The sequence below is a fragment of the Anas acuta genome, chromosome 12 (assembly GCF_963932015.1).
Source record: "Anas acuta chromosome 12, bAnaAcu1.1, whole genome shotgun sequence".
Classification (NCBI taxonomy): Eukaryota; Metazoa; Chordata; class Aves; order Anseriformes; family Anatidae; genus Anas; species Anas acuta.
The window spans coordinates 5,849,485-5,971,380 of NC_088990.1; the positions used below are offsets into that span (position 1 = coordinate 5,849,485).

Consider the following 121,896-nt stretch of genomic DNA (forward strand, 5'->3'; position numbering starts at 1 on the left):
CGCTCGCGGCCGGCGGCTTCCTGAGGCCGGGCGGCTGCTGCCGGCCCCAACCATAGGCCTCGCAGGAAGAGATGGAGGGCCCAGAGCCAGCACTGGCGGAAGCGACGGGAAATCCCTGCAGCTGCCAGATTGCGCTGCCGCAGCCGGCGGGACACAGCCTAGGCAATCGGGCGCAAGGCGAGAGAGCTTTCCTGTCGGCCCGGCCGCCGCTGGAAGTTTGTGGCACGCCGGCTCCCACACGCACGCCCGGGGAAGTGCTGGGAGGTGAAGATAAGGCCTCCCGCTGCCACCGCCGTGGTGAAAGTGGGAAACAAAGCCAAGGAGGCCCGGAGGTCTCCCGAACTGGAAGGGGACGCGCACTGTCTCCAGGCCGGGTTTGCGGGAAGGACAGGAGCCGGGCAATATGTCAGAGGGGAGAGAATGAGTGTGGCGGGGAACCCCAGGCTGCTGGGGTTACACAAGGGGAAGAATACTCAGGGCTGGGCTCAGACCTTGAAATTTTCAGCCCCCTTCCCAGTCCATTAGCCTGTCCTAAAATCAGTGTGCAAAGAGGCTGTTTCAGCCAATCATACACAAAATCTGAGGCACATATGAAACCCACGGGTTTCTGGCTGTTAGGCCCTTCCTCCAGCCAAGCACCAGGCTTCCTTAAAGGGAAACCAAGCACTCACTCAAGACCAGGCCTCTTCAAGGGGTTATGCCTCTAATGGCCACAAACAGGCTTGAGATTCAAAAAGCAACTTCTGACTTCTTCCCTACCACATAGGCTGTGCCCAGCAGGAGTTGAACAGCAATGGGAAAAACAGGTTTCCCTCCAAGCTGTACCACAGGTGTTCACAGCCATGCTGCATCTCCAGCTTATAGGAGAATGTGACTTGTAAATCTGTTAGGTAAAGGCCTAACTTCTGGTTTTGGCCTAAAATGATGAACATTTTAAACAGTTCCAAGCTGTTTAAACTGATTGTTAAGGTGCTCATCCTTGAATCTGGTGACCTCTCATTATAACCCCCTTCATAAAGAAAACCTTCTCCTTTGTGCAGAGACTGCAGTGCCCGTCCATGAGGCAATGCAGGAGTTAAAAATATATTCATATAGGCAAATCTGAACACTAAAATAAAATTGTCTTCCTGAGGTCATTGTCTCTGTAGACTGAAGAGAGGGAGGAAGTGTAGGAATGTGTCGCTGATTAAGATACCCCATGCTGGGCAGGTATCAGTTTAAACACTTTAGACTGTTACCTGCTCAGCAGGGGAGACCTGAATCCACATTTGATGATTAGGCCATATTTATGTCGCAGCTCAGTAAGTCTCTATCCATTGGCCTGATGAGAATAGGGTGTAAAACACACCAGTATCTTCATATTAACCTGAGGGGTGAAAAAAGGTTTCACAGGTACATTAGATTTCTAAATACGTGGGTGTCCAGGGCCCATTTGCCCCAGGCTGTGTTATGGGTGTATGACAAACCACCCACTCTGTTCCCTTTCACATTTTGGACGAGTTATGCAGCAAGCTGAGCCACATCAAATTAATATGTGTTCAATGGCACAGGCAGCCAAACTGATAACTTTGTGCCTGAAGAAAAGAGTTTTTTTTTCTAGTACATGGAAAAACTCTGCTTATATATACATACACAAATATATACACATATATCTATAAACTCTGCATACACACATATAGTCTAATGTATATTATGTTTTGCAGCTTTCTGTACACGAAAAGCTGTAGCTATGTTGTATCATACAGCATTTGAAGGTCTTGAATTCTGATTAGCATTCTTGATGGGCTTTTTCAGCATGGTTTACTCAGGAAACAAGTCTTATGCAATCACAGTCTGTGTATGTGTGTACGCGTCTGTCACCATTAGACATCAGATAATTTACACAGGAGAGAGGCAAAATGAATGTCCCTAGACCAGAAAAAAAGCTTTCTGGAGAAATATTTTCTGTCAGAATTTTCGCGTTATTAGACAGCAGTGAGTCCAACCACAAAACACCTATCCATTACATTTTTTTATTAGGCTTTGTTAAGTCCTATACTTGTGGAGCAACTTAATTAATATTGAAAGAATTCTTGCAGATAATAAGTTATAAAGGATGTCGCCAAATAATTAAAATGTTACTCATAATTTATTTTAGTCTGCTGCATTTTTCACTGCAAGAAATATATGTATATATATATATTTATATTTAAGTGTTTTATTTTTCAGTTTTACAAAATTCTCCCATTGGCTATATGTATATAGGTTTGTAGCTCTGGGCAGAGCTCAGCTTTCAGGAGATTGCGCTCCCACATGACCAAAACCATCTCACATAACACACAAGCTAATGCTACTGTTTGGAAGTTAAACCTTACCTTCAAATGTTCGTGAGTGATGAGTAAGAAAGGACTTGAGCTCATATGCTCTGCAAAATGAGAAATCAGGAACCAGGTCTGATTAGTACAACTTCTTATGGTCTTGGGTGTTCCTCCACCTTTAGCCAATGGAGATAAAATTATGAACATAGGATTTAATGTAGGGTTATATAGGGTATAAAGTAGGACAGTACCTTAATTTTTTTTTTTGTGGTTTTGTTTTGTTTTGTTTTTTAATAACTGTCTTGGCATTGAGCTTCATACACACAACAAAGAGTTGGGTTGTGGTGATGCTTACACAATAAAATCTAACTCAAACAGCTGTGATTGCACCTGGAGAAGTCCCACTTCCTGCCAAAAATCCATCTCTTTGACTGGGAGAGCTACTCTAGTGCCCAGGTAGGCACTGTGTACACTGTGTGTGATATTAGACTGCCTCATTTCTAAGGGTACAGTGGGAGCACAGACCATTTACTACAGTTCTTTTTTGGGGAGAATAATCCAGTGATATGGAGGACCCAGGAAGGAAAAGGGAACTATGGCTTGAATTGCTGATATTTCTAAAGGAAAAACATCAGTTGCCATAACAGTAAAAATGAAAAATTCAAAGAGGTCAGTATTAAAATACAGGATTTATTCTTCTTGAAGAAAATGCTCCCCCACATCAACATGTGGATTTTAGTTGCTGAGATTCAGATTTTATTCTTTTTTTTTTTTTTTAATGGATTAATTATCATTTCTTAAAGCATCCCTCACTGTTCACAGTCTGCAAACTGACCGCTGCTGTAGAGCCTGTTTCTGAAAAAGAGTACTTGTGCCTTCTAGTCCTTCCTAGAAAATTACAAAAGGTATTAAATACCTCTAGCCCATCTTTCCATCTGTGACTAAATGGAAACGAACAGGCCTGGAGAGATGGAGAATCCCCAGCTGGGAAAAGATGAGAGCACTTGCTTCTGTAATATAAATATGTTGGCAAACAGAGATGCTTTGGGAAGGACAGACCCACAGTCAGTGCTTTGTGTCTCTTTCTTTTCCAGTTCTCTGGAGAGGGAGAGCTGTTTTGTTTTTGATTTTTGTTTTGTTTTTAACCTCCTTATGGCATATTTCCTTTTGTAATATAGCCACCTTGGCACCTTCTTTATCCTTTTAAGGCCACTGTCAAATAAAATAACCCTTACTGAAAGCTTATTTCAGCATATATGTATATGTGTGTGTATATATATATGGAGGCTCCATCTACAAAATTTCACATTTACAAGAAAAAAAATCCAATACTGTCTTGAACCCTCAAGATATAAAGCCAGATTTATTTTTTTTTCCCTTTGTGGTAGCCTACCAAAATGAAAGAATAGAATCACTATTAATAAAATAAAGTCCCCAGAAACTCCTCCTACCAGGCTGGTATTGATCTCTGTTTACCTCGGGGGCTGCAGACTGGCAGGAGAACCTGCCATCTGACCATGGCATGTGCCAAGTCTCGCAGACTTCTTGTAACTGAGTCCTTGTGCTGTAATTTACTTTCAATGGAACAGGGATGCATCCAGAAGGATCAGTGAGGTGTACACCTCAAAATGTAAAAAAAAACCAATGTTTTGTTCTGAACTAATTATGTTGATTCTTGTGTATGTGCTAGGTTGGAGCTTTCCAAGGAGAAGCAGACAAGAAGCCTCTACTACCATCTTTGGTCACCATTCAAGCTGTAGGGGATTTCAGTGTTTCTGCCCTCAGGGCCATCTAAAACTGGGAACTGGGAACTTCAGGAATTCACAAAACCAAAAACAAACAAACAAAGAGACAAACAAACAAACAAAAACAGTAAAGTGGTGTGTGGGGAGAGAAGAAATAGCAGAGGCACTTTACAGCCTTCCTAAGGTCTGGATCCTCCTCAGCATGGTACAGGGTTGGAGAGGGGAAAGGGGCAATATTTCTGCAGAAGCTCTTGATTTACTGAAATAGGTTGAAGAGGTTGAGCCACTTAAAATTGGGTTAGCTTTAGCAACTCTTCTTTTGCTGTGCTTGCTCAGGAAATGTCGGCGGTGGACACCCTTAACCTGTACTAAATTTTGAAGAGGCCAGATTCTGCTCTCTGCAGTATTGCTGTAAAGCCCAACTGCATTAATTGCACTGGATTCCCTTGATTCTGATCCTCAGCATACATGTATTTTCTTCTCTAAAACAGGTAAAAACAGACAAACAAACAAATAAACAACAACAACAACAAAACAGTTGAATTAATAATTAATGACTTTGGCTTCTCAGGTATTTTTTCACCAGTCAAGTAGAAGGCTGGTTCCTCCCTTTTCATCCAGCTCAGCATACAAAAGTACCTAAGATATCTGGAGAGAATCAGCATTCTCGTGGAAAAGCCCTGATCTATAGCTTTACTTGGCTATAGGACAAGCCATAAAGGAAGAAATTTTATTAGGAAAATGACAATTTACCATCAGAAATGTTTGAACCATACATTTAAATTCTTGAATTTGGGGCAAAACATTATTTGCACATCAGACTCAGCTCTCCTTATCTCCATAGCCTGAAGTATTTCTAGTGTTGCCAGCTGTACAGTGCATATCTCATTGCAGTACACAGTGCTCTGAAGTGTGCCAAGTAATAAGCTATAAAGAGAGAAGCAGGACTCAAGCAACACAAGGATGCAAAGCAATATTTTCCCTTGACACCCAAGGTCATGGCATAAAGAAACGTGGAACAAGGGAGCGTCAATTTTCATTGAAGATGCAGGGTACAGTGCTGCTGTACCAAGCTAACAGAAATAAATTAACATGATGGCAAACTTAGAATGTCCTCTTAAAATGTGTTTGTAAGTATGTGAGCATGCATGTGGGGGGATGATGCTACATTGCTCTGTATATTTTCATGGCTATCAGAAACAGGCATCGCAGACTTGGAAAGAAATATTTTTTAAAGATAATCTACTGTGTATATACTATAAATACTGAGACACATTTTTTGCAGGGACCTCTGGGTTAAAGAACTGAGAGGAATAAGTATAGTTTGCTGCCCAGTGAATTACTCATCAATACAGTCTTAGCTCATTACAATTCCTAACCAAAACATATACCCAAGATGACTTTTCAGGATCGGTTATGCTTACATTTTTGCCTCTATAAAGCTGGGATAACTATTTTTTCATTCTTCCATTCTCTCGCCTCCATGGTGAAAACACATATAGGAAAATACAAAAAAAAAAAAAGTTTTTCTTTCTTATTTTCTTAAAAAAAAAAAAAAAAAAAGTGTTATACAGTCTATATGAGCAACAGTCACAGAAAAAGAGCTTGGTTTCTTATTACTCTGTACCCAATTTGGAGTCCTGGGAAGTCAATGGGAAATCCTCCATTGACTTCAATGGGGGTTGGATCAGTCCCTTGAATGGTATCAAACCAGCAAGAAGGATTCGTAGCATTCACCATATGGCTCCAACTTACTTTAATTCTTTACCTAACATTTCTGAAATGCAGACTGTAAGGGAGCATTCTTTTATAGTTAGGAAAGTACACGGTGCTTAATTTTAATGGAAAACTCTTTTTTAAACACAGACGGATCCTGCTGTGTTTGACAAATATGTTCCAGAAAGAAGCTCAATCTAGATGTTATGTGTAACTTTATCTTATTCCCTTTTGAGCACTACTGTTCTTGCAAAGTGATCTCTCAACTGCCCAAAGTCATTACACTTTTTCCCTTTCACATTGTACCTCTGTAAATGTCAGGCATAACTACATTTTTATTTGCAGAGATACCACTGCTATGAATGAGTAAAAATTTCCTGCTCCCCCGCCTCCTTCTCTTTACCCTGTGCGCTTTCTGCTAATATGATTTGTTGAACAAATTGTTCCATTAATCTGGGGCTGTTTGACAGAGTGAGAAAATAAGTGCCAAAGTGAGAAGATTCACAAGAATCGGAAATCTCAGTCCCTCTTTCTCAAGGTAAATAGTTATTATATCAGGGTGTCAGACTGGTGAAATGGATGTACTTTCATTCTCAGTTTGTAAATGTCACTTTTCCTCAGCCCATCAGGGTGACAAATGAGGTGTGGGTTACAGTAAGAGTTCATTCCTTGACAAAGTTCTTGCTGGCTTATTTCAACAGGAAGGTAACCTCCCCTTTCTGCCCCCCACCCAAAGGCAGGGGGAGGGGGAAGAATCTTCAGTCAGGAGAGAAACAAGGCAACCTAGGCTTGAACAATGCCCAACTGGTAAATACCAATTTCCATTTGCTGTTAAAACCTGATAGAGGCTTCTTCAAAAAACAAGTCATGATGCACTTTGTTTGCTTTTCTCCTCCTTTCTGGCTTGTTGTTTTTATCTAAGACCCATATGACATACTTTTACTGGTGCTTATGTCAATATTTATTGAACAAGTGGTCAAGAGAGGCCACTTCTTAAGTCCTGTGCTATCTGGTTGTTAATTACCACACTGCAAAGTGTTAATGAAGAAGAACACCCTCTTCTTTTGACAGATAATTGATAAGAGATCAGGCGGACTGATGCCTGACAAGGAACATGAAATGGCTTCTTTGATTGCCACACAGATCACTGCACTTAAGGAGTAATGGGACTAGCAAGGAGCTAGTTGGTCCCAGAGAAGACGCTGTCACCTTACTGTAGTAAGGTGGGAGCAAAGGATTTGAAAGCCATTTGAGCAGAAGGCCTTCTTATATTTCCAAGTCTATGAGAACTGTATGGTCTCTCAATAAAATAGCATTTACAGGAGTTCAAGAATTGTCTTCAGCAAAGCTCAACCACTGTCCTCAAGATATAGACTTGTGCTGGTTTTGTTAATGGTCTAGCAACTGCAAAAGGAAGCTGCAGCGCCTTGAATTTGCTATAGTAGTAATTCAAGAAGATATTTGTTTGATGGATTTCACCCTTCTCTTTCTGCTAGTGGAAGCTCTTAGCGATAAGAACAATCTAATGACTAAATTCAGGTTCTCATCTTCAGAATGGTTTGTGAAGCAGGTGTGTACGGTGCTCATAAAAAAAAAAAAAAAAAAAAAAAAAAAAAAAAAGTTATAATGCAAGCTGATAAAAAAGCCCAAATGTGTGATTTTGCTAGAAATTCTGGAGAAAAAGAAGGTAGAACATGTGGAATTATTTATATTTATTTATTTATGTTATGTGGGGAGTTTTATTTCTTTATGCTTTTTTTTTTATTGGTTTTTACTTTCAGAATGAATCAAAATTTTGTACAAAGAGAAAAACTAGGAAAAAAAAAATCTGAATAGAATTGAACCCACAAGCACCCAAATTACTAGCTCTGTAAAGGCTCTGATAAGCTTTCTAGATCTGCAAGGCTCTTAATTTTGAATGATTAAAGGCTAGGATGGGATCTAACAAGTAATCAGACCACAAGTTCTGAAAGTTTGGAGTTTTCAGATGCTCATGCAGGCCCTAGGAGCTATCAGGCAAGGTGGATGAACTAAAAAAAAAAAAAAAAAAGGAGAGAGAGAGAATGAACTGAACACTTGGGAGAGTCCACCTGTATTTTGTTAGAAGCTCATCAAAAGCAATATGTTTTCATGTAACATTTTCATTTTGGTGAGTCAGCATTTTCTGATAAAAATGCATTTCATTACAAAATATCAGCCCCATCAATGTATAATTTGGCACGAGAGAAGAAAGAGAAGGGTTGAGGGTGAATGGTAACAGGGACCTCCAGATCTGGATCTACTGCTTGAATCCAAAAGCCTCATAAATGAATGGCTATCATAGACTCCTGTGTGTGTTCAAACACTCAGAGGGAGGTATTAATTAAATGCATGTTATATGTTTCTTTTCCTGACTGATAAAATGTCAGACTTTGAATTAGCTTGACAATGACAATGCTTATGATTCAGAAATGGGAATTTGCTTTTCATTATTAAGAAAACCACTGTTCTCCAACACTCATTTAAAAGTAGCTGTTTCTACAAACATGTCTGCCACTAAATTCCCATACTAGAATATTTGTGAGAAATTAACATTAAAAAGGAGACTACACATACTCGAAGCAAATCTGTCTAATTTTCTGTGTGTGTGTGCATTGCCAGTGTATTTATCTCTGTGGAATCCCTGCAGCAGATAATACTCAATTTTGTATGACATCATAGTTATTTCAAACAGATCGCTGTCCCATAAGTATGGGATTATGCTTTACCTCACAGATCAGGGACTAAAAGGCCCTACTGGAAAAGAAATGTCAAAAGTAATAGTGTAGTGAAGAGGAAAAACAAATGGCTACATATTGTGACTTTCTTAAAAAATAATATATATAGAGAGAAAAAAAAAATCTCTTTTTCTCATCAAGTTTGTTCACGCACGTAAATTGTTCTTTGAAGACCTATTTTCTCCAGTACTGGCTAAAATAAGCAGAACAGTTACAGTCAACAATATTCTGCCCACTTTGCCAGAGCCTTCATAATTTATGTCTAACCTGGATAGGAAAAGCCCTTATAAATTTCAACAAATGTCTCATTAATTAACACCCCATCTCCCTAAGCCACAGAGCAGCTGGTGAAAAGAATTGTGTAGGTTGATTCTGTAGATATAAACTAGGTCAACAAGAGGGATCCATACTCACTATTGCAGGCTGATATTTCTCTGGAGGGTATTAATAGTTTCTGGGGTCTTTCTGCTTAGACTCAAAACTATTCAAAGTCAACAGTATAAAGCTGCTCAGCCTATGCATTTAAATTAAAGGAAAAAAATGTACATATTTTTTCTGTGCCATGCAATGTAGTGGGTCAAATCCTGAAATCCTTTCTTAGGCCTCTATCCAAGACAATTGGAGTTTGTCTATTGATTTAAGTGAACCTTGTGTTGTGACCTTTTTCTAGTTAGCGCTCGATCATGCAAACTCATTTTTTTACTGATTACACTATATATTCATGGAGGGTCTGAAGTCCTTAGTCAGGCAAACTCTTTCTTCCTGCCTGCATGATAAATTATCTACAAAGCATTATTCTCTGCTCATTGCTAAACACTACTCAGCCTATTCAACATGCTAATTTTGGGGTAATTTATTTTTCTATAACTGTGCACAACTCTAACAAAATAAAATTTAAAATATAAGGCGGGACTATGAGGAATTAATATCATGAGTCTATTGAATGCAAATACTTAATGCAAGGTGGAAAGCATTTCCCTAACCGTAGGTGTCTTGCATATGAAAACCTTCTCTGAAGACATCTGAGAAGGCAGGCAGGCAATTTCCACCTATTCTTGCAGTTTTTGTATATCCTATGCCATGGTTGGATGCAGGAAAAGGGGAGAATGCCTAAGAAGTGGCGAGCAGTGAAAGGTTAGCCATACAAAATTTAAACAGACTTCTCCATTCTGGCAGACTCATTTCAAGAAGGTGCTGAATTAGGAGTGCACAATGAAAATAAATGAGAGCACAAGGGTAAGCATTTATCAGAAAAGAGGAAGAGCAAATAGGGAATACAGTAGGATGTGAAAACAGAAAAACAGTCAGGAGTAAAGTCATAAAGCTCCTCAGAGGAGATAATCCTGACTCTAGTGAAGTCAATGGGAATTTTGCCATTGACTTCAACAGGGTCAGGATTTCACCCAGGGAGTGTTAATGTGATGTGGAAAGAGACAGGACGACAGTGGAGATACTCAGACAGAGAGCAACATGGTCATAGCATATAACATTAGCATATTAATAGGTATAGCTGTTTTATTTTACAGCTCTGTATGAAGCATAGAGACTATAGGAACTTCAAGAATACTAATATGTCCCTCATTATTAACTAATGCACTGGTTGGAATCCTCAAAATAGAGATATTTTTTTTTCCTCCTGTATTTTCCTCTTCAATATCTCATGGGGGAGGTTGAGTCAGATTAATTTCCATATTAAAAAAAAAAAAAAAAAAAGTCAGAACAAATAGCATCATGTCCAGTAAGCCTAATGTATTGATTGAATCCAAGCTGGCCACAAAATTTAATTGCAGCTCCCTAATTATTTGAGGTTAGGAAAAGTTGCATTATATTTTCTGAGTTAAGCTAAACAGATCAGGACTTTTTATCTTGAAAAAGAACAACCTAGGAGGGGGAGGAGGAGGTCAGATACAGGTCTTTAACATTTTGGCTCTCCTGGAAATGGCAAACAGATAATGAGTGCTCACTGTCTCTAGTAATCTACGACTTAAAAGTCATCAAATGAAGCTAGCAAGGGGTATGTTTAAAATGAACAAGACTTCTCTTTTTGCAGCACAAAGAAAACTTGTAAAACTGTTTGCCACAAGACATAGGGGTGGTTGCATAGTTTCAAAAACAGTTGATAGAAGAAAAATGCACAGAGAGCTATTAAATGCATTGAGCTCTCCTCTTGTTCAGGAAGTTTCTAAGCCACAGGTCACTGAAAAACAAGAGTGTTTTAGAAAAAAAATATACCCTTATATTATTCCTCAGATATCTGCTATTAGCTGAATTCACAGACAGCACACTGAGCACTATGGACCTTAGATCCAACATGGTTCAGCAATTCCCAGTTCCAAGACAATGAATGCTTCCTTTTTATATAAGGCCCACATTTCATCTTCCCAATTTTAGCAACATTTCTGTGAGGAAAATCCTGCAATATATTCCTTTACCAAGGATTCTGGAGGTTTGAGATGAGGGAGTGAAAGTATGTTTCACTTATAGGTAAAAGTTGTATTTGTCTGACTAATTTCATTGGACAGCTCTGCAAAGTTTAGTTGTGCCACTGCTCACTAAAAGGAGATGACTGTGCCAAGAAATCGACAGGTTTGTTGGCTGAGGTTTTGCCTTCTACTGGAAATTCACTTAGGAGCTAATCCAAAGCCAACTAAGTCAATGAAAAACTCCCATTAAGTTTAATGGGTTTGGGATCAGGCCCTTAAATCATATGTAGGCAGCTGAATTTGCCAGTTCTTTAAAGATGCATAAATTTACCTTCTATTCCCCAAAGTACAACTGCATCCCTCCAACACCTGTCTGACAGAACTATTGAATATAATAAGAAAACCTTACAGAATCACAAGTAAGCTGTGAACACCAGACTGCCACCAATCTCTTCCCATGCTGAGATAGTTAGTACCTGGGACTACTAAAAAACCATAATCAGGGACGGTGCTGAGATGTGAAATGCAAGTATTCCATCTGTCTAAACCGAGCAGCTCGCAAAACATTAGCCAACTGCTAAGTTGCTGCTTTTCTACAAACTGAGTCATCCTCATCACACATTCCGCTGGGTTTTAAATGATTGACAGGAAAAAAAAGCTAAGAGAAGCAGCTATTTCTTTACATTTAGCTGGTTTGTCAGAGCATTTGAAAACTTCTGGATTAAGGTGAAAATGCTTAAGGATTAAGTGGGGAGTGAAGGAAAAGGGAATGAAAACATTTTAGTGCTGTGAATTTAGAAGTCAAGCAGACATGCTCAGGAGAGCTAGCGAGACCTTTACCAATATGCTGTATCTAATATCAACAATATAATTTAGAGTTTTCCACTTTATGGAGGAGAAAAAGCAATGTTTGAAGGATTCTCTCACCAGTGCTGTATCTCATCAGGACCTTAATACACTCAGCATGTGTTTTGCAAAGAAGATTTTGCAAAAAGCAGAGTCACCTCTTGCACACAGGCAATAGGTATTAAAAGATATTCATCTTTACAAAGAAGGTCCTGAAATGATGGAAATAAATATAATCTCAAAAACTTTTGTGAGAGTTACCAGGAGCTCAATTACACCATATAGGTGTGAAGCATAACAGGAGATGTCTAGGAATGCTCTATCCAAAGGGAAGTACTGGTAATGATAATATTCACATTTAAAAGATTGCTGTGAATTGCTGTGATGTTGTTCATTACATGAATAACAGACAAAAAGGAGATATCTCTCTGTACTCCTAATTTCTCTGTCCTTTGCTAGGCAAAAGGTGACTTGATGGGGTCAGAAAATAATGATTTCACTCCTTGGCCTGTTGGACAAGTAATTGTAGTGTTTTAATATTGGACCTGTCTCGTAATGTTTTAAGTATTGTGTTTTCTGTGTGTTTTTTGTTGTTATTGTTGTTGCTTTTTCCAATCTGAAATTTTTGTGTAGGAAAAAAAAAATAAATCAGAAATTATCTATTTTTCAGAGATAACTAGAAAGTCCTGTCAGGTAGCAGAGGATTAAAATGTCTTCAACAAACTCTGGGAACTAGGTTTGAAAGATTATTGGAAAAATGTAGGAAGTTTTTTGAATACTTAAACTAAGTTTAAAGACCCTATGGAGGGGAAAGGCTAGTAGGAGGAACAGGGAAATTTCATACTATCACTTGTAGGAAGATGTTTCTTTCGCAGAGATGCCTAGATCTGGGAAAAAAAAAAAAAAAAAAGAGAGAGAGAGAAATAGTGAGTCATCAGTTCTCAGCTCGGTTGTTTTCTTTGGTGTTTGCTATGTTTGCTATTCCAAGTAAGTAGTTGCTGCCCATTCTGGGACTAGAAACATGTTTATAGCCATAGTAGCATCATCATCATAACTGAATAATTTATACTTAAAAAAAAAAAAAAATGAAAACTTTATAAAATAGTATATGGCCATTGCTGCACATTGCTGCATATGTTTTCATAAAAGCACAGCAACTCACTTCCTTAAAATCATTCCCTCGTTCCCTAGAAGATATCTGTAGAAGAAATCTTCAAAGAAAATGCCAGAGCAACAGACCACAGATTCTGACCTTCAATACAAAATTACTGAGAAATAAATAAATAAATTTCATTAAATTAAAACACATTAAAAATATCTTGAAGTTTAGGGGAAAAACAAACAAACAAATAAACAACAACAACAACAACAAACTAAACACTGTAAATAGACAGAGATAATTATGTGAAAAAAAGTTATTTTCAGGTGTATCAGTAAAGATCGATTCCAAATATAGCAGCTATGGTTCGAGCATCTCTCTCTCTCATAGCCCTGATTATTTCTGAACTTTATTCTTAGAGCAGTATCTGAAAACACTGGGCAGATAAGGTTTTGGCCAGTGTGGCTGCTGACATTTTACTGCAGTGCAATCCCCACGATTTTAAGAAGCTGCACCGATTTCTCCTTCCTGCTCCTTATGACCTTGCATGGCTTGTGTCCCAGCTGTTCTACAGGTCTGAGCAAAGTTCACGTGTCTCATGAAGTGGAGGAGAGCAATATCATTATGTAATTTACTCTGGTCTGTGAATATGCACTGCTTTAAGGGAGATTAAACCTATCCTGGGAATATCTTGGTGGTGGTATCTTCACCTTGTTGTCTATTTTTCACCAGACCTAGCAAGGCCAAATGCTCTGGCCCATGATTTTAACCATTCACATAGTTAAATAAAGCTGATTCATTAATAAGACAATCTGTACCATTCCAAGCAATGCAAAGTAAATGTAAGCTATCATTCTTAAATCTAATTTTAAAATAGGTTTACTTTGTTATGTATGGCATGAATTTTATCAATATTTCTATTCAGCCTGCATTTTGGACCTTAGAAAATCTGCCTAAGTATGATACTTCCTGATTTAACTACCTGGCTGCACTCATCTATTAGCTTCTTAGCCATTTCCACTTATTAGCAGTTAGGATTTTTTTTTTTCATTTTTTTAATCTGCACATTGCACATGCACTTAATTTTACATGAAAAATTGCATGCGTAATTAGGCATAGCTGCAATGAAACATTCACATTCAAAAACCTCCTGCCCAAACCCACACAGTAAGTCAGCTGCATATTTGATACCAAGGTTTTCTAACAGAAATGATACATGGCAGTCCGTTCTCCGTTAGTTTTGAATCTCCTCTGTTAAATGCCCTGCTACGGTTAGAAAGTGCACAGTAGGAAATTAAAACATGTTGATAGATTGGAAAGTTATTAAGCTTCCTTACAGTGTTAAACAAGAATTTACAAGAATTCACTCTCCAGATTTATCAGGGATATATTTACAGTACTTGAGTAAGTGTGAATATTACTCACTGGAGATATTTAGTCACATACTGTATCTCTCTGAAGGGAGACCATATTGCATTAAATGTCTCCACCATGTTCTGTAATTTGAAAGATAAATCCTTGAGTGCTGATTAGTCATATATTGATACAGAACATCTATTATTTTGGGTCTATAAGAAGATTTTCATCTCTGTAATATTAATTTCTTGGCTATCATCATGGTTTTTCTTAGCAACCATCTTTCATTGTAATAACTCAGGCCATCCGATATTGTTAATTTTCCTCATGTACAGTGCCAGAAATGACACTGCAGGTGGGGGAGGTAAATCTTACTTAAATTAAATGGTTTGGTGTGGGCTTTAAAGAAGAGCAGACTGCTAAGGTTTTGTGTGAAGTTTTTCCAGTGACACATTTTGTGGTAAGAAAGGGAAAGAAAGACTCGTGGGGGCTCCATTTCCACACGTGAAAAACAGAGGTTGTGATGTATCTTTCCAGTGACATGGTGAGATGTTGTCTTTATTCCCAAATTATTATGTAATATATTAGTCAAAATAGCATTAAAAAAAAAAAAAAAAGTATTTATCAGCTCAACTCTCACTGAACTCAAGTATTTGACTCCTCTTGGATATCCATGAATAAAATGGTTAGATCCTCTGTCTTGGGCATGTGTTCTTATAGGTCTAGGTATGAAATATGGGCAGCTATGGTGACAACAATGAAATCTCAATTTAACAAAAGAACAGGTAAAAGAATTTTGATCGTTTTCTACGTAGTAAGAAATATCAGTTGTATCTGATTCACACAGGCTGTACTTGATGCTCAAAGCCAAAATAAAGTCCTGTAGCTGGAAGTTGAAGGTAAGAGCAATTTCTAAGCATTGATTTTTGACTAAGCATCAGTGTAGCAGTAGATTTTTCTGTCTTTAAATCACAGTTGGGAATGGTATTCTCAAAATACTGTGGTCGAGTAAGAATTAAAGTTCCATGGAAAGTTACTTTTTACAATGCAATAAGCTCACTTAGCGGGAAAGAAATTGACATGTTTTGGGGTTTTCTTTCTTTCTTTTTCTTTTTTTTTTTTTTCCCCCCTTTTCCATTATAAAACAAACAACCACCCATAAAATAGCTCTGCCCACTAACAACAAAAGTCCACCCAGGGACCCTAATTGACTTCTCTCCGATTTAAAGGCTCTGTAAGTGTTTAGGGATGAAGAAGATTTTTTTTTTTTTTTTTTTTTTTTTTTTTTTTTTTCTGGAGAACAGACACAGCAAAAGCATCGACTGCCAAATGCCCTGGTACTGCCCTCCTAACATCTCTCTACTGTGAGACAGGAGTCAGACCAAGGGAAGACAGTCAGTATCTCATTGCTCTGCCTTTTTAGTCCTCCTCTCTTTGAGGTGGTAGTGATCACTGTGAAGTAGGCAGCTAAATGTATTTTGCGATCAGCTGTGTTAGAGAAACAGCTCTAACACCAGCAATTAATTTATCCTGTTGGGCCATCAGGGGCTTCAAACAGTTCACGAGCACAGTGAAATAAATGGTAAGACTCCCATTTTCTTCTAGGAACTTTCTAGGGCAGAAATCAGGTTTTAAGGGCACAAGAGATCATACTGTCTGACTTTCTATATAATCCTGGAAAGAGGCCTGTCCTAGGTTGGCCAGCACGTGAATTGAGGCCACAGTTCTTTTCTTTAGCTCGTCCTGCGGAAAGGCATTAATTTCTTTGAGCTGAATGCTAAGGAAAAAGGGAAGGGAAGGGAAGGGAAGGGAAGGGAAGGGAAGGGAAGGGAAGGGAAGGGAAGGGAAGGGAAGGGAAGGGAAGGGAAGGGAAGGGAAGGGAAGGGAAGGGAAGGGAAGGGAAGGGAAGGGAAGGGAAGGGAAGGGAAGGGAAGGGAAGGGAAGGGAAGGGAAGGGAAGGGAAGGGAAGGGAAGGGAAGGGAAGGGAAGGGAAGGGAAGGGAAGGGAAGGGAAGGGAAGGGAAGGGAAGGGAAGGGGGAAAAAAAAAAGAGAGAAAGAAGATAAAGAAAAAGACTACTTCTACTGCATTAAATTCAGCTGGATATAAACCTGCCATAATTTCACACACAAATCCTAGCCTTTTTCCCTTAAACTCGCACAAATCCCTGCTCCATTTTAGTTCACAAAATGTTATCACAACCGAGTTGAGCTGGCTGCACACTTATGACCCTCAGAGCACCCAGACCAGTATGAGACAAACCAGCTGTGCCAAATCCTAAACTGAAGCCTTGCCATGGGGTTCATCTGGTTTAGATCAAAGGGTTATAGGGCAGCTCTCATCGGAAAGTGCTGGGAAAAGAGACCTTAAACCTTTTGATTCCCGCAGTCCCTCAACCTCCAGATAAATTAAAATATTTAATCAAAATCTAATGGCAGTGATCTTGTTTGTACAAATGCTTTATTATCCTGTGCATTTTAACCACAATCTGCCTGGTTCCTAATGCGACCTAAAGAACCAGTCGGCATTTATTACAAATGCAAGGCAGTAAGCTTCTGGCTCAGCAATTAATCACTGACATGGAGGAATTTCTTCTCTCCAGGTGGGGAACCCATCCAAAAACTAAGAAAAATAATCGGGCTAATTAATTCTTATCTGCAAAGAGCAATTAGATAAATGACCTAAAAACAGGCCTGTCACCCCTAGTGAGGTTCTCAGCTTCTAAATAGAATAATGTCTCTTTGCCAGGCCATCTCTGCAGTGAAATGGAGATCACAGAGAGGAAGGGGAAAAGACTGCATGTGGGGAGGGAATGGACTGATAGGGGAGTAGGTTAATTAGAGCTGAGACCAGCCATTGATATAAAAAAAAATTAAACCAAAGCTCTGCACTTGGGTAAATTTGATATGATCCCATCACCTTCACAGCTATGCCTTTGTGTATCTGGAGGTACTAAAGAGAGTGAAGTCATGTCTCCAAGCTACTTTTGAAGAGGAAAACCACTCACCAGGCTTGTCCACCATTGTGTTCCATTTCACCCTGGTGAGTGGCATCCCTGACACTGCAGCCTATTTATTAACTTTGAACCGCGCAGCTACAGCGCAGAGAGATGGTGCTGAAGTGAGATGCAGACTACCGTGTTTCAATTAATTTGCTCTGCCGGTCTTTTTTCAGTTTTAGTCAGGGAATGTGCAATGCATAAGGCTTCATGAGTGAGCCAAATTAATCCAAGCAGCACAAGGAAGAAGGTGACAAAAACATCTGCACATCAGACCTTTGATCATCTGCGTATCACCAGCAAAAGTCCTGTTGTCCTTTCGGATGTCTCATAGTCCATTAAAAGTCAGAAAAGTGGTAGAAAGAGTGAAGAAAGGCCTTTGGGCCTTTTAATATTCAGAATAACACTGATTTTGCAGCCCCTCTGGGTTAGAAGGCTTTCTTTTGAGAGACGCTGAGCAAGAACCTGGAACATCCTTTTTTGTGCATAAGAAGCCATCTTCTGAGAAGATGCTTCTCCCATGCTAGCACATCTTCCTTGCTCAGTGTGCAATCAGGTATCATTTCCCTGATCCTGCCGCTCTGCCTGCTTATATCATGACACCATGCCATTTCCAATGGCGGGAGACAAAGGGAGACACTGAAGTAATTGATTCAAGCTTATCTAAGTATTTACAGAAATAAGCCTAAATGACTAGACATAAAATACTACAGCAGTCAGATTAAGACAATCCACTCCAGTTATAGTTAATCAGGGCTTTAGCCTCCAAGGAGCTGATTTGAGACTAATAAAGTGTTTTCTGTCTCCCAACCCCCATGTCAATCACATTCCTCCTTCCTTGGAGCCATTAGCACAATACCAAATACAAATGTAAATAACAAGTCTTCAGGTAGTTCATAGATTTGCTCTGTTACTGTTTCCAAGATCCAAAGCCTCTTACAGTGAAAAAAATCACTACAAAGATCAGAGCTACAGATGTTTGTAAGAGACCTTTGTCTCTGAAAACTTGTGCAACCAAGGTTCCTATAATTTATATAAAGCAGATGCTTGCTTATATGCTTTACTTAAAGCTGTCATGGTTCCTATGTTGAAGCACTTAACAATAAATTATAAGGACTAATGGATTAGATCAAGATGCATGAAAACGCTGTATTTATTCTTAGGAATGATGTTTCACCTACAAAAAACTGTGAGAGTTTGAAGAAAAGAGATACATATTCCAGATAAGTACTTTGCTGCTTATATTGGCTGAAATGCGGCGGCACAACAAAAGCAACCATCTGTGTTTAAACACAAAGGCAGAGACAAGAAAGTCTGTGTCAGTTTGGATTTGTATTTCTCTGCAATGATGTTAACATGAGTTTTAAGGCAAAACAGAATCTACATGATGCCTAAGAATCCTTTTGTAAGATGGATTCTTGTGTTGAAGATGGACAGCTTAGACCCAGGCTTGAACTTTCACAGGATTGGGAATGTCTGGGGAGAAAGCTTCTCTTTCTGCTTGCTGCAGAACTAGGGTTCATTGCTGAGCTTTTGTCTACTTGGTAAACCTTACTAGAATTCAACGTGTAAGGATGAATAGGTGTGAGGTAGGACTTTTTCTTGGATATATCAAAATGGAGTACAAGGCTCCAGGCATGGGCTGTTGAGAATGGCAAACTGGAAGATTGCTCTTACAAATACCCTCTCTTCTCTTCTCTCTCTCTCTCCTTTTTTTTTTTTTTTTTTTTTTTTTTTGGATAAAGTGCAGGAAAGTTCTCAAGAATTTTACATTGCAATAACAATGCAGTCCAGAGAAGACTTCCAGAAGAAACTGAAAAAAAGCAGTGGAAAGTCAAAAATGAACTGTGAAATTTGTGGGCAAGTTAACATTTTCAGATAGTGTTGTTGTTTTTTTTCCAGCGGCACATTCTTTGAAGTTTCCAATGAATGGATTGAAAAACAACAATAAGAAGACAAAAGGAATTTCAGTAGTAATGTGACTGAATTTAATAGAATTTAATAAAGAAACAAATCAAAATGGGGAAGTCTTCCCAACTGTACTTTTTTTTTTTTTTTTCTGCCAAAGTTCTTTCCTTCTGTTTCTGAGCCTACTCTAACATTCACAAGAAATGCCAAACCAAGACCCATTCCTAACTTACCTAAAGTACTTTGACTGAAAAATATTAGTAATATTCATGCCCATAGTGGATATTTAGAGGTACTAGGAATAGAAAACAATGGGGGCAGCTGGTATGTAAGGGTTAGCCTTCAATCGTCTGCAAGGGTGTAATTTCCTCTAAGTGCAGTATAATGGTTTGAAGTTAAGAGAAATAACTTTTTTTTTTTTTTCACTTACATTTAATTTATACAGAAGTAGGTACAGCCTCCTTCAGCACCAGAGCATTGGGGTGTTTTTAATGAATAACTTATAAGGAACAGTCACCTGCTAACAGATCAGCCTCCCTTTTGTGTTTCATTCCAGTTTCATTAGTAAAGAAAAAAGGCCCTTGATTGGATTAATGGAAATAAAACCACAGGGACTAAATTATAAAGTATCCAGTGGTTATTTCTAGTAGCTCTTACTTGCAACTGGGTCCATGTTTTTTATCATCTCAGGCTCAAAGCTTTGGTATATAAACATGTCTGTCTTAGACTGGAACATGGAAAAGGTTTTGCTTTAGCAGAAACAGCATTTCGTCTTTCTCTCTTCAATGGTTCAGCTGAATAGCCTCTGTTTTTATGGGTATCACCCCTACTGGATCACTGAGCTGCTGCGAGTGCCCTCATCAGAAACTTTTGGGTGGATTTGCTGATGTTGTTTGCTTTTTTCTCCCCACAACTTTCTCCTCTTCATATCCCTTCCCCATGATCACCGTCCAGTGAAGAGTTATTTTTGTTTATGTATTTATTTTTTTAATTGAAACTGCAATATCTGGAGGAGGCTACAGGCAGGACGCAGAGCCATATGCTCTGCCTAACTTATATAAACAGTGTCCTGGGTGACAGCCTTTCCTAGCCCATCTGCAGCTGCCAGGGATCCATTATTTTTTCTGGTCCCTGGAGAGAAAAAGTTCTTGAGCATCATTACTCCTAGGCAAATGTAACTGACTCTACCATGCACCCTAATTTGCTTGCCATAATTATAGGTCGCTCACCCCCCTTTGCTATTTATAAACCCTTTTTATTTATTTTAGTACTTATCAATAATGAATGGAAGCTAGTGAATCATGGGGCTGTAATATTTAAATATTATGAAAATGCTAATAACAAGGTATCATAGGCAGCAGCACCCAGGTCTTATCAGCTGGTCAGATGCTCTATTAAGCAGCCAGTGAGGAGTTCAAGCAAATTGGTTATGTTAATGTCCTGTAGTACTTGGGGAAGATGAGGAGTTAGCAATTAATTTTTTTCTTCTTCTTCCCAGGCTGCAAGCCGACAGGGCAAATTTATATTCCTCCTATTCTATGGGGCCCCAGCTCAGAAGGGGGGCAAGGTGGAAATGCAAGCATCTACCAAGAGCTTTCTAAGATCTAATTGAATGGTGCAACTGCAAAACTGGTGGAACGCCAAAGGGGCGAGCAAGGAATAAGTAAATAAATATATAAATAAGCAAGCAAGCCCCACAACAATAGGAATGCAGCATTCTTCCCCATTCATTCAGCTGACAGTGCTTTTGCAACTTAAACCTGTTTTATTAATTATGTTTGACATTTCCTTAATTAGTTTCATTTACATCCCATCAGCCCCTACCAGACGATTGCCCCATACATCATTTCACCAGAGGACTGAGATGCCTACAGAATTACAAAAACATGTCTCCCCTCCCTTCTCTTCTGCCCCACCCCCAGTCCTCAATAACTCATCATTGTATACTTCATGGATTTTGAGAATGAGTCTTTCCACCTGCGATGTTTCTTTAAAAATATACAGACATGTTGTCATCCTTTTAAAATGATTATGACGTTTCCAAAGGAACATGATGCTGGATTAAATTTTTTATTTTGGTTCCAGGCACAGTTTGCTTTATTTTTAGCTCCTATGTATCTTGACATTGACAAAATACGGACTTTAGTGAAGGATCCATTTATATGGACCCTGTCCTAGCTCCACTGAGCCCTGTTACCCTGCCCCAGTGCTTCCCTCAGATAGCTCCGCATACTCACAGTAGCTTCTTTTAATTTATAGGCACGTTCATGTTGTCCCCATAGTTGCTATGCAGTTTTCTATGTATTGATTAATTTCCACAGAAGCCATATGACAGATTTTTTGACGACTTTAGTAAGAATAAAAAGATTGCTTGGTTGTTTCATACCATTACTCTGACCTACTCTTTTGTGTCTTTGTCCTGCCTCTCCATCCAACCATTCCGTGAACTGATGTATGTGCTCTTGCTTTGCACCTGGAATGGTCAGAGATAGGTCTACGATCAGAAGCCATTTAAAAGTATATAATATATACTTTTTATACTTAAAAGTATATAATATATACAAAAGTATATATTATATACTTTTAAATCTTTTAAGTCTTAGCTGTGTCTATTGTGCACTGCTGCAAAAAGTGGAGAAACCAGGAAAGTCAGTAGTTCAGGGTAGGGCATCTCAGAGATCTCCAGGGTAACGTAGATCTGAGGTGGTAAATCATAGATTATCATGACAGTGACCAGGTGATTTGGGTCTGAAAGCTGCAAAACCACCACAACACGGCACTACATGAGAAGGATTGAGTCTCCAGCCCTGTGTGCCCAAGCCGAGAGCCACCCGGCAGGAGTCTGGACCCGCTGCATGCTTTGGCTGTCAAATGCCTGCTGCCAAACCCAGCTCTTCTGTCCTGCACTCCGCACGACAAGACTGACTGTTCCTGACTGGGGTAAAATGACAACCTGTTTTTGCTAATCCCAGAACGTGCTACCAGGAGCTGTCATTTCAGAGTCATCACACTCTCTGTTGATATCAGTGAAGTTAATCATGCAGAAGGAAAAAGCTTATATTAAAACAGATAATTATTCCCCAGCTCCTTAATAACACATGCAAGGGAAAGTGATTCTCATTGTCTTGGCAAAGTCTGATATTTCAGCACATTTTCCACTTAGTATTGATGTTCAGGTATCCTTTCTCATTTACGCTTCCTAGGTCAGGGTTGGTTCACTGCGCAGTACACACAAAAACAGAAGGGTTTCTTTCCATGGACTGCTGTCCTTCAGAGATGGAGCCCTCACACATTTTGTAACATAAAAAAAAAAAAAAAAAAAGGTACTATGGTAACTTATTAATTGTATGTAACCTGGTTGTCCGTGTTTCTTTGGAAATTCTAACTGAAAAGATAGCTGAGAAGTAGTTGTCTCTACCCAATAATATACCCATCCTTGTAAGAGCAGTCATGATCTCTGTGTAACAGCATGGGGTAGGGATCTACCAGCTCAAGCCTTCCCAACAAGTACCAGATGGACTTACAATCCCCAATAAAAGAAATATTCATGCAACATATGGAAATTTATTAACTAAAAGAAACACACTCAAAGAAATATTGATGTGCTTGCTTTCTCAGTGGGACTTATTTGCTAGGGCAAAGCCAGATTCAGTGTCTCTTAACCACATTTCTCAGCCCTTTTGGCTCTGAGACCAGGTCATACAAAGCTAGGCAGATATTTCTGTGCATGCAACAAGATCCAGATGTTACAAATGCTCCTGGCCCTTTGTCCTTTCCAACCCTCATGTGGCTGGACCTAGCCCAGGTTATAGCCAACTGTCACCTCAGCTTAAATTTGCCCAGAAATTTAAGCCTTTGCTTTAATAAAATTCTCCCAGCCCTTGATCCTCAGAGGAGAGGCAGAGGGTAGAAAATGGAGGAATAACTCTCACAGTTCACCTTAGAGGTTATTGCATCTGCACTTTGGGAACTAGCAGACATCAGGGCTGGAGTTCCACAGTTGGACTAGACATAGAGAAAAAATCTTGCAATTTGTTCTTAAACTAGAGAGATTTCATCCTATTTTGGAAGCTTTCCAGGTAAAAGCCATGTCTGGGACCCTATCCAGATTTTCTGCAAAGCAATGGCTGTTTCATTTCCAGATCATTTCAATCCTCAAGATCAAAGGGAGCCTGATTTTAAAAGCAGGAATTAAGTACTGGCGAAGAAGAAGGCAGTTTTAACTTTGCTGTAATCATGCACATGACTTGCATAGGAGTTTAGTCAAAAAGTTTGGGGAGTGGTTTTGTTTGGTTGTTTGTCTCTTGCTTCATTCCTTTCCTTGTTCTCTCTTATCTTTGATCCGAGCATTTCCCCAAGACACTGTGAGAACACGGGTGTGAGAGGAATACGAAACAGATTGCAGGGAAAAGGTTGATAAGAAGCATTCAGTAGTTGCTGGTGTTTTTCTTTTTCAAGAATGTGGCTCAGAAGCAGTTCAGAGGAAATTTGGAGAGATGAAGACAGGGGATGAAATACACATCCCTGTGGGATCACAAACAGCCCTGGGTGTTGTTCTGCAGGCTCTTGCTTCACACAGTGGTTCTTTTTGAGCTAGGTTGGCTGCTTTTTAATAATGTCCTCTTCGGTCGTTGATGCTCTTTCATGGCACGTTAACCTCAAAGGGTTTAGATCATTTCCCAGCTTTCCTGTTTGGATTCCACTACACGCATATGAACATAAGTCCCAAACCCTCCAGTTCATTTATGCACATTTAAAAACCACCACTAAAATAGTTCAGGAGATTTAACAGGTGCTGCTGGGGCTTCAGATATATCTGAAATAGCATCAAATGGTCAAAAGAAAAAAAAAATCAAAATATTTTTCTGTCACATGCTGTCATACATTGTCAGGGAACCTTGTGCTATAGCTGCAGTGAAGTTGAATCTGATTAAAAGATCAGCAAACAAGGCAGGTTGAGGGGAATTTGATCTCATCATTGCTATGCCTGGAAATACCTGTCATCTCCCAGGTTGTCCTGCACTGTGACACTCTTTCTTATCCAGTTTGCCCATGGACATTCATGATGACATTCTGTGCAAGCAAAAGGGGGAAGAAACAAAAAAGACCCGATCCATTCCAATTTTATTTTCAAGTCCTGTATTATTATTCCTCTGAGATCAAGCCTAAACATAAATACCAATTATCAGAGCTACAGACAAATGAATAATTTGATGTAAAACAATCCTGCTTTATTCAAATGAAAGTAGAGGTGAAATTAGAGCTACACAGGATATTATGTTAAAAAGCACACACACACACACAAAAAGAAAGAAAGCAAAATGTCTAATTTTAACATAGTGTTGTTATCTGTGATTAATGATTTCCGTGGGTGTATAACTCTTATGCAAAAATGCCATGTAATCATGTACATATTTGATTAAATAGCTTAATTTGTGTTCATTTAAAAAAAAATAAAATAAAGCCAAATAAGCTAGATAATGAGTGGGCGTGTTGTAGGAAAAGCAGATGGGATTTGAGGCACTAGCTGTGTTCAAAGGAAGCCACCAATTTCACTTCAAGAATATTTGCGTATGAAAGCTGATATTTTCTAGAAACATTCATGAGTAGAACACAGAGGGAAATTTTGCCAAATTTTGCTGTTTTTAATGAAGGCACACAGGGGGGAAAAAAAAGGAAAAAAAAAAAGTTCAGCTGAGCTTGGTTCAACGCGCATTCCTTGGGAAATTTTTATATATTTATATATAAAACTATTCATATTTATTTATTTTTTTCTATGTTTACTGGAAATGTTTTCTTTCTCCGAATCAATTATACCTAAAGAATCCTTTTGTTTACATCTGAGCTTCTGACAACAACCTCCCCTTTCTTTGCCTTCACCTGTGGAATTAAATACTTATTTTTCATCACACAATAAAAAAAGACACCTCTCCAGACTAGAAATAATGGGATTTTTTTTTGTGGGTAAAGCTGTGTAAATCAGTGTCAAATGAATGGACAAAGCTTTAATGGGGCTAATAAACACATCCCTCTGTACCAAGCAAAGGGAATTTTTATGAAAATGATCAAATAAAGTAATAAAAAAGAAGGGGCTTCCCCTCTGGGTTTATGAGCTCTCTCGTTACACATCGTGTATGACACACTGACTGGCAGAATATATGATGGACTGTCATACATTGCAGAACGACTTCAATTAGGATGATAAGATGACAAGTTCCCATAGTTCATATCTGGGCTGGTTGTGTTTGTTTTTTTTTAACAGGGCTCTCACTTTGACCTCTTTCTTTCTAATGTTTGATACGAAATTTAAGGGGCCAGCTGAGGTCAGAGGAGACAAAATATGACTTATGTTGGGGGTGGGAGAGGAGAGCCATTTGTTTCTTTGTTTGTTCTTCTATCCATGGGTAGGATCCTGTAATTCAGTATATGACTCATTATTAAAAATAATTAATGCCAACAGTTCAACCCACATGCACAACTCCAGAATAACAAACCAGCAAGTGCAGCCTGCCACTCACAAACAACTGCAAAAATCACACAACCTACAAGCAAATAAGGAGGCACATCAGACAACACGACACACAAGCCAGTATCCACAAGTGTCACCGTGAATTGCTTTATACTGCCTAGTCCTCTGCGTAGGATGACAGGGTCAGAAATACCTTTATTTCCACAAGAAAGAAGATGACTTCAGGCCCATGAAGACAAACTGGAAGAAGCAGAACACCAACATAATTTGTGGTTAGTTCTGGGATTGTCCAGCTAAAAAGCTGTCTCTGAGTTTTCAGTGGCTGAAAGCTGCAAAGCCTTTGGCTTGAGACACATAGGAAATTCTGCTTGGAGAAGGAGTTGCATCTCAGATGGATGTCCAGGTAGTACAGCTGGCATTTTGAACCTAACCTAAGTAGTTAGAATTTTAATGATGGTTTTAAGATTCTGAGAAAACTAAAAAAAAAAAAAAAAAAAGTTCTATAAGGCCTTCCTTTACATGTATGTTAGAGTTTTTTAAAGGAATATGTTCCAACAGTCATCAAGAGCAAATGTTTCTCTTGTTGGACCTACCTATAACAATACTGGGTCAGTATCAATCTCAGACTCTCAGACCGCTCCTTCTGTGGCAGCTATAAAATAGACAGAATGAAGATGGAAAGCTATTCATCCTCTACAGGACAAAGTGGGCTCCATGATAGCACTGATCCCCAAGACCATCATCTCCTGACCCCAGGGATAATCTGGCCAGACAGCATTGCCTCATCTGCACAGAATTTGACCCAAGCATTTTACATTGTGGCATGATTTGAGACAGTCCACCAGCCTGCAAAAGGGAAATGTTTTCTAGTAGAAGATCAAATATTTTCCAGGTGGTCTATTCTGCAGATTCAGCATTATTGCAAAAGATTTGCCTTTAAGTAAAAAAATAAAAAAGTAAAAAAAAATAATAAAAAAAAGAATTGCTTGTATATGGGTCTCAGAAACAAATCAGTAAGTGGAAAGAGCAGAATAATGGAAGCACTTATCACTGAATAAAGATGCAGGTTTGGTTTGCATACATTCAGGTGGGAATGACTCTGACTTTGAAGAATGGCACATGTCATGATATAGCCATACAAAAGAATATAACTCAAACATGACAAAAAATAAAAGCCTTGCTAGATAGGAACAGAACAGCAAAACTCACTTCACTTCTCCATAGCTCTGAAAAGCCACAAATATCGGTATTTACCAGGAAGAATTTCCTTGGCATCTACTTCTTGGGATAAATCGAGGTCTAAATCTAGACTAAAGTGCCCAGAAGCTCCTAGTGAAGGAGAAAAAGAGACGAATAAAGGGGAAAAATTCAGCTGAGTTTAATCTGAACAGTGTATCCATCACCAAAAATGATACAAATCAGCTATTACTGGATCATGCAAAAGCAACTCCACTACCTGTGATCCTTCCTTTGCTTTCTAAACCTCTTTTCAGCCCAGCCTAATGAATTGTCAGAACTGTCAGACAGCTCCAAGGAATGACAAATGTCTATGATTTGCTGCTGCTGCTGCTACTTTGCTGAAAACACCTGATGTATATAGTCTTGAAATCCTCTGTTTTGTGTTACAGGCAAGGGTAAGCTGAAGGAATTGGTGTATGTGTGGAGTTATTTTCTTTCATTTTACGTATATGTAGCCTAATTAAAAGAATATGGTAAAAGAAAGTTCAGATTGGATATTAAAGCATTCCCAAACCAAGAAATGACCAAAAGGAGGCAGAAGATATAACCTTAGCTGTGGTCCATTTTGAACATTTTAAAATTCCATATTTAGCTGTATGGTTTTATGTTATATATAATAACCGTCTGTTACCCAACATAAACATGCAATGATATATCCCTATATTTGTATGACGTTTTCTTCATCAAGATTATAGATAGTAAAACACAAAGCTTTCTAACTCCACAAAGGTTTTTTTATTTTTTATTTTTTTTTCAGACAATAAGATCAATCAAATAATTAATTTGACAAATATCAGAGTTTGAGTTATACAGGCTCCAAACATTTATTAACTTGCAGCCAGATTCTGTGAACATTTGTCATTGACTTAAATGGGTCTAAGATTTCACTTCTTGACGAGTGACAGGCCCTGATGGGTATTTAGTCATTTCTGCTATACCAGATTGGCACTGTACTTAATACATTTGCTAATTCTGTCATAGAGCTTACTCTCTATAACATTCCCCTGCACCTTCCCTGAAGAAATTCTTGTGAATCTGTCCTTTGAATAACACACACACAGACAAAAATATAGTTTTGGAAAACAGACAGTGCGATTCTTTTGCTTAATTAGTCACTTGTCCAGCACTGAAATACATTTAGAAAATGTTTTTATTGACTGGAGAACAGTTTTTGCTGCTTTGGTGCTAGTCAGAAGATATTTTCAAGATCAGCTCCCAGGCAGTCAGGTCAGTTGTATGACATTATGAGAGAGAACCTTCATTATGTGAGTATCATATAGATGATAGCCACAAACATAGTGTTATTCTTAAAGGAAATGGACACCGGGAACCTGACCTGAGTAAGATTAGGAGGGTCACAAATTGGGTCCCTCAGCTGAAAGAAGAAGAAATAAGGTCCTGGAAAGCTGATCCAACTGCATCAGTGAAGGAAATATGTGGATCATTCCTCTTACTATCACAAAGTGAGGTCTATTGTCATAGAGCGAGCTATCTGTGGTGCTGGTCCAGACTCAAAGGGCTGCTAAAACTAGAATCCTTAATGAGAACTATGAGGACTTTTTTTTATTTTTTTAAAGCCAAATCATTTCCACCTGGGGGAAAAAAATTCTGTTTGTTTATCAAAGGACACTCCCATCCACTCTTCTGCAAACTCTCAGTGATCTCCCCGAATGGTAGAGCCAAGGGCAATGCTTCAAAAATTGGAAACTAGGTTGAACTAGGTCTCAATGTTTTACTAATTTCACTAAAGCTTTGGTTCTCTGCTAGAAAATAGCATCAGCTAAACTTATTTCACAATGAAACAGACCTAGACCAAACAGAAACTACTTGCCTAGTCCTTGCTAGGCTGACTAGAATTGGGTTTTGGAAAAGAAAAAAAAAAAAAGGCTATAAAATTTCAAATTCATTAATTTACTCAAATGAAAGGTAGCAGAACAGTAAGCTCCTATACTGTGTGTCTTACTTACAATAAAGCACCATCAAAAATACACTAGCACCATTACTATGCTTGTCTGGCATGCCTGCAGATGATACTACAATGTCATCTCTCTAGACATTATAGCAATGAGCTCTTTTCTCCTCAAACCACTCCTGTGAGTCTCACCATTTTACAGACAAAGAACTGAGGCACAGAGGAAACAGCCTGAGACTTCCAGGGTATGAGTTTGCTGGAACCTACTGAAATCAAGAGAAACCAAGACTTTAAACAAGGGTTAAATCCAAAATAATCTGAAGAATTTGATCTAATAGGCTTTGCTCTTGAGGGTCAATTGCAATAAACCAGCAGGTAGAAAACAGGTCCCCAGAATATTAAAGAGGGTAATTAATATTACCCTAATATTGGGGTAATACACCCTCTCCATTATGAACAGACATTCTCAGGCCAAAATGCTTGCCTCAGTGAAGACTGGGTTATGGTCATCCCCCAATGTCACAGCAAAAGCACTTTGATGGGACTATCTGAGGATCTTGCAGGGCATCTGCAAGATAACAAAGGAGGTATGGTGCTTGCTCAGTCATGAGAGCTGAGCTCCCACACACAGCCACAACAAAGGGCAGGAGGAAGCTCTGAGATACGCTACTGGTCCCATAGATGCACTGAAAGTGAAGGTGTGTATATCAGGACAGGAGGAATAATGAGAAATAAATGCCAAAGGGATTACTGGGCTCCTCTCATAGATTAACTCTGATTTGACAATGGTTGGGGTGTGGGAACTCCTCTATGATTTAAGAATAAGAATTCCTCTCTAAGTGGCCTAAAACTCACTGCTATATCATCACTTGCTGTTGTCAAATAAATAATCATGCGAAATCAGCTGCAGAGAAAAGTCTCCTGTAAAACTGAGTTCATGCATGACATATGATATATCTTTTCAAAGGAACAGATACATCTTTCTTACAGCCAGCATGCAGCTTCCTTCACTGTACCTTCCCTCCCATCCAAATCACCTCAAATAAATGTGAGTTCTGCTGTGTTCACAGTAATTCCTTCATTTTTAAACACATAATGGAAATGTATAACTAGTCCTCATAAAAATTTATATCTCAATTCATCCCTTTAATTTATAACAGGCCCTCCAGGCAGTTATTATTCAAACATTAATAAAATGCCTATGGATCACCAAAAGCATCAATTTTCACATTCACCTCCCCTTCTATTTGTACATATATAAAGCCAGATTAGAGTTAATGCCACTTCTGCGTCTAACAACAATTACGTCTTTAATAAGATAGGAACAAATGATATATTATCTTAATCATGTTAGGAATTTGAGTTCTTTTCATGAAACAAAGTTGAATATTTTATGTCTTTTGTGACAATTGTTACTTAACAGCCTATATGTTTGGATATTGCAGTTTATGCAAATGTTCATGTTCTATAAATTTTAGATTTATCTCCATTTATCATTCTACATGTTCGAATATAGAGACATTATGGTTTAGCATGTGACTTTGTGCACAGTCTAAAATATGATTTGGACACCTTTCATTTATTTATATCACAGAGAAAAGGATGGAGGGGGGAGAATAGTTAGTGCAGAGGTTAGATCCTTAACTTTTATAAAGCGATATACTTAGCAAAGCTACATCTCACTACACTGATATAAATCCATCTAAGAATTTGATCTTTCATTTGTTAAAAGTTGAATTCTAAAGGATTTAAAAGTGTATAAGGGAAGCCAGGCTTCATTCTGTGTTCTAAAAGCTGTCGCCAGCTCATTGCATGTCACATTGTAAAAACTCTTACTCTTGAGAGTAATTATTACTAATATGAGCTCTCTTATAGACAGACTAGGAGATAACTTGCATGCAGAATGGTTTTACATTTGAAGCACATATAAGAGGAGCAATGATGATTAGGGACATAAAGATACATAGGAAATAATTATTTGTTATTTATTAATATTTAATAATAATAATAATAATAATTTTGAAGCCAGTTGAATTTGGTGAAGAGAGTGAGAAACATAGATGCTAGGACCATATTTTGGTTCTGTGTAGATCACTACCATTGTGTTGACACCCAAGAAATAGCATCAATTTATGTCAATTAAGAAACTAGCCCTTTGCATGGCCGTCAAAGGAAAACAGCAGCGACAACAGCAAAACACTCAAAGCTGAGACTTAGATTTATTTTTGGACTTTGCTTGTTCTAATTACAAGTGGTGTTCTGGATGGGTGCTAAGCTAAGGAGAAATTACCAGGAATGGAGATGGTTTCATTATAGTTTTCATTATGGTTTCTTTACACAGGCAAACATAGTATAGAATTCAGTTCTACCACCTTCATTATGGAAACTGCATTTGTAGCAGCTTTGCAACCAGGCATTAGCTGCCCAGGAAAGCTGTCTGCCTTAAAGAGTTTGCAGCATTGATCTGGAAGATTTTATTGCAGTGTCTCCAACCCGTGCTCACAGGACTCTCCCCTTCATTCACAAAGGTACTCTCTCCAGTTCCCAAGCACTGTAGAAAATGCTGATGAAGACTCAGGGAGGGACCAAAACTAAAGTGAACCCCATTAAGACAGGAGCTGCCTTCCTGTGTGTTTCATTATTAATACTGAGTTCAATTACTCTGATTTCTTCTGTTGATGAATTAGTAGCACCAGAACCAAGTCCCTGGCTGATACCCATTTGTCTTTGCTTATAAGTGCTAATGTGATCCTGTTCCTTTAAAATCAAACTCCTGCTTCAGTCACTTTACGTCTTTGCAACACTAACTGTCTTTTCACTAATTGGTTCTGTGTAAATGAAACAAGCTGAAAAACACTGTGGCACCAATAAATATTAATAAGTTATTGTTTGTTTTCTTTACCTTGCTTATGAATTCATACAAAGACAGTGCTAAGACATTAACTCCAGTCTATTAATTGCCACCTGATAATTGCCACCTGATACTTTTCTCCTGGATAATTAGGTACCCATTAGTTCTAATCAAGTAGTTACTTAATTATTGCAGTAATTAGTCTAATGGACTAGCAAATTGAAGCTTTATCACTTTTGGATACTTAATGTTCCTGACAGAGTACTTCACAAGTGTCAGGGTTCCTGATTCAGCAACCTGCCGTCTATGAACCCCCTGCTGCCACTTCCACCCCACCCACGCTGCTCCCCAGCCACTTGCTGAAACAACTCTGATTGTCAAAGCCAGAGGCAACATAAGTTTGAGTCCTTCTTCCATCTCATTCCCCTTCCCACCCCCGTCTATGCCTCCCCTCCTGTGCTCTTACTGCTCGGCTCATTCCACACCAAAAGAACTTTGTTGGGAAATTAAATAACATCTTGGCATGGAGATCACATGCATTAGACTGTATGGCAGCGTGATTCAAAGGAAGGAGCTAATGTTGGCAGGTGTGGGAAGAAAAAAGCAACTGTGAGGGGAGAAATAATAAAGAACGTTCATGAATACTCAAACACAGCCAGGCTTGGAAAGAAAAAGAGAGAGAAGCAAAGACAACTGGTGGTAAATGAAGGCATAGCTCCAAGGTCTGGGACTGGTAATAGGTCTCTCTTTCATCTTTGAATCAGAGATGTGAATCTAACACATTTTTACTGAATAAAAATCCTGGGAAGTCATTTCTGCCCATAGACTCTGTAGCACAGAGTTGGTAGACAAGAAACCACTAGCATTTCTCTGGCCTATATTTTTATGATTAATTTAATACTTAATTCTGAAGGGCTGTCAATTCTACACCTTACACTTCCTTGATATTCAGTTCAGAAAGGCCATGTGAAATGCCATCCTCCCCCTGCTTTCTGTGTACTGGTCCATACATTGTCTTTGTGGATCATGCTTTCTTTTGGATCCTAGTGTGTTTGAGACAGGCACAGGCATTTAGGAGCATCACAGCATTAAATGTGGATTTCTGTCTCCCATTGATCATCTGATCCAGATTCTCCCAAGCCTTTTCATGTCAGATTTGTATCAGAATTGATCATCAAGCCCTTTGGCAAGTGTCATCTGCCCCAGGCGTTGCAATGTGTACCGTATAAAAGCTCGTTGTACTGGGAAAGGGAAAGGGAGGGGGAAGAGAATTGATCCTGCACAGAAATAAAGAGGTTAATTCCATTCAATAATGCTTGACAACTTGCTAATGGTTAAACTGCTTCACATATGTGGTAAGATTATGTATTCTGAAATAGATGTATTTGCCTTTCTTGATCGGATATCTGATGTTTCCATTACTGCTAACTCTGTAGCACAGCCTGGGGTTTTGTCCAGAGAAAGGCTTCATAACATGCAATGATTGATTTCTGCTGGAGGGTGCTGGGTTTCCAACCAGCCAGGTACCTGGGTTTGTTTTTATGGATAGGAAGGCACAAGCTGGTGACTGGTTTTTTACCTACTGTGGAACTAGAACAAGGAGAAGTTGTGCACTGGATCAGATTTCTCTTATGCATCAAAATCTATATAATTTAGGTTATCACACAGAGACCAGAGTCCCCTAGTCAGCCATGTAACACACATTCATAAACCAGAACATACCCCTTACTGCAGTATCCTCACAAACGTCAGAATTCGATTTACTTATTGAATTTTCCTCCGTATGTTCATATTATCAGAACTGAGAAGCCAACGGTTTTCTGGGGAAGCATAAATTCTCCTAATTCTTCTTACTATACAAAAAAAAAAAAAAAAAAGTTCCTTTTTCAGTTACTTTACACTTTTACCCAAAATACTCAGACCATAATAAAGAGGTCACTTGCTCATGAGATTTCTGCCATAGCTCCATGTGCATCCATCACAACTGTTTGTAAATGCTCATTTACTCTGAAGTTACTCTTTAGGTAACAGCCAATAAAACCTTATGCTGCTATTGAGAAATCAAACCACAGAACTGCTTAAACACCTGTGTGAGGCCACTGAGCAATAACAGTCCCATGCACTCAAAGCAAAATTAGGCAAAGTGTACTTGGCCCATTAAGAAAACATATTGCTTGAAATTACAGTGCCTCAGGATGCCTGGATCCTGCTCCTGGTGCTGGCTCCATTGGATAGGGCTGCCAGCCCTACTCAGCATGGGACCTGTATTGACCTGAGTTCAAGTACCTGAAACCACTGTCTCTGTCGAAGGCTCCAAGTGGCAGAAATTTACCATGGATAACCTCATCTGACCTCCCAGAACAGCTTATACTTTTCTGTCCTGCTGTGATGAAACTTGCTCCAAATTTGTACCCAAAATGAGAGTGATGGCAGAGGGGCAACAGGTACTGGGGGGGGGGAGAGGGCGGAGGGGGCATCCAGGGGTCTCTTGCATGCTGTGCCTCTGCCAGGGCTGTACAGAGACCGGCTGTCTCCAGTGCTATCGATCTAGCACAAGAACAGAATTCATTTTAAAGATGCTGAGAGAGAACGAGAAAACTATACGTGACAGATGTTAGTCACGTTGCTTAATGTACTACTTGAAGGTGTTCAGATGCTCTGGTGATGAGGGTGCTAATAAAACCAATGTAGAATAGAGTGAAACAGGCTAAGAAAGGAATTTTAGCGTTAGAAAACTAAAAAGGCTTTTTAGCTTGAGGGTGGATTAAATGTCATACTATCCACGTCATCAATTTTCCCTCTGGATTTGACTTTGAAACACTTGTGCAGTTCTTCAGCAATGACACAGCAACAAGCAAATTAGAAGACAAACTGAGAATACCTTTTATGTTGGAAATACCAGGAGAAACTGTCCAATGGTTATTCAGAGAGAGAGATGTAGAAATCATTAAGGCAAGATTGCTTGGAAAGCTTATGATGGTGTTTCTTGCAAAAGAAAAGTGGAAAAAAGAAGCATAAAGAAGCAAAATCCTTAGCACCTTTTCCCTATCTCTCTCTATGCACTTTCTAGCACTTCAGTTCACAGGCTCAGTAGGCAATCAATTTTAGCTTGTAACAATTCAGCAGTTTAAGATCTCCATAATAGTTTGGACCACTGCTGTTCAATGGGCTGCACAGCTTATGGAAAAGCCTGCGTGTTGTTCTGGGGAGAGGTAAGCACAAAGGGAAGGAAGAATCAGGGAGGCGAGCTGCTTCCAATTTGTCTATCCAAATCTAAGATGCTTTTATGGGGTGTGGGTTACTATTGGAAAGATCTTAGTCTTCATCTCTTTGAGGAGTTCCTTGAGCAGTTCTTTTATACTTTTCATCATTTTCTTGATGTTGTACACATGGAAAAAATGCCAGCCGAGAGAACACAGGGGATAAGACAGATCAAAGACAATTGTTCAGCCTTCTGCCACTGAGTAAAGAAGGGTTGTTTGCCTGTGTAGGAAACTGAGTAGCTAAAGGGTGACATACAGAATGCAATGTGCATCCTCATGAGTACTTCTGGCAAACATAAAGTGCAAGATACCTTGCACAAAGTAAGAGGAATTTGCCCTAAGGGAGGCTGAAGTGTTACTGGGGTGCAGCTAATTCACAGTCAGTCTGGTCCTTGCTCCCATCTCCTGACTGCCACAAGGGGCTACATCCTGGGTCCTGCTAACGAGAAGAGCCTGGTACCCAAGAATTTCAAAAGAGCCTGAGGTGGAGTGGTACTTAGTTTGGAAAGCCACTCCCAGCCATAATTCCATCCTTCTGGCATACCTAGACAGAGAGGTGAGAGTATGAAAGAAATGTTACAAAACTCATGTCCCAGGAGATGCAGCACTGGCCAGAGGGAGGAGAGGTGAATGTCTGGGCTGCCTTCCATTGCTGTATGCCAGCCTCATTGGGCTTCTGTAGCTGGCCTTTGCTAAAAGTTAATGATATGTAAACAGGTAAAAATTATCTGGTAAAAAATTATCTGGCTCTACTTTCTCGTTCTGGTATTGGGGAGAATCCAGGTGAAGCAAACACCAAATGCTCAAGTTCAGTTCACCCTCTTGGACAGCTGTCTTCTGTCACCCCAGTGCAGAAAAGCCTGGTAGGTGCCAGTTTGGCCATCTCTCCTATCAATTGCTGCAAGGGATTTGTGGTATCTTCTTTAACAACATGCACATCAACAGCACAACCAGCACAGTTGTCCAAGTCTGCACCAGTGCCCCAGAAACAGCGTGGGGGACTTGGATGTCCTCTCGTGTATCTTCCTAACACAGCAAGTAATCTGCTTCCCTTCTAGTACTACTTTCTTGTCCTCATTTTAATGGTCCTAGTATAGGTCCAAGACAATCTCAGGGTAAAAATGAGGAGGAACTGATCATTCTAAGTTTGGGCATGTGGATGTTTGAACCCCTGGATTGGAGGATCTTTGTTGTGATTTTGTTTTTTTGCAGGTTCTTCTCAGCTGCTTGTCAGACTGGGCCATGATGAAACTCAACATCTTGCAGAGACATAAAATGGAAAACAGGCAACTCATCAGAAAAGTAGCAGCTGTTTTACACCATCACAAAACAAAATCATCATACACTAAAAACTAGATTTAGCAGTTTAAAAGAGCTGCTAAAACAAAATTAGCTGGAGACAACAGCGCGGTTTTGTAACTGACAGTGCTTCACTCAAACGCCCTAATTCATGTAAAAACAACTTAGGAAACATTAAACGGCTGATGCTTTTGGAAAGGGGAAGAGCATTCAGACTTTCAATAGCTGCTTAGGAAGAACACGCAGATTTATTACATCATTTTTTTTTCTTTTACGAATTTTAAATAAGCATTGTGTCAAAACTGCCACCTCTTAAATAACAATGATGCTACAGTCCTCCTGACAGAGGGAGACACCAGCTTTTATTGGCAAGTCATTTGTATTTATTGCAGGCTGAAAGCCAGTAAAAAGGTTGTACAAAACTTCAATGGGAAATGAGATGGAATAAGAAGGCCTTGAGCAGTTGGGGTCATCAAACACTTCAATAACTCGGTATGGCTGTTCATACAACCATAAGTTCATACACATGGAGAGGATATAAAGACCCAACTGCCTTATGAATGGGCTTTCTGTTGCCTTCTCATATGCATACACGATCTGTGCTAGATACAGGTGGAACACAAGTTTTCCTTTGGCCCAGCTGTATTCCCCACTGAGGATAAAAATTTCCCTGTGATGTAGATACATTCTGCCAATAACCAACACAACTTACAAGGGTTACAAATTTGTCTGGCAAGAGATTTAAGTAAGCCAATTACTACTAGGGTGTATGTGGCTTGACCAGAGGTCTGTCATCCAGGAGCCATAAAAGGGTGATTCTTGGTTGCTTGGGACTAAATTTAAGTTGTCCGTATGATTACTAAGAGAATAATTTGTTTTATTTATTTATCTATGTTTTATCCCAAATCAGCCTAATTTTAGTCTCTAGTATATTTTGTCTGCCTGTGGAATGGGCACAACTCCACAATCCTTAACAGTCTCTGTGGGTTTTGTAAAGTTAATATCTAGAAATAGCTTGGAAGGTTAGTAGTAACACATACGTGTCAAGAAGAGAATATCGCCACTGACAGTAATAGCAGTTATGATTGTTTAGATGTAATCCACACGCTTTTCAATAGACTCAAGTCTCTGACAGCTTTTTTCCCGACCTGAGTTTCTGGGAGCGCATACAGCACTCCACAAAGCAGCCTTGCTCTGACAGGGGTGCTTCCAGGTCTCTCATGGTGGCAAGTCCCTACACCCTTGGTATCTTAGGAGAATCTCCCATCACATCCCATCAAACTGCTGCCTGAGAAGCAATTTTGGGCTGGATATTGCGTAAAGGAGGGATAAAGTTTAAGCTGAGGTCTGGCTATTTGTTCTGTGCAGACAGGTTGTGGCCCTGAAGAAGTCTTTTTTCTTCAAATAAATTGCAGGGGTGGAAGTATAAAAAATGCCCCATTCTTCAAGGGTATTTTTATTTAGATCCCACTCTTCAAAAGACTACCTATAGATGTAAAAGCCGAGGTGCAATCCAAAGTTTGAAAAGTTACAGACTCATACAGACAGCTTCTGATGGATCTGAATTTTTCAGCTGAAGAACATCACTGCTCTTGACCTGAGACCTAGATTTCACATTTCAGGAATTAAATGAGCATCATTTTCTAAAAGACATTAGACCAAGGCTGGGCTATCCAAAATATGGCTTCAGGATTTAGATGAAGACATTATCATGTCAAGGAGACTTAAAACCTGACATGTCTTTTTTTCTGTTGAAAAGCCAGCCCTAGTTTGTTATACCACATCGTGGCTTGTTATGTGCAGGAGGCAAAGGAAAAGTGGAAGTTGTTTTGGATTTAACATCTCTTACAGGATTGTTTGCAGTAACAGGGCATAAGGCTCAGTGACCTAGATGATCTGGCCTTGTCTTATATTACTCTCTTCCCAATTTATCCTAAGACTGTGCCAAAAACCTGCCAAAATATAAGGGAAATGTTTGTGACCCCTGCCAAACAGAGAAGCCTCTGGCTCTGAGATACCTCAAATGTTTTGATTAGACTGAAGGAGCTGAGCCTGAAAATAGGGGAGTGCAAAACAAAAGAAAGACTATTTCCTACCTGCTGCCGCAAGGATGGGAATTGTGCATGAACGCTTGTCCTGCTCCTTCCACACAGGCATCCTGATTTTCTCAAGAAAGTATTCAGCCTGCTTTAAAAAGATAAAAACATTTAAAATAGAATATAAAATAACATAACAGAATAAAAATATAAAATAAAATAAAATAAAATAAAATAAAATAAAATAAAATAAAATAAAATAAAATAAAATAAAATAAAATAAAATAAAATAAAATAAAATAGTAGAAATTGTGATGAGGGCAAGGAGATGAGAGCCTCAACCCACAAATGGGCCATATTCACCTTCCAGAAGATGGATGGCCACTCCAGCCACCCAGATGCACCACTGCTACAGCTCTGGGGGCATGAACAGAGGACCTTGAGGCAAGCAAGGTGCAAAGCCAGTGGGGAGATTGACTGATCTTGTTTCGGATCAGATGGATGGCTCTAAATGACCTGTAAAGACGTTCTCTGAGCCCTGAGCCACAACATTAAGAGCCAAGACACCACTAGCACTTCTGAAGTAGTTATTAGTGACTGAAGTAGCACTTGTCAACTGCGACTTCAGTTTCAAGTAATAGTTTAACAGCATCAACTTGAAGAAAGGTTATATCTCTGTGTGTCTGGTGTGCTGCTGACACTTAAAGGAAATAATTGGTAGACTTGGAGCAGGGGCAGACACCAGTGATAGAACAGGAGAGGACGTTGGATACTCGAAGAAAAACTTCAACAATTTTGCATGAAACAAGAGCCAGGAATCCATCCTAGGCTCTGGCATAAAAAGCAGGAGGAAGCTGTAACCCAACCTGCAGAAAAAGCTCCACTCCCCAGCCGCAAGCTGTGCTGCTGTGCCATTTAAAGGCTCATCTACAGCTGCAGGCTGCAGTCCTGTCCCACCGAGAGGACAAAAACATGTTGCCCCTTGCAGTTCTTGGCTGGCTTTTTGGAAAGCACATGTAATGCAATCTCCAGCTGATTTTTGGCTTCAGGACAGCAAAGCCCAAGAGAAAGTGTGTGTGTATATGTGCATGTGTGCTGGGAAAGAGAAGACAGGAAATCATCTGGAATGAAGTGCTCAGTCTCATTTTACCTGTAGCTTGGCTGTGTGACTCTTAAATAAAGGAATTAGCATGCAAATCCAGCAGTCCCTGGGCTGTCATCGCCTTCCAATTAGCTGCATTTGATTTTGGTGGGCACTGATGGATTGTGTCAGCAGGTGAGGCAGGATGTCTAAAAGGTGCTCTGGCTGCCACAGGCAGGAGAGGGCTGTGTGTGTGCTTGTTTTTCCCTGGTGCTAGTTGCTGGAATTATGCTGGCCTGTCAAAATAAAAGCACCACTGATGCTCACTGGCTGGAGGAACTGACTGACTCTGATCATGGTTATCCTGTGTTTCTGTGGGCAGTGTGACAAAGTCAGAGCAGAGCAACTGAGGCCAAGTGAGCTGGCCCACCAGTTGGCCAGAGAAAAGTCTGGGTGTTTCAGACACCCAGTCTGAAGCAGTTGTTGCTGGTTACTGTCCCATTCTGTTCCACTATGCCCAGTTAAACCATTTTTCTAATGCATGTTATGTATCACCTGTATCGCATGAGGTACCCCACAGCACCCTTTAGAGAAGTTATGAAGCTGCTGTGCTTGGTCTTGATGAAATAGGAAATCTTGTCTCATCCCAGGGAATGCACAAGCAAAGCTAAAACAAGCAAATTACAGTTGCAGCCATGGAAGAGGAGCTTTGCAAACACACTTCTTGCCCTCAAAAGGAGACAATGTGTATGTTCTAGTCAGACATCCTGAGAGGGTGAAGGGGCTCTGGCTCCTCAGCTGCCCCTACGACATGTTCCTGAGGGGGCCAGCAGTGTTTCAGCAGACCAAGCTGTAGTTGTAGGGTTTGTGAGAGTCAGAAGAGTGCCTCTGAAGTGAAGAGTAGCTTGTGTTTAATGAAACAGAAGAACTGTCATGAGAAAAGGGCTGCCAGGGGAATGAAGCCAAGACAGCTTTGACTTGGTCACACCAGTAAGTTAGGGAAATTACATTTACAGAACAATTTTAAAACACAGGCATGTGATCCAATTTGTCCAGAAAAGGGGATGTTTCCACAGATAATAAGCAAGCAATTCCAATCCTCTGTAAGAGTTTTAGTTGTGTAGAGTCAGAAAAGTCCGCATCTTTTCTGTTTGTTATAAATAAAGCTCAGAAGGACATAGATATTCGCATGCAATAAATTAGAGGAATTAGAACAAGTTGAAGAAATTGTTCGCATTAGAAGTTTTAGTAACAGTAAGTGTGGGCTGCAGGTCATGACAGAAATAAGATGAGGCAAGCAGGATTTTGTGGAGTGAAAATTAGAAATTCATGGTCAGCTTAAGATGATAGCTCACCATGCCTGAGTAAATGTCAAAGGTACTGCTTAAAATTTTACTTTTGGACAAAACAAAACAAATTTGGAGTAGACTTGTGAGTCATTGTCATAGCAATGATGATTGAGTTTGTATATGCAGACAAGGTTGCCTAGAGAAGAGTACGGGAGCAGAAAAGAGACTAAGGATTGGTATCTGTAAAGCCAACACAGAATTGGAGGGTGGGGATGATGATGAGGGACCTTCAGTCAACAAGAGCAGCATCAATACAGAACTAAGTCACAGATGCCCAGAAGAACAAAATTCAAAAATTAAGCAATGACATCAAAAGTGGCTGATGGTTCGAGAGGCTGAGGGTAGCATTCTGCTGCCAGGTTTTGCCCAATAAGAAATACGGAAAGATTTTTTTGACAGCTATTTCAGTGGGACGCAATGTTGGGTACACAGGACAGAAGAGGTGGAAAAAGCATATTGAGCAAGCCTAGATAGGTAAGGGAACAAGGTCTCCAGAGAAGCAACACAGACAAGGAGAAGTGCTTACAAATTGAAGGAATAAAGCATTGTGTTGTGAGACCTGGTGAAGAGAGAATAGTGAAAGGTTTTGGGAGTATGAGGAAGGAAATGAGAAGGGAAACTAAAGATGAAGAAATAAAATTAGACTTCTGGGTTATAAGGGTGAAAAAAAAAAAAAAAAAGGAAGAAAAATGTTTGTGACTGTAATGGCAGAAGGAGGAAAAAGAGAAAAACAACCTGATTCAATTTTCTCATCAGATAAATCAGCAAGAGACTGTACACTGCTACAAACAAAGACAAAAAGGGGAAAGTTGAGGAAGAAGTCAAAAATGTGGTTGGAAGAAGTCATGAGACACTGGGACCAGGGTTGGAGGAGGGCAAGAGAGAGGATGTTGCCAGGAAAGAGAAGACAAATGGCTCAGTGGATGAGAAAGTGAAGCTGAAGTGGACTGGATAACTGTACTAATAGAGGGCCAGGATGGGATAACCTTGTGGAGGATTCCAGCAGAAGATGAGATCCCAGCTCCATCCTGACCTGCAAAAAGGGCATTGAACTTATCCTAAAAGCAAAGGATGGTGAGGAAAGAATTCAAGCTACTGTTAATAACAACATACTGTTTAACTATAGCGATAATAATGGTGGTACTTTGAGCTATACATCATCTGTTTCTGCTGGTTTTGATTACTTTAAAACAGAGCATGCCAAAGAAGCTTAGAAGAGCACTGCCACCTTTGGCACCTGCCCCAAATCAGGCCTGCAATCCTACCCATGTCTCACTCAGATTGAGAGCTTCTGTCCTTGAAATGTTAAACTCATTATCTGGGAGGTGTGGACAGTCTTGTGTCTCACAGCACTAGGAAGAAGAAATTTGACATGAGTATGTCACAGGAGGGGGGTGCGGGGGGGGGGAAACAAAAAAACACTCCTGAGAAATGTTGAAAGCGCGTGTATTTTTGGCAGAGGATACTAGCCAGACTTGTCAGCTGATAGCATCCATAGAGCTGGAAGACTGAAAATGAACCGTATTACAACAAACAGAGATTTCACCACTGAAAGCAGTGCACTGACATTTATATTAGCTTCATTTGACACAACCTGATGGGCTGGGCTGGGCTGGAGTGAAGCCCATGCAATATCCACTCACTTCCTCCTGCCCCAGCCCGCCTCTGCCGTGCACCTTTCTCATTGTCCTGGGGAAGAAGGAGAGCTCATACCCACTCTGATGCTCTTTGCTGCAGGAAGGGCAATTCCTCAGCCAAATGCTCAGGTAATGACAGAGGCAATACTTTTACCCTGCCCTGACCAGGGAGAGCCTGACAAGCTCCATCTAGAGAAGAAACTTGGTGGGGTCAGGAGAGGTTCCCCTCCTCTAGGTTACTCTGTGCTCTGACACTGAACCAGAGTGACCTCAGTGGAGTTACCCTGATTTACCTGGAGGTAGTAGGGAGCAGGATCCAGTCCAATAAATTGCATCAATTTAATGGGGATCATATATGAGAGAAAGGAAAGTCTGGACCCTCGGTCCCCGGGGCTACTTTGGGGGCTGACTGTCAAGGTGTGTTTTTTATTGTGTGTACCGCTTGTCTGATGATAGGAACTAAATTGAGAAGAGGCTCATTTCTCACAGGCCACTGAGCAACCAGAATGTGCTAACTGTCATACGTAGGAAGCACTCAGGTGTCGGGATTGTCAAGAGAGAAAGTGCAGCGCTTTTTATTAACTGCAAGAGCAATCAGCTCTGTCTGGGTCTGCTCAGTCTTGTGGAAACACATAGTTCACACTGGGCAATGCTCAGAGGCTTAACACAGGTATCAACACTGTGCCTCCAGTAATAACTTCACATTAGAGCTGTTGCATTACGGACTATTGCATAGTCACAATTATACTTGTGGTACCTGGTAGCCTGATCTCTGACTTGAAGGCATTTGCTAAGTCTGAACAGGTCGAATATTGCAAAATTCAGTGGCACATTCGAACAGTATTTTGTCTTACCCTTAGAGGTTTTGCATGGTTGATGCAAAGGCTGCATAGACCCTTTTTACCTGGCATCTTTTTACCAGAGGGATATCATAGCCATGCAGCACAGTGCATGGCAGAGAGACCCTAAAAGAAAAGGGGGTGAGGAAGATGCATTAAAGTTATTGATAGAAGATATTACCTTCTTCCTGAAGGTAAGATAGCTCCACAAAGTCCTTCTCTGAAAGCTGTAAAAATACCCCCAGATTTTGGCGGAATTAAACATGATCTTGAATTGATTTAGATTAACTTACTTTGAATTATATTTGGTTTAAATTCATCAACAATAGAAAAAAAAAATCACACTTCTGAAAAATTGGTTCTGGTAGCAATAGTGCCTTTTGCTGGCAATATCAAGCTTGAATGTATCCAGGTGTCGTCTGCATTCTACTATTGGGCAGTACAAGAGACATCCAAACCCCACGACCAAAAGCCATCACAAGTAGTTCCCTGCAGCATGCCTAGGAAAGAGGCCAAACACCCAGAATAACTAAATAGATTCTGTACCACCCAGGGGTTATAAAACATGATATCAAAAGCTCCATCTTTGCCATGGAGTCAGCACCTAGGTGAGCACTGCTGCATCTCAAGAGGTACCAGAAGTGAGGGGTTTTCTAGCCTTTTGTCTCAGCTGGGAGTTTTCTACCTGAAATGAACAGTCTTTTCCCTAGCATAAAATCAGTACACAATTAAATGCATATATGAGAGTAAGGTTTCGATGTTTACTTCACCACTTTACCCAGAGAAAGCCCTGAGAATAGCATTAAAGCAAGAGGCCAGCTGGGCCAACAGAAATGTTCACGGCTGGCTGCAGCACAGTGCTTAGCTGCAAGCATGGAAAATAACCCTCTACATCAGAGAGAGAAAAATGAAATATCTAAGGCACACTAGCCACTGCGGTGGCTGAGTCTCTCCCCTTTTCACATAGTTGGAGATGCTGAACTCCCCTCTCTGATTGCTCTGGAGTGAAGTACTGCCTTGTGGTGCCATGGGAAAAGCAGACCCACAGAGTCCTGCATGTGATTCCCCGGCCAGGCAGCACGTATCGAGGACAAGTGAAGTGACACATCCTGTCTTCAGAGAAGGGTCGGTCAGCTGTACAGCGGTTTGTGCCCTTAGCAGGTGCTTCAATGTCAAAGGTATTAAAGCTGGTTATTTTCAGCCCTGTGCCGAGTGCCAAACAGTCTTGTTCCTCCCCTACCCCCATTCTAATTAAATTTATAGGCAGCGACTATCAGCTGGCCTAAGAGTTGAGCTGTCAAGTTAAGAGAAAAGCGCCAGCAGCACAAACCCCTCCAGCTGGAAAGACAGAGTTTCTGATGGTGGCTTTACTTTCTGGAAATTATCTCTCCCGTCTCATCTCTCATATGTTTCCCGATATATCTCATCTTTTTCTCTGTCTCTCACATACCCAGGTGCACACACGCGCACAGGCACATGTGAGTTATGTGCTATAGTGCCTTGCTTTGGTGGATTGCCTCTGTCTACATAGAAATATATATAGTATAGCTGAGGGCTCTATCCTTCTGTCAGCTACATCAGTGTAACACAGACTTCACCAGCAGTGAATACGCCTCAAATGATTTGACTCTAGACACAGTCTGTTCTGATTCAGCTGGAGCTAGCAAGAACATCCCTGGAAATCAGGCTTTCTCTGCCCAAAGTTTTGTGTTTCTTGGTACACAGAAATTTAACAGTAATTATTGAGTTAATTGTGGTAGAATCTGTATAATTAGTAAATCTTCATGACAGTCCCCGAAATGAGGTACTTGTAGCTTTAGAAAGGGTAGCTGAGATACAAGAATAATAAGTAAGTTGACTAAGATCTTGGAAAGAATCATTAGTGGAACTAAATTTCAGTCTCAAGAATGTCTGACAGCTGTCTTCCCCAGAGTATCCCATGGAGCAGAGTCCCCAGTAGGCGTTTGGGGCTGCCAGGTGTACTGCCTGCCTTCCACCACAACTCTGTGAATTAAACCCTTCTCTAGTCAATTCAGCAAAGACATATTACTGAATCCTCTTCCATTAAATCCTACTAAATTGTGGGAACTTTTGATCTTAAAACTTGGAGCCTTAGAAAATATAAAAATCCTTAAGGCATCCATAAACAGACAGAGAAATAATTGTCATGTATTGCCTACTACTGGACCCTGTATCCCATACTATTCAGAACTCAGCAATGACAAGAACTGGCTGGAAAAAACATCATCATCACCATCGTCACAATCCGGTTGAAACAGGCACCTAATTGCCTACATTAATATTTGCCACAGAAATCGGTTGATAACTTTGCTCTTGGGAGGGAAAACAAGGACTGTACTGGAGGTGTCATGGGCTATGAGAAATATGGGCTTTCAGCTTTAGAGCATTTTGCAGCTCCCAGATGATCTTGCTATGACTGCATGGTGCAAAGCTGTCCCAGAGCTAGAACCTCATGCACCACCAGAAGACTTGTTGCAGAAGTTCTACAGGCAGGTCCCTGGTAAAGTGTAAAAGCTTGGTCACAGCCTCAGGAATGATTCTTCCAGCAAGGCACTAAACTAAAAGGTCTTCACATGGTGAACATCTCCCACAGCTTTTGGCTTTGCATTAGGGGGTTCTCCAGGCTTCAGTCCCAAATGACCTCTTTAAGACTGTCTGACACTATGGTGACTCCAGAGACACCTGCACCTGACAGGAAGGGGCAGCCCCAGGATCTATAGGATATTCCCTTTCCCCTATTGAATTGTCCTTCAGGAATTCACCTGGCCTATCCCTGACTTAGCCTGGGATATGTGATAAGATCACAGCCAGCAGTGAAGTATCAGAAATACCATACAAATATATTTCCTACAGCCCTTTCTGAGGATCATTTTAGCCAACCAGATTTGTTTGGGCTGTGGTGTGTTTTTGCTTGCTCACCCTTCAGAGAGCATTGACTGGTCTCTGTGTCGCAAAGCAAGAGCGCTCATCCGGGTCATTTCTCTCTGACTGGATCGAAGGAGGAGAACAATTATGATTAAGCTAACCCTTCCAGAGGCTGCTCACAAAGCCACCAAAGTAGGAGGCTCAGGAGAGGTTTGTAGTGCACTGCTGAACACATTCCAGTTGGCTTTGAAGCAAGTTAAACAAACCGGGGGATGAAGTGATTCTGATTTCTATACCTTGAGGATGAGGCACTGAACTGCAAAGCCCAAAACCGATCTCCAGAGTTTTCATACGAAAAACTCCCTTCACTGTCCCACTACCTCTGTGGTTCTGAAGAGTTTCCCAAAAGCATAAAAAGTCAGATAAGGCTGAGGGGAAGGACATACAGGAACTGAGTGATAAGAAGTTTCTTAGGCAGATGGTGGAATAGGGGATCTGCAAAAGGTGCTGAGTGTCCATAGGAGATTTGGGGCTGAGGGAAGATGGGGTACTTTGGAAATTAGGAGGGGGGGGGGAAAGAAAGACTACATGATGGTTGGCATAGGTGAGACAGAGAAACAAGTTCATGTGATACACTACTAACCTTCTTAAGTAAAATCAAAAGACTGAGGATCAGGGGGCAGTTTAGGTCTCCTCATGAATGGCTAAGATTTAAGATGCTCTACGAAATAATCTGGACAATTTATCATTGCTTTCCCCCCCACAGAGAGGATAATTAATGCTGTAAAATGGAGTAGGCTCAGTGCACCCCTTTCTGATGTCAGGGGCCCATTTTAAGGTCAATGATTGAAATGCTCTGACGGTGTCAGCTGAGCTTTTGCGTCTGTTGCTAGGATTTTACTCACCAAGGACTCTTAAGGTGATGTATGTTCATTAGTTTACAAGAATATATAATTACCAATCCAAACTGCACCATGTTTCATTTGCTACTAACCTTCTGATTCACCTAGGTAGGTGGCAATGAGTGCATTTGCTAACTGGTGATTACCAAATTAGTTGCATGATAAACCTTTTTCAACATACCTTTTAGGAAGAAAAAAACTAAAATGAATAATGAGTTGATTTTTTCTTCCAACATGCTATAATTTTTATTCATTTAACTTGAGCCAATTTATTAGGAGAGGGAGAGAGCTTGTATTCCTTTGCACTCCTTTTGCAAAAGAGGCAACCAACAGGAAAAATTCTGAATGTAGTTATGTTTTAAAATCCACATTAATTATAAATACACTTATTCTTTATAAAGGCAGGCTCTGCAGCCTGGTTAGGGGAGGGAATGGGGGGTCATGTATAAATTGTCTCCCAAGGACCCCACTGAAATTTCCATAGCATTCACCATATGACACTGATGTGTGAAAATTGACATGAAGATTTGAAAATTGGGACCGAGGGAGACCAAGCATAAAATAACTTCAATTTTGCGCTCTCTCTGTCTCTCGGAGGAATAGTGCAGTGGACTGACCAACACAACACAAACAAGCGAAGAGGAGAGAAAAAAATATTCAGGGAGAAGGATAGGAGTTATTAAAGAGAAAACACACTCCTCACTCACAGAGAGAAAGGATGATCAATGGATTTAGTCACAGAGAAATTCAAGCAGAAAATTGCTGCTGTTTTTTATCTGAGAGGCAGAAAGTTTAACCAAACCAGAATTCTCTCAACTCACTCCAAGGCAAACAGTGGAGAAAACCACTGTATTTTGAAACAGTAGGAAAGTGTATGTGCATGTGTAAATTTTTGTGTGCAATTTTACAATTTTATGATGCCAAATGAATTGTTAGGTAGAGCCCTTCCCTCCAGAAGTCTGCAATATGGAAGATCTTATAAACTCTTTATACTCTGCCACGAGTTTTGAAACCCTGCCAAAATTAGAAAGCCAACCTCTTGCAGCATGAATAGCTAACAGGCTGTAGATAGGGTGGAGTCACTGGACTCAGCTGCTAATAGAGAAATCCCATTCCTTCTTCAGAAAGAGAGTAAACCCATAAAATCAGTGAAAACTGATCAGGAAAAGACTCACAAAATCAAAATTAAATGTTTCAGGCCTGTCTCCTGTAGCTTAAATTGTAAGGGGTTAAACATCTCACTCTGGACATATTTGTAGCATTTTGAGATGCTAGGTATGTTTTCTTAATTCCTTCTCTTTGGGATGATATGTGGTGCTGAGTGTGGTTTTTTAAAACCAATTTTTAGCATTCTGGAGGCTCTTGCTGGCACTTGTCTGCATACACAAAATCATCCCAGCCTTAGGACTGGCTGTTAGCGCTTCCAAAAAACAGGATCACTATGCAAAGGCAGGAGGTACCAAAGCATCATTGGTGATGCTTTGAAATGGTGATGCTTAGTGAAAATAACAACATACTTCTGGAGTTTAGCTGCTGTTCTGGGAATAGATATACATAACTTTCTTAGCACTGATTAGGTGTTCAATAGTTCGCATCCTTGGATTATTGGTCAAAATTCCAACCAGGGTTGGAAATTCACTTTAGGGCCTCAGCAAGACCATCCAACCCTCCTGCACGGTCATGCAGACAGACAGATATCCTATCTGTGTGTCCATGGATGTTTCTCAAAATCCAGATCTGTTATAAGCTTGGTTTTAAAATACCATATTCCAATCTGCTCTAGATAGACCCTTAACACTCACCATCACCACCAGTGCTAAGTGTCAATCTTGTTGCTAGTGCTGCTATTTCCTTGATCACAAGTTGTTTGCTGTTCTCTGTTATCCCAAAGACATCTGCAAGACAATGGAAATATACATCTATACATTTGTTATGGAAGAAAACCTATGAAACCTATGTATATAGATAGAGATGAGTTATAGATACAGACAATGTTTTAGCTTTAAAAGTAACCGTTCTCTAGCTCCCTAAGTTGTAATGTAATTCTCAGTCAAACAGGATGCACTGCACAGTCCTGAACACTCTACTGCCCTACCAGACTATTTTTCTTGGGCTTACTTACCTTATTTTATTTAGCTTTGAGGCACATAAGATTCTTTGTGTTTGATAATATGACGATCTACAAGACCAATATTCATATGCTGTGGATCTCATGTATTACAAAGTGAAGTATATAATAATGAAAAATAGCCACAGCCATCTTTTCATTCTCCAGGGTATCTCAGCACCCTTATGGATGGCCGCACATATAGTCAGCACCATAGAAACAAATGGGGAGGAAATGGCAGCACACTCACTGTTCAAAGCTGGAATGCCTTTGGTCTAGAAGCATACTTCATCCATGGCTTCTGTTGAAGACTATAGTACAGAAGGTACTGAAGAAAAAAAAAAAGTATTTACATTTTTTTTGAAACAGAGTGCTTACATGTGGAGAGATGGGCCTCGTAGGTACTGAAGAACAAGCAGAAAGGAGAATTCTCTATTTCAAAAGTCTGTAGGAATTGTCATTAAACACCTTAAGGATTTTCAAGAGTGGCCAAAGGAGGATTTTCCATGACTCACAGACTAACACAAGAGCTGCCCATCATTGACTCTTAGTGCTCTACTGAGCATGAAAATAGTGGCATGAAAACAATCTGAAAAGGCGTTGCAGGTAATTTCACAGGGTAACAAGGAATGCCAGGCTCATCCTAATTACTAGCACTGGGGACATTTAAATTAAGTGCTGGGATCTTTAGGGCAGCTTTTATATTTCACACACTTTTTTTTTTTTTTTTTTTTTGTAATTTTTGTATTTTATGACAGTCCTTATATAGTAATATAAAATTAGATGTCTTTTTATGGGCCTCCTTTTAGTTTGCAAGTTGCACTCAAAATATGGTTTTGAGTGTCTTTCTACAACTAAAAAATCTAGGGCGTTATATAAAAATAAATAAATAAAATTCTCCCAATGATCCCTTGATTCTAACAGATGAGGCTTTAAGGAATGCCATGAGAAAATTACAAGAATTAACAATAGAACAATAATAATAATAGTAATAATAATACATGAACCAAAAATAAAATGCAAGGCCACAGTACCTAATGACTTCATTGTTTTCTTTTACTATCCTGTTGTAATATACTGGCCATGAGCCGGCATTGCCTTGAAATACAGTTTTGTTGTGTGTGTCAAAGAAGCTGTCTTTTATTTATTTACTTAAATCTATTCACACTCCACCTGAACATGACAAAGTTGATGCCATCGTTTTTTTAATAAACTCACATTGTCAAGTTGCATCTATTTCACAAAACTATGAGATAAGAATTTTGCCCAGTATTTTCATTATTAAATCACTCAAGGAGTCCTTCTAAGAATTAATTTTCTGATGGAAGGATGTCTTCCATCCTCTGTCTTGTTTAAATGTTTGTGTTTCAAATACTGTTTAAAGTACTTGAATTTCTCACCTTTAGATCCTTCTCAGTTTGTGTATGATCTTGTAGTCTTTTTCCTCTAAGAGGCCCACTCATTCCAATAAAAAGGTGATTTTCAAAAGAATTTCTGTCTTTATTTATATATAATCATAGTACAGATTGCATCAAATGCCTTAGAACATACATATAAAACACTCCTGGCTGGTTTCATGCAGCTGGGAGATAGTCGTCTCCCTGTGAAGTTTGAGATGAAATATTCAAATGAAAAAGAAAGAAAAAAAAAGATATCACCTACCTCAAAAAGGTCTTCAGAAACCTGCTGGGGAAAGTTTGAGGAGCAAAGATAGGAATGATATACCACCATTTTTAAGAAAGGATGGACGAATCACCTCGACTGCTACTACAGAGAAATGTTTTTAAGGTTATGTTCAATTCCAGAGCAATAGTAGTAAATAATTTGCAAGCTCTCCTGAACATTTTAGCTAGAAAAGAGAGATTCTCAGAGACAAAAAAAAAAAAAAAAAAAGGTATAATAGACCATTGGCTGCTGTATAATTGTTCCAGCCACAGAGGTTGGAACTACATCCAAGCTTTCTCCAAGTCTGACACAGGGCATATATTGAAGTTGGAGACAGTTCAGTGAGAGCTTATTTGGACTATATAGTTCTGTCAAAATGCAAGCACTTTACATACAGCTTCAGAGGTAAAGATGGAAGTATAAAGTTACTACAGTTCTAAAATGTCCACTTTAAGCAGATTGGAAATACAGTAGCTTGTTTGTGTTTTGCAATTTTTTTTTTTCTACAAAATTTTACATATATAGATATACATACATATCTACACATTTTTGTATATACATATATATATGTCTATGCGTATATATACATACATGTAGAATTTAGTCTATTAATGTGGAATTATTCTAAAAGTCAAAAGTCAATATAATGCTGACTGAAGGAGATATAATCTTTAACTTCAAATACATCAGAAAGAAGGAATCGCAACCTCATATTCTTTTACGAAGTAGAGATCTGCAGTGGGTTAATCAGACTTTTGCATTTGGAAGCAGAAAGCAAAGGAAGAAAATGTCTGACTAATCTTATAGTAGATGCCATGGCTAAAATCAACAAAATGTCTAGAAGAAACAACCCTTCTTGGTGTTTAGGCACCCCATTTTTTATAGACAGACAAGACTTCTTAAGGACATTCTTGCTATCTTAATACCTCAATCTTATTCAGTGTCATTTCTGAATGAAACTATTGTTGAGGCAACAGTGAGTTGCATAGCTCCATCAGCCTTCTTTAATTTGCTTGGAGATTATGGGAAAAACCTCTATAAATCAGTTTTATGACCTCATGAAAAACTTACAGTTGTATGGCATCACTTGCATGAATTATGAGATAGCCACAACAAGGACCAAAGATGTCAAGGACGCCAAAGCGAAGCTTTATGTACCCTGGGACATGGCATTGCATTTCTCAAATCTACAGTTGGCAGAAAGACTGAAGGCAGATATGGAATCTAAACTTCCCTCTGTCTCCTAAATGCAGAGCAGTGATTTGGAAAGGCTGTGAAGACATTGTTAAAATAGTCTTGAAAAGGGTCATTAGTCTGAAGATGTAGCAATTTAATTCTTCATTAGCATTATAAAATAAGCAGTATGTACACAGAAAAAAAAAAATAATCATCATATAGTTCTTTAAAAAAGAGTTCAGGACAAATGCGTTTTTTTTCCCCAAACCAAAAGTTCTATTTTGAAATTTGCATAGTGCCTTTTGCTAAGAGACTTCATGTAGTTGCAGTGGCAGCCACATAATTTTTATTGTCATCACAAAATAGACTTCCTGTTGCTCTTTCCTCAAATTCGTTCTCCTTTAACATGACCTCCCAGTGTTTTGCTCTGATGTGTCAAAATCAAAAGTCCCAATCCAAGCATCACTGAACTTTATGACATTTCATGGTACTGTAAGCCTAAAGCAAAGACTGAATTTTGCAATTTAAAGGATAACCTGAGAGACAAACACCTGGAGGTCAGGTTTCTCAGTGTGTTAGAGATAGTCACATGTATACCAACTGTAAGTTATATAATTTCAACATAGAAACACTTTATAGCAACAAACTAATTTTGTCAGAACTACATTTTCAAGGAAAACTGAAAGAAAGATTCTGACTGTTAGAGAATCCAGGCCAGCTTTTTGAGGGGACACAACAGTATTTGGCTTTGCACTTTAATTTTCTACCATATAGTAGAGAATTAAAAGAAAAAAAAAAAATTTGTCAGTTATTTTATTTTATTTTATTTTTTATTGACACCAAATAAATCTTAAGATGCTTCCTGGCAAAAGTATTGAATGTTTCCATTGTCACTCCCATTGAAAGCAGAGACAGACTCCCAAGTCTTACTCCCTTTATGCTGATTAAAATGTTTATCCTCCACCAATGGCAGCAATGCTCTGTTTAGGCAGCCCAAACATAACCCTGCTGTGAGTTCCCAGAACAGAAGAGGCAGAAGTTTCTGGGCTCAGCCTGAGTGAAATTTGGCCAGGCTGATGTCCTCTCACCTCCTTTCTGTCCCCCATAGATCACTATGCTATAGCAAAATGTCCGGCAACTGGGGTCAGATGCAATCTGCTCTCCCCTCTTTGATTTTTACCTTGTCTCTTCTCTTCCCTCACTTCAGATACCCTTGTGACTTCTCTTGCACCTTAGTTTTATTCTGGGAGAGGATACGAGGAATCTGGGCTTGGTGTTGTGATTCAAATAAGCCCATATTTTATTTTAATTGCTCTCAGCATCCTCTTTGTAACAGAGAGCTGAGATGATGCACTTTCAGCTTTCTCCATTCCCGGGGTCTGCTCAGCTTGCTATTTCCACTAATGCTCTCACCCAGGCCCTGCTCTTTGAGCCAATCCTCTGAGCTTCTTCTCTCTCCTTTTTTTTTTTTTTCCCCCTGCCATTATTCCAGGTGGTTACCCATCCCATTTCACTTACTCCAGTGTGTCACCAGGCTGCTGCCAAAAGCTCTTCTGTTTTTTCTCCTGTTGTGTTCACTCTTTCTCTTTTTTAAGTTTTAATCTCAGCCTTAGGTGAGGTGCACTGAACAGACATGATGAAGCTTTCAGGATGTTAGAAAGTAAACTGCTGGAAGAGGTCAGTGAGAGCAGAAACCAATAAAGCACAAGAAGGAAGTTTGATACGTACGAACAAAGCAATTGGTAATGATGTGAAATAGTTGGGTCAAATGAGGGCTGTGCACAAATGAAAAGATTCACCTCCAAACACCTGAAAAGTTTACCTAACCTGCTTTTCCTTGACAGGAGCTAGTCTGTTGCTGTGAACCACTGCTAACAGCTTTACACCCTGCTTTTATTTTCACATCTCCACACACACGTGAGCATCTGGCCATCAGCAGTGGGGTGGATTCTTTTTCAAAAGAAACTCCTTAAATCCTATAAGCTTCCTGCATCCTTTTCTCTTCCATTCATTGCCACTTATTACCTGAAAAGTGTGATTTAAGACCAGGTTTCCAATATCCTCTCTTAGCACCAGTAAAGCCATTGAATTCAAATGGATGGCCTCTGATGTATGGGATTGTTCGGCATAGAGGTGGCCTCGCTGAGCTACTACTTCATCAGGCAGCAATCAGATAGTGCAGCTCCCATTAAGGAGGGCAAATTTCCCAATTTGCCAGGCAGGGGATGTTTGCCTACAAAAGGAAGATTCTTTTTTGAGATAGATTTCTCTTCTAGATCCCCAGACTTACTCAGGAAAAAAAAAAAAAAAATATATATATATATATATATAAACTGTCAACTCGGATTATCCCATTTTCATGCTTAACAAAAACTAAGTTTTTAAAACAGGTGATGAAAACAAATCAGAATAGTGAGATATTTTGACGACCACAGTATATTTGAGATTGTTTCCTCTCTTTCCCTCCCTTTCTAAGGTGGTGGCAGCGTAAGATGAGAAATATTCTCTGTCCTTTGAAACTTGCAAGTTGAGGCTCTGCTCTTGGTACAGTTTTAGGGGATAGAAATGAAATAATATTTTCATGAAATAATATTTTCATGAAATTCTTTAGAAAGTGGAGAACTTTCTGTTGTTTCCTCACTGTCTCTGTGTCATCACTGGCCTCCTCTAAGGAATCACCCTGACACTTCCACGATGGCAGTGGTAGAGCGACCTGAAGGGAATTAAATTTCTAGTGCCTTGCTCAGCTGGCCTCTGCGACATGACTTTCTTGTTCTCTGGGAAGGCTGCCAGCCTGCCAGCTGCAGCCTGTGCCACCCCTTGGTGGACCTAGAGGGCACTTTCCTAGACCTCAGTGAGGGCAGCATTTATTAAAAGGAGAATTACAATATTAATAGGATAAATTATTATTTTATTTTTGTTTTGCTAATGACAAAGAACTTCATTTCTCCATACTTGGAAGCAGTTATATACCCAACTATGCCAATCTCAATATTATCTCAGATGGGTACTTGCTCCCTGGAGGCCCTTAGGGGAACGACCTTATGTCCCTCTACCTTTGATAAAGCACTGCCTGCATGCATATAAATCAATTAACATCATCAACTTATGCTAATTTTGAATTTAGATGGCAGGCTGGAAATAAACAGAGGTGTTTATGACTGTCTAGAAAAGAAAACACAATGACAAGCTTCCCTCCTCCTCACCGTACGCACAAAACTATACCCACACTATACGCACACACACTGCCAGCCAGCCAGCCCTTGCCCCACAAGAAGCCTTCATTTAGCTGCTTGTGCTCTCTCTGTTTTCTAGGGGGATTTTGACAAGCAGAGCAGCCAAAATAACACACTGCAACACATAAACATCCCTTGTCAACCATTTACTCGGCTTTGCTACTCTGCCAGTTGCATTCCTGATTTTGTTGTTTTTTTCTGGTGTTGGTTTCTTTAATTTAGGATACTCCGAGGATTGGGGGGTTACCAGCCTGGCATGGAAAAGACATTTAGAAGTGGAAAGGATTACTCAAACCATGAAGAGAATTTCTTTTTTCATAGTCTGACTATCCATAGGAAACAGCACATCACAGCCTCCCCCACCCCACTGGAAGCACAACTTACCACAGGAGTAGTCAGGAGCCGTGCTGACATCTCAGGTCCCAACAACTGCAGGGAACGTTTCTGTAAACATGTCCAGGGTGAAAACTGAGCCTTAAACCACAGAAGACAAAAGCAACCCCAGCAGCCTTTGTGATCAGATGTAGGGAAAAATTCTTTTCTGACTTCATCGCTGGTAAGTAGGTGAATGGTTCCTATGCAGCCAAGGCACAGCAAGCAGACACCCAGGGAGCTTTAAGGTCCTACAGGCTCATCAACAGAAGCTCCTTGTGTTTCATCCTGGAGGACTTCCCCTTTCTCAGGCTCTGCGTGTGTCTGGGCACAAGCTGGGCAATGTGTTGAGTATGAGGGTGCTGTTCAGAGAACAAGACACTTCAGTATATGACATGTTTAATGGAAGACATGCAGAACTGTGTGCTGAGAATCTATTGTCTGCCACTGACATGTCTTCATGATAAACATATTCATGAACTAGGGATAATTTTTATCTCTGATTAAAGCTGTGAGCAGGCACAACTCTTTTCCAATTGACAGCTCTGGGCAAGGAATGGATATGGCAGAATTGTCTAAAATACAAGTCAAGTTAATTTCTTTGGATCCTGCAATTCTCATCAACATGGGCATTTTCTGACAATCTGATTTACTTACCATCAGTGCCCAGCTATCTATGCCAAGGCAAAGAAAAACAGAGGACATATGCTGAAAAATTTGTAACATGGTCCCCTAATCAAGTGCTGGCTCCATCCTGTATCCTGTTATAAATTGTAATCTACATTGTGTCTACTGTACACATGTCATTATTCTTTCCTCTGATATCTCAAACAGCTCTGCCTGATTGCATTTAAATACTTTTTTAAAGTCATTATTGGTTCTCCTCTTATTTATATGTTGCTGGGCTCAGTGGTTATCTTCTTTTCTTATTAGCAGAGGGACTCAAGGTTACTTTTATTCTTCATATCCGAGGAGCCAATTAACTTCCAGCCTCCCCCAATGCCATCCCAATAAATAGAGGCTGCTGTAGCCATATTTCCTTCCAGAGGGAGACCAGGATGTTCAGCCAATTCTGAATCCACTCATAGTGATACTGCATGGTTGAGATATTCAAAGGACTGACTGCTTGTCTGACTGCTCTGTGAGCTGCCTTCTTTGTCATGTTTCTGTTGTGCTCAGAGTTTTTGTGTATCCCTTCCCAAAGGAAACTCATTCCTGAGCAATACTATGGCGAGAATATCTCTTGTCAGAGGTGGGAGAGCTGAAGGGCTTTTATTCATTTATTTATTTGGGGGCTTGACAATAAAATATATTTTTTCTCTCTTTCTTCCTTCAGTCTCCCTACAAGTCCACAAAATACTTTGAAAATTATTTATCTTCCATTTAAAACTGCTGGGGGCCAGGCCAGTCCCTATGTTTTCTGGAGCAAGTAATTAAAACACCGTAGCAGCTTTCATGGGAACAGCTGTCCTAAAAAGAGAGCAAGGCACAGGCACACCCAGGGCACAGCCTCTCCATAAATAATGTGGCTCCAGCCCTCTTAAATATCCTCAGTAAGTCTCACTAGGCGTTGTGGGGAGCCATTATATTCGCTCAAGACCATGCAGCCCAGCAGCATAAAGCTGCTTCTCTGCTTGGGGGCAGAGGAGCAGCGCCAGCACCCGCCACTTGCTGAAGCTGGCAGACTGATGAGGCAGCAGTGTTTATGGTGGTCTCTCCCTTTTATGCATGGCTTTCTCCTGCTTTTGCAAATCCTTTTCCATCCTTCAATGTGGGGGAAGGCGAGACCATGCAGGTGGCCGTGTGCCCCAGGACAGGGAGAGTTATGTGACTGAAAGTTGGCGAAGGCCCGCCGTCGACTTGAGTCCCAGCTGGTGGCACTACATCATCCCTGCAAGGCCCCTGAGGTGCCTCGCAGGAGGGGGAGGGCAGAGATCAAGCAGGAGTCAAGGTCAGAAAGGCGACACAAGGGGAGCTGGCTCCTTGTGGAACCAGAGAGGGTGTTGTGAGCTTGGGACTACCCAGCTATGGCCATGAAACTAGAGAAGGGGGCACAAAAAGAGCCAGTTTCACACAGCAAAGTGCAGTTTGGGTGTGCAAAAGAGGCCTGTGCTGATCTGGAAGGCAAAGAGGGTCACGATGGGTGGCTGTGAGCAACATGCAGTGAAGGATGGAGTGCCAAATCTTGCCAGCAAGGAGCAAAAGAACACCAAACCTCCATTTGTGAACCTAATAGGCGTGTGACACAAATGTGGTGGTAGTAGTTGAGCCTTCCCATCTGGCACCTCTGATTAATCAAAGGCCTCTAAAGCCAAGGAAACCTCTGAAAATATCCATCAACAAGAGCTGAAAGAGGGAGAGAAAGTAAGGCAACCCCAACTGTGTCTGCAGAGGCTGTGCTTGATGCTAACAGGTGGTGATGAACATCGCATGATTTAGAGCTCAGAGGGGAATAGGAATCTGAAGGATCAAATATCATTCCAAAACACAGCCAGGCTTTGGGACCTGAACATTTGGGCTCTGAGTCTTCCAGGACAGACATGAACTTGAAAGCAGGGAGAGGAAATGTGGAAATCGGCTCCAGCTCAGCATTTCTTGCTTTAAAATTGGGTTGATTTTTAAATGATTATAAAAGAAATGACTAGCTCACCTGACATGCCTACTTCCTCTAGAAAACAGAAAAATATGAAGCAAAGTCTGCTTTTGCTCATATCCTAGACAAGTATGCCAACCCCATTTCTTTCTTTCAATAGCATTTTGCATCCCTTACCCATTAAGTTGTGATGACACCTGTACCCATACCCTGTACGAATGCTGATTGGAAGGATGAAGACTGGCAGAAGTACAATCTACAAGTGATTTATGAGCACAATTCAGTAGCTCTTGTCAATATGCTTTATGAACAGCCTGGTTCCTTGAATTGCTGTAGGCATCATTTCTGCAAAGATACATACAGGTCTCAGGTGCTCTGCAGGAAGCAAGAGCTCTGCAAGACACCAAGAAAGTAAAGGAGAAGGGATGGAGTAATCAAATCAGAAACTGCGGAGGAGGGAAAATTCATTATCCCAAAATTGCAGGACTGAAGTTCAGCAATGGAAGAAGCTCACTGGTTTGGAAAAATCTTGCCTGGATTTTGCCACCAGAAAACATTTGAAGACTTCCTTACCATTGTCCCCAATATCCTTAGCAGTTAATAGCACCCTGTTCTTCTCCTCAAGCAGAGACCTAACATAAAAAGAGTTTATTCATCTCACAGTTAATACTAAGAGGTAATATTAACCAGCACAGGCTAGCATATCAAACCCATGGTAAATAGGATCCGAATTGGTGCTGACAAAGATTGGGTGGGGAGACTGCAGAGAGAGGAGAAGGATTCATTTTCTTTCGCTATTGTGTCAGAATGAACCCTTTGAAAAGAGGACAGTGCAGCTTTAATAATAAATAAAAAATAAAAATAAAAAATAAAAAAAAAAAGAAAGAAGGAAAGAAAGAAAAAAAGAAAGAAAGGTGCCTCAGTTGTCTCGGCAGCTGATCAACAAAGGAGCAGTCGTGAGCTGTAACCTCTTGGAGCTGCAGTCTGGAACATGACACATGTCAGCCTATGATAAATGGTGCGGAGTGTGTGCAATTTCAAGCGCAATGCCCTTGAGATGCTCAGGACCCCGATCGCAAATGTTATTGTTAAATTAAACCTTAAAGGAAGGATTGGAAAGGGGAGGGGTGGGTTTGTGCGTGTATGTGCGTATGCGCATGCGTGGGTATTTATTTATATATATATATATATATGGATATATGAAATACACAGAAGAGACAGAAAAAGCAGCAAGATGAAGAGAGAAAAACTTTGTATTCCTTTTAATTGAATTATGCATCTTCTAGGTCTGGCTGAGCCATGGGAGAACTTCTGGCAGGATTTTCTGTCCTACAGCCATTTTATTACCTTTGCTCCATCACAATTTGATAGCTAGAGATCAGCTAACGTAGGTGAGTGTGAGAATGAAAAACAAACAAATAAGTAGGTACCTGCCACAGATGTGCAGCTCCTATAGCTCAAGCGTTCTGCATCCAGATAGCTTTTAATCCAAATGAGTGAAGTTTCAGAGAGTTTTGAGGACTAATTTGGGGAATTGCCAGTCTCTGAAGGTGTGTTTGTTAGTTAAGCTGTTTGATGGCATGTGTTTGTTCTTTCTGGGGCAAACATTTAAAAGCATCTCTGAGAAATAGGGGTGGTATTCACAGCCTTAACGTACCTTGGGGAGCACAGGGTTAGGTCACTGCAATTCCTGGAGGTAGATTTCATCCCCAGCTTATAGGTACAGCCCCAAAGTTTGGAGGACACTGCTTCTGTGGTGCCAGAATCCTACTTTTCCTGTGGTTTGAACATTGGAGGTGGAACAGAAGCAATTAAGACATTTTTCTTTAGACAAGAAATTGCAATAATAAAAGTGGTCAAGGGGTATGGAATAGAGAAGGAAACAGAATGAGTGAGAGAAAAAATAGCCACCCCTGCATCCAATCAACCACCCCAAACAACCTTTTGCCAGGAGAGGTGTTAAGGAGGGCTCACCAAGCCTTATTCTCTAGCTTTTGCTTCATATGGGTGGAACGGAGAACAAGGACCACGTCTTCTGCAATCCCAACTCTGTAGCTTCCAGGTCCCTCCTTGCTCCCTCTGGAGAGACAAGATCCAACTGCTTCCATGCTGGGAATGTTTCTCGTCACCCTGGACCTGGACTTTGACTTGTTCTTCTTTTCCTTTCCTTCCGCTGCTTATTTTACATCTTCAATCTTTCACATGTGCAGAGGAGTCTCCAGTTTTAACTCATCCAGATCCCTCAGAAGTCCTTTCTTTACCTTCTGCCTTTCCATATTCCCTCCCCCATGGCATCCATGCTAAGTGCAATTACTGTAGGCAGTGCAGGAAACACAGAAGAGAATGGAGCTGTGTAAATGAGGGGGAGGACATGGAGGGGAGAGGTATGGGGTGGGAGATGCTGGAAAGTGTTCAAGGGGAAATGCTTGCATGACTTGCATAATTGAAGGGAAGAAAGAAGCAAATGAACAACATAAACCTTCCACTTGAAAAGGAGATGGGAAAAGCCCTTAAATCATAATGAAAAGAAAATTCAAACAAGCAATAAAAGGTAACAAAGGACTACCAATGACTCATTAAGTAAGATATATTGTTTGCTCTAATTTCTCCCAAACACAAGATAAACCCATTGGCCAGGAATGACCAGCATAAGTGACTTCCATGACCTATATAAAACACCTAGGACAATGAAAAGGTAGCAGAGACCTGGCCCCAGCAGCCATATCCATCTGCTTATTGTCCCTGGTTGCCTCTACAATAATTCCTTGTCTATTAGGGCCTTTAGAGTGACATGACAATATTATAACCAAGGTTCAGATTTGAGAAATATAATGAAGGCAAAAAGCACATTAGATACCAAAGTACTAAGTATTATTATTTTTAGAAGGCATCTTACGAACATCCTACGGCTTGTTTTGTACTTTTTGGCTACCGTTGCCTAGCGTCCAGGAAAAGTCAAGTCCTTTTTCGGTTCTTTGGAACATTTTCCCCATGTTTCTTGTTATTAAAGAAAATAAACATTAGACAAAAGCAGACTTTATTGTAACTATAAATAATTCAATGCAGATGGATTCATGGAAAATACCAGAAGGCAGATTTTGAGAGAGAAAGAAAGAAGAGTGCTCTAAGGTTAGATGGTGAGGAAAATAGAAAGGGTGAAGAGTCAAGAAACTGCAAGATCTCAAGGAGAATAGATACAAACAAGGAGGTAACTAATGAGAAGGTAATAAAAATAAAGGTAACTTGAAAAGGCAATACAGCCTGTATAAAAAGTTCATGGTTTTAGTTACAACTTTAGTTCCTGCCACTGTGGAAAAGAAGACATTTGCTATCTGTCTTGGGAGAGTACCATAGAGATCCATTTAATAATATCCCATACCGATGTGTCACCTACAATTGGCAGTTGCAAATAACATCAAGATGATTATTAAACAATGGATCCTCCCATCTAATACTTAGATGTGACAACCCAGACTCATGTGTGTGGCCAAGCACATCTCAGAGAACAGTCCAGCCACACACAGGAGTGAATTGTTTCATTGCTACTTTTTTCACAGAATTATGTGGGCTCAGAATCCCAATGGTTCACATGGATGGGTGATACAGTGACAGATGCCTGGGATAAAAAGCTCTTTTGGTTGAATAAATCTACTTGATATTCAATGTTCTGTGTTAGCTTAGAAAAATGCCCTTTGCATTACCTTCTCTTGAACCAACAGACAGCAGTCCTTATTTTTCTAAACTGCAGGAGCCCTTTAAAACAGAGGTGAAATACAGTAGAAATGTACTTTAGTGGGAAGCTTGGAAATCCAAAGTCTACTCTCAACTCTGATATCAGCTCACGATGCAACATAAATCTGGTTGCACCATACCTCAAGGAGGTGTGGGGGGGAAGATCTAAAAACAATTCAGCAGGGCTTCCAAGTGCTTTCAGACTGTGGAAGATAATGCCAAGATACAATGCATCTGGCTTCATTCATATACCCTATATCTTTTCATATAGTTTTATAGTTCTATAGGTTCCAGAGAAAGAAACCAGGAATAAGACAACTAGATTCGGTCTCCTCTTTTTCAGCATCTGTGTTACGGACTACACCAACTGCTCATGCATTCTGTTTGTCTAATTTGAAGAGTCCAACTGTGAACCTTCCTAAGGAAACAGGGATGCTGCATACTTACAATTAATGTACGCCCATTGTGGCCACTTATTTATAATGAAAATCTTATTGGCCTTTTTTGGTGGGGACAATGGCTAATGCTAGGCACATTTCTGGGAGATATCCATATAAATACAGATAGACAAATCAAGGTGAATAAAGTCCACAAGTATTCCTGTACCTGTTGCTTTTGATTTTTTTTATTTTTTTTTTTCACTATTTGGATGACAGCATGGGGGGGACTTGTTCTTAAAATTTCAGAGATCGGGGAATCCTCTCCAGCAGCAGAGCTTGTGTAAATTCTATCAGTTCTGAATCACATGTTTGTAACCATAAGACATCTTTAAACTAACCTTAACGTGGAGAAGAAAAAGCTGTCAGCACTGGTATATGAATGAGTATTTGACACAGCTATCTTTGAATGAGTAGTTTTATTTGAAGATAAAAGGAAGTTCACTAAAAGCTATGTTTTCCACTAGTATGAAAGTGAAGATCAAACATTTTTACAGGCCCAAATCCCCATTCCCCTATATTCTTGTTCTCTGCTGCCTGTCCCCTCACTTACAACTCCCAGCATTGTTCCCAGAGTTCCTCAAACCATTTATTTTCTCTCCACTGCTTACCTACCTGAAGCAACATCAGTATATAGCCATTGCAAGTCAAAAGGTATATATACACACAAAGGACCTCTGAGAACATGGAGAAGTAAACTGATGTCAGAGAAGAATGAACATGGAGAAAAGCCTACCCTGTAGCTCGGTGGAGCTGGTGAGGAAATGAGTGGTGGGAAGGAAGAAGGGCATTTATAGGAGGAATGGAGTGGCTTTGCTTGATTGCAAAGAACCGTTTCAAAACAACTGATTTTGCTGATATTGCACAAGAGAAACACAATGCCTTCTTTAGGTATTGGTTCTCCGGGGCAAAGGTGAATACCATACCAGGTGAACACGTTAGGAACTGAACAGGAATCACTGAAGCCAGCATAATAATAATAATAGTAATAATAATAATAATAGAAGGCAGGAAGGGAGGGAGGAAGGGGAGAAAGGGAAGGAAGGAAGGAAGGAAGGAAGGAAGGAAGGAAGGAAGGAAGGAAGGAAGGAAGGAAGGAAGCATTATACCTTCATGCACCATGTAAAACATACAAGGCTTGTTTGTACAGTCACTGTTTTGAAAATAATTGTATTTTTGTGATGCATTGTGGCTTTTTTTTTTTTTCGCAAAGCCATATGACAATGGATACTGAATTGGAAGGCAGAGGAGCTGTAAAACGGGTCTGTGAAGACAGATGAATCTGTCTCTCTTTCTCAAGGCTGCCTTTGGAAAAGGTGCTGCAGTAGCAAGCTATCTTCTTTGAACACAAGGCATATGAAGAGAGAGACAGAAAGGTTTCCAGGGAAGAGAACCACCCAGCCAGAGGTGGGAAAAAAGGCTTACTTTGAGCCTGTAAACATTTGAAAAACAAAAGTGGAAGCACAGGGAGAAATCATCTTCTTGTCATTCTCTTGCTTTGCCACACACTGGAGGAATGGCACATTGTTCTTCTGCCGAACAATGCCCCATTCCCACCACGTGCAATTTTCTCTCATTGGGAAAAGAATGTGAGCTTTACTTTGCTTTATTATCAACTCTGTGCATGTGGAGATAACTGCAAAGACTGGTTTGTCCCTGAAAGCAAAAATGAATTTTGATCAAAATTGGATTACGGGGCATTTCATTTCTCCTTAAAAATGGTGGTAAACTGATTTCGCATTTACTCAATATGCAAAAAAATAACAAAATAAAAACTGCCAAGACTAAATAATGGTACTGAAAAGGAAAATAAAGCCCCCCCCCAAAAAATTCCTGAAAAATAATTGGACTGAAACAGCTCTGAGTCAGATTAACTTTAAATCTTCTTAAGAACGATGAAGGTTCTTGCAACCAAAGGCAAGTTATTTCATTAGGCTGATTCTGCATATTTATTTCCCAGTCTGCCTACTTAATGCAATATGTCTTGGTTATTAGGGGCAGATTTTTCTTGCTATATATTAATGACATTGCATTAGGTTTAGAAGTAGAAGTCCACGATCAAGGCAATCACAGAATATTAAGTGCTTAGTCAAGTCCCAGTCAAACTGTGGTGAAATGGGTTAAAGGGAGATGGTCAGAGCTGCCAATCCCAAAATACAACCCAGCCCATGAGCCCATCCTGCAGCCAAAGGAATAGTACTCTTTTTGACTTCAGCAGACACTGTTATGGAAAATATTTCTGTCTGAAACAAAATTGGCCTGTAATCTGGGTAAGCTATTCAGAGCAAACAGTGGCAAATTTAGCCCTTTCTCCTGTTTGTAAATTGTCCATGTATGGACTTTGTTTTTTTAAGTGCCTTTGCACATATTTGCCTGACAAATACTACTAATAAAAATATTGCAGCAGATTGGTGACATTGATTATGTCTTTTACTTTCTGCGATAGATTGTGGTGTATGACTGGTCCTCTAGGTTATGATGCAATTTAGCCATAGAGTCAATATGCTAAAATATCAGTGTAAGATGTACTAAATCAGATCCTTATGAATTTTAAAGACCATGTTTGAAGTTCTTCCTCAATCTGTTTACCAAATCAGTATGGTTGCTCCCAAATTAAAGTGCTGTGCCCTATAAGCAAGAAGATCAAAATTATGAGCCATCATAATCCTACTTGCACCAGTAAATAATAGCTATTTCGGCTGTAAGATGAAAGCAGCTTTGGGGGCTATAGTATTAACACTTCAAAAAGTTCCCTACTGACATCAACTTTCTAGTATTCAAAGTAGTCTAGCACATCAGGCTGTGGGTCCTGAGCTGAGCAAAGTGTCTGGCCTAGATCTACTGAGATACAAAGGAGTTATCCCTTGTATTTTAAAAGATTTGTCTTATATGTGTTTTTGTTGCTCTTGTTTTGTTTTGGTTTGGTTTTGAGGGAATCTTATTGATAATAACATTATAATACCTAAAAGTGGAAAGTCTATGACTATAGCAAACACTGTAGGGACCCTGTATATTAGGGTTGCATACAGAGGCAAATTCCATCCAAAGGTTTGAGAGCTCAGTCTGAAGGTACAGAAACCTTTTGATAATATTTGCTACCCTGAGCCTATATTTTATACAAAAATTGCAGCTTAGGACTTGAATTCTCCACGAAGTGATTGAGGTCCACCTGGCTTACAGAGCAATGGAAAGCCTCATCTCCCATTCACCTGGATGCCCATTTGTACCCAGACCAGCTCACTCCCCTTTCTGCCAGTGCCAAAAGGGCAGACCTCAGGCTGTCCTCACCTCCCAGGACATGACCAGAAAGAGGACCAAAGGCTACACTGCATCCCAGAGTAGATATCCCTGCAAATGACTAAAGGATCCCCATACATTCATTATGTCGCGCATGCACATTCAAGTAAGGGAAAAGCTGTTCTACAATTACAAAGAAACTATGTATTACCTGTGAGATATCTGATTCTCGAGCATGTCAAGGAAAGGAAAGCATCGCATGGGTCACGCTGACTCCTCTTGTCTTGACGTTTGCTTATATTTCTCCCCAGGAAGAAAACTTTTCTTGCTGATGTACCAGTCTCATGAAAAAAAAAAAAAATCCCCTTCTGCCGACATTCCTTTCTGAGTCTGGGAACCTCTATTGTCTTTTCTCTGGTAATAAATGATAATAATTAAAGGCAAATACACAATAATTAGTCACACTAGGTTTATCCATCTGGCATACCTGTATCTCATCACTGTGTCTTTGAAACAGATGACAAGCACCATATTGCACAACATCCTGCTAATGGGCCTGAGCAGGGAAAAAGAAGGTAAAAGGGTTACCACACACCCAAAAAAAAAAAAAAAAGTAAAAGAAAAAAAAAGGTCAGCAACAGGGAATGAGAACATTATATAGCATTATATAGCATTAAGAAATTAGCAGTGGCTGACTGTCAAGTTATAAACCACTTACTGGCAGATGTGCTTTCAGGTGGGGGTTAGAAAAACATGGAAATATGTGTTACTCTGCTTAAACTACCTCCTGCTTAAAATACACCTGACGTACCTAGTGTTAAAATGAGGAACAGTTCCTGGAAGATTTTAGCTGGATATGTAGATGCATAAGGAAAATTTTCTAGGCTACCTGAAAAGTTTGGGTTTCATTCTGAGAATAACTCATTATGGACCAAGTAATCAGCTAGATTGATCCCTCTTCACTGCGGGCTCATTGATGCACATTAGGAGTCTCTCCATCCCTATCAGAGCTGCCTGAGAGAAGGCAGAGCAAAATTAATACAGCAAAGTATTTTCACCAAATATTTACTCCTTCGGGAAAAAAAAAAAAAAAATCATACAAGGCTGGCATTTGATTTCTGGGAGCTTCTGAGAAGCAGAGATTTACTTGTATAAATAATCACAGAGAGCCAATTTCAGTCACATGTATTTAGATTTCGATTAAACCTCCACAAGTGCTTCAACTCGTTTTCAAACAGGCGGCAGAAACTTTCATGCACTGAGAGCTGATTGTCTGGTGGTAATGATTTTCTGGTCACAGTGCAGCCATGCCCAAGACAACTGATATGGAGTTGGGCCCAGCTATGTTACCTAGCTGCATAAAAACAAAAAAAGCAAACAAAGGCGGTGCCTGGCCAAAAGCCTCTACAGCCTAGATGTAAGACAAGCATCAAATGATTTTGTGCTTCCCTAGATCTAACCTGCCTGAGTCTTGTATAGCTGCAAGCCATAAGTTGGCAGCTTCTAAACCTATAAAAAGTTGAAAATAAAATAAATAAAATTATCTGTAATATACTATGAGGCAATCAATAAATCAATCAAAAAAATAAATAGATAAAAATTAGACCATTGGTAATTTATACCCATTACTCACCAAGACTTAAAAGAAAAATCATACTTTGGAAATATCTAGCTGAACATCAGTCTGCTCTGTTACCTGAGCAGATTTCTATCTGGCAGGGATTTAGGGAACATCTCAATTTGGTCTTTGTAATGAGCATACCTGTTCTGTAGGTGTTACTGAATCCCAAATCATCACAAGTTATAACGTGCCTGATGGGACTCTTGGCAGCTGAAATTTCCTTTGTTGGGCATCCCAGTCTGAGGAAGAGAATAATGTGATGAACATGGCTAGTTTTACCTGTGCTTACATGTGCTTAAGCATCCAAGGGTTAGTAGAAATGCTAAGGCAAAATTATTTGTTTTCATGTAGTAATTCCAGTGCATTAGGAACTCAGACCTAATTAAGGAAATAAAGGAATTTAAGAAAGCAATGGGAAATGTGGTGTTTTCCCAGCACCTATTGATCTCTATACCTGACCATATTAACTTAAGGAACACATCATGAACTTTGTGGAAGAACAGATTTTTTTTCCTTAGACATCTGGTGTTTATCTTGCACAGTTTTTCAGCCCAGAAGCAACTCATTTCAGTCTAGCTAAGCCTACTGGTGTACATCACACACAATATATTGTGATGTTTTTGCATTAGTCTGCAAATAAGTTGCATCTTCCTCAGCTTGGTAAACCCGATGAGACTCTGGACTAGGGAGTTTATATAAAAACAGAGAAAAAAAATGGAATTCGTTATTAATTCTTCCGAGGTAAATTAACTGGAAACAGCTTTTCAAAATACTTCCTGTACATAGTTTCTATACAAAGAGAGCTTCTCTTGTTTGTTTCTCTCTTCCTCTGGACAGTCCCTAGTGATGATTTTCACAGCTCTTATGGAAGCAGCTCATTGTTCTGCAGAGACTTAATTAAAGTGTACTTCCATATGAAATTAGGCTATTGTATTTATTTAAACTTTATGGTAACTGCTGTACAAGGGCTGTGGCTGTCTACATCCTACACCACACACCCACGTCTGTCCCCACCCCACCCCACCCCACCCCACCCCACTGTCACCACTCCCCGAAGGAAATGGGTCGTCATTCTGCCCTGGTTGAACTCCTCATCTACTCAAGTGATGCATTTGAACTTTAACCCATGGACAGCAATATTTGCTTGCCATGCCAGCATCTTTCACAGACAAAAGGTAAGCTGGAGTAGCTCTGGAGAGAGAAATGAATTGCTTGTGATTTTCTTCTCTCAAGCATTAGTTGATACCCTTTTGAATTTTTGCAGAGCTTGCATGGGTTTTCACACTTTCTGTGCCAGTCCCACCATCTTTTCAGGGCTAGTTTTCTTCTTGTGATTGAGCACTCCATTGTTATGGGAAAGTTTTTTTTCTTAAAATTGAAATGTTTCAAAGTTAATTAGCTCCAGCCATATCAATCAGATGAAACATTAAAGATTAAAGGTATAATTTCAAAGAAAGCACAATTGCCAGGTATCATTCAAACATTAAAATGTTTGAAAAGCTATGAAAGTTGGGGATCGTTGCAATTCATTTTCAGAACATTTCCCCCTTGAGACGCGTCTGGTTTTCAAAGAGTTGTTAGTGAATCCAAAACAACATGAGGTTTCATTGACTCCAATATGCTAAGTAGAGTTGCAGTGAGGAATAAAAATCAAATAAATATAATTAAAGCATCCAAATGGTCTGATGCCAATGTGATTGGCATTTTTTATTTTGTCCACAGAGAATGAGCTCCCAAAAAGAGTTTTTCCCTCAGCTGCACCAGCAGAAAGGAGCTCAGCCCCTCTCCAAGATCATAAGAAAAGTTCAAATTTCACTGAGGAGAGCCCAGGCACATCACAGGAAGAGAAAAGCTGAGGTTTCTAGCCCATCACTATCAGGATGAAATTGCATTTTCTGTCATACTCAAACATCTTGTTTAAATTAATGTTGCTGCAACACTCTCATATACAGCGTCTTCATATTTAACCTAATTTTTCAGATTGGTTGATTAAAATACAAATGTCCAGCAGATAATAAATCAGTTGTCTAAACACAGATTATAATCCAAGGCCTGTCCACAAATTATCTCGTCTGTTTTCTGCCAGGCCTGTATTTTATGCAATTGATAACCTACAGTTTCTTTCCATCTGAACTGATTATTCTCTTTCACACTGTCCCACAGGGCTGTATGCTGGCCCTCATGTTTGTGAAATGCTGAATTGGCTTCCTCTTCTAAATCAGCATGAGGAGTGAATTATTATTGCAACATCATATCACTATCGCTCAGATTTGCTTTGATTTATCTGCAGGCTGATCCCAATAGCCCAGCTCTGCTTTCCTGCTGGGTGGATGTGTTGATGCAGCTATTGTCCCAAATCTCATGGTAGACAGACCATAGCTGTGCTCTTTCTTTGCAGTTTGCCTGTCTGGATGATAGGCTCCATCCTGACACAGGGGCCACTTCCACCACACTGGAAGAAGATATGAGAAACCTCTCACTAGTCACAAATGTAATAATTCATCCCCACTGCGAAAGCTTTAGCCTAATTCTTTGGACACAGAGACCAGCTTCAGCTTGAGATTTTATAGTCATTGAAAACTTTTTTAGTGCTAACTCTGATATTCCTCTTCTCTGCATAACTGTCTGATTGCTGTATAAATCTCACTGAAGTCTGACTACCTCTTCCAGCAAAATTAACTTTTCTGACACTTGAATATATGCTTTAGGATTTCTTGCTCTGCTTTCTTTTTTTTTTTTTTTTTTTTGTTGCAATCACAACTCAAATATCAGTTGTACAACAAAAGGTTGTTTCAAAACTGAAGAAAACACTGAAGAAGCATCATGTTCAAAAGACAACATCTGGAGATGGAGTTTGAGTACAACCTTTTCCAGGTGCTATGTTTGCAAACCAAAGGGTACATATTCCTGTACCCTGAGAGTTCTTCCCATCTTAGGGAATACACACTTTAGTAGGTACCTGGAAAAAAATGATAGAAAAATGTGTAGCCTGATCTTTTGTGTATTTTTCCCTGTACTGGGCTCAGTTTCTAGGTAGAAGAAAATTTGGAGGATTGTCCGGGTCACATTAATTTAACTTGTTTTTGCTCAATGGCTGTAACCTCAGCTGTTTGCAATCTGTTGCTGTACATTCCTCTTTGCACAGGTCTAAGAAATTAGGACATGAGCTCAGCATCTTGAATAAGCTTCCAGTTTTACCTGCAATCTCTCCTGAGCATGTCACCTCAGCCCCCCCACCCCATTTTTGATTGCTTCATTAGTGCAATCCCTTCTCTCCTCAGAGAAGGGCTGTTTTAATGAGCTTATTTTTGGACTCCAAAGGTGCTGCAAGGAAAGGCAGGGATGACAGTTCTCTTTGATGCAAACCTGATAATGTGAAGGCACTTGCTGGCATATTGTACCTACACTAGAGCAGGGAATGCAAGTGAGGTGATATTTGATCTTCCCCAGCTAGCTCTTTATGATGCTCTTTTTTATACGGTTTGTATGTTTAACACCAGGCAGTGCTACACCAAGGCCTGCTCCCAGACTGAGTATGGCAGCATTTTAAACTCTCCTATATTACCTTTCAACCCCTGAAAAATGCACAAGGCCACACCTTACAGGACCTAAAGAGAAGAAATGAGGAAAAACAAAACAAAAATCTCAGCGACTATGAGAACAGGCAGAAAACTTCAGCTCCATTATCACTCCCCTTCATCTGCTCAAAACCCCTCGCTGCAGGGGTTGTCATGGTGATGCAGGTTTGACCTCTCACTTTTTACTCTTCCAGGAGCTAAAAAGGTAAAAATGAGCCATTCTGTCTCGAATGAAAATCAACCTCCCTCTGTCAAAAGACGCTGAATTGCTTTTTTCCCCTTTGTCAAACCTGAATGTTTCCATAGGCGACGTGGAAATAAATAAATAACCGGCACCAGGCACCAAGGAGTATCAGTGGGTTCAGCAGGATGCGGCTATGGTGGGAAGAGGCTCAGGATAGGGCTTGACAGGAGTGGTCCATGCCCAAGTTTCCCAGAAGTCATGAGGAGCTGCATCCTGTGTGCCCCCTTCATCCCCGGCTGTCTCTGCGGTTAGGTCCTCGCTCCGCCGGTTGAGCTTGGGGTTTGTGTTTGTGGCAACTCCAGGGCAGAAAAATCAAACTATTGATTGAACTGTGTAGCAGCCTCATAAGGCATTATTAGCAACCTGCTGTAAGTGAGACCAGAAAGGGTAAAATCATTTATTTTTATTAATATTCTTTAGAGTCAGGATTCAGCAAAAACTGCTGTTTGGCCAGGTTGGCAGCAAAGTGATGGCACTGTCTCCTTCTCTCTGGATGAAGCTGGTAATGCACATAGAGTGGTTTGTGTCTGGATGAGGGGGTGGCCTAATTTACTAGGATAGAGCCCCTGTCTGGACTATGAGCCGAAGTAATCTCCTTCTGTCGATTACTTTTGAATCTAAGTCCTCTGCTTTGATAACCAAATCCTTCCCTGCTTGCTTGCTCCCCTCCTCCAGTCTCTCCTCCCACCACTTTCACACAGTGCCAGAGTAGCGTGACATGTGAAACCAGCAGGACTTCAAATCAAATATTCATGTTAATGATCAGCTGGCCTTGAATGAAACATTTGAAGAACCTCTGATGCAGACGCCTCAACGCTTCATATGGCTCCATCAAACCTCTTCCTGCCAGAGAGGCTCCCCCAGTTCTAGCCTAAGAGAAAGTTACTGAATTTATTTGACAGAAGAGAAAAAAACTAAAACATACATAAAAATACACACACAGACACACATATATATATATATTGTGTGTGTATTTATATATCCTTTATATATATAAAGTGCCAGCCTTAAAATCCTGCTAAACTGCAATTGAAGTTTGGAGTCATCTAAAGTTCAAATGTTTCCCATGTCTTTGGTATCAAAGTTCCTGAGGACCAGTGCTGCTGGAACTTCTACTGCTGTACAAGGGCTTCACGGCACCAGAACACAGGAGCCCAGCTCATCTCCAAGCACAGTTATCCTCAGACCAGGGCTCATCTCTCTGCATACCCTTCATTCACACCCTTGCTACTACTTCTCTCTTCTTCCAAATGAGCTTTTAGTGAAACAAGTGAAACAGGCACGGCCTAGTAGTCCTTCCCCCAACACTGTACACACACACCCCAACCCCCAACTACAGTCTCGTGTCTGGAACATCTCCCCCAAAGGCTTTAGGTGCGAACCCCTGGGATGTGAGGGCACTGCTGCCTCCCACATGCAAGAATGAAAAGGCTGCGCTGAATGCCAAACTGCTCCGAGGCCCAAAATGGACAGTCACTCCTTCACCACTCAGCAATGCTCATGGAGGCACTGAATATTCCTACTCATCCAACATATCAATTAGTAACTTCTAGTTTTTTGAGAGCTAATGAATATGTGCAACCCCCATAATGACCTACCTTTCTCCTTTGCAGCCTCCCTCGTGTGTGGCCTTCCTCTCCTCCTCGTGTAGACCAGTAGCCTGGGAAATCTTCGTGGTAGATCCTGTGCTGCTCCCTCTTGCTCATTTCTGCACATAACTGCACGTTTTCATGCAGAAACCCAAACCTCCTCCAACTCCAGCAGTGACCATTGCTCCAAAAGTCACCGTGACCTCTTAATTCATTCAGCAGAGTCATGTCATGCAGGGACACAGCAGATTGCTTCTTTCTCTCAGCTAGTAGGCCGCTGATGCCCTGAGTTATGAAGACAGATGGTATTAGTGCCAGTACTTCAAGAATATCTCGTGGTAGGGCATTCCACAGGTTAATTATACCTGTTAAGCTTTTTCTTTTACAGCATTAGAGCCCAGTGAGTCTGGTTTGCCTCTATAAAAGACGGTTGGCACATTATGTGCAATCCATTTCTCTAGCACAGACAGGCATTTTCTAAGATTAAGCTTTACAGGGAAAAAAAAAAAATATCTCAGACATACCCCTTTGTCTTAATTTCAGCTATACCAGAAGCAAATCCACCTCTATTTAGACTTACTTTGGGGATCGGGGGTGATAGGGATTGAAGCATATAGTGCCCTAATCCCATTGTTTTCATATCATAATGCTCTGGAAATAAGATAGCTGAGGGATGTTAGGTAGGTGCTAACTTCTGTATATTTATGATCCTAGGTACAGCCCTGAAATGCAAATTAAAAAGAACTTCCCCCCACAATCACTTTCTCTCTCTCTCTCTCTTATCCTGCATTTTCTGCAGCCTGAAAGATGTAAGTCATTAGATAAATGACTGCCAGTGGAATGCTATAGCTGTAACGTAAACTATGAAGACTAAATCCATACGAAAAAAAATAATACATCCCCCAGAGAAAAGTTCTGCTTTTCACATTTAAATGTACTAGTTATCAGCTATTCCTGTTCACAAGGCATTAAAATACATGCTGTTTCCTAAGTCCTGATGCAGCTCTAACTGGACTCAAGCTTGGAGCTAAAATAGCACATATTTTACAAAGTAGTGTAATGTAAAACAGTCGTCTAAACATCTCTCTCCTTACTAGGTCTCTCTAGGGCTTTCTCCACAGAATCCTGCTTCTTCTTTACAGCGTCATCATTTATGTCTTTGTTTATTAGTGGAATGAACTTGTCAGTAATTGTCTTCCCACCAGCCAGCCCCCGTCCCAGCTCCCTACATACTCATCTCGCCGGCTGGGGTCGGCAACAATGGGGAGTGCTCCTGCCAAAGCTGTTTCAACATCAGCCCTTCAGCGTGCTGTGGGGCGAGGAGGTTGCTCCCGGAGCCTCGCCAGGGGCCTCCCAAGCCCAGAGGTCCCTACCAGGGCAGGGCAGAGCCACGGCGGTCGTGTCCAGTTGCTCTGCTTCCCAGAAGTGGCACTGTCGAGGGTGAAGGGCACTTGGCAAGGAGGTCACTGTGCAGGCTGGGTGCCCTGCTCTCTCACACACACACAGACCTGACCCAGCTGGAGGGCTGCAGGAGGTGCCCGGTGGGACTCCCAGGACAGACAGATGCCACGTGGCTTTGCAGAACAAACTTCTGCAGGTTTTCTAGGCTGTGTGACTGCTGGAAGCAGCTTTAACACCCCAAACTGCGAGACATCAGGGTGGTTTTCAAGTGCCAGGACTCACCTTCTGATCTCACTGCTCTAACACACTGGTTTAACTCATACATGCCCTAGAAACACCCTGCAGTCAGTCCGTCCTTCAAAGCAAACAACACTTATTTCCTCCTGCTATTTTTACTTTTAACTCACAGCTTCAGATTTCAAGGCTGCAAGGATGCTTGGGTCTTACTTTGAGTTCTGCCAGAGATTTCCTTTGTGATTTTTAGGTAAACCCCCTTAGGATCTGGCCATCTGGGGAAATTAGCGACTAATAAACTCTTGCGTGAAGTTGCAGGGGATGAGCTGCTCAGCACAACGCCCCATGACTCTGTCCCTGTCCTCCGAGGGGATTCACCGTGTGAATGGCTCGCTGAGGGTTACGAAGTTGCTGCACGTCAGCTGACCCATGGTAGCTGTCTGTCCATGGCAAATGTGAGATAATTTAAAGGAATTTAATCTTTTTTCTTCACCAGTCCACATGATGAGTTCGTGCAGGGTGGGTAGTACACAGTAAATTCACACCGTAATTTACTGTGTACTAATTTCCCCAAGCTTTTAATTTCACAGTGTCTCAGTTTCCTCATCTGTAAAAGAGAGATAATAAATACTTTCCTTTCTGGCAGGAGTTCTTGAGATCCTTCAGCAGTAAACATAAAAGCAACCATTTTAAAATAGTTACTTACAGAAACTTAATTTTCAGTGTAAGCACTTATTTGTGCCTGATCTTCTACTACAGCAGCATGAGACTAGCGATGGGAAGCAAATAAAATCTGAGAAGTAAATAACCCTGATAATGTGAAAAATAACTAGAATGCTGACCATAATAATATTTATGTGCAACTGCAAACATTTTTAAAGCTTTCTGTTTTTAACCACCTGTGATTCCCTTTAAAATGAATGCACCTAAAATAATGTATTTTCAATAAGGACACATAGACTGTTTTCTTTTAAAAAGAACACCACATGTAAAGAAGACCTAAACCTTGTATTTCTTGGGAGGGTTTTTTTTTGTTTTTTTTGTTTTTTTTTTTTTTAAAGGAGTGATGCATGATCAGACCCAGAAAACAGTGTGGTTTTTATTTCAGATTTTTCTAGACTGCAATAGCCCAAGGGTCCATGCTATAAACTGGAGGAGTTTGAGGAGACCAGTTTTTAAGAGCAACATGGTAAGGTTTCTGTTTCTGATTGGAATGTTTGCTTTAAACTTTTCGTTTAGGGGAACATTTCAAAACTGGTCACAGTTTCAGCAATGGCTAAATTTACCTTGCAATCCCAGTTCCTGAGATTTATCTTATTCTTTCTGGTACAGCTGAAATATCAAGAAAGGATAATTTGCCTTTAAAAAATGTTCCTCGTGCTGAAATTACGAGTACAGAGTTAAAACTTAAAGACTGTTGAGGTCAGAAAGCAAAAGGAAAATCAGGAACTTTATTCATTAATATCCATATTCTGGAAATTCTGATTAACATATAAAATAGAAACCCTTGAAACTTCTGTATATGGATATGTCTTTTTTTCTTCAACTGCTGAAGAAAACTTTTAGATCTGCTCCTGCTCTACTAACAAAGTGGTTTAAAAAGCAGTTTAAATTGAAAAGCTTTCCATTTCCTCCTTTTTAATTCTTCAGGTATTCCTAAGTGATATTTCACGCAGGCAAAGAACAGTTAATTTCAATCATTGCTTGCTTCCTTGAGAGTTTTACACCGTGGTGCAATTTTGCTTCGTTCTTTACCGTGGAACTCAACTGCCCTCCACTGGATGAGAGAGGCAAAAGCAGGTTTCCTTTTCACTGAATAAATAAATAAATAAATTAAAAAAAAAAAAAAAAATTCACTGGGAAAAAAAAAAAAATGAAAGTACAAACTTGGGGTGTACTTTGTTCATTTCGTTTGTTCTCCTGCATCTCCCCAGCACAAAGAGTCCCCGGGGTTAGCACAACTGGAGTTAACAATTCTGAGAAAATACAGTTGCCAAGAAAATAATTTTCACTGTGTCCTGGCCAAGTGGCCGTAATGATGACTGTCGTTTAACCACAACATTTAAATCTAATATTTCTTCCTAGCACTATGGAGGGAAAGAGGGAGAGAGAACGAAACTATTTTGGGGGGAATGGGTAGTGGTCTCGGTTTAATCCACTTTATTGCAATTTGTGGTCCTGAGAGCATGGGCTCTTGCACTAAAAAGCACACAGGAGTCTCCTTTGACATGCTTATGTGAAGGCTAATGTTCTGAAAAACTCATTGAAGTTTAAATAAATAAAGTAAAATCTCTAAGTGTTGACTGCAATAGCCCTAGCAGCAGCAGCAAACAGGATGGCTCCAGCCAAAGATCTTGTCCATCTGCCCAACATTTCGATGCCTCAGCTGACTTGAATTAGGAGAAAATAACTTGGAAGGTTTTTCAGTCCATCCAGCCCCAAGTTAAGGGAGTCCTCTGAAGCAGCGGCTTACATCGCGTAAGCCCATGCAGGGAGCTCCTGGTTATGCTCTTGGTGGCTTTATTAGAAACACAGCGGTGGATCTGGGCTGTACGAAAACCATCCAGGGAGAGTTACAACACCTGACCTCTTTTTGCAAGGAGCAGAAATATTTGGGTGCAAGGGGGAAAATAAAAATAATAAAAAAAGCAGCTGAGAGTGCTTCACCATTCCTCGTACCTAACGTCACCATGCCCTCTACCCCCAAACACACACACCTCCCATGCACCACATGTTGGAGTGAACTTTTGCTCCTCAGAAAATGGGACAACACATTTTCCCATGCAGGCAGATGAAGTTTCCCTCCAATTCCTGCAGCTTGGAGCTGAAGACTGCCGTGTTCGATAAGGTTTAAGATCTCTGGTGCCTTGAGATTTAGCTTTTTGCTGCTGGTGGGGCCCTTGATGGCTGAGCTGCACAGCACTAGTCTGATTGCTGCTCCTCATCGCACTCAGGGAAAGCAGAGCTGGAAAGTTGAGTAGAAATCTCTTTTACAGCCTTCCCTGCTGACGGAGACTGATTTGTGCTTTCCTAGCTTTCTGCAAACGCCGCAGTCCTTGTGTAGACAAAATCCTACCAAGGTAGAGGTTTAGTTTTCCTGGTGAAGGACTGCAGGATTTGACCTTTGGAAGAGTGTGCTAAGTCCTTGCAGTTTTGATTTTGAGTTTAAGCTTTGGCCTGGAATAACAATGACTGTGAGGGAAGTAATAGGTTATGAGCTGGGTGAAATGATACCTGCTTCTTGCCAGAAAAGCTAACTGGATTCAAGCAACTTCTGTCTTCGTTTTCCTTTAAAGAAATAAATAAAGATATTCAAACTTCCCATATGAACTGCAATAATGAAAATAATGTGCGCATTAATTTGTACGGGGGTCAGTGAGTCTCCCCAGCTCAACGGTTTTCAAACAGAGTGCATAGTAAGCCCATAAAACATTTATTTTTCATAATTTATGAAGCATTACATATTGTGAGTCCACAATGCCAGCTGACGTAATATGCAATAAATTTGAAATAACAAAACATTTCTCATGTATTTTCCTCCTGATGTGACAATGTGGGACATAAATTTAAAAGAAAGTTGCCTTAGAAGACAAAGGCAATGCAAAAGAAAAGAATGCTCTTAAATCAATAAATATTCCTATTCCACCAATCACTTACTGAGCCGTTCCCCTGCTCGTGGCTGCGGCACTCATCTTTTTGAAGCCTCTTGCCACCGCTGCTTCAAAGCTGGAGCAAGAGGCTGCCAGGGCGAGTGGCAGCCCCACTCTGAGCTGAACACTGTGAGCTCAGGGCTGGCAACAGCATTGTAGCATGAGCATGTCCAGGTCCTCCTCTGCTGACCAGAAGCCATCACCCTGCATGGTCTGGGCACAGTTGGAGCAGTCCTGCACTGGGAAAATCTCCTACCGAGGGCTGGCAGGCGAGGGGGAGAAGGGGGGGGGGAGAAAACACTAGTGCGTAAAGGTAATTGTCCTCTGAAGCAATTATCATCCCCTTATTCCCAGGGAAAGGAGCAATGAGGGTCTTTGCACTTTTGAAGATAACTTTCTGGGGGTCCTTTGGTATGCATGTAAATATGTAATTGTAGGATTATAATACAGAGCACTGAGTAAAACTCACCTATGGGGCTATGAAAGCCAGCTGATAAATTCTCAGGTTACAGAAGATGTGTTGCAGGCTGAAGGCTGAGACACAGATGTCTGTAAAATTGTTAAACGATGCCCACCAAACAGTGAGGACCTGGTGCTCAGCACTGTTTGCTTTTGTTTGGTCTTGTTTTCTTCTTCACAGTACACCAAAACAAGGTCTGCTTGAACAAAAAGCAAGGAAGGGAAAAATTGTAGAAGTTACTTGACCGCAGAACAGGAGAGGAGGGCAGGGAGTAAAGAATTTCAGGATCTTTATCTAAGCTCACTACTCTGACTGTCCTTATAAATAAACACAAAAATATTTATAGGTAACAAAGTGTGTTTTGCAATGAAATAATGACCTTTTAAAAGTAAATAAATAAATAAAATTAGTGTTGTATTTAAAAGGTTTTATCAAACTTTACACAAGAAGACCAAATGGGAAGGAAAAAAAATAAATCTGTGTGAACAAATCTCATCAAAAGTGACATGAAGTTCAGCATCTCGGGGGCTCGTTCTCCTTGGGCAGACACAGCGTGTTCACTGCAGCCGTGCATGCAGAGACATCTACTGGCAGAACAGCCAGAGCTGGCCCTTTCCTTTTCTGAGTACAAAAACTCCAGCTTTGCATGAAAAATCATCAGTTTTAGGGGCAGCAGCAGGTTTTGCCTAATCTGGTAGGCAGAAGACATGCAGGAAAGGGAGCAAATGAGACTGGCTTGTCCCAAGGGTAAAATTAAACTTCAGATCCCAGGGTGAGGTGTCCTTAGCTGAGCAACCCTGGCTGAAGACTGTTCCAGGCACACAAGGACTATTAGGACTATTGCAACCCTGGCTGCAAAACTGTTCCAGAAGCACAAGAACTGTTATAACTATTGCCTGTGGAGGTAATAGAGAAGGATGCTGGGTACTTTCTGAATCTCCACTTTTTTAACACTTCCTCTACCCTCACTCCTGCTGATTTGGCCCTGTGCACAGAGGGAGCAAGAATAAGGTATGGACCCAGCCCACGACCAAGTTCTCCTGCAGTAGCATGGGGCACAGCAGTGAGATCTCTCTGTTCTTCCTTTCCTCTCCTCCAGCAGCAGATACCTCGGGCAAGCAGCCGAAACATTGTCAAAAGTAAAAGGCTCCTTGCCTCCTCTCTGCCCTTTAATAAAACCACAGGAGACAAGACATATTTAATCCCTACTGGAAAGATATGTACAGTGAACTGATTAGATAGAGCAGGAACCAGGCTGACCCTAACATCTGAAACACTGTCTACCCTTCTCAAGACAGGATGAGGATCACGAGCCAGGCAGGCAGAGAGCGAGAGGCTACTTGGAAGTGTTTATTTTTCTCATCTCCAAATCAAGATGAATTTCTCAACTCCTTGTGAGAGTCCTGGTTCTCTAACTCATAAATGGAAAGAAGTAAGCTTCTTCCCCCTCCTTGTCTTCTCTCTCTACATACTGTTTTCTGCCTTCAGGGTATCTGTTCTATACTTCCAAAAAATCCATCTGGTTATTTTACTGTAACACGCTTACCAGAACTGTAAAATCATAGGAAAAAAAAAAAAATTGAAAAGGACCTCCGGGGGTTTCTAGGCCAACCTCCGCTTGAAGCAGCATTAACATCAACACTAGATCAGGTCGGTGATGGTTTTGTGTAGATGATCCCTGAAAGTCACCAGGGAGAGAAATCCCACCACTTCCCTGAAAGACATGTCCTAGTTCTGTACTGCACTCTGGGTGAAGAAGTTTAGTTCTAGTTTTAAAAACAAACCAGTAATCTCTAGGAGAAACAAACAGTCATTAGGAGTTAAACACAGTACAGCACTAGACTTGGAGGAATAGTCTAACAGACCCTTTTTATCTTCCTATACTCCTGCCTAACACTACGTGTTGGACACTAAGGCTCAGCCAGGATGGGCATAGCTCCACAGATTAATCTTCAGTGCATTTTAATGAATAGATCCTCAAAAGCTCCCTCTGTGAGCAGATGCTTTGGTACTTGACTTTCTACTTGAAGCCATACAAAAAATAAATCAGTACCTTCTTAAAGTCAACTCTGATTTTATATGACATATATGAGATGAATCCCTTACTAACCTGTTTCATCAACTAGAGATGTTACTTAAGTTAAAAACAGCTGGTACAGCTGGGGTACAACAAGTTAGACCTGCTTCAGAAGAAGCCTTCTACCCTGTGACTAGGAGAACTTTCTGTTTGAATAATGTAGTTTTCCTTTCTGGGAAAATAGAAAAAGAACTAAGCAGCAATGCTCAAAGTCCAGTTTGTACTTAGATTTCAAAATTGCCCACTGCATTACTTATACTTGAGCTTCAGTTCAAAATGTGTTTTCCTCCAGAAAGGCCAGAACTGGATTTAATCTGGGCTTCTATTGCATTTCCATCACAGAGCATGGGAGTAAAAAGGCCGAGATGGCACGAGAGATTGGGCAGGAGAGCTGGGAAACAAAGAAACATGGAGAAGTTTTGATGGGTACACTGACAACAATATACAGTCCTAAGATTAGACTCACATAAATACCTTAGATGTGGTATCTCTAAGTCCCACCCCAGTGCCATCTACCCCAACCATACTCACCCTCCCTCTGATTACACAGGGGTTTCAGCAAATGCATTATTATAGGCTCTTCCCAGAGACCGCTGCTGAAATCCATGCAAGTGATTCTTCAGAAGTAAACCGCTCCACAGTCTTTCACCCAGCTGACGTTACGATGATCAGAAAATGATACATACGTGTATATTCCTTATGGTTCTACACTTCATTTAAAATGTTTCACCTGCTTTTCTTTTCTCCTTTTCTTTTTTTTTTTCTTTTTGTTTTCCAGTCATTACACAAAGTCTGAAAGATAAAAGAGGGAATTCATTTTGTTACTTTAAATACTTATCTCAAGCTCTCAGTTTGACTTTGTCAAATGCATGCAGTGTGCTAAAAAAATGCACAAGGGAAAAAATCCCAAGAATATAGCTAAAAGATTGTAAGGAAAAAAAAAAGGCAGAAAACAACAGCAGATCATAGAAGTAGTGGTGTCTGAAAAATGAGAAACAACAAAAAAAGCACAGAGCTATAGCATGGTAGAAGAAAAAATAAATATACCACATAATTTATTGCAGGGAGAGTTCTGAAGAAAATGTCTTGTGAAATAAATATAATGCTCATGAGGACAAGAGATCTCATTCATATCCAATCTGTCTTGTGTAAAGAACTAGGCAATAATGTTCAAGTAAGTGAGTCACTGCGAGATCTCCCAGTTCGGCTGAAGATTGCTCAATAGAAATAATAACAAGCCACAGAAAAAAGACAGTGTAAGTACAGGTGGGAAAGAGATACAAACTCAGAGCAATAAGTACATACAAAATATCGAGAGATTGCAGTACAACGTAAAGGCATGATACGTGTTTTACAGTAGTCTTACAGACTACTTTTCCTTCGATGCCTCTTTGTGACAGTGAAGATCTGCTGGAGAGCCCAGGCTCACAGCCTCCCTCTTTTTGTGCTCAGGATGGCACAGACATAGACAAAGCGGGCTAGAGGGTGACTTATTTATGGATCTGGGGTCAGGACTTTCTCTGTGAAAGTTCTTTGACTCTCTAATCCATTCCTCACAGTTAACCACCAAGGCTCAAGTCCCAACAAACACCAGGAGCCACCACCAACCTGTTGGAGGAGCAGGGGATCTGATGCTAATCTGTCTGCAAAGAATGGTGGCTCAGGGCCTAAGGGCTTAGATAAAAATGAATGATACAGATTTACTATGCAGTAGCTACACCTAATATTTAATGTGTGCCCACATAGTCTTCCAGAGGCAGGCTGTAGGGTTTGAAACAACATCCAAACAGGGCCAGCAGCACCCAGGAGCAAAGGGTTGCAGCCACATCAGCAGAAGTCTCCATCCAGACCAGCGCACCCTTGGGAGACACTCTCTTGGGGGTGCAGGAGCAGCATGGCAAAGCCCCCAAGTTGAGACAGCCCAAGCATGGCATGCTGGCAGATGGGCCTGGGGTCACTGGCCAGCAACAGTGCTGCCCTGCCCTGCAGGCACGGTAACGCCACCCACTTGCAAATCAGCACAAGCTGCCTGCCAGTGGGGCCGCATTCAGCCTGCCTACACACAGGGGCTCTTGAACAGTGCCTACAGAAGGTGTCTGGGCACCTTGTGCAGTCAGAGGAGAAAAACACATCTTCAGCGAGTGATTCATCGCTCTCTAAAATCTGAGCCTAGTGGGAGCATTTCGACATACCCAAGTTCATTTCCTCCCAAAATGCAACAAAACAAGCTTTTAGTTATTTTCTTCATTAACTACTTCTCACCAGTCCCTCAAAACTATTTGAAGGGAAGAAAGAAAAAAAGAGGAGGAACTGCATATCTTTGATGCAAAGCTGCCCTGGCTATGGGCTTTAAGCTTTGTCAGGGGTGAGGTGGGAAAGGAGAGAAAATTAACGGGATGGCAATAGGATCCGCTGATGATTGCATCTGAACAGAGCTTTTTCCAGCCCAGGATTACAGGTCTAGAGCAGGAATCTCCTTGCAACTGCTGTTTTTAGCTGCTGCAAATGTTTGCACAGCCAGGCTAGGATGTGGTAGGAAGACTGTTTTGTCTGTTCTTGCTTCCTCCTCTTCCTCTATTGCTGGAACTGAGGCAGCACGGAGACAGCAGCAGAAGTAATGCAAAAAACAGCTGCAGAGAGAGGGCAGGGAGTACGCAGAGGATGGGACTGGGTAGACAGGGACAGGGCAATTCTGCAGCTGTCTGACACCTGCAAAGGGTCCTCACCCTTGGCAAAGGGATGAAGAGTGTGTCCCAGCTCAGGCTGCTGGCTGGCCCAGCACACCCAGGAACTCCTGGTAGGAGGCTGAATTGTCAACTTAAAGATTAAGATTTTCTGATAACCAAGAGTGTTTCAAGGAAAAAAAAGTTATCAACTCAAATTTGAAAAACATCCTCTTGTCTGCACAGTTGTCCTTTTTCAATCTAAATTTGGAGTTTTGACTAATTTGATTTTTTTCGGGGTACGAGGGCGGGAGGGTATTTTTGTAGAAGGTAATGTATATCTGAAGTGATACAGATTGGTGCTAGAGCCAAGACGATGTTATGATGTCAGAACTGTGAGTGGAAAGACTGAGAAATAGAAAACAACAACAACACCTAGGTGACCTGAGCAAGGTTAGAGCATGAGTCAGCCACGGAGGCAGGCAGGGAACCCACTTCTGCTCTCCAAGTCACAACGCCTGTGCCTTGGATTTCACTAGCTGCAAAAATACACCACCAACAAGGATCCTGGAAAATAAATAAATAAATAAGAAGCATTCCCTTATCGTGAACAACATTTGTTGAAGCAGTTCAGGCTGCTACTATGGAAAATTTTGCCATGGACTGTATGTGCAAACAGCACAGTGGATGATAAATAACAGGCAATGGAAACATTGCCTGTAGGTGTGACCGTGTCTGTTTTAATTGAAGGGATGCTCTTCAGTGGGGTTCCCATGGCCAGCTGAAGGAGTCAGCTTGGGGCTGTGCCTGCTCAGTAGCACAGGCTGCTGTGGCCAGTGTGAGTACAGCAAGTAAATGTGGTGATGGCAATTAAACAGACACACCAATGGCCCTGAAGGACTTGCTAGCAAGGAAACGTGTTTGCAGCTCTGCATCAGCATGCACAAAACTACCGAAGCTTCAGACTTTTCAAATGCAATTAATGTGTCTTTCATTTCATAACTCTGTAAGATCTCCTAGCCTGTTCTTCAGCCATTGCAAATATTCCCCTGGCAGGGGATAAATTACTCTTCTTTGTACATGAATTTTGCCTGGTCTTATTCTTTTACACTTCCAATACTAGGGGACGTATCTTCAATTGGTGTGAATTGGAATATCTCAGCTGAAGTCAATAGAACTATGAAAGCCTACACAATATTCAAGAAATTATTTCAAGACATTAAACTTAACAGTTTGACTCTTGAAATCATGGACTTAAATGAGAGAGAATCAAACAAGACCTCACAAATGTTTAAAAGAGATGTTTCTGACTTCTATTTATAACAAAAATCCCAACACCACCTTGCACAAGTGATCTGAATGTGGACTGAAGATTTCAAAAGCATGGGGAGAGGGGGAGCAGCAATTTTTAGCATCTCGATTTTTTCAGACTGGCTTCCTGCTGTTTGAACGCTCTGTGATGACAATACAAACAGTAGCTCATTTCTCAATCAAATTCCACCCACATCAGCGTGTCACATTTGTGCATGATGAGCAGGAAAGGGGTGGTGATGGGGCGTTATATACCCAGGGGCATGCATACACACAAGACACAGGTACAGCAAGCCACATTTCAAGCCTTTTTGCCTTCATTCTTGTCCTGAGTACAGGGCTGGATCAGCAGGGAAGGAGGTCACCACATCCTCTGTGGCAAAACCGCACCTAAAAAACTTTCTCCACATCCTCCAATCTTTAAAAAAAAAAAAATCAGAGGCAAAGATTTATACACATACATATTTGATAATACTGGATGATAAGGATCTGAAATAAGTCCACTAATGATGACATTTTCATTCTCGGCAGAAGGTGAAGTGAACCAGAGTGCCCTGATGTCCCCCCAGCCACACAGGGCAACCACTGGAGCTGAGCTTTGAGACCCAGCTCCCCTCGTTCAGCCACTGTACTGCAATTTTTCAGGGCATAATTGCCACATCACTAACGATGAGATGATTTTACATGACTGAGAGACTGCTCTAAGTGCCCAGCTTGCAGGTTACATCTCACCTGCAGGAACTTAAAGACTATATGGACATTTGATTTCACGATTCATTTAAAGTGATCCAAAATGCTGCTTTGAAGCTCCCCTTCCCCCTTTGCACCTGATGGCTGCACAGTGAGCAGAATTATCCTCAGCACGTCACAATCCAATGGACAGAGATGGTTTGTAAAAGCTGATAAGCCTTGTTAGGGTTGGCAACTTTGCATGAACTTCAGTGATAAATACTGCATTTGTGAAATGCCAAATACTGCTGGAATGTTGGCGTGAGCACGACAGAGATTACTGCTAATGTGGGAGCACGTAGGTACACTGTGCAGTAAATTACAGCCGATATGCATCCCCTTGCTGTGAAAAATGTTGGGTTTTTGAGCCAGTGGTATTTCCTATGGCACAGTAAACAGGGATCTAATAGAGCTAACAACTTGGATTTAAATTAACGAAGCAAGAATGATGTGATGAGACTCCTGCGTGACTACTGAAGGAAGCGATTGTCAATATTTGTTCATGGCTCTCACTCATGCTTTACCTGCTCTGGTGAGGCTGTGTGTTTATGGACACATCCAGCCAACAGCTAATGACTAGAGAGACTCCTTTTCCCTCAGTTTTAACAAAGAGATGACAACTCCAGTTACTAGCAAACTTTTGAATTCTTTTTCTTTTTCTTTTTTTTTTTTCCTTAATTGATTAAAAGCAATTTCAGAATGATGTCCTGCATGCAGATGAAAGCAAAAGATGTTCTGAAGTGATAAACTTCTCTGTTGTGACCTGTGCGATTGAGATCAAGGAGAATTTTGTCTGTAGTAATTAACATGAGACATAACTGTGAATGGGAACTTGCTGTTTTCAGTGACAATGTTGTCTTCTGCTTCAGGGCGAGACGCCCAGGGCCAGGATCCTGGGGAGCCCCCCCTTTGCTTCAGTCTGGCTTTTAACAGGTTGGGAGCTCTCTGTCTCTCACCTGGTAGAGAAGAGAACAGAGGTCAGTCTCACGCAGGAGCACAGCACCTCTGAACACAACTTCCACCATCTTGTGAGATATTGGGCTAAGGGAAAACACTGATTGCCTAGAAAAAAGAATAATACTGGTGGCTAGATTAAAGGTATTTCATGAGCACTGCCTTTCATGCTGACAGCTCTGCTATAATCATTCCCTGCGTACCACTCTGCCTCTGTCAGTATTCATCTGTTGCCAATTGCCTTGTAGTTACTTGGTGAGAGTGTTAGTTGGGGACTCTTCTTTTGTTCCTTGGTTTTACAGCCCTCAAACACAAGGGATCCTGTGACTGGGATCTTGAATGCTTTGAGACACGTAATAAATAATTGTTAGCTTTCCAATACCTGAAGTATGCTTTGCAGTATCCTGAAGCTTGCATAGCAAGAAGATTACTGAGATTAGTTAATTTGCTATCGAGTGGCTTTCATGCAACAGACCCTGGAGATTTTACTTCCTTTGCCTTTTTTTTTTTTTTTGGTTTGTTTGATTTTATGGTTTCTGTTTCATTTTTTTTTATTATTTTTATGTTGTTGTTGTTGTTTAATTACAGAATAGAAACATACTGGATTTAATCACCAAACTGACCAAACTATAAAAATGGACTGAACTGGGTTAAAGCCCCTTTACCAGTGTGTAGGAGGGCATGCACTGTGGTCTATACTACATCCATTCTGTGCAAAGCATTTGCATCTTCATTTTGTCTTTGTTCACCAGATTAACATTTTCTACACAAACTACTCTGCATGAATGCAGCAATCCCCACCTTGTTCATATTCCCTTTCTTCTGGCTCATGCCTGATGCAAAGTGAGCAGCTCCTGAGATCCTGCCCCTAGCTAACATTAACACAGGCATTGCAGAGCTGTGTAGGGTAAGAGAAGTATCCTCCTTGCCCTTCCCCATTTAAAACTTCATCATCACCAGTACCAAAATAACAATGCAATCAAAAAACACTGAAAGATGCTCTCACTGGTAGCTGACGTGACCTCCAAGCTCAAAAACAAACCACAGCATCCCTTTCTCCTGATACTTCCCTACATCCTCACCCACGGTGCCCATCAAACAATTACTCACAAACCCCATCTGTCAACAGTAGGGTCTGCAGTTCATGGAATCTGCCTGGCCACGGTGTTGGATTACAGAGGCTCTCTGTAAACAGAGGTACTTTGAATGACTGATCTCTTACAAATTGCACAGGGAAAATGAAGGCTACAGGAGTGAGTGACATAATTGTAAGACAACAATTACAAAGGCCCTTCTTTCACTTACCCTGACACTTTCCAATGAAGCTAGAGTTTCACATGCAGTGCCAGGGCTGATCAAAGCTTCTTGTACATTTTTTTTCTTACTTATTTGCTAGGTATCCTTGATGATAAGCAAATTTGCATCAGGGTGGCTTAATGCCTCACAGTCCTGTATGCTGTGAAGTCCAAACATTCTTCATCCAGCAGAAGTTGCTGATATTGATAATTAACGTGAAGCGTGAATAAATACAAACTCTGTTTTGCTGTTGTTGTTTTAACATATTCTCAGTTTAATGCCCTCCATCCATTTCCTTATCCCACCCTCACCCCTCAAAAAAACAAAATGAATAATACCTCAAGGCTCACCAGTATGAAGTTGTTGGGGAAAATCTTGCCTCTGTCTTGCAGTCTGTCTGGTTATGTCCTCTCAAGGCAGCACTTCTGTATTTCAGTCCTATCCCTGGGAAGCAAAGGTCACAGTTAGACTAAGTGTCCAGATGTCAAAATAAAGGTACCTAAAGGTACCACATTTGTTTAATGGCAGTTGGAGTCCAGAGACGCGTTTGGGATCCAATGATGGTTTTGGTTGGTCATACATTCCATCTACTTGTTGTGTTTCCTATCTAAACACTTCAGAGTCTGCCACCATGCTGGGGGCTGATAACTGTGTGTAACAAATAAGGAAAGAATAGAGAACATAGTAACAAGAAATTGTGTTGGCTTCGTGCATGATGCCCTAACAACTTCTTTTGCTCACATGGAAAAGATATGAGACTTTTGTAAAGTAGAAGTCAGCACCACCAAGGGCTTAATTATATAATGAAACATTCTCAAAGCCCTCACATTAGCTCACTGATGCTTAGTGGAAAAGGCATTACCTAGCAACAGTCAGTAACAAATCACAAGAAAAATAATAGAGATTATATGCTACATCATTCTACAGAGTCAAAACTGGTAGCAAGATGTGCTTGCCCTTTCACTTCATGTGCAAAAAATCTATTGTTTACACTTGTGAGGGGGAACGGATGCACTTCAGAGAAAGACAGACCAGCTAATCTTTTATTAAAAAGTGATCTTTAAAAGATGCCCAAAGATAGTGAGGCTTGTTAATCTGGCCAGAGACAGCAGACTGCAGTCCAGGTATAACAGGAGAAAAATGACCTCTTTTCTTTTTTCCTCAGAGAAATTGTTCCTCATGTGTCATCCATTCTCAGGTGCTAATTAGAAGGATGAGCTGCTGGTCTAAGAGCTGGCCAGGAGTTCTGCTTTGAGCTGCCCAACACCCATGTCCTGTGTGTGGATTGGACAAGTTCCATCAGAGAAGTCTGGCAATACCTTGAGCACCAGGGTTTGCTGCATGGTGCCTCTGCATTCGTTTCCCCCTTACTTCTGTACACTACAGTGGCAGAAACTCTTAGAAACTGCAGTGCAAAGGACCACACCAGCACTTAAGACAGTTATTAAAACCAACCCCATATTGAAATGCATCTAGCAAAGAGAGAGATGGGTTTTATTCCGAATTATGCTTTGTTAACAAGTTGTTAGCTAAGTTCTCACTCCAGAATATTTAGAGCCAGCTAAATAATATGTGTCAAATCATTGATCTGACAAGTTTCACAACTTTTTTTTTTCCACTTTAAATTTCAAATATCTATTCAAAAAATAGCATGTTTGGTTTTTCGCTCAGCTTTAATTACCAGCGACAGCAGGGGAGGGAGAAAGAACAAAGCTGAACGCATAGATCCCAGAGGGAGTTTGCCATCTCTGACCACTAGGGGAAAAAAAAATGCATACAGCATCTCCCAACTTGGAAACTGAGCCCACTTAGCACGAAGGCCCCAGGAAGAGGCAATGCAGCCTATATGCTCTACTAGCATCCCTTGAGCTTACTTTGTTGATTGCAGCTGTAGCTGGCTGCTATGGCAGAGAACCTTGCACAGCAGGATTATTAGAGACAGAAATTCTGCAAGGGTGCGGTGTTGGATCTGTTGGGTATGATATGGCTGATGCTGAGGGGAAACTGCAGCACAGATTTCCACTCTTTATTCAGAAAACAGTTCAAAGATAGGTGCAGGACTGTGATTTTCAGGGGTGAGACTTTTGCATATATACATATACGCATACAGACACACATGCCACACATCTATAGAGATCTGCAATATTAAAAAGTAATTAAAGTTTTTCTGGCTGCCCTGTGCAATACTCAAACAGTCAGCGGTAGCTCAGAGTTGGCATGTGGGAAGCTATTCCCTGTCTCTTCTCATCTCACTTCTCAGTGGATGCTGTTAAAAGCCACATTCATGACACTGCAACTGAGCCTATGCTCTGGGCATCCTCCTATTTTAGAGAGAGAGCAGCAGGATTCCTGTGCAAAGCTGAGAAATAAAGGTGTATTTCCTAATTCAGGCACCTTAATCAAACATGCTTAATTCAGTTAAAAATCCCACAGTAGGCACAGCCTTTTAGCAAGTTTGGGTACTATAAGTTTAGATAAGGCATAACTTGCTGTTAGTAAAGACCTGTGCTCTCTGACAATCCTTCCTGCTTTTGGAGCTCTCTGACCAGACAGGGCTGCCGTGACGATGGTGCTGCTCAGTGCACGTGGAAGCAGCACAACTGGATTCCAACTCCCTAGTAATTATCAGGTATACACGAAAGAGCCAATCAAGCACCCAAAAGGACAGGCTGCCCTCTGCTCCCCCCGGGTGCAGCTGGCTCCTTATTTCAAGTGCAATCTTAAATTACAAGGAAAAGGATTTGCTGCAGAAGCAATGTTGTTTGGTATCAAAAAAGATTCCTCCTTCATTCTGCCCCCTCCCCCTGCTTGCTTTTCATGTTTTATACAAAACTTGCTGCTCTGAACACTCCTGGATTTTCTCCCCTTTTAATAATAAAGAAGTGAATCTGATGTCTCCCACTGATGGCTTCCTAACCTTCAAAAGCATGTGTTTATCATGAGTTTCAGCTATCCAAAATAGTTTTGACCTGAGGTTACAATGCAGGCTCAGACCTCTTCGAAGTAGGTTAAATGGATGATAAGCAAACATTTCATTACAGCCCCTCAGTTGTTGTAAGGATGTGCAAATCCCCAAGAAAGATTTTCAGCATATCCTCTGGAGCCATGCGGTGCTTTGGACTTGGGAGGTTCACTCAATCAGCGCCCTGCTGTCACTTTGCCAGTGATGGAGAGGTGGATGGCCCCATCCTGCTGCCTCACCAGTGGCTCAGAGCCGCCTGCATGCAGCAGCCTGAAGTTTCAAGCCTCCTGCTAGCTCCACCCCAAAATTAGTCTGAACATCACTATGCTGAACCCATTGATTTATTGCTGGGCTGTGTCTCAGGTGCAAGTCGTCCAAAACAGACTATCACTTCTGCAAGGTAAATAGGCACTGCTGCGAAAGCAACACTCATTTTACATGTGTCTTATAATAAAATAACAGAGATGATGGTCGTAGTGGCTAAACGCATCCCCATTCCAAAACAACACACACACAAAGCACCACGTACGTCCCCACTCTCTCAGCTCAGTGTCTCCTTCATGATTTTATCCAAACAACTTCAAAGAGCTTTGCTCACGTGAATCCTGAGCTGTCTGGCCAAGGATCATGCCCCCTTTCTCCCCATTCCCACTTCTCTTCTATATTCACCCCAAACAAGAACCTGAGTTAATTAATGAATTAATCAATGACAGAGAAAAGTGAACCCTGAGAACCTGCAAGTGCACATCTGAGATGGGAACCTCTGGTGACTGGTTACAACAGCAAGAGGGATGGATGAGGGCAGACCTCTGTGTGCTTGCTCCATGCCCTTACCAAGCCATGCCCTTATATATGGTCAAGCAGGGAGAAAAGAGCTGATCCAATACAACATTAATACAGATGCAGAGGTTCATCTGTGACTGTATGTGGCCAGTTTGAGGGTCAGGTAGACACTGGGCCAGGTTGTTTCTTCCCTGGGTTGTGTTAAACTTGTTGCCTGAAAATGTTTAAATCTACTCTGGAATACAGCAACATAATTTCATTTCTTTCCCCAAGGCAGTTGATATTCTAAGGACCCCTACACCTTTAGCTGCCAAGTTCTTTGATCAGCCAACTGACAGCCACTTTAAGACAAGGCTCTGTAAATACATGAAGAATATTGCACTATTGCTAGCAAAGGTTCCCATGTCCCCAGTTCCATCCTAACTTCACCAAGGCTATCAGTAGCTCTGCTCTGCGACAGCATGAATGACACGTTGATACAGCTGTGTCATCTTGCTCAGTTTTATCTGTCCCCACCAATTACCAGCCTCTTTACTTCTTCAGCCCATATTATCCCTGCTGTAGGGCTGTCCATAGCAGTGCCAGGCACAGCCCTTTATTACTATTGGTACCATTGGGATGAGCATGGATTTACCTATTCTTGCAAAGAAAAATGTGCAGGGATACATCTAATTATGCCTTGCTAAGTACGAAATGTCCTTCTATTTAGCAGATGCTTGGGCCCTACTTTGACCTAACACTGAGTGTTTCAAGTAAACTGCCAGCAGCCCCGTCAAACTGTTGTGGGTAATTTGGAGTATGAAATGTGTTAAATTATTCAAAAAGCTGAATAAGCATAAACAGGCAGTACAACAGGAGAGATATGCATACCCAGCGATGCTGGTGTGACATTTAATACATCATATTAGCACTCCTGTTAGTACAAAGAGCTGGATGCCTAGCACAGCAGCCTGCAAATTCACAGGCAGAACACAATGTAACTGCATTTTGCCCCCTATAGCCCTGCTCCAACTGTTTCCCTTTGCAAAGCTAGATACAGCTCGCCTATAACCAAAGGTGAAAGTAGGGAAGCAAAATTTGATTCCTCCCTCAAACAGAAAGTGCAGCAGGTCAGGCTCACCCACCTTTGCTTCACACTGGCATCAATCACTGCACTGATAGCAACTGTCTGATTTAGGGCAAGGGTGTAAATCGAATCAGGATCAGGCTTAAAACTGTATGATAGTGGGAAGCGGACCCCTAGACAGACAAACTCTGCTCAGTAATAGAGCTAACGTGGTAAAGAACACATGCAGGCTCATAACACATGTCTAGCTCAGAAATACATACAAATCCCCGTGTCCTAGTAAAAGCTGACACTAATTCAAGACAAAACCCTACATTTTATCTACTGTGGAAACAGTCCATTATTTCTTATCCTTCAAAACAAAAAGCATTTTCAGGTTACGGAGTATTTCTGAGATCTCAAGGGATTACACTGCAGGGGATGAATGAGATGCTTCTGTAGTCAGGGTTTCGTGATGGTGAGCACCAAGGGGAAGTGATACTCTCTACTTTGAAAGCTTTTCCCCATTCTCAGGGAGAGGAGGGAAAAAAAAAAAAAAAAAGCACTGTGAAGTTTGGGCCTGGAAACCCAATCTTCATTGCTTGGTTTGTCAATGAAAATAGAAATAAAACCTTAGAAAAAAAAAATCCATAGAGCCAACTCATAACAAATAAATGGAATGATCTCTCCTGAGAGCAAATGGAAGCCCTAGTGATGGAGTTAAAGCAGCCTGGACAAAGCACTCATGGATGTGAAAATACTGTCAGCAATATGCCTGGATCAGCAAGAGATGGACTAGATGACCTAAAAGGCCTTTCCATGCCATTTTATTTTTCCCCTCCTATTTTTTAATTTTTTTTTTTTCCTTCCTTCCTCTCCACAGTAAGGGGGGTATGATTACTTTGTTGATTGCTTTGTACATGTGGGAAGTCTGTGTGTAAATGGTTCTGAAGTAGTTCCCTGGTTGCTATCCACCCTTATCATAGTCACCATTTTCTTTTGTCACCATTTTCTTTTTTTTTTCATCTGTTTTGGTTTAGTTAAAGTGTTCTTCTTCTAACAATTTTATAAGGCTGGAAGAGACATCAGTACATTTTGCCCACTCCTTTGAAACAAATATATTGCAGTGTGTTTCTTGGCTCTCCTTTTGCTTGGTTCTGAACTCCAAATAGTGATAGCCTTGGATTGCTGAGTCCATCTCCATGACAAATGTTTACTAGCTTTGTTATCACATGTGCTTTGTGAGAGTATGAGGACTGAAAACTACAGAGCTCAGTGTTTAAATAGTGAATGGGAACTTGTCAGATAGACACTTGAATAAAAAAAAAAAAAATAGTAAAAAAAAAGCATTTAAATTTGCAATCAGCCAAATTTTGTTCCTTCTGGAGAGAACTATAGAAAAAAATAAATACTATCTTGTCAAAAACACAATGGAGAAAGGCAAATATTTTGAGGGGAAAATCTAGATTCAAATTTTAATCTTTAAACAAATTTTATTTAGCAAATATTTTAAGACATGTATTTTCCCATGGAAATAGCCAGCTTGTATCAATTATTTAGGAGTGTTTGTAGGAAGCCAGCTTAAATTCATAACAAGGGTATCAGTTCAAAAAATGTGAATCTAAACATCAAGTCCAGTTAGTCAGGGAACTAAAACAAACCACAAGACCTCTGAATCCAAATTAAACCAGATAAACAGCATCCAAAACCACCTACTGAAATTATGTGGTAATTATTTGAAATTATGAATTTATACAAACAATTGTTTGCCTTCTCATAAATATGAGAAAAAAGGGAAAATAAACCCTTGATTCTCCATTTCCCCTGCTGCTTACAGCAGTCTTTCTGATTTAAGAAGGGTCACTTCTCTGAGCCAGCTTGAGCAGCTAAGCTCATACCCAAACTGGTAATGGAAAATCATTTTGTGAGCCCAGACTAGAGATGGTGAAAGACAAATCCTTCTCCAAATAAATGTAGCACAGAAAACTAGTGAACAGTATCAACTATTTCCCTCTGTGGAGTAGCTCATAAGGTGTTCTACTTATTGATATAGATGCAGTCCTTCTATAGGCAAAGAAGCCAAAGGAAAGCAGCAGAGGCAGTGAGACCACTGAGGACAAGCTGACATAACTTGGAAGCCAAAGTAAACTCAAGGGTTCATCCACTTCCCAGCACCTCAGCAATAAAAATAAATCCCATTAACTTCCATTGCAATTGAATTCTCGCTCAGCTCTGCCACAGTAGCCAACTCCTATTAGAGAAAGGGCACATCAAGTGTTCTCTTGATCTCTGCTCCAGACTTTACATGGCACCAGATGACATGCTCAGGCAGCAAGAGACCCAATAGGTTTGTGAGATCCAGGATTTCACTTCAAAAAATTGGAGAATCTAGCTGGTTCTACACAGCAGCTGAGTCCCTATTCCTTGCTGACTTTATATGCAGCAAATATATTGTATAAAATATGGTGGATTTATTAAAGAAAATGCAGATTATTTCCTTTTAAACATTTTCAACTACCAGCTAAATTAAATCAATTCATGAAAGTTAAAAATGACAAACTTTCCAAATTTATTTAATAGAGAAAAAGAACCTCAATAATCACTGCTATGATTTAATGTGGAAGAATTGGCAGGGTGAGGGGGAGATTGTTTCAAAGTGCCTCCATCCCTTCAAGGAATGTGACTGCTCCATTTTATTTTTTAACTGAAGATCATTCTCACAAGCCCAGCTATTGTGTAAGTCACCTGGAACTGGTTTCAAATGTTTAACACTATATTGCAGAAGCCTTATTACATTTGGCCTCTCTGTAGCTCTTAGTTCTTCCTAATGGGTTCTACTTCAGGACATTGTTTTGTTTCATGTGAAGGGGGATGTATTTCTTGAAGAATTTGTTAATTTTTCCTGAAAAAAACAAACAAACAAACAAACAAACAAAAAAACACTATCCAATGCTAAGTCCCCACTATTTCTTTACCACAGAAATAAAACTGTTTAGGTCATTCTTAACCATAGCACATGAAATTAGAGCAAAGAAAAAGTACCACAGCTAAAAAACTGATTAACTCTCTCTTTTCTTCCTGCTTTACTGACATGGCAGATTTTGCAGTTAGTTTATCTGCATCAGAAAAGTTTTGCTCATGGCTTTCTTTAATTTATCAATAGCTGATCTCAGTAACGCCTGTAAACACACTTCATCTTGACTACAGGATCCCAAGAAGAGCCAAAGCTCAACAAAAATTATGGAAAGCTTTTGCAACAGCCTTTATTAAGCAACTTTCAAAGAGGTCTCGTTTTGAACTTTTCCTGTATTTAATGAAGACAAATCCAAAGTTGAATTGTCCTAAAGCACTTTCAGTTTTGCTTTCAACTTCTTACTCTCATTTCTTGTTTCCCATCAGTGAGTGAATACAATAGCAGTAGGAAACCAAAATACTCAATCATAGTGCCCTTTCAACAGAGTGTAATGATGTTGAAGGCTGCATGCACTATTAGGCAATGCAGGGTAAATAAACCTCTGCATTAATATAATAATCTAGATTTTACAGGTCATTTCTGGGAAAATAGTATGCACATCCCTGCAAGTTTTCCATAGGACCACACAGAATTATCATCATTTGGCAGAACTTTCTCATTTAAGTCCTAGAACTGTCATTGTGAAACAAATCCCACTTTTCTTGTTGACTGAGGTAGTACGGATCTACACTGAAAACTCTCCAGGGACTCTGAAAGGTTTTTGTGCATGTAACAGCACATCTATCTAATCTGCAATGGACTGCTCACTTAAGAACACTAACTGATAGAGATAAGCACAGGTTTCCAGTTTCTTACCTGCAGGGCAGTGGTTAGGTGGTTTATAGGCAAGATGACCTCACGCTGCTGCCAACTTCATCCTCTTACTCTGGGTGCTCACATAAATGTCTGAAGTTGTACACATCATATTAGCAGTCACTTGAAATACTGGCCGTGCTATCCATTTGCCTCTTTCACAGGAATGTGGTGGAAAACAACGGGAATGTATTCAGTGCTTTCAGCAAGCGCTAAGGAGAATGAGGAAAACAGGGTGAAGAACACACAGTAACTTCATTAGGAGATTGTATTGCACAGGTCCACTTTGCTCTTGAGAGAGCAAAAACAGAAAACCTGAGTCCACTGGAATCATTCAGAAAAAGACAAGAGTCCAGCTCATCTAAAGTATTTCCTAATCATTTTAAAGATATTTCATGTAGTCTGTTTAGACGATTTAAGAGTTTGCATCAAAGCAAATAATCTACCATACCTGATGTGTGGACCCTCCAGATCCTTTACCCTTCCTTTGCCCATCAGTTCTGTCTGGTACAGTAGTGCAGCTGTCTCAGATCACTTACCCACCCAATGGGAAGTTGCTAGACATGGATATGGAAAAAAAACACTACCAGGATGATCAGGGTAAACTGTGACCCCTGAAATTACCAGCTGAGCTGAGCATATTCTGAAGGATCCCGTGTTGCCACCAAGCACAGGGCACAGTGCTTTAATTTTCAGTGTCATTGTTCTTGGTAAGAACCTGGCCTGGGCCACACCAGGTTCAGATGGCATTTGGGCAGCATCAGTCCACAAATGGGTGAACAGGAGGTGACACAATCTCACAGCTGGGTACAAGGGAAAGATGCTGCATGTGAATTTTACGTTGATTCCAGAAATTTTGATCAATCCCTGCTCCATTAAAAAATGCAACTTTATCTACAATAAAACATACTGCAAAATCAGCTTAGTATACTCAGCCTGTGCTTTGCTGATCAAAAGAAATAGATAAAGCACTTGTGGTTAGTTTGAAAAAGTAACATCAGGAGGGTGAACATGGTACATGCCTGACATTTTTTCCATTACTACTCTATCACATGAAGACTATCCATACTTGTAAAAGAAGGTATTACAAACTATATATCCAAGTTTTCCATGATGCCAGCAATTGTTTTAAGCCTGTTTCTTGTGCCTTTTATCTCTCTTACAAATCTTGAAGGGAATAGGATTCATCAGTACACAAATGGCCTTTATTTCTGGCTGTTAAAAACCTGATGATGAGCAACATTTCCAAGGAAGAAAAAGAAGTCAATTTCCGAAGCATGTGCAGAGTTAATGTCTACAGTAATTGCGACTAAGTACGGTAGAGCAGAGATGTACTGCCAGCTGGAGCCAGGGATTAAAAAGGAAACATCTGTGCTGAGATTATAGGAACAGAGGAAGCTGTGGGAAGGAAGGAAGCGAGAATGCCCATGTAGGTCCACCTACCTCATTTGAACTTCTCCTTTTCCCGATGAATTTTTGTTTTCCTCTAGCAAAATTCTACATATTTACCATCCTGTGTGCAAAAAAAAAAAAAAAAAAGCCTGTCCTATTTCTCTGCTAATTGACCTTTGCCTTAGACTAACCTCATGACCACACATTAGCAAGATGAATCCTGAGCATTGGAATTTATGTACATACTCACAACAGAGCAGGCTAGCAGGCTTTTAGGTAATTTGCTGAGCAAAGATGACTTCAAGTGTAATGACTTGAGGTGAAACTTTTGGCTTCAACCAACTTACACTGAGTCTAACTTTAGACATACAAGAAATTCCCTTAGTGGTACTATATGCAAACTTAAATTTACACATGTTGAATTATTTAGTTAGTCGAGGAGCAAAATAAACAAGATTGCAGACCAATAGCAATATACTGCCCATTTTATCAGAACCTGAAAGCATTTTAGATATTGATAACAGGATATGTTCTACATTCAGCAAAATGTGCTGAAGATATGTTACCTTCAGATCTTTTTTTCTCCCCCCCAAAAAAATCAGAATATTGTCCTTTCTTTATGAGCCCTCTTACCAAAGTTCCTACTAAAATAATGGTACAAGTCCACAGGAGATGCATTCAAATAAAATAATTAAAACTTTATTTTTTTATTTTTTTTATCCCTCCCAGTCTTCCCAAACTGAAGTTTCAGAAGTGCATGTTAGATTTGCAGAAACTGACTGTTGCGCAAGACAGTTCAAAAAGAAATTAAAGATCTCTTTGCATTTGTGTTATTTATGTATTTTCTTTTTCCTTTTTCCCTTCTCCTCCCTACTCCACTTGGCTTTGCACTCCTGTTCCTCAGGAGCTTTGGTGAGGTGAAAAGGCAGGGATGAATGCATTGAACATGGGGAGTAGCAGGGAAGAGAGGAGGGGAAAAAAAGCAAGAAGGGAATTACTCTTTTCAAAAATAAATAAATCAATACAAAAAAGCACAGAAGTATTACTTTAAAAAAAAAAAAAAATCCCAGAGCCGGCACACACACTCCATTTCTACTAATCGGATTGTGATGTGTTTGCCTTTAATATGTGCAGCCAGCCCCTATGCCCGGCCTTGTGCACATGTCATGTCCTTTTAACATCAGCAGCCACTGGCCTGATTCTCAGACCCTGATAACATGTTCCCAAGTAGTATCGTGTAACGGGGGAGGAGGGGGAGAAGCTGGGGAGAGGAGCCAAGGCTGGCACAAGCTATCAGCGGCTTTGTTGAAATGCTACAGACAATTCTCTTCTAATCGCCAAACCTTTCACTTAATTTCAATTCTTTTTGTTGTTATTGTTGTTGATACGTCAAACAGAGGCTACACTGGCCATAAAACAAAAGGATGGATTTGAGGTAGTGCTTTTCCTTAATCCTCTCTGCTCCTTGCTCACTTGTTCATCCTGCTTTCAGCAGATTTCCAATATCATCAGTTTCTCTGAGTGTGTGTAGTTTTCTGCTCCTTTTTGGAAAGGGAAGAGCTGACAGGCTCCAGAACCTAAAAAGCTTTAATGGGTTTAGAACAGAGAATTTTGGAAAGTTGTGATGGTATAGATCAAATCCTAAAAAAATGGTAGCAAGGCAAGGAAGCTTGGAATCAGCAGAGGGGACATCTGCTTGCTCCATCCTGTCCCAGGCCAAGTTCCCATTTAATATGAGACTTTTGAACTAAGTCTTTCCACTTATTTATTTTAAGTAATTTTTAAAATAACTTTTTTTTTTTTTTTTAAGAATAATTATTTTAATAGTGGTGGCAAGCTAGCTGACGTGGATGAAACCCAAAATATGTTCTACAGACTATGTTCTTGTAGCATTCATTTGCTTTTTACAGACAAGAAGATACCCAAATACAGTCTATCTCTGAATTGTGACACAATCCTGATCATCCTCCAAGAAGCTCCACAAGGTTTGGACTCCTTGGATACGTGGTATGAAGTAACATGCCACAAAAAGAAATGAAACTTAAAAGAAGGGTGCAATGGTCTTTAAAAAGTCTTCCTCTTCTCAAAAAATCCCAACCTCACTCTTGAATTACACATGAACAATATTCACCTTATTTTTAAACACATAGATGCCTCTATGCAGGTTAAATATCAAACTAAAACATATATTGACTTCCTGAGTGGTGTATGAGCAGGAGTCAAACAAGACCTGGACACCACAGAACAGACTGCACACTTATTCTGGAGCCACCTCCAGCTGATCATTTTGCCTCTTTTTTTCCCCCCCCCCCCTCACATTTGATTTGTAGAAAGTGAGCAGAGAAGTTTGATTGGGATACATCAGCCTGCAAATTACACTGGACTTTGAGGTCTCACTGGTTGAATCTCCAGGGCTTATCTGAACTAAGTGCACATTGGGTTTGCTCAATGGAACTTTCTAAATGTAGTTTCTTACAGTGTTCCTGGTGTGTCCATATCTGTGTGAATAAGAGAAACCTTCTGGTTCAGTGAAGATACAAGTTTGACTGCAAAGTTACTCTGTCAAAATCCACAATGTTTCTGCTTAAAAATGAATGAAAGGACTTGCTGGTCTTTGACAAGTCAGAACCAATAAACTCACCAATGGTGGCTTTTCTTGAAATCTGTGCTCCTGAATGACGCTCAGAGATCAGTTCTTGAATGTCCTGAAAAACAGCGAATAAAACCACAGTTCCATCCAGAAGAGACCAAAGAGGAGATCAGATTCATGAATCCAAGCTAGAGAAGAGAGCTTATGATCTTCCTCATTTCAGTGATAACAAGCACCAATGCATATTCCTTTCTCTTATAGAAACCTTCATGGCACTTTTCTCTAATTCACAGGAGAAGGCACTTATGGAGGTAGCCTACATCTTTTGTTTTGGGTCCCCAAGGAGCCCGGATGACCAGTCAGGCAGGCACCTACCTTTACCATTTCTCATTGTGCTCCTGGTCAAAGACAATTTTAAAGACAAAGCAGCAGCTTTAAAGGTGCAAGAGGAAATATCTGACGGCTAGTCCTGCATTTTTGGGGCTGGTGTTGTAGCCTGCATAGCTTTTGTCATTTCATACACCTGAGCCAACAGTTTTTAAACTGCTCTGACCATCTCTGCAGGCAAAACAAGGTAATCCAATGCATACAACTAACTAGATAAGAGACACCACAGAGAATAGAAGTGCACCAGCATGAACTATTTCACAGACAACCCACAAATGTAAATTTATAAATATCCTTGGGAGTGGGGAAATCGACTAGCACATGGGAGCTGAGCACTCAACTTGCTTTCCTCAGGAAAAGTACTAATAGCAATAAAAATATCAAACCACTGGGAACTACTGAAGAAAAAAAAAAAAGAAAAAAAAAAAAAAAACTAAAATCCTTAAAAGAGTAAGGACCCCTTGACTGATGCAACTTGAACCATCAATTAGATCCACCCTTGACCCATGTGTGATTGGCAGATGTGCACATCCTGAATTCCTAAACCTCTTTTGCAGCCTACTTGTGTGGTGCTCACTGATACCCACAGGTTCTGCTGCTGTGGATTCGCATGGCATTGCCACCAGCCACCAACGCTCCCCAAATCTGTGAGCTGAGTCTCTGCAGCACCACATACCAGGCATAAGAACAGCTACCAGTGTGCTTCTGTCAGCAAAGCCCTGCAATTCCCCTGGCAAGGGAATAGTTTCCCTTTTATCTCTCATTAAAGGGGATCAGGTGTTTGCCCATGAGAAATGCACTCTGAGCTACAAGATTTTTTTTTTCTGCTGAAATATGCCCATAAACTAGATATGTGTCTGTTTAAATAAGCATAAAATTATGACTATCCTGCAGCAAAATGAGACAGCAGCATTCAGGGTAGTGCAGATGAAAAAGCCCATTCTTCTCTCCTTCCCTGGCTTTGCTGGTGAACTTTGGGCCTATTGAGACTTTTCAAGGACACACAAGAAGGGGCTCTACAGCTGCCAAAGACTTTTTAGAATAACCTTTTAGATGCATTTAGTCAGAAAGCAGCTGTGTAAGTGATGTGATTTGTATTTACATGCACACATAATGTCCCTAGCTACTGTGTGAAGGCAGAGCATCTCTCCCCAGGTCTGAGAATACACCCTGCACTTTTCCAGACAACAGAAAGGACTTTGCTATTCTCTGAGACAAGGCTGAAGAGCATCATTATTGCACTGGCTGCAGGATCCTCCTGTTCTCCAGCCTTCTCATTTCAAAGCCTTTCATTTCCCGAGACAGCTGCAAGGTGTCCCTTCAAGGATTTTGCTTTTTTGATTTATGCTTTTATATGCTCGAATCTCAATTGAGATATCCCAGCCTCATTCCATTTCTGACCTTACACCATCAAACCGGACTGACCCTCCATCTCTCAGGCCTGGGCTGGCTTCCAGCCCAGGTTAGAGAAGAGCAGGGGCAGAGCTGCAATGCAACCCATCAGCCAGGTCCTGAGGAGGTGCTTCGCATAAAGCCACCGCAGAGCCCAACCGCTTGCTGCTGGCCACACGAGCTCTCCATCCTCCAAACTTCCGACATTTTGACACACTGCTTGCTTTGCATTCTTTTTGTTCTGAGAAAATCCTGTCCAGACCAAGCCAAATGCCCCAACGGATGGCATGGAAGTGGATGACATGGGATTGAGATCTGCAAACAATACTGAAAATTGCCTTTTAAAATAATAATTATTATTATTTTGGCTATAAGCAAGCTTTTTGGCAACAAATTAGAGTTCCTGACGGCCAGGCACCTGCTTCTGGTCATTGTTCTGCCTCTACCACACCTGTAAGCACGTGAGCATGCAGTGAGGATATCCAGGTATTTGATCCCCTCCAAATGCAGCCAAGAACACCCAGACAGCAGTGAGACAACGCCCAGAGATTGCCACTTTTGTGCTGATGATTCTGCAAGTGAAACACACCCCAGTGGGATAAATAAATAAATAAACTCTCATTACAGCATCATTTCCTTTCCTTTTCTTTGTTAAAAAAAAAAAAAAAAAAAAAAAAAAAAAAAAAAAAAGAGAAAAAAAGACCTTTACTGGAATAGCTTCACTGTCACACACTGATTAAAAAAAAAGGAAAAGAAAAGAAAAAAACTTCCTAACAAAAATCCTTTCACTGTCAGAGAACCCCTGTTCTGCTCTACATATGATGCTTCCATCAAACAGACACCTTTAAAAAATCAGCTGAAAGGAAAAGCAACTCTCATTCAGGAGAAACTGAGGCAATTTGAGACCATACACTCTGCATTAGCTTCCAGCTTTGAAGCCAGTTAAATACACCTCTAAACAGTCCTTAGTACTTGCTTAAATAATAAAGGAGAGAGGGGGGAAAAAAAAGGTTTTGAAGCTGGAGGTCTATAAAATCTCTATTCCTGTCCTATTCAAGAGCCACCCTTAGCTGCTGCTGATGAGAGCAAAATTGGGAGCAAATAATACTACCATCCTCCTTCTTCAGTAATGCCTTTAAAACATATAAGTGCCAGTTGAATTAGCCTATTTATAAGACTTCTTTTTTCCCCTGACTGTAAACTCCTAATGACTCTCCGTTACACAATGCAATTCAATATGACTCAAGCTTCCAGGGGTCTTGATCCCCTCTAGATAGTGTACCACAAAAGTGATTTATAAACTACAGTCTGAGAAAGTCAGAGACTGAAGTGATTTGAGAAAATAGTTCAGGCTTGTAAGTGAATACAAGTGCTATGAATTCCAATGACAGAATACACCCCCCAACCCCCAAATCTTTTCCTATATTCTCATTTCATACAGCAGAGGGAAAGGTGGTGTTGAAGGAAAGGGGTGGGGGGCAGAATAAGAAAGCCCAAAGGGAATAAGAAAAATAAGAGCTGTATGGCAAGAGCTAAGTCATACACCAAAGTAAGCCTTTTTGGGTATGAAAAAGTGTAACAGGAGCTTTTGCATGGCAGATTGTATCGATCATATCTGTGAAGCTGAGAGGTTTTGAATGGGGCACTCTGTGGCTGAAGAAGTGCTAGAGAGGAGGTGGCAGGGAAGGAGGTAATAAAAGCAGAGACCACTGATAAGCTGAACTCAGATATCAGGCATATCACTAGAGAAGAAACACAAATTTGTCATTCCACCCCAATAAAAAAAAAATGAGCAGTAAATCTATATATGTGTGTGTGTGTGTATATATATATATATATTTTTTTTTTTTTGAGAAGGACCCTATGTCTCAAAAAGTTACTTTGGATGGAAATAATCCCAAAGGACAGTTTCTTCTTGCAAGACAGATTTTCCCATCCAAATTTCAGCATGGGTTTGTTATTTTGGAACCCGTTCCCTTCCCCCTCTCCCCTTATCGCCTCTCCCTGTCTTTCACACTGAGGCGCTTGGTCTAAAGACAGCCAGGGAGCTAAATATATATTAATTAGAACTCTTGAGGCTGCCATCAATGAGATACAATTATCCCAAACTGTTGCTATTACAGGCTCTGATAGCTTCATTTAAATTCCTGAATAAAACATGAAATATCTTTAATGAGAAATGAATATAGTTGTCAGGAGGGAGTAGTTGTGATATTGTTACTAGTTGAGATATAGAAGATGAAGACATAATATGAATACCTTCGATTTTATACAAAAATGACGGCTGTTAGGAAGAGACAGATCCCCCTTCAGAGATTTCATTTAGGCTGCATATCAAGAAAACATATAAAACAGCAAGATCTCTCTTGCAAGGAAACTCTGCTGTCCCAGAGGCAGCTGGCAGTCCTGCCTCTGTGCAAAGTGTAGCTGGTACAAGGTGTAGTGGCAGCAAAAAGAAATGCTCTACCATCAAAGTGAGATTAAACAAAGCATGCCATGCTCAGCAAAACACTCCTGTTGTTACTCAGTGGCTGAGCAGGGTGCTCAGCATGGAAAACTCTCTCCCACACTCTCTCGTGCACTCCCTTCTTTGTCTTTTTTCTCTTTTTTTTTTTTTTCTTTCTTTCTCATTTTTATTATTTTTAAGACAAATGCCAGTGAGGGAGCAGAGACGTGGTTCTCTCTCCCTTTCAAGGCGACTGAAAGACACAAGGCCAGGCCAGTGAAGAGCAGTTCTTTAAATCACGCTGTCAGGGAGATGGGAGCTGCAGCACCTCCTAATTCCTCTGCAGTTGCTTGATGGACTGCACCACTCGCACTAAAAATTCACCCTTGAGCTGCAGCAGAGGTCTCCTCACCTGCTGTTTGACTGAATTTACAATGACTCCCCCCTTTCTGTGCAGTTCATTTATTTGTCCCTCCTTTGGTTAAAGTGAGCTCTTGGATTTTCCATCCAGAAGTGTTTCCAAAATAGCTCACAGACAAGGGGCAGCTGTGAGTCCCTGATGGAGCCCCAGGTCCCTGCTCCCATCAGACCAGGCATGCCAAAGCTCTCAGCTCTGGCACCGCCGCTGGAAAGCAGCTCTTTCCAGGGTGGAGCACAGCAGCTATGTAACAGTATGTACCATCACTTGCACTTGAGTTTAGGTCGCAAAGTGGAGATGATTATCATACTAATTGAAAGGGCATGGGAAATATTAAGGAGGCAGAACATAATTATCCAAACTGGAAATTGCCAGGTCATTCCCATTCTTGGAGGATCCTCTAGTGACCACAGAGTATGGTCAGGACCTCAATTTAAAGTCTCAGTACAAGTGGAAGTTTGCATCAAGCATTTTTACATTAAATCAATTAATATGTATGTCCCGAATATTAGTTTTGAGATACTTGGAGTGTAGCAGCTCAGTTTCTTCTACAAGCATTGGCTTGCATTTATTCTCTAGACACAGAGATAGAAAATTATCTCAGGGATACAATTCAATTTCTCTTAATCAACACCTCTTTGCTTCATCGAGTAAAGCATGTTTAATCCATTTAGAGTTAGTTGTCAAGGAATACACACTCTAATTAATATTTTCCTGAAGATGTTTATACATGACAGTATAATAAATTAAACAAAGAAATAACAAGAGTGAAGAGTTTAAGCATCCCTGCCAGACTGGACCAGAAGAGATACCTCTGTGGATTCAGTTTCTGTTCCACCTGACCATCCAGCAGGATTGTCAGCTTCAAGACAGAACTTATGAGAGGTAAAGGAAATACATGCACCTAAACTGTCTCCTATTCTTGGCAGCTCATGGTAAGGACACTACAGTCAGAGCAATGAATTGCTAGGTCTCAAAAGTTGCCCTTCAGAGAAGAAATGAATCAAAACTTACTGGCTGGTGTCTAAGATGCGAAAAAAAAAGTTGCCTAATGCATCTGAAAGCTTATTCTGTCAAAGGGCCTTAGCTCGCAAGCTGAAATACATGTATTCTCCCCTCAGGATGTGAAAACAGTCACAGCTCTCCAAAACCAGTCACAAAAGACCTCAGAAGAAGTAGAGATGTGCAGTCACTGGGCCAAGAGAACAATACAACCTCAGCCACAGTGGAACCAGGAGTACAGAACAATTACTCTTCAAGCAATACCTGAACATCAGCCTAAATATTTATGCCACAATCACATGCCTCAGATTTATATGAATAATAACACTTCCTGGGATCAAAAGCCAGCTTTAAGGTGAAATATCACAGCTCAAAAGCAAAGAGGTTTTATTAACAAGCAAGTCCTTTTCTTTTAAAGCAATTTTGGGATTCCCTTGAGGTACTCAAAATTGCTGAAGCAAACACTCACCCCTCACTGCATAAGTCATCTTTGAGGAACAGAATTAAAGACCTCAGAGCCCGACACTGGAAACATCAAGTGCAATTTACTGCCTTTGAATCAGTGTAACCAGAGCAATATCCAATTATACTCATTTTATTTATGTAGTTTATTCCCCACATCCCCCCCAAATTAATTTTATTTTCCTAAAAAAAAAATACTGGATTAATAGCTCTAGAAACCAAATCCATCCATCATCAAAAAATATACCACACAAATAGTGACTCCGCAGATTTCTCTCTCTACCACTTGTTTTAATGCGGGACTCAAAGATAGCATGTCAGGAGAGTGATGAGATTCCCCAGAGCCCCCATGCAATATTTTTACTCTTTTCAGAGACAACGTCTTTGGTGTCAGCTGGCCATGACCAGCAGTGGCAGGGATGCTCTGATGGGAGCAGGCATTTTTCCATGGGCAGTTGACAGCAGTGACTTTTTGACTGGCCCCTTCCAGCTGCTCGAATCTGAAACTGCATTTAAAGGGCAGAAAAGGGAAGAAAAAAAATACAATATTACTCAAAAGATAGATGTTTACTTCAAAATCATGAGTTTCCAGCTTTCACTAGGCTTGACCCAAACTCTTCTTTTTCCCCCTTGTGTCAACTCTTTTCCCAAGGAGGATGCCTCATGGCACTGCTGTGTTCAGACCCTGCTGGGTTTGGGGTATATTCTTGTTGTACCCTGGCAAGGCAGGAAAGTTCTGGGGAGACAGCTGCAACCAAAGGCATGAAAAGCTGACCCAGCTTCTTTCACTCCCCATGCAACTTTTCCCAAATTCATCCCTAAGTCCTACGAGGAGCGGCTGAAGGAGCTGGGCTTGTTCAGCCTAGAGAAGAGGAGGCTCAGGGGTGACCTTATTGCTCTGTATAAGTACATTAAAGGAGGCTGTAGCGAGGTGGGGGTTGGCCTGTTCTCCCATGTGCCTGGTGACAGGACGAGGGGGAATGGGCTAAAGTTACGCCAGGGGAGTTTTAGGTTAGATGTTAGGAAGAATTTCTTTACTGAAAGGGTTGTGAGGCACTGGAACAGGCTGCCCAGGGAGGTGGTGGAGTCACCATCCCTGGAAGTCTTCAAAAGACGTTTAGATGTAGAGCTTAGGGATATGGTTTAGTGGGGACTGTTAGTTTTAGGTCAGAGGTTGGACTCGATGATCTTGAGGTCTCTTCCAACCTAGAAAATTCTGTGATTCTGTGATTCTGTGATATGCTGGAATGAGAGGGATTTGGGCAGAGTAACCAACTTGTGCTCAGATAAAACTCTCACATTTTCCTCATCTCAACCAGATGCTGATTTTATTCTCTTTTCCACTGCTTTCTTCATTTTTATTTTTTTTTAGAAGGCCCTTCTGACTGAATATACCTGTTTGTTCCTATGTCCTGGGAAACCGAACAAAGCACTTTGAATTACTTATTGTTATGGCTTGGGGACAAGATTGCATCTCTAGGTTTATAAATCAGCCACTACATTTGCACCACTAAATAAAAATGATTTTAATAATCAGTGTTGTATTTGCTTCTTTCAGCAGGGTGCCTTGTCATTACTTTAACAATAATAATACCTGCTTTTCATTTGCTAAATGTTATTATGATTATTATTCAGAAGCTTTACTATAATTAACTAACTGAGCCTCACAACACCCCTGTGAATCAGGTAAAGAATTACAACTCCCCTATTTTTCACCTGGAAACACAGTGATGGGAAAGCTAAGTATCATAACACATAGGGGGCTTGGATTAAACCCAGTGCTTCAAGCTTCAAAATCCTAAGAAGAAGCCCCACCTTGAGCTGTCTGCCTCCAGCTCAGCACCTAGTGCTGCTGTCAGTTCAAACGCATTGAGATGACATTTCAGAAATTCAAAAATAATAATAATACAAAGAAAGAAAAAAAAAAGAAGAAAAAAGAGAGAGAGAGAGAGAGAGAGAGAGAGAGAGAGAAATAAGAAGAGAATGAAGAAAAGAGACACAGAAATACTTAATGCCAAGATGCCTTGCTCTCTGCAGTTTAACAACCTCTTTTGGCAGCTCCAACTCCCGACTGGTGTCGGTGCCTGAATCCTGAGCACTCACGTTCAGTGCCTGCATCGTGCACATCTGTATCTATACAGGCGACAGCTTCTGTCTATAATAGCCACCTGTGAGACCAGGGGAGAGGCATTAAAAATTAAAGAACTGCAGAGTAGATTGGAAGCCAATCTTGGGTTTATAGACAGGGAAGTGTTTGACAGGTGGTCTCTGCGAAAGAAGTGGCCTTAGAGACACATTTCTCTTGATTTTATTTTTTAATTAACTTTTATTCTCAATATTACCATGTACTTCCCCCCTCCCTTTACTTTGTTCCTCACTTCCAGCCTGGAACTCTGTTTAGCACACCGCTCTCACCACAGTGCTGTTATAGGTACATTTGGTATTACAGTCCAGCAGGTAGACTTCCTTCCATCTCTACCCTGATGCCAACCATCAACCCAACAAGTTTTTTCCACAGAGCTTAACATAAACCACAGTCACAGTGTAGAGCTCATCATCGCTTCAGGTGGGTTATCATACACCCTAGGGAAGCATCCAGCAAAGCCTATATTCATGGGGGGCCGCTTGGTGGCAAGTAGCAGCCCAGGCCCTGGGGTCAAGCATTGCCTGCTAAGCTCTTCCTCATGTGCCATTCAGGCCCCTTCTGTTTGGGTTTCTTGTACCGGTTTTACACCCCTCGCCTCACATAAAAACAGATGGCCTTGGAGGGATGAGGAGGGTCATCTCCATCACTGTCTAAAGCCTAAGCTTCACCTCCTGCCATAAAAACGCTTCCTCACCTTCCCTCCTGCTCACCCCTCGCATTCCCACTTTCAAGTTAATTGGAATAACACATCTGCAGCCAAACAACAGAAACCACTGCATCCCCTCCAGGCCCCCCTGCCCACTTCCCACCCCCCGGCTCCGCTTCATTGACTCCTCCAAACCCACTGCGCTTGGACGGGAGCACTTAACCTTCTGCAGAATATCTTTATGCTCCATTTTCCTTTCCATTAGGAAGGAGATGAAAGCAAGAAGGGGATGCTTTTGTACAGCTGCTGCCAGCAGATGTGCTCTCCCAAGTTTATGTGTGTTTTAAGCATAGACTTGAACACTTCTGTGTGTGAGGGGTTTTGGTGCAGGAGGGACATATGGATGAAGCTTAAGTGATGCTGTGTTTAAGCATGATGCAATGGTTTATATCCAAATTGGAGCGATTCATTCTTGAGCTACCCTCCAGCTTCCAAATGAAGACTGTGCTAACCAAACCTGCTGCACCTGTAGTATTTTGAGTGCCATTTTCCAATTTCTTTATAGGCATGACAGTCAAAATTCAGCCTGAGTCTACCAGGTCTTCTTCACCTGAGGAAAAGATCCATGATTGACTTAAACTTTTTCATGGTACTCATTGCTTTTCTCACAGTTTGAAATTTATTTCTGTATTTTCCTAAGAAAAAATCCCTTTGCAGTAACAGTGGGGAAAATATATATACATTTATTAAATCCACTTTCTAAATGCATAATAATGAATGCATAAATAATAAAAATAAGAGTAAAAAAAAAAAAAAAAAAAAAAAAAAAAACTAGAAGTATCTATGTGAAGAGCAGAAGTTCGTGCCCAGGCTGACCAGGTGACTGATGAGTACCAGGAATTTGTCTGTCTGTGTATATTCCTTCAAGACCAGACTGTGTCCCAGTGACAGTCATTGCCAAAGCAAATCTTGTGAATCTCCAAGTGCACAAAAAATGACTCTAATAAAAGCTTTCTGCATTGTGACTTCCCAGGAGGCTTTTCACCCACCACAGAGACATAGACACATCTGGGGTAGGCAGCAGCTAACCATAATAGAGAGGGAAATTGAGACTTTTCTGCAGCTGAGCAGCCGGATGTATTTTAGGTAGAAAGATCCTGTTTGGAAGCCATTCAGTCCCGTGATTACTCTTGCTTATATGCTGTGCTTTAAAGTGTGCCTGGTCATGACCTCTGTTTTCCATCTCAGGTCAGAGGAAGGAAAGTGGTGTTGGGACGGGACGGGACGGGACAAGCAGGGAGGATGGTGTTGGGGTTCCCAGAGGGTGAGTGCAGGTTCTGAGTGCCCCCAGCTCAGCACCTGGCTCTGTGCTGACTTCTTGCATGACTCAAGGCAAATCACTTAATCTCATTTTCCCATCACAAATACTGATGGGGCAGGGAGGTGCTCAAGCCACATCAGTGCATGGCGAGGAGGAGTGCTCCAGGACAGGAGTGGCAGGACACACCACCAGTTCTTAGAATAGAGAGAAAAGAGAGCTTCAGTCCCAAAAACTGAACCCCAATCAGCTCAGGATGATGTTAATGGAGCTGTTGCATATCAAGGCAATCACTCGTCCTTCCTTAGTGCCATGAAGACCACATCAAAGCTGCCTGCATCTTTCTCCCTCTCCCTTCCTTTATTGCACCAGAGGCTCAGAGACGCTGGCTCTGGCTCACCAGTCTCATTATATTAGCTTGATAAACCACCCATTTACCTATAATTCAACAGACTGTAAAAACCCTTGCGGCTATTGCATAATAACGAAAATAAATAATAATACGCCTTAACAAGCATCAGTCGAAATAGCCAGGATCTGATGGACCCAGCGATAAACAGCAGATTTGCTTTCCCGGGAACGCAGACAAACTAATCAGATTTAGTTGGCAACTACAAAAACACGGCCAATAGGAGGCTCAGTGCCGGCTTGCACAATCCCCCAGCCCTGCTCATGCAGAGAGGGGGACACAAAGAGAAGAAAGGGCATCCAAACGAGATGGTGTGTATGCATCCCTGTGCTGGATGCATTGCCCTGGCAGGCTGACAGCAGGCTGGCAGCTTTCCATCCCTTGGAAGGGGGCTCCTGGTCTGCGCAGCCCAGACAGCAGTTTAACCCGAGGGTCAGAGGGCAGTCAGGCGTTATCTACCGGCTGGGCGCATTTCCTCTGCATCTGTGGCTCTGATATTCCCGAAAAGACACTGACAGGAGGGCGAGAGCTAATGGGAGCTCCTCCGGTATTTAGAAATGTAAAGGCCCACATTCATTTTTAATGACATTGGGAACTCACTTTAAAAAAATAAAATAAAATAACATCAACAAAAACAAAAGCAGTCAACAGCGATTTACATAGTGTGAGAGAAAGGAAAACACTTTTAGCTTTCCCTACCTGATTTCTGGGGACTCGCAGCTAGCTGCTGGACAAGGAGAGGATTGCTGTGTGCTTTAACTACAATGCAGTATTCAGTATAACATTCTGACAACGGGCTGGCTTGTACAGTCATGCTTCGGATATACCATATTACATTTTTATTGTACAGTACTAAAATAATTCCTACCTTCAGGTAAAAGCCATCATTAACTCCTTCCCTATTGCTCAGCACAGATGGTGTTTGACAGACCCTTACCAGCTTGCATGAGACATAGGGCTGGCTTTTGAGCTAAGTGCTTATTTGGTGCATCCCTGAGATGCTTTAAAGCCACTTCTGGTTTCCAGCTGTCTTGGAAGTGCCAATGCTGACCAAACTGGAGCAGCTCTAAATCCGACTGCATTGACGTTGTCTGCAAAACCAACGGGGGCTTCTGCAACACCCCATGGTCAGGCAGGCAGATGGGGGTCCTGATTACCTCCCATCTGCCAGAAACCAAGGAGGAGAACAGAAATGCCACTATGGGGCTCATTCACTACAAGCAACTCTCTGCTGGTGGGTGAAGCCCCCAGGTGATCATCCTCCTCACCTGCATAGCTGCTCTGCATCAAAAAGGGCTACTGAGATGCAAGCATTGCTGCAAAACACAGGGCCAAGGTCTGCCATAAGGCAAAAGTAAAGCCAGGTGCAATTACCCTTGTACAGTTGAGCTTCTTTTATTGATTATGCTACAGCATTAATTCTGGGGTAATGCAGCCATGGATGGAGCCAGGATGACTGTCTCCAGCACAGGGCACTCCAACGTTTTTAGGTACTCTGCATTTTATTTTTTTTTCTTTTGCTATATTTTGTTTATAATGATGAAATCTAACCATTCAGAATCCAAACACTAACTGGTTGGGCACTATTAACAGGCCAAAGAGGTTTTCGCATGTGCTAAGGTAATACAGACCTCACTAAAAAATAGTAACTAGAGGACACCTCCTAAAGACTTTTTGCCAGTTCTTATGAGTTACGTTGGTATTTACTGACTCCTTCCTACCCATATCACAAAACCATCCCTATGATTAACATCTTCACTAGCATCCTCTGTGGAAGGGTTGCCAATACCAACAAAACCTCTGCATTTTAAAGGTGACAGAGATTGATGAAGTCATTTTCCCATGCCCCATGTCATTTCCCTCCCCAGCTACAAGGCAGGTCCTCAGGAGAATATCCTTGTGGGTTTTTGTCTAGACTATCCTCTAATTGACTTGAACGACAGGACTTCCGACATTTCTCCAGGGAGATCATCCCATAGCCTGACAGACCTTGCTGCCAGGAAACATTTCCTGATGTTCCCCCTACAGTGTCCTTGCCCACTGTCATCCCAAAGCTACACTCAGATAATGTCTTCTACCAAGAGAGATGTATATCCCAGGCTTCCCACCGATAACTTTGCACAGAGACAACGCTTTCACCAGTCCTGTTAACTTCCAACTGACAAGTGGTCAACTTTTCTTCTTTCAAAACCCTAGATGAATATAATTATTTTCATTTAACTTCCCTGCCTGCACATTAACTCGATTAGTTTACGGAGCTTACTAGTAAGCTTACAGCTTATGGGAAACCATTAAAACCAATGAGTCATGTATTTTTTAATTTATTAAAGGGACAAAAAATACTTGCGTTTTATCTCTAATAAAATCAAAATTCAGCATCTAGAAAAATGGCTTTTCCAAATTTTTTTTTTTCCAAAAGAAATCATTTTAGAATCATTTACTGTCAGAGTAATCTCATAGTGAACAACAAGTTAATAAGGTAGTAATAGATATATTAATAATGAGTAAATCAATTGTTATGGGCTGTTCAATAGTGTATTATTAGTCAGGTTTATTCATCTACACCACTAGAATTGATGTGCTTTTAATAATCTATAACAAGTTATTTATGACTTGAGTATTCTTCTCTATTAATAATTTACTAATGCTTTATAAACTATTTATAATTGTGTTCTTTATATTAAAAATATGATCTTTGATCTAAAAGTGAATGATAACTTGGGACAGTCCCTACTGGACTAAGCTGATGATGCAGAGGAAACTACAATGGAGATGCTGAAGCACCATCTGTGCAATCCACAGTTCCCAGCATTTGCTTCGACCGATTTTGCGGCTCTTCAGAAACCTGATAGGCAACATTAATTGATTTTTAATTTTGCACAACTCAGTAGCAAAAGGTTCTTAGAGAACAACGAATACTCCCATTCAGTGTTTGAAAATCTTTTTTTCATCTCTATATTTAAGAACACATTAGGAACACAGGCTAAGACAGGATCACCTAGCATATTGTTATAGAATTAGTATGACAGAATTGTTACTTCTCTTCATCTTACCAGTCTCATCCAGGCACAGAGACATCCCTGCTTTGAGTACAAGTCATGATGAAAATAACCGGTGAGATGCCAAGAAGAAAAGAAGTAATATTTCATCAACAGTGTAGGGTCCTCTGGCTTCATTGAACTGAAGTTGCCACAGCCGTACTCTTCCCAAGATCCACCAAACCCTGAAAAAGGGAAAGTTACAGTCCTGAACAATTTAATCCATTAAGTGCCACGGGGGGGGGGGGGGAATCTAGCAATTTATTTTTTTTTTAACCTGAGGAGTGGTGGGAATACATTAGTAGAGAAGATTTTACTAAAAACAAAAATAATGGTATCAGTGTTGAAAGGTAAAAACCTGTGCAAGTATTTCATTTAGTTCTGGTACCTGTATTTAAGGACAAAGTTACTCTTACAAGTATAAAGAAGGGTACCAATACATTACAGGAATGCAATGGCTCACTTATGAAGAGATTAAGGGAGTTTGTCCTGTTTCACCAGCTAAAGATTAAAAGAGGTTATGATGACTCTTCTTAAAGGTATTCAGGAGGGTGGGGCCAGGGGAACGGTGAAGAAAGAGATTATTTATGTTAAAGGACATTCTGGGTTCAGTTTTGGCCTTTCGTTGAGGTATTGCCATCAGCCATTGCTAGGAACAAGATGCAGAAAGATGCACTGACATATTTACAGATCCACACATCCCAAGTTTAGATGGAGGCTGGAACTGATGGATGAACGCTTGGGAGCAGAATAAAGTTTGTTGAATATACCTAGATAACATAAACATGCTTTATTTCTTTAGATAACTCAATAGTACAATATATGAGTGATGGTGCAAAATAGAAAATGGAAAGAAAATTCTTCTGGGTATTTGTACTACCTAGATTTGATTTTGAACTCAATCCCCATATGCTTGCGAGATGGTCTGTCTTAGTTTGTGTCTGAATGACCTTTGAAGGCTTGAATATCCTGGACCTTTCTGAATCAAGTTTGGGGCTTCTATTCTCCCTCTCTGGAGGAAAAATAACTTCAGAAAGAGCTGGAACAGAAGAAGGATTTGTTATGGCTTATAGATTGGGTGATTTATCCAGTTCGGAAACAGTGATAAAAACCACTACCTCCTCTTCCCCCAGAATAAAGCTGAATGGTATAGAAAATTAGTCAACTTTTTTCAATAAAGTTTTTTTCTTAATTACTATTATCGCCAGCTCAGCCCCATCATTCAGCTACGCATAGGAGATTAACTTTATTTTTCCCTGCAAAGTACTTTCTAACAATACTTATTAAATTTGCTGGAGGAGTGGCCCAAGTAACTGGAGTGTTCTCCTGTTCTGTCCTCCCACGCACAACTCAATCTTCCTCCACGCTCGCGCAGGAACAGCATCCTCCTCTTTCATGCATCTGTGCTATAAGTGGAAAGAGGATTTGGCTTAAAGGGACACTGACAACTGGTTTTAAATCTCTAGTTAATTTGTTGTGAAAGTCATTTTTTAACATAATTTGGGTGTTTCTTTCAAGTGATGAGAGAGCAAAGGATCTGTTAAATGAAGGAGAATTAATTATTCCCAGCCATTACTGAAAATACAAACACAACCAGGTTGTGATAGAGCAAATGAAATTGATTTTAAACAAAAGTGAACCTGACCACTCGCATTTCATCGTTCCCTTTGTGGCGCTGACGACAGCCCTTCTCCGAGGCGGGCTGCTTTCTCCAGGCTTCACTTCTTGTTCGACAGAATTAAGTATTAATCTGGCCACTCTTAGAGAGAGCTGCAAGATAACCCTATTTGCTCAGACCGTCTCAACTGATTAAGTCTCGTTTCCCAACTGATTGGGAAGATGTATGAGGGTGACAAGCGTTTGTCTTACGGAGATCTTCATGTCTGAAGTCAGTAAATTTTCAGTTCTCTCTTACCCACCCCTGTTTCTCCCTGTAAGTGACAGCAACACCAAATCTATGACTTAGAAGCTGAAGAGGAGGTTCCAGTGTTGCTCTTCCAAAAATTGTTTCTGGCTCCTTCCTCTTTCTGTTGCTTGACAACATTCCTTTCCTGCTAAAAGGTGTTAGGATGCAAGCTCTGTTGTGTTTGTTTGTTTTTAATGAAAAACATACTGTTAGATAAGCTTGCATTGAAAAAATAAATAAACAACAACAACAAAGCAGTAAAGACAGGGTAGGGGGTTGCTAAATGCTGATAAGAGCTGAGATATATTAACCAGCTATAAACGTGCTGCTCTACTCTCTGGCTTTGAAATCCCAGCTAAAATGCTTCAAACCCTTTCTCTTACGGCCTATAATGTACACAGAGCAGAGCAGAGGAACGCAATTAACTCTTCCCTGCCTCTACAGCTGCATTAAAAAGGATTTCCCAAGATGGATTTAGAGTTGCACTATTAACAGAAACCTCTCCTGGTGTGTTTCCAGCTCCAGAGTGTCTTCAGATGACACCAAGACAACGTCCTTGCTCTTGGAGATCAGCTGAGGGCCATGGCCAATGCTGCAAGATGATGAGCTGGGAAGCAGTAGGGCATGAGCCAGCAGTGGAGTGGGACACACAGGGTACAAGCCCCTGGCTCGTTGGCCCTAGCAGCACATTAACCATCTCTCCCCAGCTTCCTCCTGCCTAAAAAATAATTAGGAGAAAAGACAGAGCGGTCAAGAAAGATTATCCACAGCCACTGAAATAGCAGTGGAGCAATTTAGAAGAACTCTGGGGATGGTCTAATTAGGCCATTGCACATTAGCTCATGGCACACTGCTGGCATAACACCAAATTTGATGGCCATTGCATCAAAACATCTTAAAGCCATCTTGGAGCCTACCCTCCGGGCAGCATCAAGACCAGGCTTACCCCACAGACAGAAAGGGCAGCAAGGCTGCCCACGTATGACACTACTCACAAGCAGAAACAATCAGCTTTGATGGAGTATTTCACGAAAAGGTTTCCATCAGGCGCCAGCAGCTTTTTAAATATTAACCAGCAAGATCTGCTGGCTGCCACTCTGGGATTACTGTCTCTGACACTGGTGATCCCAGCGTGTCAGCATAATTTAGCAGCCAAATCCTGGCTCCTAGCAAGTGGCTTGCAGATGTGGATTTTAATTAAAAATATTTAATTTTCAGCTCCAAGTTCCATTTGCTCTACCTGGCAGTATGGTCGCTGGTGCTCATCATGCAAACCGCCGCAATGCTACTCTGAGGAAACCTCAAACAGCTTCCTCCGCCTGTGGCAGCTCCACCAAACGGCCCCACAGAGCCCCGTTCTGCATTCAGCCACAACAACTGAAACAGAGTTAAAAATAAATCATCTGTGGCTCAGAACCTACCTGATATCAGAGCAATTCACTCGGAGATTGAAAATATGGAAAGTGCACCTTTCTAGCTCCACCAAGATGCATCCCTTGAGAGTCTGTTTATCGTTTTTCACCCACAGGAGACTGACGACTCTAGGTGTTGCTCAAATCTGGGGAAAAAAAAAAGAAAAAAAAAAAGCCAAGTTTAAATTGGCACCTCAGGGCTGTAAGCACGCACTGTTTGAAAGCTAGCTCCCAAGCCCAGCTGATACTGCACTCCTTTTGGTTGGGATGAGAAGTTGTACTCCCAGAGCTCCTCCAGCCTCACGGGCTGGGATTTCATGTGGTCCAGTGGGACCTTACACAGCTCTTTCAGTGTGTTGTTTTCCTTCCTAAAAAGAGAAGACAGCTCTCTAATGAAATCTTGCCATTTCACTTTTTACTCACCACCATTTAAATTACCTTTTTTCAGTATTTATATCATAAGTAGCTTTATATAATAATTTTTCACTGATAGGTTTCTACATCTGCAGACATCTACTTAGTGAATCCCTAATTAAGCATGGCTGGAAATGTGTTTAGTGCGGGTCCTGTTTATAAACAAGGTTCTGCCTTTGTCTTCTGATTGCAGACTGCAAGCAGCATACAGAGCTTTTGTCCAAGTACAGACACTTCTTTTGAATACGGCAGAGAATGTGAGTATTATGGAAGTTGTGTATTTACGTTGATAAATATCTGAAAAAATATGTTGAGATTATCATTTAGGGCCCACATTTTTAGGGAGTAAGTAGGAAGAACATTTTCCTTATGTGAGAGAAGGGAGTAGACATGAAGAAAAGAACCCAGGAACAAACAGAATTCACTATACTAATATCCAGACCATTCAATATTCAGATGTTGATAATTATTATGAATATATGCAAATTTTAATTATTGAAACTACTTCAAAATGTCAGTTGTGTTTTTTTATATATATATATATATTTATTATTATTTTTAAATCCCATTTTATTTCCAGCAAGGACATTCATAACTCTTCATTGCTTTTGAGAAGAGAAGTAGTCCTAGATCCTCTAGCAAACTGCTGTTAAAGGGCATGCACAATTCAGTGCCAGAGAGAACCTATCCGCACAGAAAGACTTTGTAAACTATTTGGGGGAAGGACAGTACATGGTTGTATAGTACCTGATGCAATGGAGGCATGACATATGACCCTTATCACAAACGGAAAAATAAACATCAAGAAGACAGATTGAAGAACACATCAGAAACAGTAAAAATAACGTTAGAAATAATCATTGCTAACATTTAGCCTGGAGTGCTTTTTGCTTTGTTATTTTATATTGACAATCCCACCTAGAAATGGGTCTCAGACTTTTTGACTTGTTGACAACCCATTTTGCTCTGCAGACCCCAGTGTATCCATTGTCACCCACGGGAGGGCCCCAGGCCCTCTGCTACACCGCGTCTTTGGGGACGGATCAAATGGCTCCTAGACGAGAACAGAACCAGACATTTTCCAACCAAATACATCTCAGGTCACTGAGCAATGGTCTGGTGGCTCTGCCTCTCCTGCAAATGCCCAATCTAAGGCATTTCAATAAATAGCTTTGCCTGAGGAACCTTCCTCCTCCAGGGTTTCCATGCTGCTGGCAGGAGGAAATGCATGCCCCTGCCTCAGCCAGTACCACACATGGTCCAGCAAGCTGACCGAAGTCACTGACAGGGACTGGATGTGTTGGTGATGTCCCTAACTTCAAATTAGGGTGCTGGAGATGTGCACATAGGCTGTGCTCCACCAGCACTGCTAGTGAGGAAGGTGGTGATGGCAGAGGCCTAGCTAGCTGAGGGAGAGGAGGGATAGAAACCCCTCCTAATTGCCATGGCTCCATGTTCTCTGCTGCAAAGACAGTCAGGTACTGCCACAGGTGATTGCCACAGCAAGGACATTTGGGGAATCTCTCAAGATCACCTGGTGCATGCTGGCATAGGGTCCAGAGCACATCTGCATCATCACGCCCTGCCTTGCTCTCACGTGGAAGTATAGGGAAATCCCATGTATTTGTTCACACTCCATGAAGATAAGCTGTGTTAGCTGTACAGGGGGACAAATCTCTTCTGCAACTAAATCAACATGAACACATGTTGAGGAGCTCCTAGATCTCCTCAGGAAAGAACAGCCAGGTTTTACAGGGCTCTAAACCCTCACCTCAGGCCACTTCATCTGACATACTGGACAGTGGAAATTATGCCATGCTCAAGGTCTACACTACAGGATCCCCAATAGAAACTCTAAGAGCCACTGATGAGTTTTCTTTATGTGTGTCCTGAAAAATCCACCAACAGTGGCTGATGGATTGGAATTGGTTATAGCATTGCCTTTCCCCTTCATAACCCCACCACAGTTATTGATTTCAGCATCTCTTCTTCCTCCCTGTCCATGGCATGAGTAGCAGACAACCTAAACAGAAAGCTCGGAAAAAGGGCAGCTCCAAATCTTTGTCCAAAGCCAGGCAGTTTCTTCTTCCCAGTCAGAAATGGCACAACTTTAATATGGTAATGATGTTCCACATTAACTTGTTCTCCAAACAAGGACCAGTTTGTTGTCAGACAGAAATGGAAAAGGGTCAACCTTTTCTGCCCCTTCTACTTACAACAATTCCTCCTTTCAGGGGGGGAACAGCTTGAAAGCTCCAGTTATCTAAGTCTGTTTTCCACAAAGAGTGACACCTCCAAAACCAGACTCCTCCTCTCCCTTTTTTAGGCTATGAACAAGTCCTTGGTGTTTTGGCCAGGCCACTTCTCCAATGCAGCTTCTGTCATTAGGAGGGAAAAAAGAAAAGGGGGAAAAAATAATTTAAAAAGTAATTTAAAAAAAAAAAAAAAAAGCACTGCCTTTTTGGAAAGTTCCACAAATATTTTATGCCCCCTTTCTTTTTTTCTTGCTTCCCCCCCCCTTCTTACATTCGCACAAGCAAAACAACAAGAGGGTCCTCTGATGAATGTGGCGGATCGCCATGGTTACGGTTCAGAGATGCAGCAAAAAGCAATTATGGTGGGACATAGTGGAGAAAAAAAAAAAAAAGAGAAATGCACCTCTTTGTCAGAATTTCAGAACAGCTGTAATAACACTTCTGCACCCCAACCAGCGCAAAGTAACTGAAATATTGTGGCATGTTAAATGCCAACGCATTAAATACCGGGATTTCAATGTCACATTATTTAAAAAGACAGGAAGCATTAATTTCCAGCTGCACTTTCAGCTTGTTAAGTCATCTAGGGGGAATAGGGAAAAAGGAGCAAGTCCATGGCACAGGGGCTCACATTTTGAGGTGTGAAATAAAACACTGTTCAGCGAGGCAGTGGAATGCACTTGTAACAGATTTAATCTGACAGCTGCTGCGGTTTCCTATTTAAGGTTTTGTGTGATTTATTTTTCCCCTTGGTGTTGGAGCTCCTGAAAGAGACGGCGATGCTCTCCTGACCTTTCCCAGTCTGACGATCTCAAAGCACTTTACCCCCGCACGTTCATTCCCACAGCCTCCAATGGGTGAGGTAGGTGGGTCGTCACTGTTCTCACGCAGTAGGTGAGACTTGCTCAGGTCTGATCTTCCTAACCCAAGGGTCACAGACGGGATGTCTTTGACCTTGGTTTAGGCCTCTGCGAGGACTGAGAGAAGCAGGAAATTCTCATTTTACAAGTTGTTATTCTAAGATCATATTTAAAATAAAATCTGCATATTGCAGTCTGGGATTATCTGTGAAGTGCGTGTGTGCCCATAACACATTTATTCCTCCGTGGCTAGCAAACAAAAAAAAAATTGGTTCTACTCTTTCTTATTTGTATTTACTCTTGAGGATTTCTACAGATCTATTTTTAGTGACAAGAGAAGCATAAAGCATTTCCCTTCCTTCTCATACCTGTTGCATATTGCAGCCCCCAGCTGTGTTCTTCTCTTCCAGGCTATGAATCAAACCAGGAAGGAGACCTTGCTGAATTTTAACCCAGGGAAAGAGGTGGGAGGTGTGAAATGATTGAAATGGATCTCTGATCCTGTTCACTAAGCAGTTCTGCAAAACGTAGTGCCAAAGGATGCAGAAACCCTGAAAGGTCCATGGCACACCTCGATCACAACAAAAAAGAAAGATGGGCAGAGCAACGCAAAGATGAGGAGACAAAACAGCCCAAATGGGATAAAGATTACCCACTTCAGAGATTCTTTACCTCTTTTCTGAGTGCTCCCCTCCAGTTACGTTCCCTGGCTCTTCACAGAAGAGACCATTCAAGATAACACACCTCAGCACCAACCTGGCTCCATCTGGTCACGAGAGTAAGCTCCTTCATCCATCCATCACTGACTCACTTGATAGACCAAGGGAAGGACTAGGTTCCCGAATCACAGCAGTGGCCCACTGTTTCTCTCTTCTTTTATCTTCTATTATGCCCAGCAAAAACAAAGCTCCAGAGTCCTTCCTCAAGCAAAAGAAATCTGAGAAAACTTGTATATGAAAAGATGATACTAATTTTAAAGGAAAAATGATATATTGCCAAGTTCTTGTGGTTATATATTTCAAGATTTTTTTTTTTTTTTTTTTTTTAAATATTTTTTTTAGCACTGGTTTCTAAAAGCAAGAAACAGTACAAACATCTCAGCAAGAGAACAGTGGAGAAATCATGAAAAATAGAAAGAAGGGACTGCTGCATGTTCAGCAGTGAGAAGGAGCCTAAAAAAAAAGCCTCAAAGAGCTTTAATTTTTTTTGCTTTCTTAAAGCAATCCATGATTTAAACAAGCCTGTTGTGACTTCTGAGTACATGAGAGACAACATTTTAGATGAGGTACTTGAAAAGGACAGAATAGTGGGATTTTAGAAAAAAATGTCATAGTAACAAAGCTGTGTACTAGAACTGTGATCTAACATTGCAGGTTGTACCTTTATTGACAGAAGCAGCAGAAGTCTCAAGATCTAAACCAAGCTTCTCTGAAATGAAGTCTTATCCAAATCGAATAGATGGACGCACAGGGAAGTTGTGGTGTTGCAGAGTAGTCCCCTACTAGCACACCTTCAAGGTT

The 121,896-nt window shown here is 40.8% G+C and overlaps 2 long non-coding RNA genes across 3 annotated transcripts in view; both read right to left on the reverse strand.

Moving 5' to 3' along the window:
- The window catches only part of LOC137863140 (uncharacterized), a 6,274-nt gene extending 4,195 nt beyond the window's left edge, over positions 1-2,079 (reverse strand). For both annotated transcript variants that reach the window (XR_011100713.1, XR_011100712.1), the window contains exon 1: positions 1,239-2,079. This is a non-coding gene — a long non-coding RNA (uncharacterized lncRNA). The remainder of the gene's footprint in view (positions 1-1,238) is intronic.
- Positions 2,080-32,063: 29,984 nt separating this feature from the next.
- LOC137863000 (uncharacterized) lies at positions 32,064-121,685 on the reverse strand. Its single transcript, XR_011100617.1, has 22 exons — positions 121,049-121,685; positions 119,478-119,639; positions 116,857-116,993; positions 113,545-113,714; positions 99,917-99,980; positions 95,887-96,095; positions 83,422-87,711; positions 80,846-81,106; positions 78,247-78,433; positions 73,726-78,039; positions 72,502-72,777; positions 67,223-67,320; positions 65,948-66,016; positions 65,672-65,874; positions 60,029-60,367; positions 59,712-59,830; positions 55,474-55,823; positions 53,879-54,086; positions 49,263-49,340; positions 48,708-48,800; positions 38,272-38,362; positions 32,064-35,568 (listed from the first exon to the last, which is right to left on the reverse strand). It is a non-coding gene; the product is annotated as an uncharacterized lncRNA (long non-coding RNA).
- Positions 121,686-121,896: the final 211 nt, after the last annotated feature.